This window comes from Ciconia boyciana, chromosome 16, assembly GCF_034638445.1.
Source record: "Ciconia boyciana chromosome 16, ASM3463844v1, whole genome shotgun sequence".
Lineage (NCBI taxonomy): Eukaryota > Metazoa > Chordata > Aves > Ciconiiformes > Ciconiidae > Ciconia > Ciconia boyciana.
The window spans coordinates 6,959,262-7,090,812 of record NC_132949.1 but is presented as its reverse complement, the minus strand read 5'-3'; the positions used below and the strand labels follow the sequence as shown (position 1 = coordinate 7,090,812).

The 131,551-nt window shown below is 42.4% G+C and overlaps 1 protein-coding gene across 2 annotated transcripts; it reads right to left on the bottom strand.

Moving 5' to 3' along the window:
* Positions 1–61,621: 61,621 nt before the first annotated feature.
* On the bottom strand, positions 61,622–129,829 carry SPAG9 (sperm associated antigen 9). Of its 2 annotated transcripts, XM_072880799.1 has the most exons (30): positions 129,376–129,829; positions 122,709–122,829; positions 110,136–110,206; positions 101,395–101,489; positions 96,447–96,600; positions 92,051–92,261; positions 91,423–91,522; positions 90,186–90,307; positions 87,021–87,078; positions 86,304–86,456; positions 86,160–86,211; positions 85,686–85,816; positions 84,394–84,450; positions 83,346–83,519; positions 82,513–82,642; positions 82,165–82,257; positions 81,717–81,884; positions 80,773–80,944; positions 79,433–79,660; positions 78,404–78,599; positions 77,450–77,572; positions 76,820–76,900; positions 76,255–76,322; positions 74,856–75,004; positions 73,494–73,665; positions 72,391–72,504; positions 70,592–70,630; positions 69,546–69,722; positions 68,613–68,750; positions 61,622–65,281 (listed from the first exon to the last, which is right to left on the bottom strand). In XM_072880799.1, the coding sequence occupies exons 1-30, from the start codon at positions 129,679–129,681 to the stop codon at positions 65,166–65,168; spliced, it is 3,969 nt and encodes a 1,322-aa protein (XP_072736900.1). In that variant the 5' UTR covers positions 129,682–129,829; the 3' UTR covers positions 61,622–65,165. The 2 variants fall into 2 exon arrangements, with proteins under 2 accessions (XP_072736900.1, XP_072736901.1); XM_072880800.1 differs by lacking the exon at positions 70,592–70,630.
* Positions 129,830–131,551: the final 1,722 nt, after the last annotated feature.

The following is a 131,551-nucleotide window of genomic DNA, read 5'->3' as shown; positions in this document are numbered from 1 at the left end:
TCTATAGCTATGAATAAATGGGCTGAAGAAGAAGGAAGGAGGAAAGATTGATTTTATACCTTAAAGAGGTTGACCTTTGAGGAAAGTTTTATTAAAATCCAATATAATTTTTTCCTCGAGTTCACCTTTGTGCTGGGATTCTGCCAGTTTAATGTCAGTTAGTTCTGCAGCATCTGCTGATAGATAAAATTATGAGGTTAGGACTGTCCTAGCTGATAGCCATGTAAGTTCTTAGTTAATCAGCTTCAAATGCTTTACTATGCTTGTTTCAAACAATGACTCATAAACAGTTTTAAAGAGGCAGAAAGCTGCTTTTTAAACAGCTGGAAGGATTACTTCTTGTGCCAATGTTTCCCACATCACCAATTTATCATAAAGAAGCAATTGGAAGATGCCTCAATTTTTGCAATAACATCCAGAACAAAATATAATTTTAACATCCCTAGAAGATCTCACCTGGTTCTTGACTAAGAATTTAGAGCAACCAAGAACAATACAGCTCAGTAAGAAACCATCCATATTTTAAGCTTTCAGGTGATAAGCAATCTATTTTTCTGGAGCGTGTGGCCATCAACTGGGTTTCTGATGCCTTTCTGCAATACCATTCCTGTCAATAACAGTGTTTTATGCAGAGCCCAGTACTTGCTCAGGACTTTGAGAGTTTAGTTAGTAAACATTAGTAGACATTTAGTTAGTAGACATTTAGTTAGTTACTAGATGACATGCAGAATATCACCTTTAGGAAAGCCAAAGGTTACAGGTGCTGGTACTGGGTCTGAGAGCATTAATTTCAGAAGTGCCAAGTTAACCTACTGTGCTGTCAAGCTGTGACAATGTGAATGATGGTGACTTCAAAGTAAAATGAGTTCAAATGTCAGTGTCTTGATGAATACAGTCTGAAAATCATTCTCATGAGAGGAAGATCATTGAAAACTATCTTCATATTAATAAAAAAACAAGGGTGCTTCTTTTCAGATGAACAGAAACCTAGTGGCTCTCTATCTGTGCAGACACGAAGAGCTAGTTGAGTGGAAAGATGCCAGCTTATGACAGCTGAAGGTTTGACCCATGGAAAAAAAAAGCCAATGGAAATTTCTCTTCGAGTTTGCTGCGCTCCAGATCTGCCCCTTATTCAACTCTTATTAAAGTCCGTCGAGTCATGGCAACAGGAATAATGGAGGGGAATGAAGATTCAAGCTGTGTGTTTGCTCCTGAGACATACAAAGTGGATTTTAACACAGTTTGTGCATCCTGGTTTTAACACAGTTCATGTATCCTGTTCATGTAAGGAGCCGTTCATGGACGACTGAATCTGTCACTGGCATTGAAATGATCGTTCAGTTTAAATCGTTGATTCAAAGCATAGTAAATCACTCATTTCCTCTCCCAACTTCTGATTCCTAAAGGTATAATTGCGCTCCAAAATAATATAATACGTGCCTTAAAAGATTAAGCAAAAGGTCAGATTAGCATAATATCTTTCCTGAACTGATGGCAAAACACTGTGTAAACCTGGAGCCACACCTTGAAATCTCCCAGGACGGTACTCTTGGGACTTGCCAATAAAGCAGCAGCAGGGAGAGAACACAGATTCTTCCATTTCACAGGTCGCAGGTCTTTACCATGTGATGGACAGACTGAGCAGTCCTCACGTACCTACATATATATAACCCACTTCATTATAACAGAATGTTTTCTCTTGAATACACAAATGAGTAGGAGCTATTATCTCATAAGCTATTATTAATGTGCAAGACTTCAGACAGTATCTGCACACAGCGGTGGATCTGTCTAGTCTCAAGAGTAGCCATAACAGCTTCAGAAGAAGGGATAAAACGGCCATGTTGCACAATTACATTGAGTTTGGCAATGGGAAGAAGAGATTTCTTCTTGATCCCACATGATTATTATCTTATACGCTGGAAAATGAGCACTCCGAGTGACATACTTTTTATTGTAGCTAATGTAACTCAGATTTGTAAAGAAGGTGATTCTGCTATATGACCATATTATCTAAATTGCTTTGTCGCCAACGCACAGAAAACTGAATATAAAATTGCCTGAACATAATTGAGTGCTGACTCACCCTCCGATTAAGGTAAATGGTGCAGCGTTCCAGGGCGTCTTGGAGCTTTCTATAGTCTCACAACCCTATGTGAAATCTTCTGATTGATTTTTCTCCCCTCCCAGCAAACTTATGTTTCATGCTCCTATTTGAGGCTATATGCTACAAATCCAGCTGCTGTCACAAGACATCTTCCCCCTGCTTCGTTATCTTGATCAATTTTCTGCTGAAACTCTCATCTTTCATCCTGGCTGGTGCAGTTGCCTCTCTTGTGATTATTCCAACTCCTGGTTCTCCATATTCATAGCCACTCTCCGAGCTCCAACTCTAACTCTCTAGTTTCTAAGGCTACATAGCCGCAAATGTTTTCTCACAAAACGCTTTTCCATAAATTTTCACAATTTCATTTCAGTCAAATCTGAGGCTGCATACATACATGACACTGCTCATAGCAGACTCTTCTAATAAAAGCACCTGCAAACGCGAGCAAGAAAACACAGCCCCAAGTATTTTAAATAGAATTTTTTTTTTTTCTTGAAAATGGCCTCATATCACAAAACTCCATTTGGAGGTGTAACTGTGTGACTATCCTTAAAAACAGAAAAATTTCCAGTTTTTGAACTCTAAGTGGAAGAAGGGCAATTTTAAGAAGTAGTGCCAGAGACCCGAGGTGAACTGAGCCATGGATACTGGGCAGAGAGCTCAAATTTAGCTGACTGTGGCACTAAGACAAACCAGCACTTGTGCCTTTGGGTAATCTCTGTTCCGACTCTGTCACTCAGGTAGTGAAAAGAAGGAGCGGAAGAAGGGCCATGACCTAAATAATTGGGAGAACAGCAATTATTAACCAGCAATCCCACCCACAAGGATTTGCAGAAGACGCCAGCCCTGAGCTGGAGGATCTGGGAGGGAAACCAGTCATGGAAGTGGCAGAACTTGGTTTTGTTTCCAGCTAGCTATGCTGACTGAAGTATTGCATTAGTAGCTGTTGAAAATCAGGTAGGGAAGAGGCTGAAATTTGTTTCCTTTATATGTGGGGCTGGTTTCATATCAGGTAATAACTCAGAAATGAAGAGTAACTTCGGCACGCACATCAGGCTTAGGTTCTCCGGAAGCACTTGTCGTTGCACAGCCCAACCTTGTTCCTTACTAGGAATTTTAACTTTTATTGTCTGGTGATAAGTCATACCTGCCTTGCCCCAAAGAGGATAAATCTAATTTGTCTGCAACTACAGAGAGATAATAATGCAATTGTTCCTTCACACCAGGAGACTGGGCGTCTGTTACCTAGAAGTTCTCTTCCAAGTTCGATCAACTTTTCTCCAAGTAATTCCTTCTACAGAGTAAAGAGAAACTCAGTTGGAATGTATTTCCAGAGACAAATGAACCCCCAAGATAAAAAAAATAAAAATGAATGTAAAAACCCACCATAAATATGGTATGGAGGGGTGAATGTGAAATTCGGAGCTGATCTAGACCTGGGTCAGAATCCGACCAGAATTAAGGATCTGATCTCTTCTGGTTGATCTGCACAAACACTGTGCCTTTGCAAAATACAGGCACATTTAAAAGACATAATGAAAAAAAAGAGGAATCTCCAATGGTGAAGAAAGCAACACATTCTGAGAGAAAAAAAAGACTGTCTGAACCCTTCAAAGGTAGCAGTGAAATACATGAAAATATCCATGGCTTCCCCAGACGGGTTAGGGTTGTTTGTTACTCCCAGCCCAGGCTGCATTTGACAGATCTCTCTCACTTATATTACAAGAAGTATGTTTTCAAAGGGGGAAAACCCAGACGTTCAAGCTCAATATTCCTATCCAGATCGCTCTTGCTAAATGTTTAACACCAGCCTGTCCAAGTGACATCCAAATGGGGACAGCGGAAGGATTAATGTGCCTGATTCAGCTGAATCAGGGAAGTGCCTAGATGACAAGGAAGAACATCACCGGGAAGACTTGAGGGAGGCACCGGGGGATTTGCAGCACGGAGTGATGTACGCCGCCGTCTGCATCGCAGCAGTCATGCTAGTGACTCCAGCATTTAAACTTCTCATCTACAGCAACTGGTGGGCCTCTCAGCTGCAATTTACCATTAGGCTGCTGGGAGGAGCGTGGGCAGAGAGGGGAGGCAGGGGACCCTCAGCTGAAAGCCCGAGCTAATTCTGCAGTGAAGATGAGCCCTCGGATAGAAATTCTTCAAAGGGATGTGACCAGGCAGACTGTCACCACGGGGGTCTCAAAGCAGGCAATCAGTCCCCCCTTTAATAAATAGAAGATACAAGATGGGCAGGGAAGAGTATGCTTCTTAAACGTGCTGGAGAAACAAGGCTGAAACATCTCTCCTTGCTGATCCGCAAGGTGATGGAGGTTTTCGAAGAAGCAGCAATGCCCATGTAATCAAACAGGAGCAACTGTGCTGGTCCTGCCCCAAGGCTTGTGCTCTAAACTATAACTAATGAGTGTAAAGGCACTGACAAAAAAAGCTTCCACAGAATCCCTTTTCTAAGGCCTTTGATTTTACTGGAACTTGCACAGCAGTAAAATTCACATAGCCAACGGGAAAGCCATGTCCTGGCCTGACCCTGCCACAGAAAACAGCAAAACAAAGGGGCAGGGATTTGGGGTCACGTTTGGGGAGGATCCGTGATTCAGCATGTCAGTTTACTAAATCTCCTCTAATTTGTCACGTAATGAGAGAGTGGGGCAAACACTTGCAGCTCCAGGCTGCCGTTTCATTGCAAAAAGGTATGGCCCAGACAGTGACGAGCGTCTAAAGAATAAATGACTCTCAATTAGGACAGTAGGTCAGAAAGAGCAAGATGATTCATATCCAGGACATACTCCAACCATCCACAATAACACTCAGCAATTCTATACAGCTTTGTGTCTTCAAAGCGCCCACAAACACCCTGTCCTTTCAATGGCGCTGGCAGGTAACAGGCAGCAGGGCTTGAAATGTGCGCTCGAGACTTGCTAATTCTTGGAATAATTGAGCTAAGCTGGGAAGAAATGGCTTCCACTGTTCCTCCAGTGATAGGAAGGGATGAGACAGCTCTGTCCTGGTCACAGCATGCCACCATTGGTCTAGAAATCAGAGGACATGGAGATTCACACCCCAAAATTAATAAATAAGGTACCCAGAATTAATAGCCTCTTTTAGAGAACTGGTTGTATGCAGTTTTCCCAGGAATAAGCAACAGGTCGTGACAGATGGGGTTTAGGAGTGCTTGGCTCCTAGGTTAGCACCCTGACAATGCCTCTGCTCAGCTGTGCAAATCGTATTTTACTTGCTTGACTGTGAGTTGCTGGGCAGTGGGATGTAATTTTCCATGCTTGCAGTTGGCACTGGGTTTTACTTCGACTTGCATTTGACAGCGCAAGCTCTGTCAACACTGTTTCACCTCTTAGAAAATAATAATCAAGAAGCCTGGATGACAGGTATGTATCAGTACCCAAGAATTCAATGGCCAGCTCTACTTTAACCTACTCACCACAGTTTACTACCCTGCAACAAAACGTCTTTTCCAGATTTACCTGAAGACTGGGATATCAGAGAAACTCAGGGATGCCAGACATACACTTGGTTGACTTTGATCTCTCTGAAGACAAATCTTTTAAAGTTTAGATCAAGGAATCTTTTAATGAAACAAAGAAATCGTGGCACTTGTATCAGTTCCAGATATAAATAAATCAGCTAGAAATAAACAGGAGCAAGGCAAACGTAAAGGAGACAGCCACGCTCTGCAATGTCAGCCCAAAGTGACTGTCTGATGGATGATAATATGGCTGGCTCAGAAAAAAAGTCAGAGTTTAAAAGTCTTGCTGCCAGCCATCTGGCAAATCTTCCAAAATATATTGCAGTAAAACTTCACTGAATTGCTACCTTTTTTGCATCTCCTGCTATCAAGACAGTCTATCTATTTTTTAGGTGTAGTGAGGATTTTGAAATCTCTGCTAGGACTCTCTCCTTAGGGACTCGTTATAGCCCTCCCCATGGCCAATTCATTGTTCCTTCCCTCCACCAGTCTGCCATATATGCGTAATCTTCCCCAAGTAAAGATGCTCTTATACATTTAGGGGGTCACTAAAATACTGAGCACATCTAACTCTGTTCAGGCTGCTGCAGCCGCACTGTCTGTTCACAATTCACAGGTGCCGTTCCCTTGCGCTGCGAGGGAGGCAGAAGTTCATAGCAGTGGGATTTATAGCACATCCTCCTCTGGAGCCTCTTGCTCCAGAAGCATCATTACTTCTCACTTGGAACTAAAGGGCAGCATTTCATACTTCTAAACAGTATAGGGCTTATTTTCATAACTGAGTAATTTGGACTCTGTACCCCAGAAGGCAATAGTAAATATTACCCCTAGTCATTTCCTAATAATCTGTAGCAACATAGAGTGATAAAAATTTATGATCACTTAAAAAAAAAATCCTTTTCCATTCCATGAAAATTAAAAATCTCTTTACAGAACAGGCTTCCATGCTGAATGTTAATTAATTTTTTGCCCTGTTTCATCAGCTCCTCCCACCTGGTCCATAATCAGCTGTAATCGAGCCCATGACCCTCCTGAATTGCTATGAAGCATAATGGCTTGTGGCCATAGTACTGAGAGTACCAGAACGCAGATAACCCTCCGACACGCCGTCTGAGAGGCAGCTGGAGATCCTATCTAGTGACCAGACACTCCTGGGTTGTAACATGGAGTCAGTAAAAGCTATTTTCAGCTTAAATGATCTTTGATACTGAAACTAGAGTTAACCTGGGTGGTGAGTGGAGGAGATAATCTGCTCTGAGAAATAAACCAAGGGAGAAGGGGGAGGGTGAAAAGTAAAAGATAACAAAAGAGAGGGACTCTTTAAGGAGGGGAATTAAATTGAAAATGTGCACTGATGGAAAAAGGAACACAGGAAAAATTGTGTTGTTGCATCTCCCCATCACTAGTGATCAGGTCCCGGTGCCCCCTCAACTGCCAGCCATGCTCATCATTTGTAATTCTCAGCCTTCTTAGATAGATGGGGCTAAGCAACAAAAGCTGTCTCTTAGCAGCCGTCAAGCTCGTCTTACCTTTGTTACAGCTAGTTTTAGTAATTTTTAGTCAAATTGGTTTGGTTGTTAATATGGGCTTGATTTTAATTTCACCATGTACAGCGGTGGCTTGTTAACAAGCTGCTCCAGGAGATCTTTACAGGACAGTGGAAAGCAGGGAAAGGAAATAATTACAGCATTTCCACCTACGGTAGTCTGCTTCAGGGCAGGTATAAATAGATCCATAAGTGTTTGTGCACTTAAAAGAGAGTTCAGCCTAACTGCTTTTTCAATTGCCAGCAGCAGAATTGATGGTTTGGTTTTTTTTCTTAAAAATGAGGGCAAATATAATCTACTAAATATCACCCTCCCTTCCTCCAGACCGCAAGTAGCATTTAAAAAGTTTCAGAATTTTTACCAAATCCAGATGTCGGGTGTATAAAAGGACGGGCAATTTTTCAAAGCCATTATATTTGTTTGGGAAGGGAGGGCTAATTAGATCAGAAAACTCAGTAGAGCTTCAGAACTAAGGAAATTAATGAAAAAAAAAAATTTCACATTGCGTTCACTTGGAGCATCCAAAAAGCTCTGGACTGATTCATGCAAACCGTAACTCCCGTTGGAGTCCCACCACAAAGTTTTGAGAAAGCACTTGCTTAAGTGTCTGAAAATGCCCCGTTTCTTGTCCGCAGGCAGCTGAAGAGCAGAGCGGGCACAATGCAACGCCCAGCTGGCATGGGACTGGGGTCCCAGCAGGTCGGGGGGGATCGATCTGCAAGCAGGGCAGCGGGACCCTTGCTTCCAGCTCGAGCATCCCAGAAATAACCTGCCTGGGTCAAAGAAGGTTAGGAAGCCTCTCCTCGGTGTTCAGCGCACCTTGGTGTGGGAGGAAGAGGAGCCCAGCGTGGGTGGCCCACCCGGGGTGCCCAGGACCTCTCTCCCGGAGCAGCACTCCCACAGCTCCATCTACTGTCCCGTGGCTCCGGAGCCCAAAGCCCTGCCGACATCCACCTTTCCCTGCATGAAATTGTTTAAATAAACTTCCCCACTGCGGGCTCGCAGAAATGCAATGAACATCATTTATGTAGTCTCCTCAGTAGCTCTGCTAATGGGCCGGTTATAATGGCATTACGAAGGCTTTCTAGGCAAATTTGCTGTACTCCGCCTCTGGCCTCGTGTGTTAAAGCCTCACCTCCGTGCTCGGTAATAGCCCGTAAGCGCACAAAGCACGTACTCTGCCACTGCCTATTGTTCAAGCTACAGGTACTATATTTAACCGAACAATAGCTAATAAACAAAAGACATTTTAAGTGGTTTGTGGTGTCTGCTGAGCACCAGCTGCCCTTTTTGTGTTGTACTGCGTCTTCAGCCCTGATGCTCAGGTCTCCTGGGTCCCATTCAGCTGCAAAAGCCCAAAGCTACAGGGAGAGGAACGAACTAATCTGATAGGGAAATAAAACAATTGATGGCTCATAAAAGCAAAAGGGACAGATATTTGAAACGGAAAAAAGCAGAACAGATTAAAATCTAATTGTGAGTCCTACCACAGGAGTGCTGTAGAAGCAGCGAGTTCCTCCACGTTCCTTTGCTCGTGCCCCAAGCCAGCCAGCTTCACAGGTGCCAAGACTCGAACTTGTGATTCCAGGTAGCATTAATAAGGTTTTGCTCTGAATTAAACCACTCTTCTGCATGCCTGGGGATGTGATTCAGACCTCCGGTCTTGTGGCATGCAGGAGCCTTGGCCGCTTCAGGCTGTGCTGAAGCATCTGGAGGTGCACATTTGCAGGTCTGAGCCCAAAGCACCGGGACAGGAGGTGCGTGCAACCAAAGGAGGTGAGGTCTGCTGGGGTCTGCAGACAGCCTGAGGGAGGGAAGGAGCTGCTCCCAGGTTTCCCATGGGGAGCTGACTCCAAAATCAACTGTTTTGAAGGCAACAACAGTGCAAGCCCCCGGACAGCACAGGGATCTGTGCGTGGCTCTGGGAGAGGAGGACAGGAGGCTGAGCTCACTTACCAAACACTCACCTTCCCCCTGGGTAGAGCCAGCTGCTGCTCTTCAGGGGAAAGAGGACCCCAGGACTGGCTCAGACACCCCTGTGACGTGGGGGGTCATTCCTGGGGCTGGCAGGGACCCCCTCTGCATCCCAGCTGGCTCGGCTGCAGGGCTTGGGGCTGTCACCACCTGAATCCCTCCTCTGTCCCCAAGGCAGCGTAACAAGGCCAGTGGAAATCTGAAGTAAAGAGATCAACTTTACTCAGGGATTCCTATTCAAAGTTACTGCTATTGACAGGTTTTTTTCTATTCCTAAGCTCGGTGGGAGAAAGCTGATAGTATTTATTAAGCTGATCTCAGGCACCAAAGCTCGATCCTAACTCCAGATGCGCAGGCAATCCTCAGAGCCTGTTGCGTCTGCATGAATATATTAATCCTGACTCTGCTTTCTGAATACATAAGTGATGTATAGGACCGTTCATCTATGATAGAGTCTTCTAGATGGCTGCAGAGGGCAAGACAGTATTTTTAATATGGAGAACTCTATAGCAAGCTATTTTAGTACCTTAGGATCATTAACATTTTTGAATGTCTGAGAAGCTGCTAACATTTATAAGACTTTACAACCAAGATCCATTCTCCCAAATGGAGAAAGAGCTCATATTTTTCACATACACTTTAGATATTGATAATTTTCTCATTTTCTGATATGACAGGGCTTGGGGATTTTTTTCCCCGCTGAGACAAGATGACTGACAGAAGGAGATGAGAATTTCTCATAAAGAGAAGCAATGCACTTTTACACAGCCGAGGCTGGAAGAAAGCAATAATTGTCTAATACACAGGCACGGTTCTCCAGAACGGCTGATGATTTATTTCAAGAGACACTGCTGACAAAAATGCCAGGCATGTCTTCCCAAGCCAAGACGCGAGCCGAGATCGGTTTGAAGAGCCCTCATCCCTCTGCCCACCTGCCGTGCTGCCGTTCGGTGGCGAAGGTGCCGCGGCCGGTTGGGGGTGGGTGCGGTGACAGCCTGGGAGACCCTGTCCCCGCTGGATGCGGATCAGCAGAGGTTCACCAGCACCTCTGCCACGGCGAGTCTGACCCACCGTCACAGAGGTGGCACTCGGCACACGCTTAGTTCAGTTTTAGGGTCATTCTCAATGGACGCTCGGGCACTCGGAGGCCCTGGGAAGCTTTGGGCAGAAGTTAGAGCTGCTGCTGTGGAACTCCTCTGGGCTCTGCTTTAGAAAAAAACCCAAACAAACCCTAAAAATGGAGAAGCTGCCTCCAACGCTTGGGCCAGCGCAGAGCCTGGGCGCAGCCCTGCACCCGCCGCGGGGATGCCTGTCCTGGAGGGTCACCTTCTGTGCCCCTACAGCAGCCGAGCAGCTTTGCTTTCTGCGTGGCTCCTCTGTAACCTTCAGCTCTTCCCCGTGCTTGGCCAGGCCTTGCAGCGGCCGTAGCTGTTCAACTGGTGCACACAAGCCAAAATTTACCTCCCTCTACCTGCTCTCCTCCCAGCCTCCTCTTCCAGCTGTTCTCTGTCTCCTCTCACTATCTGCATCTCATGTTTTTCTCCGCTGTTCCTAATAGCTTTTATCTATGCCAAGTCCCATCCTACTCATCTCTCATTAAACCCCAGACCTTTCGCAGAGCTTTTCTGCACTGATCTCCCAGCCAGCTTTTGTCTCTTTGACATCTAGGTTCTCTTGGTTTGTACTTTTCTCTCTGGATCTGGGAATAATTCTGCTTCTATTGATGTTACCGAATCCAGGCCCTTATATTTTATTAAACTCCTCAGGGTAAGGATCATGGCTTTCAAGGGATAGATGTGTATCTTCTGCTTTGCAGATACGATGGTGGGTATGACTGCTCTTGGCACCAGCAACACCCAACACCCGAAAGCCTCAGAAGGCTGATGAATATCACAAACAGTAGGAATCTTATCCTGTGCTAGATACTGGCCTGAGAGAGACACTACCTCTGGCAGATACCGGCTCCAGAGAGACATTTTCCATGGCAGCCCTGCCCAGGAATAGATCCTGACTTCATCTAAAAGAGGAGCAGGAGCTGGTTGTACAGGCTTATGCCACTCACTGGAGGACGGCACAGCCAGAGTGAATGGGGCAGGGGTGGCCTCTGCCATACCCGTGGTGTATCGACCTCCTCATCTCATTTTCTGATGGCATGTTTTGCTCTCCTGCAGCCTCAGATCAGCATCTTGATAGAAAGCTGCTGATATGAGCAGCCCCTGCCGACAGCGAGTGCTCCCCGGAGCACGAGGGTCTGGGAACGCGCGCTCTAAGCAGATCTCTTATTTGGAAAACTAGATGGTCTTGACTATTTATAAACCTAAGCTTAGAGCAAGGCAAGGCCAGCTGGAAAATATGCCACCATGGGTGAGCGAAGGTGCTTAGTTAGGAGCAGAGCACTGGAGGTTTTCAGCCCTGAATTACAGGGCAGCAGTGAGCAAGTGGCTTTGCTTTTTCTTTTTCCCCTCCTACTGATTTAGTTTGGAAGCATTTCAGAGGGCACTTTCTCCTGTTATATGGTGATAAAACCCTAGGCTCAATAACAGAGATCTGCTGTCTGGCATCAGAGCAATACAAATAACAATAAAAGAAACAAAATAGTGGTGAGTCAGGCTGGTTTCGACTTGGAAAAACATCAGTTATCCTTATTACTCACCAGCTCTGTCATCTCCTCTGGGGGACTCTGCCGGCCACCAGCAAGTCTGCAGTCTAAGAGTCTAAGAGAGGCTGTATTTAGCTCAGGCCCTCCTAGAAACGGTTTTCCCTGGGGTTTCGGTGGGTCAGCGGTCGCATACCCACATCGTTGGGACCCTGAGTGCGAGCAGCCTTTTTGCAGAGCAAGAAGTGTTTTGCAGCTGAGCCCAGTGGGACCACAGGGCCGTAGACCTGATGCAGCATGGAGGGGCCACAGCCCAAGGTGGGGTGGACAATCCTTGAGGCTTGTGTCTTCATCTGGGTGGAAAAAGCAGGGGAGGGAGCCTGGAGGGGGACCACCCCGTCCCCAGCGCTGGCCGTGGTCACCCACGGGCTCCTGAGCGATGTGCAAGCCGCGGCTCTGTCGTGCCCTGCAGAGCATCGTCACAACAGCCCAACACGTCCGAAACATGCACAAAGGGCCAAGTCCAGCTGGAAGCTGATTTGTGCCATCGAGATTTGTATTTATTAATTTCTAGCCCATTTGCTTTCTTTTGGCACTATTTTTCTCTGCAAGTGAAAAATTTACCCTGAATCACAACATGTTATTTCCACTTGTCAAGATAAAGGTTAATGAAATACCAGTAGCTGCATCACAAATCTAGCTCTGTATCTATCAGAGATTTTTATATGGCCTTATACTGCACAGCCTATGCTTAGAAAAGGCTGTGATTAAAAAAAACCCAAACTGTCAGAGGTCAAGAAATTCACAGTTAGAGCAGCTGAGCCTCTGCCCTTCACTCCTCACCTCTCGCCTGTAGGACGAGGAAAAAGCCCTCCTGCAGTTGGCACAAACGAGCGTGGGTCAAGATTTAATCCAACACACGAGATTCTGCAGGACTGCGATATTTAAACAACATTTTCCTGTGCAAACATTGTCTGCCTCTGGATAATGGTTACTTGGATATTTATATACTATGTAAATAATATATAAATTACATATATCATAGAATCATAGAATATCTCGAGTTGGAAGGGACCCCTAAGGATCATCGAGTCCTATAAATATATATAGGATTTAGAAGCAACATAATGCTATATTTGACCTATAGCTGTCTTCAAAGAGATTTGCACCAGAGGTGCAAAGAGAATTTTACATACTTGCTGCAAAGAGTTTTTCATGCCCTGAACGTGAAATCAGGGCTGGCAGAAGGACGCACCGTGAGCTGCTCTGTGCCCTGGGACTCGGGTGTCGAGACGAATTACACAGTGACAAACTCCCCTTCGAGATCCGCAGGCACAAGATCAGACCCCAAATTAAATACTTGGAAATACAGAAGATACACCCGTTCAGCAGCAGCGCTAGCACGTGAGCTTTCAGGAAGGAAGGGAGGAGCTGCTTTGTTTTCTTCCTAGGGAAGGTTGGGCACGGCTGGGATGAGTGTCAGAAACTGCCGTTTGGGATGAGTCAGGAGATTGGCATGGGGCAGTTTGCATTAATACCGGCTTGAACACATGCCAAAGAGGATTTCCAAAATTCACAGCCAGGTATTTCTTGTCATAGGGTTAAAAAATCCTATAGCCTGTTCTTCCACTCCAAGGCATGCTATCAAAAGCCTGTGGAGATTACTCTGAGAAGGTTTGTTTGTTCTGTAAATATGTTTTTAAAATCTTGAATACAGATGACGGAGTTTAAAAAAAAAAAACAACCAACCCAAAAACTTCTAACAGAGCAAACCCTCTCACTGAGAATCTTTTCCCTCCTCCGAAGTGGATTAAAAAAGCATTGTTGTGAAATCCCAGTGCAGATTTTATTATGGGCTGAATCAAAATGCTTTGGAGTTTTTGGAATTCAGATCTGAAGTTCATCGTTTCAGCCCATATGCTCCATATAAAAGTAAGATAAAGAAACGGATTTACTTTTTCTTCCTTTTGATATGCAAAGATTTAGATGAAATACTTACTTTCCAATTTGCTTTTTCAGTAGAAATTCACTAGAGATCCTATCAAACATGAAATAGACTGTGAAGCCTGAGGAGCTCCTGAAATGATGGTTGACATCAAGAGCCAAAAGAATAGTTACAAAGCATCTGAAGAAAGAGATCCTTAATCACTCTGGGAAGCCTGTTGATTTGTTGCCATCTACTTAACTTAAAGCTTGTGTAGTCATATATCTGACTTTAAAATTTAATGAACCATTTGGAGAAAGGAAATCTCTGTTAAAAAAATCAGTCCTGTCCCTTCAGCTGAAGTGTGAGCAATAACACACTTCATCAGATACTCTCAGCAAGTCCCTTGTTAAAACAGTAGCACCAGATGAGAACTAATTTTCCTCATATTTCCAGAGTACAATGCAAGAAGGAAAATATTTAAGATTTTATGTATTTCTGAAGCATAGTAAAAAAAAACGGTGCAAGCTCCCACCAGAGCTTATTTGCTAGACCTCTTTCATTCACAGGTATTTTACTGTTGAAATTGAATATCAATACTATTTTTATTTTTTAAAAGAAATTTTGCCCACTAGATGGCTGTAATTGTTATGGCCATGCTTAATTTTTTGTATCAAATTCCCATCTTTAACAAAGTATATTCTTCCTTTTTGTTATTCTGTATTATACGCTCTTGATCTCCAGCACAGTTTGAAGCGATGGGCTCCTCACTCTGCAAATTTCAGCTGTTTATAGAAAATTTAGGCGTTCAAAATGGCTACTGCAGTGGGTTTGTATCACGTCTAAGGAACAGAAACCCGCCACCATTTTGAAGGATAAAGTGGGATTATTTTTCATTATTGAAAGAAATCCTTTGTTTTCTGCTAATACAAAGAGTGATCAAAGACTAAAAGCCCTTCGAAAGGCTTTTCCGATAGCATGCCATTTAATGCAAGCAGCTTGCGATTACTGTTGTATCACAAAAATGTTGCAAATGTGATGGACGAGAGCCCAGAAGGCAGGATTGAGCATCTCCCGCGTCCTAGATTCAGTAGAGGAGCTGATGTGAGAAAGAAGCAGGATCTGCTGGAAGGAAAGCTCAAACGCTATATCACAGAGAATACAATTTCCCTGCCGTTTGCCCAGGCTCTGGTCCAGGAGGAGTGGGTCTGTGTAGTGGATTTGCACAGCGTCTGCTGGCTGCGGTTCCCCATGGCTGCAGTGTTCCAGAAGTCCCACCTAAAGGGAATGACCACGAAGGCTCCAGTGCAGAGAAAGACTTTCCCGATTCAGCTAGCAAGCAGGATGCTAATGCTTCATCTAAACAGAGCCGCCTGAATATAAACATCTATATTATGTTTGACAGCTCTTGACTACAAGATACATGGAAAAGGAATTGGCTCTCTTCTCACTTTTTAAGTCAAACACAAGTTTTTAAGCAGTATGCAGAAACATTTGTAGCATCTCTCTGCTAAGCATGAGCCTGTATGGATTCACCGAGGCACTGCCGTAGCCCCTCCGCACAGTGCGTGGTTCTGCTAGTGGCTTTGCAGCCCCTGCCCCCTTCAGCTTGCAGATAAATCTGCCCTTAATGGGAGTTGTTTTTTATTTGATGATGAGTTTGCCTCCTGCCTCAGTACTGCACCAAAGGGGGTGAGCAGAGTCCGTCAGGTTTCATAAGGCTTAAGTGCAACTTCTCAATTAAGTGTCTGTAAAGAGGGTTTGCTCGGCCAGGGCCTCGCAAGCAGCTTGAAAGGAGCAGTGCCTTTGCCTTGGTCAAAAGTGCCACACCAACGAGGAGTGCACACCCAGCGCTGTGGTTTTTCAGATCATCTGGAAGAGAAAGCACCTCTGGCGTAGGAGGTGCTGTAATAAGATGTGGTTTAGAAGAACTTCAGGACCGCTGTAGCACCCGTTTAATATCGGTCAAGTAGATAATTTCACTTATTGCTCGCTCTTGCAGAAATACCACGTCAACGTGCTTGGAGGGTACAACTGCGGTCAAACCAGCGTGTCCAGCTTTAACTGTATTTCTTCCTAATTCAGTATAATGAAGCACTCTGGTTTTGTGTGTGTACAAATAGGTCCGTGCCAGAACAAGAGCCTCGCGCACCGTGGGCCCGGCAGCCAGGCGCTGGGCACCCGGTGTCCCTGCTTCTCCCGAGAGCGGGGCCAGGCGCTGCCCCCAGCCCCACCGCTGACCCAGCTGCCTTCTCGTGGGGGGCAGGTCGGTCATGCAGATCCAGCCGACCTGGGTATTTAAACCAAGTTCATCGCCGTGCTAGCTGAACACCTTATAAAGTGATGTTAATCAAGAAAGAATAATGAACCTTCAGATTCATTTAAATTGTAAGTAAGGACAAAGTGCTCAGTAGAATGGCTCTCATTCTAAACTGGTCCTTATTTCTAAGGCTTCTGCATCTACAAAACAGGATAAAGTATTTGTTATTCTGCAACAAAACACTTTGAGGCTAATGGATGAAAAGAGCTAGGTGCTGTTGAGGAAGATGGGGATCTTTTTTAGCCTCTCTTGCTATTCCCTGGAAAGTAATTCCTGCCATCATCCTTTGAAACAATCCCTAAAACTCAAGACACTTCTTTGAGATCCTCTGACTTGCTGACTTTTCTGTCCTTCTCTGTCTACAGCGAATCTTGCTGACCAGGTTTAAGCAAAATCATCTCCATGCAAACATTCTGCAAACAGGTAATTCCATATCCGGTATCAAACATCCTACCTGGAGCCCACTGAATAAATGGATGTCTTTGCTATAAATGTATAAACCAGAACTTCATGTAGCATCATAACCATATAGATTTGAAATAATTTAACTTTCAGCATAGAGTTTTCAGTATTGTAATAACAGCAGTACAAATAGCCACATTTTCTGAGCATTGAAAAGGACAAGTGATTAAGGTCAGCATCCTCGCAAGAGTAGTTTGCCTTTGTGCCTGGTTTAAGGCTATCTGGAGCAGACTACGAAGGGTGCAGCGTACCTGAGGCTCCCATGAAACTGTGATGCAGTTGTGGATGCTTTGTATTTTCTGGTAATCAGTCTGGAGCGATTTTAAGCTTTGCACACAAAAACAGAAGGATGCAAAACTGTGCGAGAATAACACTTTCAGATACCACAAGCTCACTTGCAGAGGGGATAGGGCTGGTTCAAGACCTGGGCACCCGCTCCTGCAGGTAGCAAAGCTCCCTCCGAGCTCTGCATTGTCCGGGCAGAGCATGCCCTCCTGCCAGCTCGCCTTCACAAAGCAAACCACGGACCACCGGGATTTTCTGGGTGAACAGCTAATCACCCCTGCAATATCAGCGCTGGAGAGAAACAGAGGAAGAGCTGTAATAGACGCTCTTCACCTCACGTAACTCACCACGGGAAGGTGCTCGGGTATTCGGGAGAGTGACACACGTAAGACCCTAACTGAGATGTATTCGACTGCACCAGAGAGCTGTCTGAATTGTGATAGAGATATCCAGCTCAGAGTCAAAGGGCCGGAGGAAGCCGTGAAGGCTGAGAGCAACCAGGTTGGGTCAGATGGCTGCTTGCTTTTGCAGGCTGAGGGCTGAGGCATGCTGGCTCCCGGGTCCAGAGCCAAAGCCCCCGCAGCCGGTGGAAGGGCTCCAGCCGGCGTCCCCGGGCGTCGGACAGGGCCTTGGGGTGGGTCACGCTCTTTCCGAGAAGGGACGCCTGTCACCTTCATTAATCTTATCAGGGGATTGCTCCAAAACAAAGCGTTTCGTGAGCCTGAACAAAAACACCGGGGAGCGCTCGGCGGCGAATTCTTTTTGTTTTGTATGATTTCCAACATTTCTGGCAAAAACATTTCCTCTGACTGTTTTCCTTCTAGAAACAGCCTCTTCCAGACAGGGCTGCTCTGCCACTATTTAGCTGGGTAGACACGAGGCTATTTAAAACACAGAGCTGGAACATTAGCAAAACACTTGTCTCATTCCAAGACAAGCAGGGAAGGGGAGGGTGCGCATCGCCGGGGTGCAACCTTGCTCGTCCCCGGGAGGTTTATGCCTGCGTCATGCCGATTTGTGCTGAATTTAAGGCTTCTGGGGATGGAGTCTGTGACAAAATCTGACAAGATTTTTTAGAAGCCGCTAGTTCACAGCCTTGAGTATTCATGATATTTGGCTGCCAGCTCTCCCGCACTCTGCGGTCCGCAGTTTAATTATTTACCAGGCTATATACAGCACCATTCAAGCAGCAACCATCAAATCCGACATTTTGATAATGCGAGGAAAATTGGGTTGTTGGTTTTTTTTTCTCCCACCGGCTCAACCCCCCTATTCTGCTGGGAGATGCAGAGTCATAGCTCTGCTGGATTGGCTTCCCGCCACCTCGCTGCTCCTTTAAAACCCCATACCTCCCATTGAAGGAACTCGGTGTCCTGTTCGCCAGGAGGACGTCAATGTTTCTATGGAAACTCTTCCCAAAGATTCTCGCTCTGCGCTGCCGCCGCTGCGTATTGTATGACCGGCTTTGTACACTGCAATTCATTATCGAGGCTGTGACGAAAAAGGAGCAGCTTTCTGCCTGAACGGAAAAAGCATTTAAAAAAAAAAAACAAACCCTCTACAAAAACCCCACCTTAATATTAATAAAATAAGCCACTAAAACCAAAGGTGCTAAAGCTGTTTGGTATTTGAGTTATGAATGGAATCTGCTCTCCTGTGCTTCTTGCAATGAAAAATACCGTTTCCTGAATAATTAGCTCAGCTGAAGAAGCTTATAAATTCTACGTAAGGTCCTTTTTCTTCCGAGTAGCTAGGGGAAAATTTTCCACCTCTCACCATTACAATCATGATGACGGATGAGCGTTACAGAGGTAACAAATGGGCCCAAACAGGAACCCTGTGCATGAACTGCTTTGGGCACAGGGGAGGCTCAAACCCAGGCTCAGGTTTCGCATTTGAATTAACGTCTGCAAAGGGGACGCAGAATTAATAGGCTGGAGGAAGATTCACATTAATTTCCCCTTTTCCTCAATAACAGGAGGTCGCTGGGACCAGGGGAGAACGTGTTGATGGTGTTTACGTACACCTCCCTTACTAATTCTGTCCAAAGGTGGCCAGATCGCTAACCCTTCTGCAAAGGAGCAGCAGGTATTACATACTAGGAGGGCAAAAGGTCTGGATTTTGTTCCCACTTCTATCATAGATTTGCTGTTACTTTATATTCAGAAGTAACTGTTAACTTTGAAAATCTGAAGTCTCTAGGTGCTGGTCTGAAGGAGCCTGGGACCTGATTTTTAGCAGGGTTGGGAAGCCTTAACTCCCGCTGGAAGTAGCAGCAGGCTCTCAGCATCTCAGGAAATCAGAGTGCAGGTGTCCCAAAGCAGATACCCCGAAACCAAGGTACTCAACTAGTGACACTTGCAGAAGGTCAGCCCCTTAACCCAGCAGAAGTCTGAGATCTCTTGAAGAAAAACATTACGTTCATCTATTATGCTGAGAAACGGCACCAAGTAAAAACCTGAGTAAAGACGAGGATAAGAGGAGACAAGTATTTTATTTTTAAACCTTATGAATTTCTGAGTAGTTCTGCTTTGTCGCTTTCCTAGGGAGGAAGGCAGGGTTGGGAAAATAGACATTTCAAAGTCTGCTAGCTGCCTGATCCTGTGCTAAAGACTTGTATTACCTTTAATTGATGTTTCTGAGTGCATCCTCATTGATTTACTCCAGCCATGCTCTTTATGCAGAGAACATTCTATTCTCAGAGCGTAATCTAGACCCATGCAAACAATATAGATGTTTCCTGATAACATAATTTAGAAAGAGGAGATGTGATTACTGCCTATGCTGAATACACAGCATCTCTGTGCTTGCCAGCACACTGTGAACCCGTGACCCCTTTCAGAATCCATACAGGGAGAAACTCCCAAATCCTTCAATGTGGTTCTCATTTTGCTGAAAGCCTTTTCCATCTTATTAAATATGCTGGTCCTCGTGCCTTTGATTTTTAGCTTCCTAACGATAGCTCATGCTGAAATTATTTAGAAGGCTCTCAAAGGCTCTTACAGATGAAATTCAGGGATCAGTCCTGCGGAAATGTGTCTGTTCGTGGAAGAGGGGACAGCAGCAATGTGGGCATCTGCTGCAGAGGAACGGGGAGGGGACCGGGCGGGTTCTCCCTGGGGTAGCTTGTTATTTTAAGAAGTGCAACGAAGCAGGTTCTTGCTTTTAAGGACTTCTCTTAAATACTTGAAGAGGAGGTTAGAACTCATCTGACCTGCTCCAAAAAAAAGTCTGCTTGCCTATACGTAGTCCAATTGCTGTGATTTAAGATGAGTAGTTGGAGTGCTTTGGTCTTATAAATCATCCCATAAGCACTACGCTTCATTGTCTTCTCACTGATGGAAGGCTGTACAGGGTGAAATGTTACAATCTGAATTTTCATCTCTAGGGTCAAATCTGCCTCAGCTCAGTAGTGGCTGGAAAGCATCGCCCCGTAGTGGGGGTTTATGTGAAATAAGCACGCGTCCTTCCACTGCATGGTCAGTTGAGATCCATATCACAGAACAATCACCAATGTAATTGCTCCCTGTATCAGCTGCCTCAGGAAAAAATAAAATAAAATAATTAAAAAAAAAAATCAATGACTGAATTGGCCCTGGAGACTCAATAACTCTCCTCTCATTTAGAGAGTGGTCCCTCCTGAACGCTTTTCCACATTGCAAAGCCACCACATAATGGAACAATTCAGCTCAACTGACAGCTTCGGCTAAAATAGCCCTGGAGCCGCACGGGAAGATAGGAGAGGTGTCATGGGTTAGCACCACAGTGCTTGGCAGGATCGTCAGCGGGAACCATGCCTGCACTAAAAGAGTTTTTCAAATGACTTCAGCGAGACCAGAATTAGCTCGTAAGCCTGATGCAATGATTCAGTGCAAAGCCCTTTTGTATTTTGAGTTCCTGCTCATCAGGTATCGGCTTCTCCCCATATTCTGCAGCAGCGGTGGCAGCTTTCCCGTTGGCACTGACAGTTAATGAACGGCTACGCGTTGGGTCTGGGACCTCCTGTCAGAGGAGAAGCCCCAACTCTGCAGTCTGATTCCTTGCTGGGATCTGATGGAGCCTAAACGTAATTTGCCCTACAACCCTGGATAAAGCCCAGCTACAGATAAAAAGCATTTTCTGTTTAAAACTCTTTAAACATGGTCCTAAATAGGTCTTAAGAACCAAAGGTGCATATTGCAATTATACATCAGTATCTGGATTGGACACGGGGGGAGCAAAAGAGTTCAGCAACCATTGGGATTAAGAGAGAGCAAGGAGACCAACTTCAGGGAAAATAACAGCAACCAAATACGTTGGGAGCCAGCAGAAAGTACAAGAAAAGAGTTTACACAAATGAGGGTAAATACTACTGGCAGCGTTAATCTTTCAGTCTTCATACCACTACATATCCTCCCAAATCCCAAGTCTGGTGGGACCAGACAACCCAGAGAGTTTGGTTTAAAACCAGTTCAGGTTAATTCTGCAGAATTAGCATGGGTGAGACTAAAACGTATAGCTCATGACATAACAATTTTACCCTGTTTATGCTAAGAAACCAAACTGAAGTTCAATCTCTCCATTTGGTTTTTGTTTGTTTTTTTTTTTTTTAAAAAGCCATTTTCTAATAAGGCAGAAAAGCAGATAAATCAATGACAGAGAGGAATTAGAGCTGAAAGCTGAGAAAAATGTATATAAATACATTTATTTTAAAACGTTTTAAAGTCACAGGAAAACCATTCACTGTGCACAGTTCCTGGGGTTTCTTTAAACAGGGAAAGAAGATTAAAATACTAATCTCCGCCGATTTCCCTGTGTTGCAGCGAAAATGAGCGTGGCTAGAAAGACTGACCTATGAGAAAAGATTAAGAGCAGCTAAATTTGTGTAGTTTGGCTAAGCAACAGTGAATGAGGGACGCACTGGCAGGGTGCAAAAACAGAGAAAATGGAGTATTATTTGGAAAGACAACAGAGTTAGGGGATGAAAACTAAAGAAAGGTCAGGCAGAACACTAGAAAAACGTCCTTTAAGACTCTGACATGTATTTTAAGTAATGAAAGCAATGGTGCTCTGAAAATGTAAGCACAGGGCTGAACTAAAGCTGGTGCGAGGAGGGTTGGATGTGACCAGTGACTTTAAGCACTTCTCTTCTTGAGTTTCCAGAGCAAATCACCTTTAGAAAAGTGACAGCTCAGCTGGTACTATAAATCATTTCTTCTCAAGCTAGGCATCCAGCAGCCACTGATCATTTCTTAAAATCTTGAGCAAAAAATAAACCACAAGGAACAATCCTGTGCTCTAAGGGAATGGACTAGCTAATCTAATACATCTTTGTCATCTCTGGTTTCCATGACAGTTGCATAATCAGACATTTATGTAAGTAGAGGTTTCCTCCTTAAATAGCAGACTATGATCTCATGTGCACCTACGGTATAACCCATTTGAATGGAAATGACGTGCCAGTCATGTGTAAACCTGATTTTTTAATGCTTCTGTCTTATTTTTATTTATTTATTGTGGCAAATCAGCCTGGCGAGTACTGCTCACACATGACTAACTTCTTGTTGTGGTCTTCTTCTGGTCCAAAAATAACCACAGTCCCCAGGCCTGATGAATGGCCGGGCTCCATGCTTGCTCAGCGATTCAGTATGAAAAGCGACTCCGTATTCCCAGATCCTGAGCCCAGTGGAGCACCTAAACCAGCAGCCTTCAAGCAGCTCTGATCTGCAAAGGTTAGCAGTTGCCCTCAGACACTGTTTCGGGTTTGCCAGGAGGTCAGGGTTTCCTCGCCATATCCCTCCTGCAAAGGACCAGAGCGAGGGCTACGATGGGAGAGCTCCAAGGGCTTGTCTTGGCCAATTTGGGCTTTCTCAGGATGAGAGGAAAATGCCGAGGGCAGCTCTGCTCCCACTGCAGAGACTTCCTCAAGGCTCCTCTGCGCTCGTGCCTATGCAGAGTATGATAAAGCAATGCCAAAAATACAGATGTCTTCCCATATGTGATATTAATTGAAATGAAGAAAAGCAGAACCGGTCTGTGAAATCTCAGTCCTACTCCCACCTAAGTTCACGTAATAAGAGTGAAATGCAAGCAAAAGTAATTGCAGTTAAATCTGCTTGGAAAAAAAAAAAAAATTTAAAAAAATCAGCTACCTGGAAGAAGTGGCTTTTATCTAAAGGCTGCAGACATCAGCAGCCTAGGGAGTTGATCCCAGTAGGCAAATAGTTCTTAATATGGATATTCTGGGGTATAAGAGACTCTTCAAAACCTGTTCAGAAGGCGTGTCTGGTTAGTCGATCCAGAAATGTAAGTGGCCCTTTTTCAGACTGTCCTCTTAGTACTTTTTTGTATCACTCTGCATCAGCCACTGTATGCAAAAATATCCCCTGAGAAGAGGAAAACAGGCAAGAGCAGAAATCTAATCCGTTCTGCCAGCCTTTGCAGCCTCAAATTTGTGGGGCTCTTGCCAGCCTCTAAATGTTGCAGTGCCTTCTCTCGGAGATCCTACTATTAGAATAACACAAAGTATATTATGGACTATTATTCCCAATGTCAAACAATCAGCAAAAATATCTCCGCTTGCTCCTCAGCCTAATCTCCCTTCTCCCACTGAAGCTGATTTAGTAAAAAAGATAGAGAAAAATAGGGTGGATTGGGGTTTGCAAGTGATTGTCAATTGAATTTTGTAAACCCAGCAGTATCCTGGAGCAGGCTTCAATTTTCCTTGAACCCCCTGCAGCTCCTATTAGCCTCGATAACTGGTTCTAATTTTGGCCAGGACATTTGCCCAGTTTTTTGAAGGGGGGGTTCATTTGCTTGTGCAAAGCGACTCCTACCTCCATGCAGCAAACATAGGCTGGGTAATGGCTTAATTACACCAAGCATTACTGCTCCGTATAGCTGGGCTCTGACGCACGTTACGTAACTGGATTGTTAATGCTTTTTATATGTTGGCGGAACTGAAATTAAAAGAGGAAATTATTCTCCTGATGCTCAACTCTAATCCCCATCTGTCTGTGTTTTTACTTTTCTGCACTTGCAAAGCTCCCTGATCAAAAGGTCTTGAATAGATTCCAGATTTCCAATTTAGTTTGCTTATGCAACCCAAAATATTATGGCAGTCTTTCCTGGGGGCGATTAAGCATATATTTTCAGTTCCTCCAATTCTCTCTGTTCCAAGAGCGCTAAAAATGGCATAAAGCTTTAGCTCATTCCATACCATTAGCACCACAAACAACTTTTTTTTTTTTTTAAAGACTTTTAAAAAAGATAGGAATAGCCAAGAGCTTTGCAGAGAAGGAATATATTCTGAAAAAAATGTGATTTGTTAAATGTCCCCCATGCCTTGGCAAAAAAATGCAGGGCGTCTATACTGATAGAGCTGCGCAGCCAAGGCAAACAAGAGGGAACTAGACAGGCGAGGAGGGAGCTACGTCTTCAACAACCAGGGCAGATTCCTGAATCCAAAAAACTTGAGAGCTCTTTGGATCTAGACTTTTGCTTTGTCCCATCCTAAGGATGAGCTTCGGCTGGACAGCTGGGAATAGATCTGATCTTTCTTGTGGTACTTGGATCATCCCCATCTGAAAATTGGCACTGATTTTTTTTATCCATTTACTCTTCCTTCCCAGTCCCCAGCCCTTCGCCTGGTACTAGAACTACGTAATCAGCAGCCGGTTTTCTTTCATGCTGGAAAATGTAGCTTTTTACCCAAAGTGCCAATGAACAGACCCAAAGCACCTCTGCAACAGTCGCATTTCATCATCCCTTTGGTTTCCAAGCGCAGGATGGGAGTTGGCACCCACGATGCTCATCTGTGCCACACGCGGTCTCGATGCTGTGGCACAGGAGCAGACGGCAGGGAGGATGTTTGGTGCCATTTGTGTTGGGTGCACCGTTAAAGAGATTTTTTTTTTTAAATACAGAAGGGACGTCTGTCTTTACCCACGGCTGATGAGTGCCTGCTCACATGGGTGACGGTGCCTGATGCACCAGATAACAACGCACAGGATGGTGTCACCCCTCTGGCCACCATTACTGTGTTTATGGCAGCTATTGAATGACTGCATCGTGGTGCAGCTCTGGATCAAAAATTTGAATGGCACTTTTTCCAAATTTGGATTATGGAAGCTGTGATTTAAGGCTGTTGCTGAATCCCAGAAAATAGTGATTTCTGGCTCAGCCAGGGCTTTGAGCCTTTCTGCTTTCTAGGATAATTTGATTTGAGAGTTCGAGTGCTGCCAATCTCACAGGTTTCAGAGAAACTCAGCACAGGAGATGCCCGGGAACTGAATAGGTGATCTCAGGGGAAGCCCCGCTGATCCCAGCCTGTCTGGTTTTGCCGGACGCAGCCTCAGACCATCTCTGCTGACTGTTTTGACAAACCACCAAACTCTACCCTGAATATCTCCAGTCTGAGCTTTCCCTCCAGTGAGGTCTAGTCTTAAACACACCGACACGCTTGAAGCCTTAAAACAGAAAGGGTGTTGTAGAAATTACCACCACAACAGGCACATCCAGCAAAGGGAATAGGGCTCAGACATGCTCAGCAAAGCAGCTCCAGTCGCATCACACGAGCCATTTATTATCTGTATTTCAGCAACACCCACAGGCTTCAGGCAGGGACCTGCACTCTGCATGTACAACAACATCCAAATATAGAGCAAGACGACAGTCAGTGCAACCACAAAGCTCCACTCACTTGAAAAGCATCCCTCCCTTCCCAGCCCTGGCAATAGTCCCTCCAGCCCCAAACTGGGGAGGACGGTGTGGGACAGCCTGTGCCACCGGGGAGGAGCTGCTCTTGCTTTTAGCAGCAATAGGATATTTTAAGGAATTTTCTTAATGTTTTTAGCAGTGTGACAGATCCACCAGTTCTAGAAAGGCAGGAGGGTAATCATCTGCCAGAGCTGCCCAGGTTCCAGGCTTGGGGAGTATTTAAGCATATGCTAAAAACCCCTCGTCTCTGGTTAAAGCGAAGCACATGTTTAAATGCTTTGCTGAGCAGAGGTGGACTTAAGGACATACCTAGCTTTAGGCATGTGCTTAACTACTTTGTAAAATTAAACTGAAGATAATCAAGTGCTTTTGCTGAATCAGGCCTGAGTGCTCCTCAAACTCCCATCCTCTTAAGCAAGTGTCTTTCATCAACATTTAATTTGAAAACATGCTCAGAAAATACCGTTAAAAAGAAAAGTTGAAGAGCCAGGAGTCTTTAGAGAATGGAAATAACTAACTAAAAAAAATCTGAGGAAATAATTAAGCTGCACAAACCAGCAGTGGGCTTTAAAAAGAAACTTTGACTTGTGCTAGTTCAGCATTTGCACGTAGATGAAAGATGCTTCAGCTCCAGGGACCTGATTTGCAATGGAATTTTCCCCCCAACTCATGCCACAAATGCTGCCATCAGGTTGGGCAGGTTCAGCCTCACACATTTTCCCTTCAGTCCGAACCAAAAGCAGGTTATTTTGCAAACCGGAGTGGGAGGAAACCTGCGGGTAACTGATGTGCCCCGGAGCAGGCTGTGTGCGAGCCCCTGGGTGCGCGGGGCTCCGGCCGGGAGAGCTCCCCGATCAAGTGTTGCTGCTGTCAGCGGTGAGCACCCCACATATAAATAAGCCCAGATCCCCTTACTTCGTGACCTTCATTTCTCAGCCCTGCCAAACCAGCTCTGTGCAAATCCAAACATCATATTCGCACCCCCGCCCCAGACAAGCGTCCCTGTAGATTTTGGGCTCCTGTCCCGGCACGGGGTGATGGTGATGCCCCCCCATAGGGCCCAGCCTCCCCAAAGCGGCGGCGTGGCAGCAAGGGGAATCGTCTCCAGATGAGCACGGCTCAATCGGACTCAGCTTCGGTGCCGTTGGGGTGGTTTGCCAGGAGATGGGGCGTACAGGAGGGTCTTCACCAGCGTGGAAAAGGGTTTGATAAATGGGGTTTGCACGTTCTCAGATGTCTTAATACAAAATAGTAAAGTTTAGGTAGAGTTTACATGAAACGGACCTGTGCTTTGCAAACCTTTACTTTTTTTTTTATGGGTCTTTTGAATGCTAAACTCACTGCAGATAAAGTTATTGAAGTGCACATAACACACAAATCGTGCCCTCTCCCCCTCCCCAGACTTTCATCAAGAGGAGATTTCCGGGTTAGACTTAACTTTCAAATCTTAGGCCAGGCTGGCAGTGTTTCAAGTCAACTTGGGCTGATTTGGAGCTTGGATGCAAAAACTCAGTGACCCGAAACAGAAGGAAACGTGGCTGTTCCCGCATTGGTCTGAACCTAAAACTTGCTGCTGACCCGGCTGCTGAGCTTTGGAGCGAGCTCGCTGTGAGCGCGCAGGGTGCGTGCGCCCGAGGCACCCGGGGAAAAGGGCGTCCGAAAAACAACCCCCCGACCAAATACCTGCCTGAGCACACACACAGCCTTATTATCACTTATGGTCCACGCAGCATTCCTCGACAGCTCAACAGGAAAATCTTATTTCTTTAGGAGACTTACATTTCCTATTAACTATAATTGCCCAAATAAATCTCAAGTGCTAGCACAGCTGATCTGGTCTTTTTTCCTTGCCATAAAATATCTACCACCAGACATTTTCCTCAAAGTTTGGTTTTGAAATTTTATCAGAACAACAATGAAAAAATGTATAATTCCTTCCTGAGCAATTTGTTGTAAATATTTAAAGGCTTAAAAAAAAAAAAAATCAGAGTTACCATTGGTATTGCTGAACCTCACAGTGCATTTCTGTCCCATTGCTGGAGCGGTATAAATCTACAATTTTTTATTTATTCCCCCCCCCCCCCCCCCCCAGATACTTGGGGAAATGAAAACTTTAAGATTTGCTTGATGCCAGTGTTTCCCAATGTTGGCTTTAAAACTCCCAGCAGCACAAGCTTTTGCAGAAGGCAAGCGAAAAGGAGTCCTGTGCTGCCACTTGCTTAAATACTCAGAGGATTCGTAGTTATTACTTACTAGCAGTACTGGTCAGCTCTACGACCAGCAGAGCAGAACGCTTGAGTGCATTTTTGCATTTGCCACTGCAGGAAAATCCTGTTTTGAAGCTGCGGTGGTGTGTCATGAAAAAGCTTTTGGGATACAAGAGCCGTCATTCAGTGACCCTTTCCATGCAGGACGGGGGCTTCAACACCAGGTCTCCAGTAAACCTACCAGCCATCATCCTTCAGCATCCAAACCCAATAAAAAGTGCTAGGTAACAAACTTTTGAGTACGTGGAAAAGTGAAGCATCCAAAAAACAGCCTTGACAAGTTCGTGGACTTCTGGGTTTGTGCCTTCAGACCCAGGCTAATGCGCACACCAGTAATGTGTGTTGCGCAGTGCTGCTCCGAGAGCAGGGAAGGGCTACAGCTGGCCCCGCGTGCCGTTTGCCAGGGCTGCAGCTAAAACCCTCACCCTGAAAACAGGAGTAATAGCAGATGGCAGTGTTTTCTCCCTGCCAGCAGTTCCTGAAGGCTTAAAAGCTTTGCTTTGGTTTTTAAAATGCTTCTTTCAGCACAGTCAATGCCCAGGGACTTTTTTAAATAAATAAAAAAATTAAAAATATCTTTTAAAAGTTGAAAGGAAAAGGGCAGAAATTCTCTTCCCTCATTTGAATTCCTCATTCAGACAATAATTCTTAATTGAAGGAATAATTGACACAATTTTAATTTTTTTTTTTTTTTTTAAATTGCATGCTATAAGCACACCATACTTTTCAGATGATGTTTCTTCACAGTCAGGGCTTTAGAGCTGTGCCTGTTTAAGAAACCAGAGTGTTCAGGTGAAGCCTGGGTTACTCAGTATTTATTTGGACAAGTAGGTTTGAAAAACAGGGATGTTGCAACTCTTCGTCACCACCATCAATCTGAGACTGAAGCTGTGCTGTGTTTCGGCCGTGCCTGCTTCTGGCAAGAAACACCAACTGGATCTGGGCAAACTCTGGCTGTGTTTTAAGCACAAACTTTTCTTCACGGGGCTCTTAATTTCTCTATAGTTGACAACCTTCAATCTTGGTAACACTGAGCCGCTGCTGGATAACGAACAGCCATCAGGGCCTGAACGGGCCAGTGTTGTGCTCTGCAACTTCAAAGTCATTTTAAATAGTGAGACTGCTTGTGCTATTTGGGATCTCAGAGGGAATCCCAGCTCATCCCAAAAATATTTCCATCGCTTGCTCGCCCTGACCACCCTGTGAACCCGGGAGGTCTGGCAGGTCCGGCGGGGTGTTTGTGCTAGTGCCAAAGTGGAGGTCAGCAGAGCGATACCTGCCCAGACGTCGGGTAGCATACAGGGTTATTTAGGAAAATCTTTTCACTTCCTCCCCCCCCCCCCCCCCCCCAGATAAATAATGAAGGATCTACTAAATTGGAAGCTGTGACCATGCTTGCTGGCTCAGCTATGACATTTTTAAAACAGCACCCTAACATTAAAAAAAACCCACAACAACAAAAAAACCCCAAACCCAAAAAAACAGCACTATTCAGTGTAAGCCTTACTTTGGGGATTCTTCATTCTTATTAAAAACTGCAAAATATTGATATCCCAGGTCAGACTATGACTGCTGGAAATACTGTGCAACTGTATTTCAGGTAATCTAAAAATGCTTCCAAAAAGCAATATATAGGATACTGAAGCAAGCTATGAAGCTTCCCATCAAAGAACTTCCTTTATTTTTCCTTTCATCCCTGGCACCACCACTTTTACCCTACCCTAAACCAGCAGTGATGAGAAACCCAGCAGCCGATGTGGCGTGGGCACCTCTGCATTTCCCAGGAGGGGTAACCACATCACACCCCCCGGGACCTGCCTTGGAAATGCTGTATTCGAAACAGAGCCCTAAAGTAGTGCAACCCCTTGGATAATTATAGTTGTGTAAAGACAGTTTGTTCTCCTGCAAGAGCAAGCGAAGTTGCAGCTGCCCTGGGGACTTTCACGGACTTCAGCTCTGGATCAGTCCTTCGCATCCAGTCTGATGGGAGCAGCATTTCAGTGCTCAGGTAAAATCGGTTATTTCCCGTAGGAAAAGCACTGATCCCTCTAGAAGACCATGATCTGCTTCATACACGCCTTTTATATCACTTGAAACCATCACAGCTGGACATGCAATATTTCTCATCGCCGGTTATACTATAGACCCTCTCATGCAGAGGCAGTTAAAAAAAAAATCCACGCTGCCCTTTCCTGCTGCAAAATAAATATGTTGCTGCAAGCGTCTCTTTTTTTCCCTATCCCCATTGCCATTTGTGCACAAATGTTAGCAAGAATAAAGTGGAAGAACAACAATCTTTTCCTTTCCTTTCTTCTGGAATTAATTTCCAATGCATTGGGTTTTAAAATTGCTTGATAGCAAAGTCTAAAAGAAGTATGTCTTCAGGATGGTCTGGGTGTAATCTAACAGTATTGTAAATCTATCAAAACCAACATAAACTGTTATTTGTATTTTTCTGTGTTCACAGGAAAAAAAATTATATACTAAGATAAACTGAACCATTCTCTTTGAACTTTTTCTTTGTTTGAATTAAATACTTGGAAAACCAGCAAATTAATCATACTGCAAAACGCATCAGGTTTGCAAGCTTAGATTTGTTTTTATTTTTTTTAATGAGCAAGTGTTCCTTGTGATAACTTGGGGAATTATACTTTCTGAATGGTGGGAAAATACACAATTATGTCACATCCCCCAAACTAAACACACTAGTCAGGAAATACAAAAAATTCTTTTTCTTTGCCTCTATACTGGAGAACTTCAGTTGGGGATTATAATTCCCTTTGAAATGCTCCTTCTTAATGATGTTGCTCCTATTCATGTTTCTTTTACAGCATTTTCTGAATTGTTTTAGGTATTTGGATCCAATTTCTTAACTCGGAAAATGTATTTTTCCCCTTATAGAGTAACGCTGTGTCTTAAAACCCTTTCTGTTTTGATGTTATGAAGTAGGTACTCTTGACATAACTATTAATGCCTCATGGTGCAATTAATCATCTTGCTGGTTTCCGAGGATAATTGCTATTTCTGATACAGTAAATCGCTCATCTCCATTGATCGGCAAGTCTCGGGTGGGCTGGAGGTCGGCTGCTCCCCATTCCTGTCTGCGCAATCCGAGCCCCAGCACTGCAAAACCTGCCTCCGAGCCTTGCAAGAAGAGACCAGAGCAGTGAGTCCGACCTCTTCCAGTGCCTTCAAACCTCTGCCTTTATTTTGTACCCTTCAGGGAACCTCCTATCCTCCTTTTGCCGTGTTGACGGTGCAACTTTCTCCCCATAAGAGCCTCAGCTAGGATTCAACATACACACAAATCGATAACTGGCAACTGGGCTTGATAGGGCTGTGGGAAAAAGCTGAGCATCTTTCTGCAGAGCTTTCCGTGCAGCAGCCGGCATTGTTTAGCTTTGAACCTCTTGGATTAAACTTTTCTGCAAAATTTATTTTGATGGGGATTTTTCTTGTTGCAACAAAAAGTCATGCCAGCTTCAGGAAAAGCCAACCCGTTCCAATCGGAGGAGAAAAATGTGCAAATTGCAAAACATGGCAAGTTTTTCAGGATGGAATGAGCCCAGATGGATTCTCCCGTTTCCTTTGCCAGAAGGAGGAGTGACTCAGAGCTCGTGCGTTTTATGGTGAAGGCTCGGCACCTTGCCACAGCCGCAGGCCCCAGGGACAGGACTGGGACAAGAGAGCGATGGCAGCGTTCGAAATCAGACACTTTTCAATCACTGGAGACCAAAGAACAGATCCGGGCACATCAAAGTTGAAGGACAAGTATAGCTTTTGTTGCTCATTAGAAACGTCTGCTTTTTTTCCAGAAATGGGCTCCTTGTTTCCTTAGTAACCCCTCTTGGTAGAAGTAAATGCACCTGAGCGTAGCTTAGCAATGGGAAATTTCTACATACGTTGCTGCATCCATTTCCACCCACTCGCAGTGTCTCCATAAGCTTCCATGTCAGCCCTGCCATTACACGGTGTAAGGGCTGATCGCTAGAGGAGTAGGCGCAGTTGGAGACCGAGAAGCCCGTTAACCAAAGTCTTAGCGAAGAACAAAAATAAACCCTCACCAGTCACCGTTGCAAATGTTGCTCCCAAGGGATGGGAAAAATTGTACGCTGAGATGTATGCGCATAAGCCTGCCTACGCCTCTGTGTGGGAAGGGGTTTAATAGAGAGCCGAGAAAGAGCCTGCATGTAGGAGGAGAAAAGAGCAAATGTTAGCAGTGCCTTTTTGTTTTCCTGGATGGCACGGCAGGGAGGGAAGATGGAAAGGAGGGCTCCCCTTCTGCAGAAGTAGAAGCTGAAGACGCTAGCTGCAGGAGACGCGTGAGGCTTTTTCCACTTGTCCAGGTCGGACTCAGAGGCCTTTGCGACAGCAGCGTCCATGAGATGAGGACTTGGGGCTCACTGGCAGGACCATGCATTGACCGTCCTGGAGCACTAAGCATGGCACGAGCCTTGTTCTGAGATGCCTGGCTCGGAAATGACTTCTCACTGTGCTTATGGTCCCCTTCGCCCTCCCCCAGGAACTCTGGCGCTGGAGACAGTCACAAACTGGCCAGACTCAGTGTTTTAAACCCATGGTTAGGGGCCATCTTCCATCAGGAACCCATTATCAGGTTTCTGAATATACCGATGGTTCCAGTTCCAGTACAAAAACTTTGGTGACTTTCCAAAGAACCATCTCTCTCCCCAAAATAGCCGTGTGGGATGCAAGTACATGTAATTTGACATGTAACTCTCGAAGCAGGAGAGGGCTGGATAATTCACCACATCAGACATGCACAGTATGTTGCAGGGCCATATACTATTGCATTTAATACCTTGAATTTTATGCCAGGCTGTTTCATAATCTGCAATGCAAATTCCAGGTGGACGGCAGTTTCCGGTGAGCTGCCAGGCACACAAACCCTGCTCCTCCTACAAGCAGAGAGGCTCCTTTTCGGAAGAAAGGACTTGCAGGTCAGATGCAAACTGCAAAATTAAGTCAGACCAGGAGCAAGCTGTGTCGGTGTGGAACACGGGACTGGAAGTTAGGAGGGCCAAATAATGCCTGGACTTGCCACGCATACCTTCTGTTATTTAGTTTGCACTATAGTAGCTTTTAGAAGCCCTGAAGTTAACCCTCAGCACCGTACTGCAGAGAGACTCCCTGCTCGGAAGATTTGAGAGTCTGAATATTGCACGGAGTTTTCTCTGTGCCTCTGCAGTAGGTGCCTCACTCGGAGAAGGGCTGAGGCTGCGCAAATACTGCAGGAGTGCCTGGACTCTACACGCAGAGGCCGTTTAGGTGTCAAACTAATTGCCCTGGCCATGTTTTTGTATATACTGTTGTTAACTGGCAAAGGGCGAGCAGGCTGCTCGCCCCATCGTTCAGCGCAGCGGCTTTGCAAGGCAGAGATACAGGGGCCCTTTAAAACTTGCATGAATGAGGCTCTCATAAATTCCATATTTGAGAAACTCTGGCTGTATCCTTTGGTCATAAAAAGAAATTAAAACTGCATATAACATTCAGTACCCTGTAATCCCGCTGCACAGCCTTGTGCCTGCATAAATCAGAGCCTCTCATGAATATTGCACTGTACCTGCAGCTGCCTGACCCACATGTTTAAAAAAGATAAATAAAAGGAAAACAAAGCGACAGTCACGTAAAGGCTTCACAAACAGCACCTGCTTTCTGAAAGCCTGAAAGGTCACCAAAAGCAACCTGAGAAGTACACAGATTTCAGGGACCTGATCAAAGCCTTAAAAGAAGGAGAGTGTGTGTTTTTTTTTTTTCTTCCTCTCTTGCAACAGTGAAGAAAGCCCTGTAATACATGGCAAATCCTCTGGCAGGAGTTTTGTGGTCATGGAGAGGGACAAGCTGCAGAACACCCTGAGGGTGGTGAGGAGCAAGGAAGAAAAGCTATTTTATAAGCCTGACAGGGGGAGCAAGACCCGAGCTTCAACAGTAAAGTGCTTTTCCACCAGAAGCAACTCACAAAAGTTTAGGATCTAAAATTCTGTCTTGGTTAAAGATAAGGATCTGCTCCTTTTTTTTTTTTTAATCCCAAAATTTTACAGAATAAAAATCTAGCTTCTTGTCCAGCTCCAAAAGAGAGACCAAGGATAGCTACTATTAGCAACTTCCCCATAGACCTAGAAAACACATCATGGTGCTCAGGGGGTGGTTTTTGTTGCAGAATCCTCAGTAATGGGCAACAAAATATTCAGCCAAGACATCCCTCTCCGTCCCCTCCACCTTTCCCAGTATGTTTGCTGCCCAGCGGGTCTCACTCCCAGAATTTGTGCATGGGAACAGCATAACGGCAGGTAAGAGACAGTGAAAAGCACAGTGTAAACCTGCCTTCACTGGACGGATCGGAGGCTACAGACCAAGCTTGTCACTCTCTGGCCATTTACTTGCTTTGCAACCTTTGCCAGGTTAGTTTGCTTCTGCCTCAGTTTCCCCACTTGTGAATAGTAAAGCTTTAGCTACTTCAAACTCCTTGGTGTCCACCAAGGATCCTAGAAGATACCTGAGCTTTGACCTGTAAAATTTTATATAGTGCCTTGTATAGACTTGCTGCATGCTACCTTCCCACCAAATCGTGGATTTTTTTCTTTAATAACAGCAACCCCCTTTCAGCTCCTCACATCACAGCTTCTCCTACATCAACCAGGAACACAACACAGCCTTGTGCCCCCCCATTGCTGTATTGCAAAATCCTGTCTTAAAACATTAAGCAAAGGTTTGTATTGTAGCCAACGAATACCGTTAAAAGGGCATTGAATGCTTTTTCCATTGCCATTAATTGAGTGAAGAGAAAACAGACTCTGCTGCTGTCATATCACACCAAAATAATTAGCTCAACTATAAATAGCCCAGCTTACTCACTTTTTTCTTTTCCTCTTTTTTTTAAGGTCAAGACTGCAGCCAAAAGGAGGAGCAGCACATCCCAGAAGAGCATCCCTCTCTTCTGCCTGGATTCAGACAAAACAGTGAGACAAGGAAGTGCATCTGTAATCAATGATCCCAAGGCCACACAATTACATCATAATTAGAGAAATAATTAGTCCCATTTAGGTAAGAAGAAGGGGAAAAGAGTGTTAGCAAGCCCACATCTATGCAAATTTACATTAGCTTAATTAATGAGCATTTTCAAACCAATTTTAGCTAAACTGCCTTTGTTTTCGTTGGATGATGCTTCTGTATCTAGTTAGCTTATTCTTTAATCACAACATTAAGTAGAGCTTCTGCATGAGTAAAATGAGTAGAACAAGCTGTGACACCAAGGCGTTTTCCTCACTTTAATTAAGGGGTTTCAAACCCCAGGCCGGTGGGAGCCCTGCCCTTGCATTTGCTGCAGCTGACCCTTGTCCCCTCTGTCACTCGTTCGAGGTTATATCCTGAATATCCAGGTACCTCTGGATGGCACCATATCAAGATACTATAAAGAGCAATAAGAATAAACAGTTGTAGCAAAGCTGAGCACAGTGCAGGCTCTTTTGCTCTGCTCCTGGATGTATAAAATAGACACAGCTGTAAGCAAGCTATTTATTGCTTGACCCAAATGGCAGCCATGCCGTGTTCCCACACCTTTCCTGCTGTATGAGCTTTGCCATCATTTCAGAATTGTCACTGTGTTACAGCAATTAATATTTTCAGTAGCCAACAGGTCAAATCCACCCTAGATGCATATAATTTATAGTTGCATTAATTAGAAGAGGTCCCTGAAGCTTCCGTAAGGGTGCTCTAACAGAGCTGTTTGTGTGAGGTTAGCGTTATGCCCTGGGAAGCCCTGATGCTTACGACTGCACTTAGGTATTAAACTCCTTTTGAGTGATGTTTATTTTGTGCAATATATAGTCTCAGTTCCAGTCCAAGGGTTGCACAATGGTGTATTTAGATCCATCTCTAGCCACTGTATGAAACCTGAAATATTCCTTTTCTTCCTTCCTAACTTCCCAACTCTTTGTAACATCGTAAATCACAGAAGCCTCACTGTGCTCGCTCAGGGCCTTTCTGCAGCAGCGTGCAAGAGGGAACTGAAGTCTCAGTCTCACTGCTCAAAGCAAAAGAAGATTTTCTCCCATGGGAGCCAGTGGGAGTTAAATACCCAGCTTGAAAAATATATTTGCGCTCAGGCAGGTCTGGCAGGTCTTCAAGTGGATCCTGACCTACTCGCAGATATTTTTTCCTGCCTAGTCTCACATGCAACCATATTTTCCAGATACACTTATCTACCTGCCATATGCAATGATGTATAACCCTGAAGAAAGCAAAGGAGGTGATTACCTTTCGCCGGTCAAGTGCAGTAGAAAGGTCAGATTTAATATGAAGCTGAGGGGCGATGAAATGACACAGAAAACGTACAAAAATAGAGCGTAGCCACGCTGAAAGGCAGCGTGTCTGCTCGGCCGGGTGAAACGCCCAGCAGCACAAACACCCCATTCATCTCCACAGAGGCTCTTTATTGCTCCCTGCTCTTAGATTTGGGACATGGCTCCACTTCCACGGGAGATACGTTTTTAGGAAGAGCCTGTGAATTAAGCAGGTGAAGCATTTTCATCTGCGTGTCCTCCAGCCCCCCGAGAGCCCTCTCCTGCGAGCATCCCCTCGGGCCCTGCCGCAGGCTGCGCCGGGCTCCGCGCAGAACCAGTGACATCCAGCGGCTGCCCGGCTCCCTCGCCTTTCCCCCAAAGGAGGGGAGCTGGATTCCACTTGGATTGTCCCAGGCTTTTATGATGGAAAAGATATTTTTCCCCAGTCCTACCCTTCCAACGGCTGGGGAGCTGCCACACGTCGTATATGCAGTCCGACAGTTATTTATTTTAATCTTGGTAGTCTCTTTGTCTGAGCATTGCTGGACTCTTACAAAATAGGCAGGTTGTTCACGTAAATGGAAATAAATGCACAATGCAGCAGCTCCCTGCGTTCGGAGGAATACAGTGGCAGTCCCTTTCCATGCCCTAAATGCAATGGGATATTTCACAGCTTCCGTATCTAAATTAGATTCTGCTATGCACATTTTTTTTCCTCCAAGTCCCCCCTAAAGCCCGCAGCAGATTTCAAGGAGAAATTCTGACCACTCACTCGTGTTCGAGCCCCAGGTCCAAAGCACTTCTGTTAAAGATTCAAGATCAGCCACAGAACATAGGAGCGCCTTTTAAAATAATTTCACAATTGAAAACTAGCTCCTGCTTTTACTCTCCTGCCTCATTTTTGAGTTCAGGATTCAAAGTGCCTTTCCACACTCAGCTCCAGGCAGACCTGCTTGGATGATAAATGCCCTGAAGGTTATGGGTAAGACATCAAACTTGGAAGTGGTTATTCTTAAGAAAGGAAAGTTTCTGAAGCTGTCTGATAGGTCGATAAGAAAGAATGGAGAATTGTTCTTTTAAATACAAAGAACAATTCAGTCATAGTATGACTCGTGATGGAGACATTATGAAAGTTATCAGATGAAAGTCCACATGCTAAATCTTTTTAATATTGAAGAGAAATGTAACAATTTACTGTCCATGCTAAAGCTTGGGCTTCCTGGAAGAGTATCTCGCCTTGCTTCTGCTGCTCTGCGTTCCCTGTATCTGCCTCTGTCTTTTAAATGAGTGCCATGAATCACAGCCTAATAGTAATTTTTTAAAGAATTACTTCTTTCCTAGGAAGTCAGAGCAATCCCAGTTAAAAGTGAAGTCTGTGAATGTGCCAAATATTTAGAGAATAAATCTAAAACCCAGTAGTGACTGGCTTCCTTTATCTACAGATATTGGGCATGATCCAGATACCAGCACTCCCATCATCTCCTGTGGGCCCATGCTGTGCAGCTTCTCAGGGGAGTTTTCAAGGAAAAAGAAAAATTACATGTAGAACCAAAACCGTATTCCAAAAAACCACTAACAGCTAATTCTGGCCAGCTAGAAAATCAATATATGATCTAAACCAGTCATCTAGACCTTCCCTATTGAAAGTCTGCTTTCTAGCAGGGCCCCTTTGAGCACTCCCCCCCTTCATCTGAAATGTAGCACCGCTAACCAAAGAGCTGGTTTCAAACCTTTTTAAGACCCATATGAAGAGTCTATGCCCTGCAGCAAGTTTGGCAGTCAGCACTTTAAAAAATAAACTCAGCTACAGAATGTTGATTTGCATAGTGCATGGTGACTAAAATTAGCCTGCCTCGACTCCATCTCAAGAGGAAGTCTGACTTGCCACTGCAGTTTCAGGTTTCTTGGCTTTAAGAGAAATTCATAGCATCCGAGGAACACAGACGTGTCTTCTGTGCAGTCCTGCTCCTCTTGGCTGGCACTGTTCTCCAAAGCTACATCTCAAAGCTGTCCTACAGCACCAGCAAAAGCCTCATTCTGCCTGACATGGGAAACCAGAGTATGCTGAAACCTGTGAAAGCCCTATTTTCAATATGAAAATGTTTAGAAGATGATTTATTAAGGAGAGAACGTGTTGCAGGTCACAAGATGGTCTGTCCTGGATGTAGGAAGGATGAAACCTCTCTGAGAGTTAATCACCACATGAGACAGAGGTTTCTTAAAGCAGAGGTGTGCTGAAAAGCACTCTGCAGAAAACATATACAATGCAAAGTTGTTTTAAGATTGGTGGGTTAACCTTCATTAGCTTTTGGATTAACGTGAGATACCCCAACTTGATTCTCGGGCATTGCCCCACATCATCCTTGCGTGACAGCTCATGTTCCTCTGTCATAATTTAGTATTGTGATCTGGCTGACCAAACAGCTCACATGCTCTCTCTGTCTCATTTAATTCTGCAGATGAATGGACGCCCATAGGAGGTCACACTAGTCCACCATGGATGTCTCTGATGAATTTAAATTATTCAAAAAGTCAGTCATCAGCTAAGTGCTAAGCTGTTTGGGGTTTTTTTATTTATTTCTTTCAGCTTGAGATGTGGCTATAGCTTCTCTCCCTGAGATGTATAAATAATTCATTTAGTTATGTAGTGGGATCACTCGGGACCCGTGCTGCAGAGACCTGCTTGCACAGATCCCCTTCTCACCTACTGCATGAACTCAGCTCAGCTCAACTGTATTTCATCCATCCTCCACCGCTGACGTTTGGGGTTGGGGCCTGGGCCCTTGGACCACGTTTCTCAGGGTTTTGGTTCCTCTATCCCCATGAAGTTCCAGATACCTTTGAATCTGAGATCATAGCTACCAGAGGTTCATAGCTTAATGCTTGTATTAAATTTGTGCAAAATAAACTTGCTGTAGCAACGATCCAATTAAGTATCAGTTTTTATATTTCCTATGAACGTAAGCCAGCATCTAATTTCATTTTATGCTGTGTTGTAGAATTGAAAGGTAATGATTCACTCTTAAAAATACATGGAAAATTATTTAGTTACTACTTTGACTACAATATGTATCTTATGGAAGGAGCCCAGAGTGAAAGCTCACTGATGTGCAGAGAGAGTCCTGGCTGGTTGCAATTAGGAACAGAACAGCCCCATGACATGAAATCTGATGATACATTGAACTTCTGACCTATAGGAGAAATCTGATCGTCACAACCCAGCTTCTTCATTTCAGCTCTGTTCAGGAAAACAAAAGTCTTTGTTCAACATGCAATTTTCTCCACCCTTCACCACTGGAATTTTTATATGATCTGCATTAAATACGCCAGACTTCGAAGGTAAAAGTTATAAGTGGCTAAGCGAAATCCATGGTGTCTTTCTGTTTCTTTAGCTATTGTCATTAAGCCTTGTACTGATCTGATGAGGCCCTACAGGAAAATGAGCTGCTACTGCGTCCAACTTCACTGTGGTTTAAGCAGAATAAAATACTGACTCTAGTATTACTGGATTATTTTTTTTCTGGACTGGAGGCAATCATTGCCTTTGCCAACCTTAGCCACATTCTCTGCTCCTAAGTTTAAGAATTAAGCCTGAAGTCCTTATTCAGGATTCCTAATATCCGAGGCAAAGTTTGAGCAAGGCACAGACTACCCAAAGATTAATTACTATGCAGCGGTGGTGAGTTGGGGTAGAAGTACCCAATAACCTGCGGTGTGTCACAGCCATGGAGCTGACACCTCTGCAGTGTTGTGTGAAGATAATTAGGTCTTAAAAGACATGCCACCATGCTGGATGGACTCCAGTTCAGCAGCCCTCCTTATCTGAATTTCTGCTTAATTTTATGCACATACACTCTTTGCTCATCAACGGCCAACCTCCATGGGAGCCAAGACTGCGTAAGAGGACGGCGGCTTTACCCACCCACGCTTCTGATAAGCTAAAAACAGATTGAAGGTCTAAGTCAATTACACTTAAGCATGTGATAAAATTCTTTGCTAAAATGGGGCCTAAGTCAGTGTGATCTTAGGGTGGAATTCAAATAACTCCTCTTGGAGGGGGAAGAATGGGCACAAGAATGGAGCCAAAGGTTCTCCTGGGGTGAGCGGCAAGAGCCCGAGCAAATGGGAGATGGCATGATCCGAGAGAAGGAGGGATTGTATGACTGGCTCTGTGGCTACGGCTTGGGAGGAGGAATTTCCTCATGGGAACGGTGCCAGGAGGGTGAGGAAATTGCTTGCTTTTCTAAGCAGAAGCAACTAATAAAGGAGGAGTGAGAACAAAGGTTCTCGCCTGTGTTGTAGGCAGTGTCACTAAGACATTGTACTAGTGGCACTTTGAGTTGTGTTGTCTAAAATAGCATGCTTGCTTTAGACTTTTAAAAGTAGGGTAAAGTTCATCTCTCGTAAGCATCTGTGACCGCCCTTCAGGAGGTCTATGGCAATGGCTTGTGCAGTTGAGAATACAAATAGCCCAGGTCTAAGATACCAGTCCCAGATTTCATCTTAAGTTCTGGAGACCAAGTGTTAGCTAAGTCCCTGGAGCTCCTGATGACACCAAGCTGCTTCTGCTGGGCTGCCTGCTCCCTGTTTCTGCACTTACTTTGGGGCGTCCGGGTCACCTCTCAGTTCCTTGTTCTAAAACATGCTAAAACTTTTTCATCGTGAAATAAGGGAGAGGTTCTGTTCCTCTGAAAGAATTTGTGGGAAAGGCATGGAAGGACTAGAAAAGGTTATCAACACTTACATGTTTCAGGCTTTTGTCCATTTTGGAAAAGAAGTAAATTGCAATCTGGATAGAGGGGACCTTAGCTTCCCTGGAGAACATTTTAATACATCAGAAGCTAAGTGCTGAAATCGATAGAGCTGTGTGTGCAAGAATCCAGCTTCACCACACACAAAGTCACATTAGATAGAGCCAAAAAATCTGTGAAAGACAGAACCAAACAACCTCCCCAAAATGACCCCCTCCCCCCAAGGGGGCTTTTGGGCACTGTGCTGGCCAAGAAGAGGCTTGGAGCTGTGCAGGAAAGCTGTTTCTGGAGATATTCCTACTACATAGAGGGAAAGACGGCTTCATGCCTGAAGGATCTCCGTGATTACATCTCCATTTCGTAGGCGCCATCTACAACTGGCTAGAACCTAAAAATGGTAACTACTTCTGCTCAGAAGAGACAGCAGCCTCTTTTCTCCCCTTATACCAGAAAAAATTGTTTTGAACTGACTCTTCTAGATAAATAGCACTTAGAAATAAGTGTAGCGCTCACGATGAGTCTAGTGTAGGGGTTCACAGTCACTTTTCATGCCAAGGATCACAAATTAATTAAGAAAATCGTGTCGCTTGGAAACTCTTCTATTCACAGTCGCATCAAATCACTGTAGCAGTAACTTACATGGAAAAATAACATTAGGGATATTTTTATTTTTAGCTGTCTTAATGATATATAGCAGATGGAAATAAAGAGGAGAAGCCCGTCCTATGTGACTAGCCATCTGTCTGGGGATCAGCAACAACTATTTCATGGATCACAGCTAGAAAATTAGTGGGTAATTAATGTCAGTCTTCAAGCTACCTTACAATCCTTCACTCTCTTTATTCTGCTCTATAGAGTGGCTTTCAAATGCCACTCATAACTTACCCAGCCATGAGAGACATGCTCATAACACCACCCTTAGCTGTATACTAAACCTTGGGTTGAGCACCATCGGTTCCCTGCAATCCCTCCCTCTCTCCCTCCCTCCCGCACAGATCTGCAAAGCTGTCAGCAATCACATAGCCATCCACTCACCATGAGCTCAGCTACCAAGATCCTAAGGACTATTCCAGTTGATCTAAATGTGCCTTAAAGACATTCACATCCTGCCCTCGGTTCTGTAGCACACCAAGCACTGGGACCACTGGGAGCTGTACTAGGCATGTCATGGAAACCAGGCTACTAACTTGAACATGGAGTAAAGAGTTATTATCCAAAACTAATTTTTTGTGTTGGGTTTCTTACTGACATGTAGCTTTTCCAGGTTCATTAACTAGCTAGTCTGAAATCTAGCTCTTCAAAACTGCTCCAATTACTTCTACGCACTGTTCAGTTGGAGGAAGCCTGTCTTGTTTAATGACATCCTAAACAGACACACAGTCCTGAACGCTGCTAAAGGTCACGCAGCCCGAGCTTTTGCAGATGAGATACTTATTCACTGTTGTCATCGGTATACCCTCTCGGTGCTCACACACGCTGCGTTACGGCTGCAGTTTGTTCTCCCTTTCCTTTTTGGGAAAATCAATGCCTTGTCACAAGAAAGTTTTATATTTCACCTTTACGGAGTATTGCTTATTCTTCTCCAGTAACAGGATATTGTTATCAGGCTGTTTTAAAACTTTGTTTATTACCTCCATTCTGCCAGCTCCTACAATTCACTTGATACTGTTTTGGTTATTTTTATGCTTTGATTTAAGAACACTGTGCTCCAAGACTGCACTTTAAGAAATGCCCTGAGGAGCAAAGCCAAGGGAGTCATCAGCTTATTTACTGGACTGCACTGAGCCCTACACGGTGCCTTAGGAAATACCTCTCTTCCTGGAAATCCACGGCTAGCTGGTGAAACCCTACTGTATGGCATAAACATAATCAATCTTCACAAAAGCCTCGACACACAATATCTGAACCTGATGTAGCAGGTGGAAATTGTGTTATTCCTCATACAAGGAAAGTGGCCCCACTGACAGAGCTTAAGTCTAGGAAATCTTATTTGTAGACCTACTAAGTTTTTGGCTATGTCTTCTATTACTTTTGTGGCCCTTTTTTTTTCTTTCTGAATGGGTAAGCAATCTCAGTTTGCTGACAAATACCAAATATTTGCAAGCATGTTTCAGTCAATCCTTTACAAGCTTGCAGGTACATTTACAAGTCGTGGAAATGTCCCCTCGACTCCACGGCGATGACTTCACCGTCTCGTCCCTCTTCCTTTCAGCCCATCTTAGGTTAGCTGTAGGCGCCGGCACCGGCTGTGCTTGGCAGCTGGGGCCAAGCCGGCCAGCACGGCAGCTGGTCCTCCACAGCATCACGCCCGCCGAGGGCATCGGGGCTGGGGTGGGGATTGGGATGTCAATTAGAGGGAGGCCATCAATCAGCCCCTCCCTTCCAGCTTTCCTCTGAAAACACCTGTAAGGAAATTATTAAAATGCATTCCCACTGATCCCCCCTGGCCTCATCTACTGAGGTGTAAATTAGAGGAGCAGATGTGTGAGTTAGGTGTGCGCCGCTTTTTCAGATGAGCCACCGCGCCGGCTCCGTGCCGCCGCCACCTCCCGCGCCAGCACCGCGTCCATGTGCCGTGCAGCAGCTGGTTGGATGGCCAGGCTCAACCCCGCATGCTCTTGGCAGGGGGGACACGTGTGTGAGCGAGCGGTGCTTTGCTTTGATAGTTTATCTGCCTTAAAAATGGGGATCGTGTAGCTTACACACTTCATAAAGAAATTGTGAAGTTCATCTAATTAACATTCGGAAGGGTTGCTAGAGAACTAGCAAGAGCTTATGAGATGTAAAAAGCCGTTTGCTATTAATGAAGAAAGGATGAAGAGATAATCCTGAAAACACACATGTATGCAGTGTCGTGTGCCTTCTGCGTATCCTTTGCCATAGCCCAGTTTCTGGTTTGGTTGCATGTGCCCATCTGGGTGTGCACGCACCGGCTGGAGGGGAGGGTTCGAGCGTCTTCTTCTTTCTGCTTCCTGGAGGCTGGACAGACATAAAAGCAAACGTGCATAGATGCTTGCTGCCCGGAGAAGAGCGATCCCTGCTTTACTCCTCTGCTGCACCGTTGGCCGCACTTTGAAAATATGTACAGCCAGAAGCCTGATATTTTATATCCAAATTAAGGCAGTAAGATGGCAGGGCAACTCCAGATCTCTCCCTCCTTTTCCTCTCTCCTAAAATTTCAAGCAGCCAGAAGGTTGCACAGAGGACAAGACAAGAATTTCTTCATAAGCTTTACCTGAGCCAGATCCCCCAACAGCTAACTCAAAAGTTTTGGAAGAGCTGTTAGCTCTTCGGTCTGGTTTCTGTTTCAACCCCAAGAACAAAGTTGAGTCTTTTGCAACGCAGGCAGCACCCCGTTGCCCAGAGGGCTCTGACAGCGAGGGTGGTGCTGCCTGCAGGTCACAGCAAGGCAGAGCTCAGCACAGGCTCCAAAACCTGTCCGAGCGCTGGGGACCTGGGGGGTGGCTAACCCACCCAGCTGCACCACGGCTGCTGGCTGAAACGGCTGGTTCGAAGCTGGTTTGGGGCTTTGGGCACACACTTGGGTCCCTGCGGTGTGCGCATCCCCAGTTTGCCTCCCAAGGACCACGAGAAGCCTTTGCCAGGTCTTACTTTACCTTCTTTTTTCCACCCATCTCAGCCTGCTGTTGACAGTACTCGTAGCAGCAGTCAGGCAGCACGGAGCTCATTTCAAAATCCACCTCTGCTTTCATGGCCAAATTAACCTCCCAGCTATCCAGGAACCAGTAACAAAACCTCATGGCTTCATGGGCTCAATGGTCTGCTAATGATGCGCAACATAATCATCCTCCCTCTCTACGCTGCCATCCCACACAAAGAAATCCAAGCCTTTTTATGGTGTATTTAACCTGGAGCTCTACCTCCCTATAGGGATATGGCTGGGATTTTCAGATGAGACCACTGGGAATTTGTTGCTCAATTCCAATTGTGTTTCAGGGGATTTGCCAAATAACTCGCAGCCTCTTTTAAAAACTCACAGAACGGCAATGGAGATAATTTGCAGGTTATCCACAGAGGCAGACTGCTCGAGGTTCATTTCAATACCAGTTAAATGTTATTTATCTCATTCATCGTCTCATTCTAGTTACTCATTTCCCCTGGAAAGCCAAAGAGTTGGACACATGAGTTGGCTGGACAAGGTTCTTCTTTCAACTGTCATTCTCTGTTTAGAAATAATACCTAGAAATATCTTTTTCTCCAGAACTTAAGCCGCCAGCCAGGGCAAACAACTGCTTATTACAGGAGCTCGGATCCAAAGTTTACCACCATTCATGGGGAGCTGGATCCAAGGTTTTGGTTTGGCTGATGATAAAGAGAGGCGAGCAAAGCCGAGTAAACCCAGATCCGAACTCCTCCCGGTGTCAGCGGCCAAGGACTGGTCTGCTTCCAGCTTATCTTCACAAAAGCCCATGGTCTGAGCTGCAAAGTTAATTTTGAAGCAGTACAACAGAAGCGTTTGGGTAAAAATGCATTGCTGTTACTAACAGTAAATAAATATATGAAGTAAGACCTGCCGTGGTAAAGAACACTGCACCTGAGTGGTGATATTTTGAGCACTGAGCTGGACCCGCAGGATTTGCACCCTGGGCTTGCCGAGTAGCTGCCATCCCGGAGACGCAGCTAGCACCCGTCCCAGGCTTTTCTGAAAGCTGCAAGTGTTTCCTGTAATCCAGCCCAAAGGGCTTCGGTCGCTCATTTAGGTGACATACAGCGCAGCTGCTCGGGGCGCGGGAGAGAGGCAAGAGAATCGCGGATGGGGCGTATTGTGCTATGTGATCCAAGGAACCACAGCTGACCCACCGGCAAGCCCCGACAGGCATCGCTGCTGCTGTCTGTAAAAGGGCAGGGAAAGGCGCTCTGCAGGGGAGAAGATTACCTGGTGCATCGCCTGGATGCTACTCCAGTGACATAGCAGCCGGCCTCCGTCGCAGACCAAATTCTCTCCCTGATCCCTCATTGCACTGCACAGACACAAATACGAACCGGCCTTTGCAGCTGAAGGAAAAGGGCAACTGGGCTTCTTTTCTCCGTCAACCCTGTCCTGACCGTTCAGATGTTGTGAGCTAGAAACCCCCAGTATTTTTTGAAGCCCGAAGGCTACGGGAGTGCAACCTGTTCCCTGCCATTGACCTTTTAATGTTAATGTTTGAGGGCTGTTTTCATTACGGTAATGGTAAGAAACTATAAAAGAAAAAACCCCAAACTCCAGATTTTCTTTTAGTCATACAATGCCAGGAGGCAGATTTAGAAAAAAATGACTGCAAGCCTTAGCACAGATAAAATTACATTGCAGAAAACTCCATCCTACTCTTCAGCACTTAAATTCTCTTTCCCAGTACAACGTGCCTACTGAGCTGGGGTGTTTCCCAAATGAAGGCAAGTTTCTGAGCCGTGTTTTCGGATGCCATTCCAATGGGCATGCGCCTGAATGCTCTGCTGAACCTCTGTCTGCCAAAGTACCTCTCAGCTAAATACCTGGTAGCTGCTGGAGCTTATAGTATTGAGGATCGTTATGGGACAGAGCCTTCAAAACCCACCTAAAAGTCAAAATATAAGCAAGACAGTTCTTGCCAGTATCGGTTTTACCTGCCCTTGCCAAAACATCATCTTCAGTTTCCAAACTTGCTGCTGTCTTTCTGAGGACCAGGATGATAATTAGGCTCATGACGCTGGAGGATCGGTGAGTCCAGGCTCCCATCCCGCTTCCTCAGTACCTGGGAGTTTTACTCCGTGGTCTGTTTTAGCCATACCCTAAAATAGAAGAGGTAACACATGAAAAAGGCAGTAAAAGCAATACTTATCCAAATGTCCTGTGCCTAGTGAAGCACGAGGGCCCCCGTGTACACACCACTATGCCGGCTATTCGGGAGTTTGGTTGCCGTTTCTCTGGAGATGGGTGCTACAGCGGGTCCCCTCGGTCACCTTCTTCCTCCTGGGTGACAGGCTCATGCAGCAGTACCTGCTTCCTTTCAGGACATGTGTGTTTTGATTTTACTCATTGATCAAAAATAGCCGACTTGCTTTATTTTCACATCCGCTTCAGTAGCACGGGGTCAGGTGGGGCTTGTGTCTATCTCAAAGTGTTGGAGACCAGCCCAAGTCTGGAAGGTTTTATGAACGTTTTGTGCAATGGAAAGAGTCTGTGGCGTGAGAGGAGGAGGGACCAAGCCAGGAGAAACTTGCTGCTGCTTCCAGCCACAGCTCAGGCGAGGTCCATCATGAACATAACTCCTACCGAACGCTTTTCATGTCCATATTTTTTTTTCAGCCTATGAGCAAAAGTTGAAGTTGTGTTTCCAATCTGGAAGAGCAACATCAAGTCAGTGCTCTCTGCAGCACAGCTCCAGGTTATCTCACCTGCCTGTTTGAACCTGGTTTTCTTACCCAGTTTGTATATTCAGAGATAACAGGGACATTCTTACTGGCAATCCTCAGAAGGTGCCTTGCCCAGGGGGTCTGGTGAACCTACTCATACTAACTGAATACAAATAGAAAGGCCTTGCCACTGCTACCCAAATTAATGGGTGGGAAGACACAATGCGTGCATTAAATCATACTTAGCAGTCCAAAGGATTAATCGCCCTGTTCACATAAGGGCTAGTGGAGAAAAAGAAGCTTTCAGAGGGTTTAAGTTTTGGCCCCATCACTTGGCTGTGCGTCTGGCCCTCCCGCACCGTCTGGTTTGATGTAAATCTCTCGCAGAGGGACTCTGTGTGCTCAGAGCCCCCACTTCCACTCGCTATCTGCAGACAGATACGTGTGTGAGGAAGTGCTGTACATCACCAGCCTGCGCTTTCCAACAAATTAGCAGAAATACCATGGTATTACATTTGCTGTGATCTGCCTGTCAATCAAGGAGACTCCCATGGTGCTTTCTGATATTCATATCAGGATCACAGCCATCCACTATTTGCTACTAAAACTTGAGCCTCTGTCCATGAAGACTGATGGAAGCATCCAGCTGGGAACGTCTCACACAGAAACCCTGGGCTTGGTCTCCCCCCTGCCTGGAGTGGCTGCGACAGCAGCCAGCAGCCAGCAGCAGGGGAGCTAGATCATAAAAAGTGCACTAAATAAACCCAATCTTAGCACCAAGGTTGATAGGAAAAGCCATAAAAAGCAGGGACAATAAAAAAGAAAAATGCGTGGCAACAACAAATCCTAGAAGCTGACATGAAAGGATTTCGTTTGGAGAAGACTGCCTAAAATTCCCTCTCCTGAAGGTGATTGGCATGTCCCGTCCTAGCAGGATTACTGCTTGTACATTCATGCACACGTCAGCTTGTATTCATAGCCCTAAAATGTTCCTGTCAGTTATACACTCCACAAATACCAGCAAGATTTGAGATTCTGCTCCCCCCCCCACAACCCACCCCTGTTGTTGTTGCATCTGCTTGTTTCATCTATCATTGGTCCCGTCCTCATCTTCGCCTGAGCATATGTTGCGGGAGGAGAAATATAATTAAGTTTGGAAAATTCATTTCGAGGTAACCAGATGTCTTGCACCACCTTGAACGTATTTCCCACACCTTAATTAGCAGAGGGAAAGTCACTGCCTGTGGCTGAGCGGCACTGACTGCAGCGGGGGCTGCGGGCAGCCCCTGCCTCGCTGCAGAGCAGACGGGCTTCGCTCTCTGACGCGGGGAAGCATCCTCTCCAGGAACACATCCTGCAAAGGCTTTTGGAGGGCTGTCATGGATCTGGAGAGGACTCAATTTCTGGCGCTCATCACCTGTACACATCCTGATTGCCTATATACACGCTTAAGCTGTGACTTCCCTTTGTTTTGCTTCAGGGCCGCGTGCTTGATTTATTACGGTCAGACAAGTGTGGTTATGTGTTTGTACCCCAAATCCGCATAGTTAATTTGTGTTGTTCTTCTGGATGCTTGCTGGGAAACTTGGTGGTGGATGGGCAGTAATACAACAGTACTCGGGCAAGGCAGTCACAGGAGCTGCACACACTAAATCAGGATTAGCTGTGTGCTTACAACAGAGACACCCACCAATAACCTGTGGAAATGGCATTTCTATATTACTGTTTTACAAGAAATGCCTTGTTATTCTGTAAAATGTTGCAGGAGACTCGAGCCTGCCAGTCAGGGCCAGGTATTTACAGACCAGCAGTTTGCATGGAGCAACAGGGCTGGTTTAGCTCTCAGCAAAAACCTTTCATTCCTCTGCCAAAGCCTTAAATCCCTGCGACGGCCTTTAGGTGAACTGCTGGCCTGCAGAGAGGGAAGGGATTGTGCGGAGGGGATGGAGCGATGCTGGGAAGCCTGGAGAAGGTGGGGAGCAGAGGGGAGAAGTGGCACTGCTGGGAGGAAGCTGGACGCTGCCCGGGTCACCCTCCTGCTAGCGCAGAGGGATGCTCGCTTCAGGGGAGGGTTTTCCTATCTATGTCCATACCGTGTGCCCGCTCTCTAGGGAAGTGGGCACCAGCTATTTCTGTACCCCTGTCATCGGCCAGGAGTGATGGGGTAGTCCTTTCCCAGCCCCACTCTCGCTCCCAGGGCCAGGTTTCCTCCTCCTGTCCCGTCCAGCTTGCTGGGTCCCTGCCAGAGGCCCCGGTGCCAAGGGAGGGGTGACGCAGCACCGGTCTCCCCGGCCGGAGCCGGGACGGATGGGGGAGGGACTCGGAGCTCTTCTCCAACTTGTGTCCTTGTCCCTCCCCTGCTCCCTCGTCTCTGCACGATCCTGCCGCGTTCGTGCCGAGGACCACAGCGGTGTTGCGTTCGCAGCAGGCATGCGCCTTCCCCTGCCGAGACCACCCCGGCGTCTGCCCAGCTCGCACCTCAGCTGTGCAAAACCCAAAACAACACCGCAAAAGCAACACAACACCCAATTTCTGTATCCTCAGCCACGTTTGGAAACAGCCGAGATGGACCCACCACGGTCTCTGTTTCCAGCAGGAGCAGCCGTGCCCATCCCCATGGCGGCTGTGGCAAAGTCGTGCTGGGGCAGCTGGAGGGGCACGGGCGCTGCCCTGGGATGGGGCTCTGATTTGGGGCTCAGCTGCTGCACGCCGTCTGCGACCCCGGCTGGGTTTCAGCTGCTGGCCGAGCAGAGCGGTACCCGTCCCCCCGCACCCTTGGAGCCGTCTCGTTGTGCCGCATGGAGACAAAAATACTTCCCCAGCTGCTGCCCACCTGGTGCCTGAGACGAGTTTAGGAAACGGCAATAAGAAACTGAAAATAAAAGGCCAAAAAGAGATAGATACAGGGCTCGCACCAGAAGTGAGAGAGCTAAAAATAGCGGTGATATGATCCATCAGAGCTATAGGTCATAATTAACCGCTCGAGTGTCTTTGGGCATTGAGCAAGTGCCTCTCCAGCAATAGGAAGCTCACACAGGTTTAACAGCTGAGACGGCGCGTCCTGGGCTCCCGGCCTGCCACCGCCAAAAATAGAAGATGTGCGGACAGTCCGCTGGCCGGCTGATGCCAGGCACTGGTGGGGCATTACCCCCCTCCGCCCCACGCTGGGGACCACCACGCTCCTTTCAGCCCCGGCCATGGAGATGTGGGGTTTTCCAGGGGATGAGCCACCCGCTCTCGCAGGGTGAGTAAAGGCCAGGGAGGAGCGGGCAGGCACCAGCCCGGCGGCACCGTCACCCTTTTGGGCACAAGCCCGCTGCCCTATTCCCGATAGCTCTCAGGGCTGCTGGGAGATGGGTGCACGGATGAGCTGTGGGAGCTGCTCGCAGGGAGCCTCCATAAGGTGCAGGGGCACTGGCATTTGCCTCGTGGTGGTTTGGAAAGGAGAAGACACAGCTCTGGGTCAACTTTGAGTCTGGAGACAACGTGATCAGTGCTTTCTCGACTGCCCCGTGTCAGGCAGCAGCTCCTTCCATGGAGATTTCTCAGCGCTCCCATGCAGCCATCTGCCCCTCGCTGGGACCAGCGCTGGGTGTTCGGCGTGGCTGCAATCCAGGCTTTTGTCCAAACCCTACTTGGTGCTCGAGTGATTGAAACAATCAAGGCAAGAGGCCTGGATGTGTCCTGTCTCCCCTGAACGAAGCCCCTTGGGCTGTGCCCGGTCTCCAGCTCCAGCCCTCCCAACACGCTCATGTTTTGCAGAGCATGGCAACGTCCCCCTGGCCGGGAGGGACCGCCCGTTCCTCGGGGTGCCCCATTTTGCCAGGGAAAAAGGGTTTTTATACCAACGAGCTGCACCGAGGGACGTGCAGGAGGAGCTTGTGAGAAGCGAGTGCGATAACGCTGCCACCGAGGGAGGGTTCGGCTCTCGGCCCCGCTGCTGTGCTCAGCCCAAAGCCCTGCGGGCCCAGGGTTCAGACAACTGCCCGTACCCGGTGACATGTTGTAATTATCACAGGGGTGGATCTGGCAGATCAAAATACCGCGGTCAGTTAAAAGGCCCCTCTCAAGTCAATTTATGCCTGATATTTAGTTTCTGTAAATATAGGATATTGTGCATGAGATCAAGCGGAAAGTTTCTTATTTAATTCCTCCGGAAACAGAATTATTTAACTGAGCTGCTATTCCCTGGAAATATTTGACTAAAACATTACAACATTGTGACAGAGGAGGAGAAATTCAACACCACAACAACAGCCCTCAGCTAATCCGTTTTCTTTTCTGGGACTGGGAAAGCTCAGACTGGGAGAAGGATATTTAAAACCAGCTCAGCTCTAAGAATGAGTGGTAGTTAAAACCAGAATGAAATAGGTAAGGATTTTAAAAACAAATACATGAATTAATCAATGATGATCCTAAGCAAAGTTAAAACAGCTACAAACGGTAAAGAACGTGGTGGGTTTTGGTGTTCCCTATTACAGAGGAAGAAGTCTGATGTAAGCCGTGTGCTGGGAGCAGCCCCTGCACGGCACGGCCGAAGCTGAGCCGTACGGAAACAGCCCGAGATCCAGCCACACCAAAACTGCCCGTGACCGCTGAGGTCAGCGGGAGAGGTGAGCACTGACATCTTTGCAAAAGCACATTTCAGCTCACTTGGGTACCCAGTCGGATGCCAGTTCCCCAGCTTGCATCCCCCCGACACGTCGGCTTTAAATCCTGTGCGAAGCCTCTCTTACCTCTCGTGTAGCTGGCCCCGGGGGGTTCATGCCTGGCACAGCAGATGCACGTATCCCATACGTTCCTCGGGGTAACGTTACATGGTGGGAACAGACGTAGCCTGATGCCTTCCTTGAGAGAAGGGCCGGCCGCAGGGGCGAGCCGTGTGCCCAAAGGGAAGAGGATGGACAGCTGGGCTCGAGCAGCTGTAGCTATGCAGGGTGCAGGGGGACGGATACGCAACAGATTTATCCTGGGTGTGAACAACTCCACACTTCCTAATCAATAAGTATGCATCTTGCTCTCATGACTCCTTCTCCCTGCCCCCAGGTCCCGGTGCTGCTTCTGCACAGCGTATATAGGACCTACAAGGAGACTGAAGGGCATTGCAGCCACCTGGGGCTGAGATTTAGGAGAACTTCGGATTTCATGGCACAGCCAGTGCAGTCCTGGCCAGCACGAGCACAGCACTGGGACTGGGAAGAGGAGACTGGCGTAGGCTGCGTGGCCACAGCGAAGGGTGCATCCTGCCAAGGGTGCATCCCGCTGGGTGCCCTGGAGACCTGCTGTGGCTGCAGAGCTAGACTGGTTTGAGTCAGAAGAGCTTGAAAGTCGTAATTTTATTTTCTCTCATTCTCCCTATTTTTGGTTTCAGATTCTTGGATGTCTCCTGCCTACTCTGCAAATATGTGACAAGGAGTAGGTTTGAGATAGTAACAATATTAAAATGAGTCAAAATGCAGCATGAGCTGAAAGTTAGCACAAATGCAGAATAAAATCTCTCAGCAAAAAGAACAGCCAAGGAGCAGTCAGGTAGGCAGGAGATCCTCAGGAAAAAAACAGGGAGCAAGGGAAGATCACAGGCTCAGCAGGGTCCACTGTGCTGCACGGTTTGGGAAACCTTGCGGGGACTGTCACACGTAAGGCGTGCTCTGCTCAGGCTGAACAACCAAGGAGGCAACGTCCAGAGAGAGGGAAATGATCGGAAAACATGGGCTGTGAGGAAAGACATTTGTAAGCTGTGGAAGACCAAGGGAGATATGGTAACAGTCTCCAGAAGATACTGCAAATAAGAAGGGAATAAAACCGGTTTCCATGTACGTTGACTGTGAAAAGAGTAAGACTGTCCTGACTTGCTTTGCATGACCTCCAGAAAAGCCCCAGATGAAGGGATGCCTTATCTGTGACGTTTAGATCTACTTTCAAGTCAGCGGTGAAAAAAGATGAACTACCTCAGGCATAACACAGATCCCTCCGGAGCCTCCGTAGGTCCCTCTTCCTGCTTAATTCTCCTCCAACAAGGACATCGAGGCCTTCCAGCCAGCTACTGCTGCTTTTAACACGTCCTCTGGTATTATGGTGAACTGACCCAAGCCAAGGCTAGCTGTGGTACCCAGGGAGAGCAACCAGAGCAAGGAAGGAACCAACAAGCTGAGAAATGCTCATTTGCTTCGTGCTGATCCCTCAGCAGGAGTGGGTTTGGGGGGGAGTGATCTGTGATCGGAAATTAAAGTGATCTGTATTAACAATCACAGTTATTTGTTGTCTTCTTTAGGACACAGAACCTTAGCTATAGAAAATAGATGTTCATGCTGAGTCATCTGCTTAAAGGCTCTGTTCTTGAGCCAGACATCTGAGCATGGAGTACTGTAGCTGGGTTTATGGCAGGAGCTACGGGGCAGTGCAGGATACAGCGCCGGCCTGGGGAAGTACAAAAACCTCATGAACAGAGTGGGGGAGAGAGGAAATGAAAATGAGCCAAATGTTAGAGAGATTGATCAGACCATGGAACAAGCTAACACGAAGCAGCAGATGCCTCATGGTTTGTGCAGATGCCAGTCGAGTGGAGAAGATGGCAAACCAAGATTATAACAAAGTGGAATCGGAGACAAGAGAAAAAAGGCTTAGAAACCTTGTGAACCACCTCGGCGTTTGCCGAGAGGTGCATCATGCTGGGTAACGTCCCCTCGCTCCGGGACAGGGCAGTGACTCAGCCCAGCACGCTCTCACACAGTGAGAAAGAGCAAATCTAATATTCATCTGCTGGGAAACGAGAAAGCACTGGCTTGTGAATAAGTCATTTCACTGAGGAGCAGGAAAGAAAGATGACGTTTTCCCCCATTTACCAAAGTTCCTGAAGTCTGAAGTCGTCACGGCTGCCCTTGTCCTTCCTCTGTGGTAATAGAGGAACTCATGGTATTTTTTGGGCAAACCTTATTTCTCTCCTCCCTTCTCATGCCCTCGATTTAAGGCTTGCAGTGTTCTTAATTCCACAAGCAGCAAAGTGGACGCTTCCCGTGGGGACATGAATAGCCCCATTGAAGTCATGTGCTGCGACTTTACATGTGTGCTTAGAAGTTTGCGGGATTGAGGCTGTCGAGCCCAGGTGTCATTTTTGGGAGCAGTGTCCCTGACACCCCAAGCCCCCCCCCAGGACCCAAACATACCCAGATTATGGTTTCAGAGCCAGTCATCGAGCAGGTATATTGAATTTGAAGCCTGCTCTGGGAGGCTCAATGCACGGCATAGTCCGGGTGCCCATCTTGGGGCCACCAGCTCAGCTCTCGGCATTTTGCTCGTCTCCGGCACTTGTCACAGCCCCAAATGGGCCAGGACAGTCCCTGAATTGCAGTTACCAACAGAAAATGTTTAACATTCCCCAAGTGGGTACGTTTGATAAAAACATTTAATTACTACACTTCCTAAAGCATGCCAGAAAGCACAGTGCTGTTGGGCAAATAACATCTCTAAATAACTCCAAGCTATTAAAAGCCAATAGGTTCTTGCACCCTCCACAGCCATAAAAGCTGCAGAAATAAAGATGCCGGATGCTGACGCTATTTAAAGGGAGGGCACAACATTGTGTCACCATATGGTGATGTGGCGCTGGCCCAGTCCCTTGATTACAGCATATACATGGCAATGGCTCATTTTTCGCTTGCGTCCAGCTTTCCTCTCAGAGCGTCCCTGGGCCGGTGGAGTGCACCCACCTGCTCGCGGGACGAGGAGCTTTTCCCAGCACAGTGTTTGTGTTAAGAGACGATCAACTGGCTTATTCCAATCACATAGTAGTTTTTATATTTTTAACCAGAAGCTATAAAATCCAGGAAATGTGGATTTATGGCCTATAAAAGGTTTAGTCAGAGCTATGACCTACTGGCTTATGTAACTTTATTTACTACTGGCCTTGGATGGGTCTCCTATTCCAGCGACCTGCTAAGCTCATTTTGTAGCACTTCTTTATTTGGGTTCTGTTAAAGATGCAGCGATGTTGGGCAGTCGGAGGGTTCAGAGACAGGGACTTAGAGGGCGGGTGGGCGTCTGCTCCGAGGCGCAGGAGAGCCAGACAGCGCCAACATTCAGCTTCTCACAAGGAGCGTGGTTGCACCGAGTGGAAAAAACCCACCCCAATCTTGGCCCTTGGTGTTTGCCCTGGATGCAAGGTGTTTGCAGGGAGGGATGGTGAGAGTATTCCTTTCTTAGCCCTCGTCCATCCTTTTAGGTGAAGGCGAGTCAAAAATCTTTGAAGGGGTGGATTGAACAAGGGGGGCTGCACACACCTCTCTGCTTGCAGGAGGAGCTGGTCCCAGAGAGGAGGTGCCCCTGGGCTTTACAGCTTCTCTGCTGCAATGCTGGAGCTGCGGGGGTGACCCCAGAGCATCTCTCCATCACAAGCTGCTGTGATGCCAACATCACGTTGGAGGTTTCCCTGCGGATTCGCTCCTCCTCCAGCCCTGACTTGTTCTTCCATTAAAGAGCAACGCCCCCTGATTACAGCCAGCGCTGGCAGCTTTGACCCACGCGGTGTTGCTCTGTCTGCCAGGAATTTGCCCAGATTTGCCACTGGCCCTTCCCAGCCTCGGCTGGGAGCTCCGAGCAGTACCACAGCACCAGGACATACAGATAGTGCAGCTGTAGTTAGCTAGCTAGTGCAACCATACCCACGATACAAGTCAGCACCCTCCTCTCAGGACTACTCCAGTACGCCCCAAATCTGCAAGTCCCAAGGCTTATTAACCCTCCAGGCTGGTTTGGCCCCAGCTGCTGAAGCTCTGCAGGCAGCACGTGCGCAGGCAGCATCAGGACCCACACCAGGACCCAGCTGCCTCCACGCAGCAGCTCCCACCTCTGGGACAAAGCAGCCCAAGTTTGAATAATCCTAAACTACATCTGAACCAGCTGCAGGGCACGATGTCTTCATCCCAATTGCTCGGTGAGTAACTTCAGTATCCTTGAGAAAGTCGCTGCCATTGTGCAGGGTGATTCATGGCTGGAGGGGAAGGCCGGATTGGCAGCATCAGTGATTTATTTAGTTTCTGATGAGAAGTGACAAGAGCTGCCCAAGTTCAGCACACACAGGGTGTGAGATATACTTAAAAAATGGAATTTGTACAAACAAGAGAGGAAACCGCAGCAGCTGCAGAGATTTTCTCTTTTGAGGATCAGCCTGAGAATAGACCTATATTTTATGGTGTGTAGATACCAGCCTAAAGCAACACTGAGCAAGCAGTAAGCAGCATGGTCCAGCTTGGGATCATGCAACCCAGCTGCTCGAGGCGCAAGGAGCCCAGCAAAGTCTGCTTTAACTATGAGAGGAATATGGAAATAAATGGTCGCTTCATCGGCAGGGCAAGCCAGCCACTGCTGCTGGCCTTCCTTCTTCACAAGCTGCAAACACTCCTTAGGACCTTCTGGTTTACTTCTCCTTCCTTTGTCTCATTTAAGATCACACCTTACGGTACTTGCAAAACCCAGCTCACAAAACAGGAACGCTTTCAACACCCAAGTGCTGCTGTCAGCCTGAAACACTGCTGCCAGCTCAGGCAGAGCCTTGTTGAAGTCCTTCATTCCTCCAAAAAGTTTCCTCTGTGCTTCCTTTTGCAGTGTTTCTGACCTGTTTGTATGATTCCCAGGCTGAATGACGAGCAAGGGCACAGCCAGGGCGAGGCTGGATGCCCTGATCTCCTCTGGGGACCTGGTACGGTGATGAACCACCTCTCCTGGTCATCACACGAGAGGAGCTCAGATGGGTCCGGCCTCTCCAGTAAGCCCCGCAGCAGTTACAACTACTCCTTTTCATGAGAATGGGCCAGTTGCAGGCATTTTGCCTTCCCGATGCCACATAGCTTTTGACCATCAGAGTCCTGAGCGTCTTGCAAACTGGGACCATAGCAGAGCCCAGACTGGAAGGGTCTGAAGAGCCATAACTTCCCCGGAGAACCAACCCTGCAGGGAGCGTGGTACAAACTCCACCTCGCCCTGCACCCGAGCACACGCTACACGCCCAACTCTCCGTTCACAGCTCACTGCAGCAGTTCAACCACGGCTTTGGCCCAAAGTTGACATTTTGGGCTTTATTGCAGATGCGGGCTATGGTGAAATGACCTTCTGAGCACCCTGAAAAGTTCAGAGGTTTGGCTGAGAAACAACTCTTAAAAACGCTTGCAAAAGCCAGTCATCTGACTTGCTGTGTCAAGCTGATGGCAGGTTGGTTTGACAGCACATCGTCACCCAAAAGGCAGCAAAACTGTTTCCTTACCCCAGCTGCATGAAGTCTTTACTCCGTCCTGGTGTTTTACAGCGATGGTACTGCCAGTGGGCCAGCGCCGGGGATGTTCCCGGTGCCACCTTCCCCTCTTGAGGTGTCCTTCCTGATTTTCTCTTCCCACACGTGGAAAACCACAGCCCCCTGCAGCAAGGCAAGGATGGGTTCCTCATGTCTGGTGCTCTGAGTTTGCAGCATCGCTGCTGGGGGCTGATCCTGCTCCTCCTGCACCTCCGAGGTCTGGCCGGGCACAGGGACCCTGGCTGCATCCTTCCTTCCCAGGAGGAATGAGATACAGGCACATCTGCAAAGGGCAGAGCAGCTTTTTTTGCTAGTGAGCACCCACACAGTGTTTATTTACAAGTGAGTCAACCGGACTCTAATGGTTTTGTGGATGCCACACAATTCACCTCTCTCATCTCAGGGATTTTCATTACCTTTTGGGCAATTTTGACAAGAATTCAATTTTCCCTGCCCACGCACACATCCTGCTGTTCTCTCATTGAACACATCAATTAACAGCCAAAAAAGTCCTCAGCATCTTTTCTCTCCTGGATTCAGCCTCCCCCATCAGCCGTTAACACCATTTCCCAGTGCAGTTACCCACCCCAAGCTGCTGGCAGGTCTGGCCTGAAAGACTGAAACTCTGCACCTGATCCACGTGCTTCTCGTCTCCACAGACGTGTCTCTGCCATCCCAGGGAGCAGAAACCAAATGCCCCAAGCGAGCAAGGACAGAGCTGTGCGTGGAACCTGCATCCCTGCAACAGCATCTGCCAAGAGCGCCTGTGCAGGGGCAAAAGAAGTGTAAGTGGTGGAAGAAATGTAAAGCTTTATCTCATTCTCAGTATTTACCACATCTAGAGGAGTATCCAGAGGTATTCCAGCTGCCTTTGCAAACCAACAAGCTCTGTTTTCCTGCTTTTTATTCCTGCTGGGATGCAGACAGCTGCACCATTTTCCATCAACCCAGTTGTTTCCACAAGGAAGAAGCTGAGTCTTCAAGCCTGAAGGCGTAGCAGGCTGCAGGGTGACCTACGGGTCTGCCCTGTTCTTGCTCTCTTCTCCAGGCATTTTCTCTGAGCCACCGTCAGACAGGACACCAGGATGTGTGGTCTGACCCAGTGCAGCGCTTACCAGCTTTTTTTTCCTTAAAGTCAAAGCAAGCATCAGCCCAATTTTATTTTAAAGGGAGACCCTGAGAACCGCACCTGCAAACCAGGCCATGAGATAGCATCACGATGACACCATAACGAAGCGCTGCCACTGCCACCGTGCTGGTCCGGATGCGGGACCCGGCTGGCAGCAGCTCCATCCCTGCCAGGGCAGAGCCAGGGCAGGGCCCCAGGGTCACCAGGACACAGTGCTCCCCATCTCGGCCCTGCATGCTGAAAGGTGGAAGTGAAAAGCAGATGTGGAGTCCGGGAAGGTTTCCAACATGGGCGGGGGTTTGTTTGTTTTTTTCATTTTCCTCATTTAAGCTCTGGAACTGAGCGCACCTACAAAGCAGGAGCCCCTGGGCACAGTGACATTTTGTGCAGAGGTGGCAGCAGCAGCGGGTGATGGCAGCGATCCTCCCGTTCGCTGCAGAAGCCACCTGCATGTCCCAAAGCCCTTGGCCTCTGGGGTGGAGGAGAGGAGAGGCAGGTCCACGGCCAGATGTGAGAAGCACCAGCCCCCTTGCCATTGCAGCCAGACCTGCCGCTTGTGTGCGGCTTTTAAATGGCTGCTCTCCAGGCAGGTTATGAATTAAGGGGGTCCTTAATGTCCCACCTGCAAACTGGAGCAGGACTCCCCTGAAGCTAGAGAAGCGGCAGGCAGGGGGATGCTGCAAAGCAGCTGCTTGGCCCCAGGGCACGCTGCAGGAGCACCCACGCTGCCCGCCTCCTTCCCGCCGGCTGGGGCAGAGGGGCTGCCCAGCATGATCTTTTTTAATGAAGGAAACCCTTTTCCTTTCCTCTTCTTAAGCATTAGATGCAATGGGCTGAAGAGGTCCCAGCTCCAGAGCAGCTGCCTCCAGCCCGGCCTCTTGGCTGGGGCCGTACCAGAGGCAGACAAATCTCCACAACATGATTTAACCACCACAGAGAGGTGAAGGCAACGGAGAGCCATCTTCTGAACCCTTTGATGATCAAACGCTCCTTTTCTTTCTTTGACCGCTGACACAACAGCTTCACCTTGAAGAGCTGTTAAAGGAAACCTGAAATGTGGATGCTGAGAGAAAGGCAGGGAGAAGAGAATAATGAGCATAATGAGTTTTCCCTCTCGGTCTCCATATTGTCTTTGAATTGTAAGAGCACCATCTTGTGTTTAAACACAACACAGACTGCGCCCAGTCCTGGGGGTTTCCATCCTATCTAGACGCACAAGCAGATAACAACAAGCAACAACCCACGCCACTTCTCATCTGCTCCGTTCCCACCATCGCTTTACAGGGTGTTTTGAAAAGCAGGAAAACAATTCTCATACTTGGGTTTGTCATCTCAAAATAGCTTTTTAAGTTAACTATAACCATGCAAAATTGCAACAAGTCCTGAAGGCCATGCCATGAATCTGGAGTGTGGTCCAAGGCCAAAAGGCCCCCTCAAAGCTTCCTTTACAGCAGAATTAAGGGGCACTTGTGCATCAGAGATCATCATAATGTTAAATAACATTTACAGACTATATTGCTCAAATAGCTTTCAAACAGATTACAGGATAAGAAAGAGGGGGGTGATGACAAAAATCCCTCATTTTGGTTTGCTATTCCATTGTAGAAAAGGGAAATTCTCAATCTCTCTCAGTAAGTTTGAGATTTAATTTCCAGCAAACAAGTATTTTCCAATAAAAAACATTCACAGTGAAACATTTTCACTTCCTGTATTATTATTCATTTACGTATTCTGATTTTAATACCTCTTTTTACAGGAGACTGATACAACTGAGATAACTTTTTAAAAATCTGCTACAGAAACTGCGAGTGCTTTTCCTATTTACCACCATCTTCATTGCTGAAGGGCCTGGGTATTTTATAATGGCTTAAAACTTCAGACTCCAGCTGGCATTTGTAACATCTTAACCTAGTTCACAATTCTATTAGCACTTCTCTCAATACAGAATCTGAGAAATTGAATCACTTACCCACAGACCTGAGGTGCTGTCAGGGCTGCCAGAAGAGCGTAAACATTTCCAGAGTAAAGATTTATGATACTTCTTGCTATTTAACACAGACACACACTGCCTTAGCACAGTGCAATGATGTGACATGCACGTGAATGGACACATCCCGAGAATAAACACTGTTGAGGAGAGGGAAATTTGTCAGTACATCTGTTCTGGAGAGGCAAAAATCTTGTGAGAAAACTCCAGTAGATGAGCTTAAAGTTTGGTGGGGTTTTTTTTAAAGCACCAAGATGATAAAATTTCAAGTTGGTTCAACAGTGGTAACAGGAGACTTTGTGTTTTCTGAACCATGGATGATTCCTATGTTTACACATGCAAATATGAAGTATTTGCATCCTAGAGGTATTCAAAAGCAACAACTTGATGTAGGCCCGTCACTACTGCCAGCGAGAAGCACGGGTAACATATGCTTGCACATTCGCACAGGCAAGACAAGGGACTAGATAGCATCGTGCCCCTGGCACACCAGGGGACAGAACGTTTTCATTGCAGGAGGCGGGGGCCACCCCAATCCATTACAACAAAGGTTAACCAAGTACTTTCAGTGGCACAGCCACTAATCAAGAGAACTTGCTGGGACAAATGTGGTTAGAAAGTGGCAGATGAGCCAGGAAAGAATTAAAACCTGGCTATAGCAGAGTGTTCTGTTTCTGTAGTAGAAATGAATCTCTTGTCACCGAGTTCTCATTCTTCTGCCTTATAAATACACTATTTCCTCTGCTGTGCGGTAACCAACATGCATTTGAGCTCAGCTGAATCTTTGGTAAGGTGTTAAGGAAACTTGAAAAATAATTCCAGTGCTAATGCCTGTTTCATCTGAGCCGCAGTTAAGCAGATCTCCTCTAGATCCTTATCCTATGAATCAGCAGGTTTGTGGGCCATGTAAGTAAGAGGCAAACAGCATGGCATCATTTGGGAGACAGTCAGTGAACAAAGTTTTTCTTCAGAGTTTTTGCTTAGGCCCAGTATGAGATAACAGGATTACACTAGCTGTGGGCTGACTCAAATATATTACTACCTGTGTTTATGATGGCAATATTTGGCTGCTAGTGTAAAATACCCAATTATCATGCCTTCTGGTAGCATCAAAAACTTTTGAACTTAACATGAGACTACAAAGAACACACCAATCCGATGCATGTTTCATATACATATTTATATATATTTCATGTACAAAGTTACATTCTGAACCCCATGGATTCAATAATAGAAATAAATACTGAAATAACTACACTGCTATATGAGCTTTTCTGCTCACAGAAAAGAAGCCTCAAGTTTTAACAGACAGCAAGTTTAACGCTGTAGTATCCATCTCGGATCAGAGGCAAGTAAAATTCAGCGTAAAGTGTCCAACAGACAAAACTTTCAAAAATTACAGACCATAAAATGTTTAAAATATATGTTTAAAAGATTGAGAAATGTGCATCAACAAAATTAATAAAGGAAACTTAATCTTGTTAGAGGGCGGGAGAGACATTTAGTGTATAGAAAAATGCTTTGAGGTGCAACATAGGTTGTTACAATATGGCATAACCCTGTCAGAAGAAACATTTAATTTCCCTAAAGGACTGTATTTGAGTTTACCGTGTCTTGTTTTACAGGCAGGGCCTTCACAAGACCCTGTCTCAGCAGGGTCACTTACAAGAGTGCTAAGTCAGGTTTAATCCTTTGGTAACTTTTATAATACTCACATGGAAATAAATATTCAGTTACACAGCATTTTAAAAGACACACGTTCTTTAGAACAGTTAGTATAATAAAACAGATTTAACATTTGTTTGTTACTAAGGCAGCCTATGATAAAGTGTCTACGCCCTGCCAGCTCTATCTGATCCAACGCAGGAAGACCTTTACAAGAAATGGACAATGCAGCAGCTTATACAACGCATTTCACCTTTACCATGCAAACACCCTTACCCAGGCAAGTAATGTGCTGCATATTTTGTGCTCGAAATGTTTCCAAACTATTAACAAGCTGTAGCTATCAAGAGATTAGCTCCTATTTATATGATGCTTTAATCACATGAGTGTATGCATAAACACATTCTTGAGACGGATTTGTAGGACTGTATTGTCATCTCAATGCCTAGAGTTTTACGTGCTTTATTCACGATTCAAAGCGACCTTAAGTAGAATTTATAAATCCCAGTGCACTGTGAATGACAATAGAGACCCATTTAATCTACTGTACCTTAGGACAGGGGATAAAGTTCTTAAATGAGAAATACAGAGAAGTGCACATGCCTTTTATCTACACCCACAGTGGTACATAGTTAACCTACTGTTTTCTTTAAAACCCTTCCACGTTTGGACAGAAACAATCATTCTCTGAAAAATTTGCAAGATTTGGCCCACTGAGGTGACTAAAATGGCACGGTGGACCAGATACATTTGGCAAAAGACCAGGTACACACTTGCCAGATTGAACTGCTCTATTTGCTAGCAGTAAAGCTGTTCAGAGAAAACAGCTCATCACAAATAAAATGCTATACAAGAACGAAGGAACAGAATTGTGCGCTTTTTTTCTGAGAACATGAGAAAGTGACAATCAAGCAGTGAGTAGAAGCTTTGGAGACTGTGTTTTCCAAAGAGGAAAAAAAAATTTTAAGGAAATGGCAGGAGAAGGAATGAAACTGCACCACTCACAGTGAAGATTCTGCACAATAGTAAAAGTTTAGACAGCATTTTTCTTAGACATCCAATTTCAGAAGTTAATTCAGATGTGCTTCAGGTTCAGCATACATGTCTATGTAAGTTTTAAATAGGTCTTTCTAAGAGTGTTTAGTCAGTTTACTTTCTGTATTTGTATAATTTTTAAAAAGCTCCCAGACTTTATATTTAAGCCAAAGTACTTTAAGAGTGACATTAAAGATGAATTTGGAAAGCAAATTATGAACAACATGCTCTCATCACTTTTGGCATTCTGAAGAGAAAAATACTACCAAGATATTAGACATCTTTAATAAGGATTTTTACTACATAGTTCATGTCCTAAATACATATTTACGAGAGGAACAGCTGTGTACAAAATATGTCGCTTAAAAAGTATTTATACATATAAATCTAACCAATAGACCTGAATGGAGTTTTTCTGGTTTATCAGCTATGATATGCTTTTGAAAAAGCTGCCTAAATATATATTTACACAATAGACCTCAGCTAAATGTGTTCATTTAAAAAATTAAGAAAATATATAAACACATGTTTGCCTGATAGACCAGAACTGCTCCTATTGCATAAAAATGTTTAGGCAGTTTTAAAAAAGTGTTTCTATATTTACGCCTCTGAAACTGTTCAGTTCTCTCACATAATCAAGTTACTAAATTTCTCTGCTAATCTGAACAGAACAGTCCCAGCCTTTTGGGGGTAAGTGCTGGATGTTTATTAAAACCCCTCAAAACTTCTACTTTCCAGAGACTAAATGAAAGAACAAATCTGGGTTTTAAAATATTCTGAAGTACAGAAAACATGAAGTGTTTAACTTGGGTCTGATAGTAGTGTAGGAAATTCAATGTAAAAGGAAGACAGTCTTCAACTCACACTTATGGTTAAAAAAAATAGATGGTGAGTAGACAGAATGTCAGCCTAATATTAGTCTCCTGACTTTCATCAATTTACTCAATCTTAGTGTTACCTGCTAACATTGTTGCTAAACTTCTTTTACTAAATAGGGGTACACAACTACAAAAAATACATTTTGTACCTAATTATCTGGCACTAAAGTTCCTTTACAATCCCACTTGGGCAGAATGCATTTTTCCTGTACACTCTCAGTCTTTTCTCATGCTCTAATCGAGGTCTCTAACCTTCACACATGTAGTGCCTCATGAGTTTGACCAGCTAGGCAGAGAAGATCATTCTAGTGCTTAGGACATAAGGAGTTAAGACAAGAAAAGAACAAAACATATCCCCTGTTCAAGAATTTTACAGTTATTTTCAAAATTTAAATCATCCTAAGAATACCCTTTGGAAACAGTTATTCCATGTCAGGGAAATGGGAAACACTATGCTCAGAATGGCTCATTGAGGGCAGCAGTTCTCAAACTTTAAGGTTCGATTAGTGAAAACATGTAATTTTATTTAAATATTGTCATCTTAATTCCTATACAATCCCCTCTTCCCCCCAGAATTCTGATGAATGTAACAAATTAAACTGTATACACTATGTAAGCAAGATTTTCCAGGTTTGAAAATAAAAGCTGATTTACAGTTTGCTTTAGCCCTCACTGAATATTTGGATAGTCTTAATAATCCATCTTATAATTTGTCAATTTTTTAATACGCTGGGAATAACTTTGCTGTTTTACTCAATGCATTATACAGTGAAATGAAGCTCAGTTGTAATAAAGCTGAACTCAAGTGAGACTACCAAAGAAGTGAACTACATTAGATTGCTGTGGTACAGTAAAACTAATGTCTCAGTTGCTTACTATGGTGTGCACACCAGTTTTGAGAAAGATCTGATTTCATTATACTGTTCCATGTAACACGGGTGCAGTAAAACAGCACAAGCTAATTCCTGTATAGTTAAAGGTATGACAGATTTGCAATATAAAGTTAAACAGCAAAGAAATGCTTCAACATCATGTAGTGAAACAGGTTTCACAAAATAAAAAAAAACATGCAGAAGCTTTTTTTTTTCTTTTTCTTTTTTTAAGGTCTCCAGCTGCATCCTACAGGCTCACTCACTGCCACACATTACTTGCCACACTATCAAGTGACTCCTCTCAGCTTTGGCTACAGAAGGTTCAAGTGGTAGAGCTTCTCCAAGGAGTTCAGATTCTCCACCTTCATCACCTGAAAAACAACAGCTTCGATTCAGGCAGACAATAAAAAACAGTATTAACACTAAATGCAGCAAGACAAGTGACATCCAGGTTTACAAGAAAAACACTGTAAAGGACAGTAGTTGCCATATGCCTATATAAAAGCATATTCAAGATTGTGAATATATACATTACAAAATCAAAGTCTGTTGCATAATTATTTCAGAGCCTAGTATTCTGATGGTTGTATTCTTCAGTTCTAGCCCCCCAAATTAATTGTACTTTCGTCAGTATCCATATTCTACACATTTCATTACTTATGTAACTCTTTGAGGCAGAGAAACAACAACCTAATTTGCAAACTTGCAGTACCCCCCAGGCAGAAATGGAGATGGTTATGCTATGAGAAGTGTGCTAGCATAAACACGTAAACCATATAAAGTGCTCTGGAAATATGGACAGTAATTGAGCACAAGTGAGACAATGCAACTTTCATGTCTATGATGAACCTTTCCCCTTCTTTCCTCTTGTTCAAGTTATCCTAGCTTGTCACAACTCTGCTCACACTGACACAAGACAGCCTTAAGCCTGTTCTCCATTATTGCTCTTCAAAAGAGAAGAGCAGTTTTGTAACTGCGTCTAAACTCTTGATGACATGAGCTGACTTGGATCAAAGGTGACAGACTAACCACTAAACAAAACTGCACGTAGACAGTAATAAACATCAATACAGACGCAGTCTTGTGGTACAGAAGAACATCAGTTTAATCAGATGAAATGGGAACTGACCTACAACTTCAGGAAGGTTTCAAGTCACAGTTTGGCTGGTTTTCTGGTTAGACTACTTCGGAGGTCTGAGGAATCTAAACACAGAATAGCCTGAACTTGCTCTTGAACCAGTCTGCTGCACTAATCATAGAATGATAGAATGGTTTGGGTTGGAAGGGACCTTTACAGGTCATCTAGTCCAACCCCCCTGCAATAAACAGGGACACCTTCAACTAAATCAGGTCACTCAGAGCCCTGTCCAGCCTGACCTTGAATGTTTCCAGGGATAGGGCATCTGCCACCTCTCTGGGCAACCTGTGCCAGTGTTTCACCACCCTCATCATAAAAAATTTCTTCCTTTTATCTAGTCTAAGCCTACCCTCTTTTAGTCTGAAACCATTACCCCTTGTCCTGTCACAACAGGCCTTGCTAAAAAGTCTGTCCCTGTCTTTCCTGTAGGCCCCCTTTAAGTACTGGAAGGCTGCTAGAAGGTCTCCCCACAGCCTTCTCTTCTCCAGGCTGAACAACCCCAACTCTCTCAGCCTGTCCTCGTAGGAGAGGTGCTCCAGCCCTCAGATCATTTTCATGGCCCTCCTCTGGACCCGCTCCAACAGCTCCGTGTCCTTCTTGTGCTGAGGGCTCCAGAGCTGGACGCAGTACTCCAGGTGAGGTCTCACCAGAACAGAGTAGAGGGGCAGAATGACCTCCCTCGACCTGCTGGCTGCGCTTCTTTTGATGCGGCCCAGGATACGGTTGGCCTTCTGGGCTGCGAGCGCACATTCTCGGCTCATGTCCAGCTTTTCATCCACCAGTACCCCCAAGTCCTTCTTCTCAGGGCTGCTCTCAATCCCTTCATCCCCCAGCCTCTGCTCATACCAGGGGTTGCCCTGACCCAGGTACACAACCCTGCGCTTGGCCTTGTTGAGCCTCATGAGGTTCACACAGGCCCACTTCTCCAGCTTGTCCAGGTCCCTCTGGATGACATCCCGTCCTTCAGGCGTGTCTCAACTGCACCACTCCGCTTGGTGTCATCTGCAAACTTGCTGACGGTACACTTGATCCCACTGTCAATGTCATTGATGAACATATTAAACAGCACTGGTCCCAGTCCGGACCCCTGGGGGACACCACTCGTCACTGATCTGCATCTGGACATTGAGCCGTTTGACTGCTACCCTCTGGATGCGACCATCAAACCAATTCCTCATCCACTGAGCAGTCCACCCATCAAATCCGTATCTCTCCAATTTAGAGAGAATGATGTTGTGGGGGACCGTGTCAAAGGCCTTACAGAAGTCCAGACAGATGACATCCATAGCTCTTCTCTTGTCCACTGATGTAGCCACTCCATCATAGAAGGCCGTTAGATTGGTCAGGCAGCACTTGCCCTTGGTGAAGCCACACTGGCTGTCTCGAATCACCTACGTGTGCCTTAGCATAGGTTCTAGGAGGATCTGTTCCATGTTCTTCCCAGGCACAGAGGTGAGGCTGACAGGTCAGTAGTTCCCAGGGTCCTCTTTTCTACCCTTTTTAAAGATGAGTGCAATGTTCCCTTTTTCCAGTCACCAGGAACTTCACCTGACTGCCATGACTAACATGGTAATAGCTGAGCTAATGCAGCTACAGTACTGACGCTTAAGTTCATGGCTTTGCATCATGCCACAAGGACAGCAAAACGCACATTTGGTATGTGGCTATACCAGCTTGCTTGGTATAAGTGCAGAGTTTTTAATACTCACTACAGTGCGGCACAGAATTGCCTAAAGTCCTGCCTCCCACGTAACTCCATTGGGGCTACCAGCAGGAACTTGTTTTTCATTGACTAGTGGGATGACAGAATTTGGGATGGCCTTCATGGGTTTTTCTTTGTAGTGGTTTTTGTGGGGTTTTTTGTTGTTTGTTTGTTTTTGAAAAAACACTATAGTCAGATTTAGGCAAGAAGTCAAAACCAGGTCTGGGAGTTGTGATTCTTTTACACACTTTTTGTCAAGGTCTCCAGCTGCAGATTCTAAGCATAGAACCACAACCACTCATTTTGTTATATTTCCCCAAAAGCCTCAATTAAAAAAAAAGTTTACACAAGGAATCTTTTATGGGCTAGATCACGCAGAAGTGCTATCCAGGAAAAGCAGTGATCAAAATACAAAGGGCATGCAAAAAACAAGTGAACTACTTTTTCCCTTTTCACTCAAAAATGAGTAAATTTTAGTTTGAGTGTTCTTCATGTAATACATGACTTTATTATAGTCAGTCTGCATATTTAAGTAACTAAGTACATGTTTTCCAGCAGTTTGAAATAGAAGACTAACCTGTCAAAGAAAGACTGAAAGCATAAACAGTAAGGTGGTACATGACTCCAAAGCAGAGTTTCAAATAAACCTTTTTACACAGTCATCTCAGAGGTCATGATTTATTGTGAGAAGCAGCTGAAGAGGTCTGTGAGAATAAAGACACTTCTATCCTCACACTTGCTTAAAGACTATATACTGACTGACCACACAAATGCACTCTGCAATCACAACAGAAGTTTTCATATGGTTAATGACCTTTCAGTATGAAGAAATTACAACTGATTTTAAGCTCAATTTTCTTACCCATTCTGAAGTCAATATATCCTTCTCCACCACTTATCACCAACATCGACTTTAAGGGACTCTGGTTGAAGGACTCTTGGGCTGGTTTATCAGCTGTTAGCTCTGTTCCACCACTACTCTGTGGGCAAACAACCTGACCTGGATTAAAAACAGAATACATTTTTATGCCACATCTCACAGAATAATACCACCTGTATTTGGTCATTGGATGACATACTTAATGCCTAATGATACACTTAACTTTGGATTCTAGTGTCTCTTCAGGGAGGGACAGAAAGCTAGCTTTGCTCTGATTTCATCTCTCTAGAGATGAAGAATCTGTTCAGGTCAGTTCAATGGAAATCGGAGAATTAAATGCCTCTTGATAGATTTCACAGCACAGGCATGCAGATCTAGAGAATGACATTGAAACAGACTTAAAGACTTTCAGACACACAACTGAAATGATTCAGCGCATGTCAGCCCATTAAGCAAACTTCTGTCATTTACTTCCAGCACACGAGGTGCATACAAGCACTTGAGAGAGTATGCAACCAGTACTGCAGCTTCTAGTAAACTCTTCGCTTTTTCAACTGAGATTCTTTTCTTTGGGGGCTTCTCCCTTAGTAGCTCATGCTTCCTGCAGGATGTCAGACCCTTAAACTGGACCTTACATCAATTAGCAGTTGACTGCCGCCTTCACAGGTGAGTACTCACCACAGTACCTTTTTCCCAGACGGAAGCAAAGCACTTCTTTCTTTGTGACCAATCCCTTTTCCTCCCATTAAACAATACTGCACTTAGGAATCAGATAAGCCTTGTAAATAAAATATAATAAATTGTTTCTGAATGTATGATTTCATACACTTGCTATCTTTACCTAAACACTATGTTTAACTAAGCAAATGAGGACAAAAAAGAAACTTCATTTGAAGAATAGTAATAAAACCTCACCAGGTACTGCGACAAAGAATTTAACAGCATCGCGGTGCCCATGGAAGCAAAGCTGCGCGTGTGCCATTGAACAATATGGTATGAATGTTCCTGGAGTCACTTTGTCGCTGTTTTCATCACCATATACACGTATTACGCTCCCCGGACGGTTTCCGGAGCCTGCTGCTGCTTTATTAGCTGTAAAAGAGGAGAAGTGTTTTCTACTTGAAAATACAAATTACAGAAATGGTTATTTGTTAAGAAACCTTATGGTACCATCTAAAAGCTAAAGCCAACTTAGGTAAAAATGAAACAGGAGGGCAGCAATGCCAATTCAAGACAGAGCTGGAAAGAAAAAAGATTGCATGCTTCGTTATTTTAAGTACATCAGAAAATGGAGCAGGATTCTTATTAGTCTAGCATAAACACCAGATTTTAATATCCTACTTTTGGAAAAAAAATAAATTTGTGAAAGGACTCTATCTTTCATAGAAAATAAATACCTCTAATGTGTTTCAGTATAAGCAAATTCAATGTACTTAAACATATAATTAAAGACAGTTTCATTCCAACTAATCATAGGGTATCCCCTTGCCAGCAAAAATTCTCTGAAAATAGCCACCTGTGGGCATGAAGGAGCTACCCTATTATAATTCTACATCTAGTTTTTACTGAGAAGTTTTAAAATCCATTAAAACAGAGAAGTACTCATGCTAGACATACAAGCCATCTCCATTCCAAAGACTATCAAAGGAGTGAAAGAAACAGTGATTTTTAACAAGACAGTAAATGATGTGGATTAATGACAAAGTTATAAGATATGGTATCACATTGGCTGGAAGAAAAACAAAGTCTGTATGAAAGTTCAGCTGCAACACAGGATGATATACTAAACTGCTGAGCAGATTGGTGGCCATTTAGCAAACATAAAACTGCTGCAATGCAGTAACTGCAAGTGGAAAAACATTTAGGAACATACAAAGGGTAAATCTATAAGGAGTGGGAAACAGCCTCAAAGTGGCTATTAGAAGCCTGAAAACAGATTTTTGTTCAGGATCTGCACTTACCCCTCAGCCCCAGTAAACGTCCCTGGTGGAGGATTACAGCTAAAGTGAGAAAGGAGGAAAGGGGAAATGGATAGGTATGACAGTAGAGGAGAAGGATTAATGAGAACCCACCACTCTTGTATTTTGGTTTTTGATAAGGTAGAGCTTAAAATTTTAGCTCCTAAAACCAGTAAATATCTAATTACAGAAGATTCAATAAAAAGTCAAAGAACAGCATCTTGTTATAAAAGTTTCAGTACAAAATGGACAACAAAAGCACTGCCACTTTCACGTGCTTTATCGCTATAAAGTTTATTATTGATTAGCAACGTTTCCCCTTTCTCTCTTTCCTTGGTAGGAGGCTACCAAAATAATATATAACAACTCATGTTTTCAAGTGCTCTTTCCAAACATCATCTGCAGATCTGGAAGATGCCCTACTATTGAGACCCAGGGAACTGAGATATGCAATTGCTTATGCAAGGATGCGACTGTTTTTGAAAGCCATGAGTATTTGTAACAAGGGTTCTCAAACCCACTATCAGGCTACCCACAAATGGTTGTTCTGATTCATGAACAACTAACAAAACTGAAATTAAACTGAATAGCTTTAACAGGGATTTTTTTCAAGTTCACTACTGTTTTAAAATAAGCTCCTCTGGAAACATTAAATAAAGCTTGATGCAAATTAAGAGATATAATTTTTGAAAGCATGATTTAAACTATTTCAAATTCATGATCGGAAGTCTGTCCTTCCTTAGTACATTCATGCAATGCAAAAAGAGACATTTACTGAATGGATGGACAATGTAATGGAACAGTATGAGAAACGATGCATGTATATGCTGTTCAACAAAGCAGGTACAACATGAAGAGTTTTTACTATTAAATTACCCTAAAATTTCACCTGTCAGCCTGTACGTTCTATATAACAACAGTACAATTAGGACTATCAAAGTTCTGTATTTTATTTTCTGAATCTTCTGTCCATGTGTTTTAACATTAGTCTCAGGCACAAGTGTTGGGTTTTTTTGTTGTTGTTGTTCTAAACGCAATCAAGTTACACACAGATTCTTCCCAAACTTCACCTATTTAAGATTTGTTTTGCTCTTGAACTGGACTGTTCCCTTCTCCCAAGGTTCAACTGCCCATGTCTGAATGCTTCCTCTCCCACCCCCAAGTAGTTTCAGCCTATGACAAGAGTTTGGGATCTGTTATTAAGCAGATACCTGGACTTGCATTATTGGAATTTTACCTAGAAGTTCGTGCCCTATTTGTAGAATGTGTTTACAACTCCTATAACTTCAAACATGTCTTTTAAAGCAGTCGGTACTACTGCTGTTCCAGTCCTTTATACCAGCTTTGTGACGAATTCTCCGGAACAAAAGCAAATCAAATTGTATTAGCAACAATACCAACTTGCTCACATCAAACAAAATCTACTTTGCTGATCATAGAGCAATCAAAAATAACATTAATTAGAAGACTAAAGCCATCTCTTACAAGCAATAAACTTCTATAAATGCTGCTAATGCTCATAACACCTCTAAAGCTTCAAAGTGTCTCTTTCATTCAAGCCACAGCAACTCTGCTCAAATTGAAGTACAGGAGATTTGAGATGTGCTTTTTTGCTCAGAGTAATTGTAACCATGCACACAGATTAGGTGCTAAACATCACACAGGCCCATCTGTTAGAAACCTGAAAGATTCAGACCTGACAGTAAAGCTTTCTATCCATTAGCAAGCATCTGAATGGTGTTTAATATTCTTTTTGTGTCTACAGCATATTGCACAATGCTATTCATTTATATTTTACTTACTTTCTGTTAATGGAATGGAGATGATGACACCATTTCCTGTTCCTACCCATAAACGATTACAAGACACCATAAGAGCTGTGATTCTCACAAATGAGAATCCCAGTTTACCAGTACCTAAAAACAAAAGATGCTTTTCATCAAAAATTATGAGCAAGAATAATTTTAGTTCCATAACAGAGAATCTTAACTCCAACTCCCAAACCACGCAGACAAGTAATTCCCTCCCACTTCAACCAGAAACAAGGTAGAGGAGTACATGTCAGTTGTAAAGATAACCTAAAAGGCTAAAACACTCTGTTAATTAAGTTGTGAACCTATACAGAAAGAGACTAACATTAACTGTGAGAAAGCACAAAAGGTATAACGCCTCCATAATGCTGCACAATAAAATCTTTGGGGTCTTACAGCAGCAGGGCAGCTTTTCAAACAAACAAAAAAGGTGAGTTTACAGATGTAAGATAATGGTTTCTCATCCATTAAAATTAATTTCTCATCCATTAGCACTATGAGGGGAGTGGAAGAAGGCTGACCAGCTAAGCGCAATGGCAGAGTAGTTACTTGTGAAGGATTTCCCATGGCCCAATTACCTGTATTTGTTGTGTTATGTAGGTGGTCAAACTGCTCTTACATAAACATTAATGAAAAAATTAGAAAGCTTATTAGCTTCAAGAGCAATAAAAATTTGTTATTTTGTATTTGTATTTTCTTGAAAAAGAGGCAATTTTTCCAGGCAAGTAATGGATTCTTCCCACTCTTAAATTTAAAAAAAGGCATCAGTACAGTAAAAAAAGAGAAAGATTTTAGCGTCTCTATTGATGCCTGCCCAACCCAACTATCATTTTCCTCATTAGTTCTGAGTTTTTAGGGACACCTTAGACATCAGGTAGGATCAGACTGTATCAGAAGACCTATCATCCTCATAATGCTTTACAGACTGACTTAGGCTTCTACTTTCAGATTCAAGTTTTCACAAACAAGATTTGACTAGCCTTCCACCCACCCTTCCCCCTAGTTTGCAGTGAGAATTGCCTAATCCATAACAGGAAAAAAAGCTCCAGACAGCAAGAGGTGTAAGAATACAACAGCTTTTCTTATCAACTTACCTAGCATTTTGCTTACATAAGGTTCAATGTCCACATCTTGTAGATGCTGATACGTGTGCGCATGATAGAGACGCAGGGTGGAGTCCAAACGGATAGACACCCATACCCCATCACCCACCCATGCCAGCTGTCTCACTTGGCTTTCTCTTCTTGGGTGTGCATCAAATGACTTCTGCGAAAGATGGATTTTAAATTAGAAGATGAAACAAAGGAAAGAGTAAGACTTCTTTGTTACTCTTACACTGTCAATACTGGCAATTTTCTTAAGTCATCTATGACCCTCTGATTTGCAAGATCACTAGCAGATACAATGTTTAGCTTAGTTACAATTACCATACAATGCTGGTAAAGTAATAATAAAAATGCCGATTCCCTTCCCTGGAGTGTGATCTCAAAGCTATAGTTTCCTACTGCGTCTTCATTTACATATCATATCCCAGCCTACTCTGGCTTCCATCTCCATTTAACCTGGAGCCTTTTTGGTATGAGGTCCTCCCGTCACAGCACAAGATGCCCAAAAAGTGTTTTTCTTCCTAGTTCTGTCAAGCCTTGCTCTTGCATACAAACCCACTCATGCAAAATGCAGACTATCCACCAGCAAAACAATTTCACTGTTGTATGAATTCCTTCATTTCAGTTTTCCCATATATATAGTCTTCTTCACAAAAACAGAATATTAATCGGGTGCTTGATATTTTCAGAAGAGCTGAGCAGTCACCCTCAAAAGGTCTGGCCCATGTCTCAGGCCAATTAGCAGAAGCTGAAGTATTAACGCTGCTAATGGCTTTCAGAAACCTTAGCCACTTTCTGTACTTTACTAAAGTATACTTTAGTACACTTAAGTACACTTTCTGTACTTTTACTAAAGTAGCCACTTTAGAGATGTCAGGTACACATACAACACTGCAGAAAAAACAGCTTATAGAATAGTTTGTTTATATAAGGTGTGTAACTGGAGGGCGAGTACATTCAAGATTAACACTTACAAACCTCTAAAGTATGCAATGACAGATTATAGAGAAGGTTACAGGTGGGTGGAGAACATGAGGCATGCATGTAGAGAATAAGCTGGGAGCTAGCCTTACAAGCTCTGCACAAGGACACATTCCAGTTCCTGGCCAGCTGGAAGTAGAGAACTAATCCCCCCCAAAACTGGTTTCAATAAATGAGAACTGTCTCATCATGGCTTAAAATGTTCCAAAACAATGAAAACATCTAAAGAAAATGTAATAGTATTTCCCAAGACAAATTTGTTTGCTTGCTTGTTTCTGTAGTGATGAAAAAATAACTGGAGTTTGAGCTGTAGCATGAGATGGCATTAAAATATAACATTTAATTATTTTAAACACCATTTTAACTTGCCTCTATTTTCATGGCCTTTGGTTGAACAACATAGATTTTGTTCCTGTAGCCACACCAGACTTTGTCGTGTACCACTGTCATGCATCTTATCGAATGATGTGGCCGGCCCAGGTCTAAGAGGTGATAGTTTGTCAAATCCCACTGACCATCTTCAAAAATAGAAGGAAAAGCAAAACAAAACATAGGTTCCTATGAATTTAAAAAACATTTAGAAGTACAGGCAAATAGTTTAACAGTCTAATTTTTGAAAGCACTGTAATAATCTGGATAAGTCCATACAAATTTATGGCTAAGCTCCTCATTAAAAAAACAACTAGTTACACGAACTACCAACATTCCAAATGCTACTTTGTTTTTAATATAATAAGGTTGTACAGTGACTCATGTTCAAAACATGTCAAAACATTTTTAAAAACAGTAAGTTACCTAGTGCTAAATGCTTTACTTGGATAGGCGTTAGTATACATTACAACAAGCAGCTACCCACACAGCGCTAGGCACTCGCTGCTTGACTGAACATAGAAACATTGGCCAGTGCATCAAGACTTTTTTAAAAATATGCTGCAAGATCTTCAGAAAGGCACCTGAAATCTACTAAAAGCATACTAAATTTGGTCATTCAACACCAAGTAAAATTCTTCTGTAGGCTGAGCTAAGCCACAGATCATCACTGACAGTTACTCGAGATCCTTAAGGATTGTAAGCCACTAGAGTTTGAGTTTAAAAAAAAAACACAAAACCAAAAAACCCAAACCACTAAAACCATAACAACTTCATCCCAGATGCATCTTCCCCAATATCTGCATTAGTGCTGCACAACCTCTTTAATTCTTCTAAATGCTGAGCACAGAGATTTAAACTCCACAAGGAAAAGAACAAATGAATAGGGAGTCTGTGGAAACAAGCCAACAGATAAGTTCCAGTTACTCATAGTAGGACCTTCCCCTCCAGGTCCTTGTTCTAGAAGCTGAAGAATGGAGCTCGTCCAGGAGTGGTTTGGGCAGAAATTCTGAAAGGATGCTTACAAAATTCTCATTGAAGGACTTGGCCACAGACAATTATTTACACTAATAACAAAACAGAAGACATGACTATTGAGCATGATGAAAAAGCAAAACAGATGATGATCGAAGCGGACTCTATCAATTGGCTTTTTGCTATTTAGCTCAGATATATCCCATTCTCCTCCTTCTTAGAGTAAGAAAAAATTCCAGGAATGCACTGGGACAGTGCGAAAGTGGTACTTGAAACTGTTGAAACTGCAACTGAAATACTAGAAAGATTTCCTGTAAAAAGGCCATTGGTGAATACATTTTCAAAACACTATTTATAAATGGCATGTTTCTTTCCTAAATACTGTTACAATTTCACTGGTTTCAAGATCTAATAGAATGCTTACCAACTCCTCGGTGAAATATTGCTAGTGTTCCATCAGCTAGTGCAACTAATACTATTCCTTTTACATGTCTGGGGAAAAAAAAGGAGGCACAAGAATATACCCTGTTAGACTGCATTTCTCAAACTGCAAGTGTAAAGTAAGGTATAAACATTTCATGTTTCAGCATACTTTTAATATTCATGTTAGCCCTAGCGTTTTGATTTCTACAATATCTCTCAAGAGAAGGGACAGTAACAAGGCATCAAAATCCAGTTCAGAAAGCTTAAAATGTATCTAGCTACAATGCCTGAAGAAAACATCAAAGATGGTAACCTATGAACTGTCTTGAGTATACAGCTACCAAGTATACAGCTACAGCTCATCATTTGAGCTATAGTATTTCCAACAGATACAAGATTCCTTTTATTTTCCTTACTCCCCAAATGTTTTCCACTGCCCCTCAAAGAATATGCATGCATTTATGGCAACTGACATTCCCAATATCTGAGGAGGAGATATAAAACTACTTTGCAAGTATTTTAACAAAAGTTCATTATGATTTACATGACATTCTTTCAGGACTTACACAATACTGAGAATAGAATCTTTAAGTTTAATGGCATGAACACATTTCCTCCACTGGGCCACTGACGAATGAACATACAGGCTGCAAAGACAAATCAGGAGGCATTAAAAGCACTAGGAAAGGTCTACCAGACAGGAAAAACACCCAAGCAAAACTCCTATAATTGAAATCCACAATCAAAGGGAAAATTAGTTTTCATCTTCCACTGAAAACTCTGTATAGACTGAAAAAAAGAACTACATGAGCAGGCAGAATAGTTTTCCAGAGGCCTAAAACATTACCAACTCCTTTGCAGATTCATCTGCAGTAAGAGAGTAATATATTTTTCCAGCATAATAAAATATTGAAAGTTATGGAATTATCAGACCATAACAATTTGACTATTAAAAAACCAACCAAAAACTTTTCTTCAGATAGAAGTATTATCCGCCAAAAAGAGCTTGCTAATCACCTACAATACTTTCTTTGATTTCTATAATGCCTAAATGTAGCAAAGCGTACAAAATTCAGGCTCTCTTGAGGTCTTCTTGCACTTAATCTTGACTTGAGACAGTTATCAGGCCTGTAGGCACAAGAAGTTTAAAATAATTTTTCCAAATAAATTTAACAAGATTATTAGCATTTTCTTACCATCCATTCTGTGCTCCAAGCCACATTGTCGGCAAAAGGCTACTCATTTTCTGTGCTTCTTCTCTCACTAGATCTTGCTCATTTGGCAAAACTGCAATGTCTTTATATAACTCTGACTCAGTACTAAAAAAAACACAGTTAAAATACATTGAATAAAGTGCACGGATTACTGAAATTATAATCTAGGTATTTACTTCATTGTTGCTAGTTTCTACACTGGCTTTTGAAGTACATAAGGTGTTTAAAAAAAACAGTAACTGAATGAAAGTACAACAATACAGATTAAAACCTCAATAACAATGAATTTCTTCAAGTGGCCATTTACTTGTACAAGGAAATTTAAGTTCCATTCAAGCCTGTCAGTATTGCTGATATCTCTGGGGAACGGCCGAAGAGAGTTGCAGAGGCACACGTTAAGAGAAACACTTAAAAAAGCTGTATGATACTTTTTGCGCCTGTATGTGGAGAGTGAAGATTCCTGAAGATTTGAAATACTCATTACTTTCAAGCTGCTTCTCCACTCCTGTAACTACTCACAAATTGACTATTCTGAGAAAAGAAACATACATTTGAACAACGAGTTGATTGGAAAAAAGGAGTATATTTCTTATTTATTTTGACATCAAAACAAGGAATTTAAACAGGCATCTCTAGATCAGTGCCATTCACATTAAGTTTGTGAGAGGACTTAGTCTCAATCTGGTAGACACTCACTACTCCATTCTGGAGGTGTCTGTACTCAAGGGATACAAGTTCACAGACAAAAGACTCTTTGTACATAGGTAACCCTTTCATGCAAGCAAAGCATAGAGTGTCTTGTACCAAGACTACTTATATAAACCTCGACATACTTAACAAGAAAAAAAAAGTAGTCGTTTCGCCCCCATGCTGTTTTCCTGCAAACATTACATTTTTCTTTTTAAACACATTTTAAGAGGTATGAGGACTACGTACCTAGGCTGGTACACTGGAGACGCCTCTGTTGTATTCTGCACTCCCAGAGGATCTGTAAAGACATGCTCTGTGTATACTCCAGTTTGTGCAATATCAGCTGTGTCTTCTCCTGTCCCTGCATTGACTTCTGTTGCTTCTGTTGCCTCCTCTGCTGTTGGAATGTTCTCATCCACTGAATTACTTTCAGTTGCAATATCTACGGAACAAAAAATTTGAAAAACTTAACAACTGCAAGAGAATTCTCAATTGTTTAAAACAGCCAGAACTTGATACTTCAAACTTAAGTGAATAGCTGTAATAACCAGTCACAATCCAGATTTTACATGTCATCTAAAAAAACCCCCAACCAAACAAAAAAAAAAATAATCAGAAACAGTGCGACCTACTAAAGTTTGGGTATCAACAAGTGTCAAATGCACTTTAATTATCAACCCAGTGACTGATGGCACAGATTGCCCTTTCATTGATTAACTAGAATAGCAGTGAAATCCAATCAATTAAAAACCACAATTACGGCAACAGTATTATATGCCATATGAAAATAAACGATGTTCAAGTCCAGTAACCACATATCCATTAACAATCATATCACCATACAGCTCTGAAAGGTATATGACAAAAAATATTAAGAATGCCTATAAAGTAAACAGCTTCACTTAAATCTCTATTAAGACTTCACAAGATTTAAGGCATATATCCACATTCTCTCCAGCATCTGTCAGCAAGGTCTGCATTTCAAATACTGAATAACTTAAAAGCTCTCTTCAGGTCATCGACAAGATAGAGTTTTCTCAAAAATACTTGAAAGATGCAATTGTCTATACCCATTTAATATCACCTCCACAAAGTTTTCAGCTACAATTATACAGTGCAAATATGTCAGACTTATAGCCCATTTCCCACAGAGTACTTGTTTTATGTTATCACCACTTACAGACAAGCTATTACATTAAATACTTGTAGCATTCATTTCTCAGTTACACCTAATGGTGTTTGGCCATCCCTGCAATACTTTTAAGATTTTCATACCTGACTGTTTATCTGTCATTGGTGAGCCACCATTTACATCATGAGTTACAGGTGCTCCTGTGATACCCTCTGCAGTACAGCCAACCACTGTTATTCCTCCTAGCAAGCTATCGGTTTCTGCAGAGCTGTTGCTAGTCATACTTCCACACAGCGATGACTTGTCCACTTGACTGGGATCTGCTTCTTGAGACGCTTCTTCTCCTGCAGGATAGTCTGTTTCCCTTGCCCCTGAAAGATTAAACTCACATGTTTCTTGTGGGCAAAAAGGGAAGTCACTTTTCTATCTAATAACAAACTAAGCTTTCAAACTGAATGAACTCTCCATCAATTGAGATTTAATGTGCAGGTACCTATCTACAAGCTTATTTTAACACGATCAGCAGATGTTAAAGATGCTGTCACAAAGCTCAAAAAGCAAAAGCAGAACCTACGCATGCTGCACATCTGAACGTCATATGCTATATTTCAATCTGCAGAGTTTTCCAACTAGTTTATTTCTACTTCAAATAAATTTTCCATGAAAATAAGATTTCATAACAGTGCATATATGCAGGGATACCTTATCTACTTCTTTATGAAGAATTTAACTGCAATAGGTCCTTTGTTCTGGAAGAAAAGCTGCTTTTCTTTCATACGACCTTCTCAAATACTTTTAAGACTTAAAATATTATTCTTGGTTTCTTGAAATTTTCATCGTATTTTACTATATTTTACGCTGGTTTGATTTTACAAGTTATACATAGTTTCAATGGAGCAAGACCTCAGACTTCACTGGAACGAGATTTCTTCTGAGCTTATTAAACAAAACTACTTCACTGGAACTAGTGCTACAGACTTCTAAAAGTGTGAGCCAAGAAACCCAAAAGCACAATTATTTCTTCTCCAGAATCATAATACTTTCCTATTAAACTTCCCTCAGTACACTCTCCACATACACTCTCAATGTAACAAGGATTCCCTCTAGAGGAAGCTCCAAGACTTGCTACTTATCTTCAAGAAGCTGAAGAGGTCTAAAAAGCCAACATATTTTTCTTTTGTGAAGTTCAGAGTTCCATAAAACATTGGCACTATTTCACAATTTATAATACAGCAGACAAAATACTTGTTCCTGGTTACTAATGTCTCTTTACCTTTGAGTTAATTTAGGTCAAGAGCCAACTGAAGAGTGGAACAGTAGAGTAGAAATCCAATAGTTTTCCCTCCAACTAAACACTTTTTATTGCTGTGGTACAGTAACATTTTATCACACTAATTAACAAATCTTTGGTGTTTCGTTGTGTAAGAAAATCTGAGTAAGATACAGTTTAAAAAGCAGGAGCTAAAACATCCCAAGTCTTTACCTGGCACACTAGCAATACAAAGCACATGAGAATTGCAAACAATGAAACTGTCCAGAATATTTCCTGGTTGATTAGCATCAATAATGATAACTTTTGTAGCAGAATGTGTGCTAGTACAGATCCAAACTAGACTGGATAATTCTTCCTGATGTTTCAGCTCCTTCTGCTGGTCCTGAAGGAGAATAAAGGCAGAACAGAAGTGAACACCAACAGGAAGGTGGACAAGAATAGAACTATTGCCTTTGATCTAGTATGTTCTTACATTATCAACTACAGAAATATACATAAATGTGAGTTAAATATCTTCAATGCCATTGTAGAATTACATGTATTTACTTGTTCTCTGTGTATTTGGAATATAAAAACCCCTCATATTTCTTACTTGTGTAGAAAACTATAGAAAATAATTATACTGCACAATTATACAGTTAGACAAGTATAAAGCTACATAAGAATACTATTTACATATCAGCTACCATACTCAGCATCACCACAGATATGATGTCCCAAAGCATGTCAAAATTAAGCCTTTGTTTCTATGCCCTTAATATGAATTCCAAGCACTGATTATTCATGAAAACATGAAGACTAACACATTTTTAAACGATGGCACAGACACCTAAACCCCCTTTTTTTAAGTGGCAGTCAGAACATGAACAATTCTGTCACAAATATTTTTTAAAGCAGGCAGCACTGGTATAAGCAGTGCATCATTTTGATGTAAAATTGATTTGCTCCTCAGATTTGCCAACAAGCTGGCACACAAAAGAATCACAGTATTTTTGTAGATGGATTCAATAACCCAACTATCTTGGGTAGATGACTACCCAAGAAAAATCTATTCATTACCAGTAAACCTGATTACAAAATATATTATTAATCTACAGATATACTAAAGATGTTTAACTACATAAAGTATTCAACATGCCTTCCTGTGATCTTACCTTGAGCTCTTGATCTAGTTTATCTAGGCTACTTTGAGATCCTGTTTGCTGCTTGTTGCCATCTGCGTCCACACCAGTCACATCATTGTAGAATACACTAGCACCAACCACAGACCCACCATCTCGTGTTTTCCCTCCTGACAGGTTTACCCCTACAGCACACCACAGCTTGAAAGAAAAATAAATAGTTGCCTTAAATGTTAAACTAAAAACACACCATTGTTAAATATGCTAAGTTATATCAAAATTATTACATATCTGCAGTCCATTTTAAGGAATCCATTAGGATTAGAGTCATGTACATTTCTACTGAAGCTTAAATTCTGATTCACCTATGCTTTAAAAAGAAACAACTTTATTTCAAGAAGAAAATAACTGGGTCTAAAATAAAAATATTCAAGCTATAGGTTGTCTCCAATTCTCTATATCATCGCTGTAAATATCCTACCTTCATAGAGGTATCCTTCTCATCTAAAGGTCTCAGGTAAACAGGTACAGGCAAGTTCTTCATCTTATTGTCAGCCTGGCCGCCATTTGCCACCTAGGCAAAAAAACAAACCAGAAAAGCTTTCCCCTTTAAAAGAGGTTTACAGTCTTTGGAATCAGTTCATCAGATTTTGTGAAACATGATTAAGAGTTTTGCATTGTGGTTTTCCTTAGAAAGACTCTTTTAACTGCAAAAGTTCAACAAAAAAATGCTGGAATCACTCAAACACAAGCTGTGAAATTATACTCTGTTCAAATTTCACAAAATATGGAGTTGTTACCACTACATTTGAAGACATAAGCATGATACCTGTTTGTACTTCTGAGGTAGACTCCAGCCAAATGCTTGCACTCTACCATCCTCTTTCTGAACATGTGCTTTCACTTGGCGATACTGCTCTCTTTTCTGCTCTCTGCGTGAGGCTAAACTGGCTTCAGTTCTAGGGAAGAATCATTATTAAAGAACCTGTTATTTATGCTCTTTAGAATTCTTTGTGTAATGGGAGTTGCTATTAAACTCAATAGACAAGATTTCTGTGGAAGCACTGGGTTACCAAAGAGATCACTAGCTTTTCACCCATCACCTATAGAACACCAGGTTTCCTGTGAGCTATTTCTAAGGGACCTGTGAAAGACAGGCAAAACTAGGAAGTCAACTGTCAGTATCCTTAAAGAAAGTTAACGTGGGTTATGTACCTTTACTAGAAGCTTTAAAAGTCGTAAACCAAAAGGATACATTGCCAAAAAGCACAGGAGGGAAAAAAAAAAAAGTTACAGATCCCGGTTAGCCTGACTCATGTTGTTCTGTTTTTCTATTGGACTTAAAGTGAAAGTATCTGTACAGTTACTACTTAGCTACAACACTTGTGTATAAAAGCATACCACATGCTGCCTCCTCTACCTAAATGCACTTTTATGAAAGGCAGTGATACTTGCCAAACAGAATACTACTACCAGAGTACTACCAGAATACTCATCCACTGCTGTGCATTTCAGTCTGCACTATGTTGATTTCTTCTGTATCAACATTCACTTCAGGAGAACATTATACTTTGCTTAGCAGTAATGCTATTTATCTCAGAGGATTAAAAGAGTAAATACTTGATGGAGCATATCTAGTATTATAAAACCAAAATGACTTACTCTTCACTGAGGAATTCAAAGGCTTTAGATTTGTCACTAGGTAATTGAGATAAGGTGCTGCTTCTTTTCTTGACTGATGGAGTAATATGCGAGGTTGGAGCATTGTATTTAACATTGACAGGAGGTTCTGGTTTCTTAGCTGTATTGCTAGATGAACTGAAGAGCCTGCTAAAACTAGAAGAAGAAGAAAAAAAAAAAGAAAGATGAGCATTGAGATTTGTAAGATACATCCAAATTTGACTATGCAGGCAAAACACTGCATATGCTAGCCTGCTCAAGCCAGTTAGACTAAGAAACTGGAGCCCAACGTAGCAGCAGCCACCACATACACAGCACCACTCTCAATGCACAGAAGGTCATGTCAGTAAGAAAAATTCTTGAAGAATTATTATCCCATTCGCTTATCAAATTTAATGGGATCTTCATCTTGAAGATCTACAGGGAACCAACAAAATTAGGATGACAACATCACACCTGGAAGACATTTTTATGAAGCATATTAGTTCATGCACAGAGCACTTAAACCCCACCATTGTCTAGGCTAAAAGATAGAATAGCTATCAGCAAACCACAACATCAAAAGGACTATTTGGCAAATATCTTGTTGTGAATAACACTGTTTTAGATTTAAAGAGCTTGAAGTTAGAATGGAAAATTTAACAATCAGTAAGCTGTATTTCATACAGGAAAAGGAAGCTGAAATAAATGCAATCCACACGAGCTATTCAGGTTTCTATTTTCCATCATAAAAAAGGATCCACAAAAATGTTCAGAACAAGAGTCCTGGTGCATATTCAGCTAGAAAAAAATTACAGCACTTTGGCATTTAACTTCACAAAGTGCACAGCCATTCACTACGTGATGCAGCTTACGATACATTTTGTCTTCAAGAACAGTCTTACCGAGCTGGCATGCTAGGTAACAAGAGAAGAAGAGTTAAGACATCTTCATCTGCCAAAAGATAATTAGCTAACATACAAAAATGTGCCAGCTAATTGGTTAGGGTCTTTTATTTATTTTTGCCAGTGAGTTGTGTTTCAATACTTACAACTGCCAAATGCTTGATCTCTTCTTTTCCTGCATGGCTGGATTTTCTCTTGATGCTCTGCAAGAAATGAATTCCAAGTTTACTGAGTAAGCATTAATTAAAAAAAGGAAAGGAATGGAACAGTGTAACTTACTTAAAAAACCAGGATAACATATCGAAAGTATCAAAGCCTGTTTCTTCACTTTGCCGCTTCTTTTCTGATCAGAGCACAATATTGAAACTCTCACTAGATGAACTGAAGTTACATAATAAACATCATCCACATTCATTTGTATCACAAACACAACTGGTGAGTGCTTTTCAGACAGAAGAGACAAATCTGTGTAACGCTTTGCAATGGAAACAGCTAGAGGAAAGCAGCAAGTGATTTTAAATTCTTCTGCCTCCTGTTTTTTAATATTTTAACCATTGCCTTTTATTTTAAAATCTCTTATTCTTCAACACATTAGTAAATAAATGATAAAGTGATCGTTCCTGAAGCCACAGATGCATTAACGGAGACAGGAGAGGATTCCTACAGGAAAAATAGCTATAGAAAAGCAAGCCACGTCTGCTTGGCAATATGTATTTTTCTTCTCACAGACTCAGAGTCGAAATGGCTCACAGGTTTGGAGGACACGAGAAGTTCGATGCCACCGTGACACCTGACCGGCAGGCGGCACCAAATGACGCTGCGACCGCTGGACACAGGCACGGCTTGGGCGGTGCGACGAGAACGGGCTGAGCTCTGAGGCAGAAGACTCTTGATTTTAAAACCGTACCTTCCAGACAGCTCAATATTCAGGATGCAAATTAGACCAGACCACCAGCTTTACTGCTTATATTTAACAAACCTCACACAGTTTTAAAATGGCAGGTTTTCCCCAAACAATCCAGGTCCTTACAAATGGATTACACTCAATCTGAAGACTGTATGTTATTCCTATTTTGACATCTCAGCTGACAACTGGGCCCACTGCTTTAGCATATGTGCACACATACACACAGTAATTTTTCCTGCCCACCAAATTAATGTTATTTATGATTACCAAAATACACACATTTCTTCAAGGGATGCTTATTTCACATCATATGAAGTAACACATCTTCACTGAGGTCTCACCAAGAACCCATTTTGAGGAGATAAGTTATATGCACATAACTTTAAAACAAACTTATTCATGGGCACGTGGGGGGACAAGCAGAAGGGCAATTAAGGCCTCAAACTACTGACCAGATCACTCTGCAGCTAAAAATCAAAAGCTTGTAAAATCCAAGCAGCTCTATCAAAGATTTTTAAAAGAGCCTTTTACCTTATCATCTCAGTCCATCGGACAGCTTCCTGAAGCTCCATCAGCCTCTCTTTATACTGATTTCTTTCCATCAGAACACGGGCCATTTCAACACGAGTAAAACGCTTCCGCTGAGCGGTGGGGACATCACTCTGAACACACAAAAAAGCAAACATAGGACAAACAAAGGAGCACAGTAGGGCCTTGCAGAGTCAGCCTTTGCCTTCTGATAAGAGTCAGTTTAGGGCACAATTCCAGATTCCAAATCATTTGGGGCTTTGTAAAACTAATGCAATTTTACCTTCCTCTCCTCCCATCCTTTGTATGCAGGATAATCTGAATAAAAACCAGTTCTTTAAAGAGAATGTGACACACTATAACGGGCAGAGAGGAAAGAAAGATAACTAGACATGATCAGTTTAACTGAACACGTGAGCTTCTAATGTCCCATTGTGGATTAGACATACAAAAATACACACACACACATACACCTACATCATCATCCTCTTTAGCTTTCTGTCTTGCTTCCTCTGCTTCTGCACGAGCTCTAAATATAAAATAAAAAATAGCCTCCATTAGATACCACAGGGTTTGGGGGTTTTTCCCCTTTCTTTTTCACAACCATGGAATTAAACTTACTTTCTCAGCTCTTCTTCCAGTTCCTTGTTCTTCTCTTCAAGCTTTTGTTTTGCTTGTTTTACAGCCTCTAATTCACCTTGTAGTACATCCTTCTCACAGGTCAATTCATCCACCTTTGCTATCAAATCATTCTTCACTACATTCAGTGCATTTCTACACAAACATTTAAATACACCATTACAAGGATGACTATGGTCTCATAGTTTAGCTTCAGCCTGATTTTATTCTTGAATTTTAAGACCTACAAATTTCTTACATAGAGCTGCTGTAAAAAGATACAGCTTTCTAAAACAGGTCAAACCCTCTCCCCCCAAATCTCAAATGCATTCACACCTCTGTACTAGAAAAAAGTACTGATAAATCAGAACAGCTTGCTTAGAGGCTGAATTCCTCAACAGTGCTCCAATAGATTAGCTTCTGCAGTTACAGCTGTGTTTCTAACAGAAAAGGCAGGGAGTTGATCTCATTGGGACATCGCACTGCATTTCTTGTAGCCTTACAAGGATAAAAGCAGCTTTTGCTTCTAAGGTCCTTAATTTCTAGAAGAATACCAACTAAGCTGTATATATTTAGCCAAATATACCTACAAATTCAAAACACTTATACCACCACTACTCTTAGAACTGAAAGCACATTTGTATAATTTCAACTTTCTGTGTATGAAGATACTACAAAATAACAGAGGTCAGTATTTCTTACATACACGTTCTCACTTACTTTGTCTCCAACAGCTGAGTGTTTTCCAAAATAAGGTTTTCAACCTCACGACCCATTCCTTTGCAAAGGAAACAAACACATGAAATTAGGAGATAAAATGGATGTTTTTACAAAACCTATGTTTTGCCATTATCTAAAATGAGCTGAATTTTAAGTATGAAAAGCTTGCCAGAAAAACTGTGAGCTATCTGAAGTTTCAGGACCTACCTTCTACAATTAGCTTTCCCCTCCACCTTCTTCCCAATCTGCCTTCAATTAAAGCCTAAAGGTAACCTTGGCTAGCCACAGGCTAGTGCTACCTCCACCTATTCCATACATTTTGAAGAGGTTACAGTACCACTAAGTCAAAAACCAAACATGGCATTACTGGGGAAGTATTAGTCCACAAAAAGTTAAGTTTAAAATGCTCAACTGTCTTTTATACTATGTTAGAAACAAAAGTTATCAGTTATAGACACAAGACATGCTGAATTATAAAGCTCAGATTGCGAAAGCCCTGCAGATTTCCCCAGAGCAAATGATACCTTACCAAAGAAATTATGGTCTTTAAAGCCCATGCATTCCATGTAGAGCAAAAACAAGAACAAGAAACATTTCATGTAAGGTGTAGTATGAGTGAAGAGCAATAAAATACTTAGACTTATGAAGTAAGAGTGAATTAAAACAAAGCCATCACCAAAAATTTGAAGTGGAATGTAATGTGATTAGAAGCAGGATTTATACGAAAGACGGAGGTTAAAAAAGTTAAGTTTGTCACAACCATTTCTACTGGTTAGACCTTTTATAAAAGTCAGTAACTTAATAAAAGTCTATCATTTTCTGAGAAATAATTTAGAAGCACAGTACGTGGAAGAAATACTAAGCCATTCACTAAAAGTTTCAAATTAATATGCTACTATGGAAAAAAGCAAACTTAACTCTTCATGTAACTATTTCAATATTATTTAAATTTCTGGAAAATAATTTCTCACCCTATTGTTTGTATGCCTAAAATAATATAATTTGGAGGACTTCAAAAAGATAAACTTTCAAGCAGAAAGTAATTATTTTGCATCTTGCACAGCAAAATAATTACCACACTGATAATGACAGAAATTATGCTAATTCAAGATTAACACAACAAATGAAAAAGCTATCTTAATGGTGGAGGCCTTTTAAAATACTCTATGAACACAATCTTCTACACAACTTTGGTAACAGAAGACTTAAAAGATATTTGGATAACCATTAAAAGAAGTATCTAAAAATAGACATGCAAGTCAAAGTTCCCTCTTTTGGAATTTCTCTCCCTGGGTTTTGGATTAAAAGTAAATGACACTTAATAGTGAAGGAACTTAGATCAGCCATTGTTACTTTATCAATATCTGGAGAAATCCCCTACACTACAGTCATCAAGAGGTTTTATTCAAGTGGCTATTGCTTTTTAAATGTTTTCAGTATTCACAGATAAAAGTACCTAGGATCACTTCCAACAGGTTTCAGGATCCTTTATAATGCAAGAACAAAAGCTAGAAAGCCAAGAGTGCAAAGGCAAAAAAAAAGTTACCAAGCAGGGAAAAAATGCAGAGAATGTATTTTATGAGAGCAGCAGCCAAGAACACCTAACTTGTAGAAGCAACAGATTTCAAAGAATTTTTTTTAAAAAAGAAGCATACACACCAGAATATTCCCCTGGGTATGCAGCCCAAGAGAAAACAGATTAGAGAATCCCAATTAACTACTTTTACAGAACTCCAAACTAAAATTTAATGCTCACTTAGAACAGATCCAAATGCTTGAAACCACTAACTATCCTGGATGCAGATGTGGCTTTTAAGTAATACAGAGTAATTTGGACTATGGTTGTGCTCAAAGTGAAATCACGATTATATAGTAAAACTTTTAGACCAAACACATTCTGCATAACAAATGCAGTTATAACAATGTGTTCATTTTGCACACACTGGTGTTTCTAGCAGTAGTTTTATGGAAAATGGTAACGAAGTCAGTGACAAACTTTTGATACATTAAACTAAGAAGTATATTTTTGCCCATGGAAAACAAAGCATTTACTATCAGGAAATCCTGACAGTAATTTGGTTTCTTTAAACATCTGTCATGTAGCTAAGGGATGGAAGTTGCTATATGTTAATACTTCTCCCGTATCTATATTTTTGCATGCAGAATGTGTCATTAGTTGTCCCTGTGACAGAGTGCAAGAGTTTTGGATGGAGTATGTTCCAGCAAGGATGTGGTGGTCCTCACTGCTCAGGATTCAAAGCAGCAGAGAGTGACAACAAAGAAAAACCATCTCTCAGACTGGAGATAGGCCCATTACTCCTAGTAAGTAATACTTGGCAGAAATGTCACCTACTCGATGTAAAATAAGTTTCTGGTGTAACAATGAACAACCAGAAATCCAGACTGCACACACAACAGTTCTAAATAATACTACTAACAATCTGTATTTTTGCTAGGTAAGACGACAGAAGCAAACAAACTGCCGATTTTCTGTATACAGCCCATTTCTAACACACACAAGAGTTGCATCTGCATTTTATACATTCCATAGTACCAGCTTTCATTATTTCAAAATGAGGCCTGAACACTGATATGGCCAAAAATATCTTGTTGTTTATAGAAAGATCCTTGTTTTAACAACCTTTTTGCTCCTCATCAACTCATATTCCCAAAACTTACATTTTGTTCAGTCAGCACACAAATAGCAGCAAGCTGCTTAGGGGGAAAAGAAATGTGGGTTCCCCCTCCCTTTCAATTAATGAAATTCTCAAATTATCACCATTGCATTCTGCTGCAATTCTCTCTTACAAGTTAAATTCCATAGAGAGGTAATAAAGCCAGGCCATTACAGATTGGGCACAATCTGAATTAAACTACCTAAAACTAGCTCAAGATAAAAATCCTTGCTCAAGACACAAATCTTTGTGTCAGAGAACATGTAGAGAAAACTGAAATAGAGAACAGCGTAAGAAGTGCCCCAAAAGATTAAGGCTGATATTGTTACACTGAAAGAACAAACACCTTCTCCTGTTTTTGCATTCCAATAACCACCTAAGGATGATACTCAAAAGATTTTAATGCAAATGAACCCTAACAGTAAATCCAGCAAGGATAATTAAGCACTCCACTAACAAGGAAAATCCCTCTTTAAATAACCTTTCTTACCCAGTAAATCTGCACCTTCATCCACATCTCCAATTAGGCCAGAACCAGCAGATGACAGCTCTTCAAAGAGTGACTCTGTATTACGGTCAAATGCTTTGTTCTCTATGCCTTTGGTAGGAGTGCTATTCAAAGAATTAAAACAAGACATAAAAAAGCAGAAAGAAAACATTCCCACATTGAAGAAAGTTTTCTCTGTGATTTTAACAGTAGTTCATTTGTTACCTCCAAAAAAACAGAAGTAAAATTTTCAGAAGCTTTCAGTTGGCTTAGAGTCCTAGATTCTATTTTCAAATACTACTTTGGCATCAAGATTCTAAACTTGAGGTAGCTGCTGATTTTGAGCTGGTCAGGATTTTAATAAATTAATGTATATCAAGTTTTGGCATATAGAAATTTAGCCCCATCAGGACTTAATCAGCCCAAACGCTTAAAGAACAGACAGCTCAGCCAAACTGCAAGTCATTTAATATAACAAGAACACAAGAGAACCAAATAGAGATCAAAATATTCCTCTGGCCAGAAAGGGGGCTTCTTTCACATAAAGGTCTTATGCCATTACTGTTCACTATATAAGATCATTTTTTCCATCTCATCACAAGAATGAAACACACAGACACATGTTTGAAGGACTTGTGGCTAGACCCTAAATTGTTCAGGGCTTGCCTAGAAGATCAGGCACTTGCTCCACTACTAAACAGCACTTGTTTATTTTTTACAGGGCTTTAGAGCTTCTGAAAGAAATGTTATCCTTCACAAGCAAAAGACTGCAAAGAAGCAGAACTCAGGCAAAAGCATTCTGCCAACACTGGGATTCCACCATCAGAATTTGATAAATAAATGCTGTAAAGTCAGTCATCACTCCAGATTTTAAAGATATGGGTGAAAATACAAGGCACAGCTTGGAAACTGCTAGTACCTTGAAACCTTGATCTACGGAGAAAAGGCCTTTTGGTATAGACCCTTTGCTTGAAATATGGAAAGAATTTTTAAGCATTCTAAAGTCTGCTGTAATATGAAATACCCTGAACATTCATCAAGTATAGCAACAGAACGAAGAACTGCTGTTGTACTTAACAATTCCTGAGGAATTTGGGGAAGTAAGGTCAGAAGTAGGAGATTCATTATATAATGCATTATCTCAGTCCAGTAAAATTTCTAAACAAGTCACAAGTTCAAAACCAAAGTCTGGTACCTTCTAAAATTAGTATTACTACTCAAATCGCAACACACAACTTACCTGGAACCCTTATATCCACTGAGATCTTTATCCATATCCAACTCTGGAGTTGACTCAATGATTGCCTGAACTTCAGATTTTTCTTCATTTTCAGTTCCACCTAGGAAAAAACAAGTAGTATGTCTCCATAAAACAAAAATCACTGTGACAGATGACATTATCTACATGCAGTTGTTATTAATTGATCACCAAATTAGTAGACTTCTGTTCAAAGACTTATCAAGGTAATTAAATGAGAAGACCTATGGATTTTGATACTCTAGGGCAGACACTGGAATTTCTAAGTCTCTCCTGAATTTAACTTAAGTCATCCAACAGTAGTTGTTTTCCACTATTTCTGCAATTGAAACCAAGCAGATGCCTATCATCTCATGACTTTTCGTGTCTAGATGAGTGCCACTTCTGCTGTTTACAAGGAAATGTCATAAATAATTCTGATTCTAGAAAAATAAGGACTAAAGCCACCAATAAACAACAGACTTCTATCTCTTACCAATACTCTGTACTCCTAAAAATATTGAGTAAAAAACCCTACTTCTCATTTGTGGCACAACAATTAAGATATTTCATAATGGATTAAATATGAGGTCCATAGTAACCGTATACGTAAAAAGTTAAAGCAGCTCACCAGTGGACACATTTCTTGTCTCTTGAACTACCTGTACTTCAATATTCTTGCTTACGTCCAGCTTCTCATTTGGCATATCTGTGTCCTTTGCAAGCCCTTCAACATCTTCTTTTTGAGGAGTTTCAGCAGGCAGTACAGGTACATCTGAGGCAGCTGTGGATGCTGGAGTAGTAGATTTTGAGCCTGCTTGGCTAACATCAGAGAGCTCATCCTAAAATTGAACATTACCATTAAAAGATTAACACAAATTAAAGTATTATTAGAAGAGTTAGGCGTATAAACTAAAGAACAAACACCAAAATCACTGTGTTTTACTGAAGAATATGCATATGCAAAGAAACAGGAATGGAAAGAATACTTTAAGCCAGTACTGCCAAATTCATCTTTAGACTATGGCTGTTTCACTTCCATTAAGGAGGTTATAGCTACATAAAACATGCCCTTATTTTTAATCCTAATGTTTGGTCTCAGTTGATAATTACAGCCACGACTTTAAGGTGCTTTTCTGTTAAGTCTTCTAGACAACAGGCAGCATTCCCATATCAGTAATCCTTCTAGCTGCACAATGAACTGCTGAATCTTCCCAAAGCTGTTATAAATTTTTAATTGCTCAAAATGTGCATGATATCTTAAAACATCTTCTTAAAAAGTGGACATTGAAGCATTGATGCAGAACATGGATTTAACTGATATCAAAGTATAGTCTTTGCAAGCACTTCACTGAAACTGTGAAGTGTTTTTACACACTTTCCAGTCTGAACTGTAAGTCCTGGATGACATTGGGAATGAGACCTTGAACCGCAGTGACTACTTGTCTGGTTAGATGTTGAATCAACTGTGGAACATCAGTAAATAGCTCCTTCTTAGAAGCTGATTCCTGGCAACAGTTTACATTACAGTGACACTGTATGAAGAACCACAAGTATGGCTTGAGTATAGACTCAAGATTATGGTCATTACTCTGATAGGGCTGCATCAGGCACTGTGTTCGAGGGCAGGCTAGACTGTGTTTGATACAACTAGAGACTACTACCTGATAATACTAATAGCCCTTTTCTAGACCTCGTCTCCTTTCATTCACATTTCACTCCTCATTCATGACCAGAGCCATACCAGCAGCCAGACATCTTAACTATGACTTCAATAGCACACAACAGTGAACAATCTCACTGCAGATATGAAAACAAATTGTTCTGTTTAGGCCAGTATTTTCTAGCATACAGAGTTAGAGGAGTCTCTGGGGGCAGGGGGGACACGGAAATCAAGATGACACAGAGGCTGCTATGTGCAAAATGAAGGCAGAATGGTAAGTTTTGATAAAAAGTTCTTTTAGGGTTTTGTTTGGGAATTGGAGATGACAGCAAGGCTCCTAGACAAGTCTATGACATTTAAAGAGGACTTATCTGTTAGCTCAGGAAACCAAAACTTGTCAAGAATGAAGCAAATTTAAGCTTTTTGAAGCATCAATTCATTGTACTGCTAGCACCTCTTTTTGAGAAGGAAGTGAAACTGAATTTTAAGGTTATTTAAAAAAAAAAAATACAAGAGAGACCTGCATATAGACACACATTCTCTCATTTGTACTTAGCATAAGATTACCAAGAATTGTAACTTCTAAATTTTTACTTTTGGAACTTCCTGGCAAGATAAGATTTTTATTTGTGGGGTCAGGGAGGAAAACACACATTTATGTATATCAGCGTAAGTGAAAAGCTTGCATCCTATAGTGACATCCCCACATGGAATTTGCAAGCCTTAGAAACAAAATTCAGCACTTTCAAAACCTGCCTATCAATTACTTCCAGTTTTCATCCTTTTTTAGTAAATTCCAAAATAACCGATAATTAATATTTGATATTCTGACAAAATTATTCAGAAATATAGTCAACTAACAGATGCCTCTAAAGGAATAAAACATGTACACTTACCCATAGTAATACAAGGCAACAAACCCAACATATTAAGGTGTTAGGTCCAAGGAAAAAAAAAAAACCACGCTACACAATTTACCCAATTGCCTTTTGAATTGGTGAAGTTCAGCTGCTGGATAGTGATTCATACTTCAGCAAGCAGATACAGAAGGGAGGAAATGGTACCCCTACCAAGGGAATCCAGAGTTCACACAAAGAGGGAATAAAACCTCAACAGAGCTGTTGGCTCTGTTCAAACATTCCTACATCTTTGTATTCCAAAAGCATCCACTAACTGATGCAGCACAGACTGATCACTGACTTTCACACACAAAGCTCAAGAAAAACTGGCTAGATAGCACAAGAGAAAACAGTGAAGAGAATGGTCCTTTCCTTAAAGGAATTTCAAATAATTCCATCTATTTTACATTTCTGACTTTATTATCTACTGTATTTTTTTAGCTAACTTTTGGAAACTATACCGATTAAACTACCATGAATGTTTGTTCTAGAACTAGTGAAGATGAAATGCAATTCCATTAAGTGACAATGAATTAATCAAAATATCTCAAAGCCTAAGCATTTGAAAGTCAATGCTGGGTTGACTTAGCGAATTTGACTCTTCTGGCAATGTTGCCAAAAGACCTTTCGTGAAAAAAGAAAACTTAGTTTAAAAATTAGATAATTAAACTTGAAGAAGTAGTAGCTCGTGTAATGCTTTGCAGAAATAAGCAGAAGAGAATGAATGGTACATAATTGTACATTGTCTTACAATGATATCCAGCAATGTCACTACTGTACAAGCTACCGGATACGCAGTCTTTTTAGTCTGGGTTTCTCCCTGACACCTACTCTGTGATACTTTGAGAGGAAACACTGACCATTAACGAAATGCTCATCCATGAATGGAAAACAGATGCCTGAAAACAGTAGAATCTTGCTTATGCCTTGTACTTGATGGTAAAAGTATTTAGAGAAAATAAAAGTATTAGAGAAAAAAGTTTCAAATTCTGGTTATGACTTCAATATATCATGTTATTCAGCATGTTCACTTCAGAAGTACTTCACATTCACAGCTAAAAAGAAAAGATGCTGCTTTGGACCTAAGGAACTTATTCTGACTAACTAGGTTTGAAAAATTATAGTCTGTGCTGTTTTGTAAATTCTCTTTTAGCTGCGCATTATTTTTAGAAGACCTATACCAAGAAGCCTATTTTGACAATACAACCAATATAATTTTCTGAGGGGACAGGATGAATCAGAGACTTCCCTTTATACCTTATCTCCACTTACTCTTATTCATAACTTTTAAGTTGTATTTCACTCAGCTCTCCTAAAGTCTGTCAATTTATTGATGTTAATTGGCATAGGACAAAGGGAATAGGAGAAATTTAAGATCCAAAAGTGGTCCTAGCTAAGAGTTTGTTAAGTGACAAATTTTTAGATCCAAACTCCTGTTGTCACTTTGATATGTTTATAATTAACCATTACTTACACTTCTCATTATCTCCATATCACCTCTAGGCAAAAAAGAAATGTCTGCGTTCCAATTATGTCTGGCTAGTTTTTAAATTCTTATCAGTTTAATAATCCCCTGCTAGGTATTAAATTCACTTCGGAGGAAATTCCTCTCAGCCGTATATGCCTTTTCAGAAATAACAGTACATCCATAGTCTTCAAAAAAACCAAACCAAAACCAAACAAACAAAAAAAAAACCCCACCAAAAAAACCCACAACAAACAAATGAAAAAAACCAACCCACAAACCCTCATCAACATAAAGATATAGGGAGGCTTTACACATTCTGGAGTCCTTCACCCTGCAGATCCCTCCTCCCACTCTGCTGTTAGTGCACCCTAGTCCTGACTGCCAGATTCATCACACTCCAACACCACTCCCCCATTTTTCCATTTCTGCAGTTTGTTCTATGCCACCCTCTCACTGTTGGAGCCCAGAACAATTGCAGGAATTATAGCCAAGCTACAAGTAAGGGAAATCATAATCACAGGCTAATTTAGGAAAGTTAGGTCATTCTCAACTCTGCGGTATACCTACGCCATACGCCTGATAGTAGGTGGAGGCTGCATTAAGAGTACTGCCTGTGTAGTAGTCAAAGCTTTCCTTCTAAAAGGATATTACACCAGCAGACCTGTTTACACTATCTAGTTACATATCTAACGTGTAAAGAACAAGTGACTGACTTTTGGAAAGAGTCCTTAGTCAGAAAGAAAAAACCCACTCCTGTGAGTAAGAGGAGAACTAGCTTGTATTACCACTTATTCAGAAAATGCAACCCAAAGTCCATTTCTTCCAGTAAATAAGTTCCCTCAAAGCTCATTTAAGTAAGCAGCATACTTGGCTTACCCAAAGATGACTTAGGGTTTTCCCTCCTCCCCTTCAATTTCCTTTTTCTCTCCACTAAGGATCTATAATCTGTTTATGGGAGTTTCTCCTAACACACAAGGCAGCTGAGCTGAGTGCTCACCTTTAGGCTTGTGTGGGACCGTGGCTGGCTTAGCTCATGGAATTTCCAGTGCTCTGACCCAGGCGTTTCCCCTGCTTCTCTCTGAGTTTCAGGCGTAAGTAGTGCATCTCCTGGAGGTAATGGGAAGATGCCCAGAGATATCGGACGCTCCTTTCTGTTTGAAAGAGAGATAGGTTTCATCAGCCATTTCAGATGTCACAAAATTTATTTTCCTGTACACCTCTGAAATCAGCAGGGAAGTGGTAAAATTATAGGTTCAAACAGTCATACACCATGCTCTATTAAATACACAATGTAGCATAATACACAGTTTGTATTACAACACATAATTCCTCATTTCACATGATTTAATTGCAAATAGTCTATTTCATGGCTTTAGGCAGCAGTTATTGATTGCACCAAAGCTAATCTATAGTAAACATTTTACAGAAGTGGAACACAAACAAGAGTATAAGATGAAAATGTTTCCTTATTTCAGATTAAATTACAGTTTTCAGCAACCACTTTTAAAAATACCATTTCGCACTTTTTTTTTTCCCCAAGATACAGTACCACATAACTTCTACAACAGCCAACAGCTAAATCATTAACTGAAGCATTTGGGAAAGTTGTAAACAACCAGCTTAAAGTCCAACTCTTCTCAAAATTTATGGTAGTTTTCTTCTGAAGATCAGACAAACTACATGAATTTGTATAACTGAAAAAACCTGGGTCAAGGAATTACTGATGTTAAAACTAGCCCAGCCAACAATTGCATAGTTTTAGCCAAGATCAGTTCAACACTCTACTTCACCCTAAAGCTGCACAAAAGCTTGTGCCAGTAAGGCAAGTGACTTCATCCCAACTCTTCACCATCTCCACTGTCTATATCACTTCTCTATGGCAAACGTTTGGAAATTCCAAAGCTTCACATAAAAAAAAATCCCCAAGTCAATCTTGCTCTCAGTAGTGTGATTGGTGAACAAAAAGATTAACTATTGCTGGTAGCAAGAGACAAAAACATTGTGTAGAATGCAATTAATAGGATGCTACAGCCAGCCCTGAAAAGGAAAAATATCAGCCAGGCACAGAATTGAGATAAAGCGAAGTATTTGTTCAGTCAGAACAATGAACTACAGAAAAAAGGACTGTAATCAACCAGCACAGCTTTAAGTATACTAGAGACAAAAGGTAAAGGTGTGCACAAGTAATGGCAGAAAATTACACTTCTTGAGAAAGCATTGCCTGTAGTAGCCCGGCAGAGACAATCCAGACAAAATATTAAGATTTGAGAGATCTCACATTTTAGCACCATAGTCAAATCACAACCACATACATTTTCTTTTGCAAGGCTTTTCACAAATTAAACGTAACCTAGGCAGAATTCTGTGCAAAATTAGTATCTGCATATAAGTTATATGAAAAAATATGAAAGGGAATGTTGAAAAGCAAAAGAAAAAAGCCAAGCACTTCTATAAATTTTTTTTGTTTTGTTTCTGGTTTTTGTTTACTTAAAAGAAGAGTTAGTCAAGAAGGGATTGTATTGAGCAATTAAGCAGTAAACTCCTTTTGGTAAATTTTACATCACCAAAAAGCCAATGTTCAAATAGTAAACAATTTTAATTGGCATGAACCTTTCCAGTACAGGTGTACAAGAACACTCCATGTCACAAAAATCTTTGCAACTAATTCTCACATTGCATGTATCTTGGCCTTTCATAAATACTATTCCGAATTACATCGTTAATTTGGAAGTAGGTTAGCAGAGCAAAGTAGGCAGCAAAGCAAGTAAAGCAAAATCAGTCAGGGTTACAAAATAAAAAGCATCAGATACTGTTCCAGCATCTGCAAGCTAGCTGCGCTGAAAAGTCTTCATGAAAAATAGCCACAGAACTAGACAGAATCCGATTCCAACTATTCCCGCTATTGTAACAGGTTCTGCTTTTCTTTAGATTTCCCACAACTCTAATGTGTGCGGGGAACAAAAGACACACCACATAAGCTTAGATTATGTCAAAAGACAGACTGAAACCATTTCATTGGTTAAGAAGTCCAGCAACAAAAAAAGGGAAAAAAGCAGCCGTTCAGTGGAAAAGCAAGCCCGTGATAAAGCATGCATTGTGAAGGGCCCTTTGCTTTGGAAAATGCCTCCCAGAGCAATGGTTCAGAGCAGACAGATTTGCTTACTTGCAGGATATGCCACAAAGCTTATCTTCTTTGCATTCTTCAGAAGAGAGAATTTAAACAAAGTGGGTACCAAAAAAATTCACAACTGACATTTGCTTTTTTGTGGAATAGTTTTAAATAAATTTTATAATGAACATATTTTGATGCACTAAAACACAGTTCAGGTGCATTGCAAGACTACACAGTAAACGAAGTTTGAAAAAGGGGGCTTATTTTGGAAATGAAGGTTTTTATGTGCATGTCTGCATTAAAAGAAATTCTCTGATTAGACTGAAGCAATTTCAACTTACTTCACTGGTTGTTGACCGGAAAGCAAAGAACCCCTTCTACTCCCCCAATGTCCAAGAAATATCTGAAAATACGACAGTGAGCAGAAGGCAGGCACATGTTTTAAAAGCCTAAACTAATATTCTGAAGTGATGTATCGAAGCATTTACAGGAACCTTTCGGATAAGCAACCAGATGCTCTGTTCCAAAATCCGACTAGTGTTAAAATAGAAACAATTCTTCTACAATTAGATCCCTTCATCCTATATTTTTATCTTGTTTAAATGAATAAAAGACTAAGAAACTGGGTTCCAATTCCTGTAATCCCTAACACAAATTACTAGGGGCTGGAAAAAGCATAGCTTCCCAAAACCCTTCCATTCCATTAAATATTCTTCAGGGGAACAAAAAGCACATTACAAAAAACCTATTTCTTAAACCATCTGACTGCTTAAATATTAAAAAAAAAAATCTAATAGAAGTTATTGAATATGAAGTTCAATATCTGCTTTTTTTTTTTTTAGAGTTGGGGGTTATTTGTTTTGGGTTTGGTTTTCACCCCCTTTTAAACAAGCACAGCCTTACTAACTAGATCAGTCTATAGAGAGTTACACTTTATTTTATTTCTTTGTATGTAAATATTCATACACATTTATTATCAGTTATTAATAACTGGTATTTCTTTTACCTATTGATTGGCTTTAAACCTTTGGAGCAACCCTTCTGTGCTCGGAGACCAAAGTTAAAAGCGTAGTACCATAGAAAGTCTACATGCACCACCTATTAAAGTGAAAAAGTCACATAGCTCTTTCAGAGAAGAATATTTTCCAGCATTTTTCCCTTTTCAAATAAAGTTTACTATTAAATTTACAACCAGAGTTTAAGTATGTCAAGTTTTCAGGGCAGAAAGCTACATTTTAGAACTTTTCCAGCTGTCTTCCATTTGTAATTACAGTACTAAAACATGTCAAAATTACTTTTGGTCACAATATTCTAATGCATCTCTGCTACTGCTCCAGGCAACTAGGACAAACAGAACAGAACTTGAGGGGGACAGACAGAGTTGGCAGCTTGCCATACAAGTACAGAAAAAGAGGAGAGGATAACATTTGGCTGAACAATAGTGAATAGGCTTTAGGAGCTCTAATGCTTAAATAATGAAAGATTTTTTTTCCCACCAACCAATAATCAGATATCTTTAAAAATAGTGTGGTCAATTAATTACTGTGGTTTTGAGCAGATCAGCAATTAACTGATCTTACGTAATTCTTTTCATTAAAAAAAAGTGAAATTTAATAGTACGAGGCCTCAGACTGCATACATTTATGGCTACACAAGATCAGCCAAGTGCCTGACAATACACTGAATGTGAGCTTTATCCACGACATTATCATCACAGCTTTTTTTGCAGGGTAGGGTAAATGAATGTAATAGCTTTCTAAAAAAAAAGATACATAAACTGACCTTGTTCTTGCTTAAATAAAAGGCAATGAAATTTGAGTGTATAAAAAATACACTGCCATATCCCAGTCCCTAAATATGTTTACAATAGAATTTGAAATGTTTATATAATTTACATCTCTAATTTATCCTTGCTCTTTCTGTTTGAAAGGAAAACGGAAAGCAGAGAAAAGGAAAGAGCGCATGAAGCCAAGGTTCAGTAGGTCAGAGTACCTGAGTATCCTTGGTAGGTTCTGCGTCAGAGCTGGCACACCAGTAGAAATAGAAAAGTGCACAAGCAGCAAAACAGAGAGAGACACCAAGATCGCCGAATTAATGACCACCGCCCCGCCAACGAAGCCAAACACAAACAGCAGCATGCATCCAGGATTCATGGCGCTGCGCTGGCATGGTGAAACGCCGGAACCAAGAAGGCTACACAGGGGCCGAGGGTGTATCTTTGTAGGCAAAGTCTGTCATTCAGCCGCTGCCACAAAAACAATGCCATCGGCAGCAGCTTTCCACTCTTCTGCAGCAGCTCCAGAGCAATGACATCACCGCTCTCCTCCCCCTCGCGCCGGGAGCCGCTCGCAGCATCTATGCAGCAACGCAGAGCCACAGCCAGCCCTGGAGTTCTTCTCCCCTCCTTCCACTCTAGCAGAGTTCATAGGCTAGAAAGCTTCAAAATCTGCATAATATATTCACATCAAGCCCTTCACACAAACGGGTACCACGATACCCACCTTCATCAACCCGTACACAAAGCCACAGCAAGATATCAATTATTTTGGGACAGCTGCTGACATTTTCCCTGCCTACTCGAATGCAAACACTCAAAAAAGCTGAAATTGTTTAAGGCTAACGTACTACGTATATCTCAACATTTAGCAGTACAACAGCAAAAGCCTCTTTCTACTGATTTCTACACTATTCTCTTACCGCATTCCAATCGTACAACAAATCTTTCCGATTCAGCCAAACCGTTGTTATAGGATTAAAGAACAAAGTCTTGCAAACACAAATGAATGGATTTTTTTTCTTTCATTTCAGGGTGAGAGCGTAATAAATAGCTTACCTAATTCTACTGTGTGTTGTGGATTCTAGCTGATCACCCCCTGTTAGCTGATGAAGTTTGGTTCTTTCCAAGTGCTCCATATAATTGTGAATCATCTGTTTAAAATGAGAGAAACAGTAAGAAATATTTAATACCATTTACTTTTACTACAACTGCGTAATTCTTGGCCAATACAATATAATCTTCCCCTGTAATTCTAAAAATAGTAAAAGCATTCAGAAACATTAAAGAAACAGATAAAGAAAGAAGCAAAATTATACAGTGTGTAAAACCACAAACCAGAGAGAAGCCCATAATAAATAAAAAAACTGGAGAACTTACTTGTGCATTCATGCACAGGAAACATCCTAAGGGCACACAAAGTGCGTATGATATTACAAACAAGAGTTTTGAATGGAAATGCCATGTTCAAATCCGTTTCAGAGGCTGTTTAAGACCTCTATGTCCAATAGATATTAAAATTTACTATATGACACACAATACATTTCACTATAGCCTAACTGCAAAGAACTGCAAAGGTCAGACAATATGACCTCAAATAAACATAATGAATCGACAAACTAAGAATCAGATTATTTCCATAGAAGGAAATACAAAGTCAGCATCTCTCTCTCTTCTTCCAACATCCACATAAATTTAAGTTCACTTATAGAGAATAAAGAAAGCTTTGGTTTTAAATGATCTAGACTGACATCTCATAAAAAGGACCGAGTGCCTATGGATTTTTAGCACTCGAGAAGAGCTTTGCTTGCTTGCTCTTTCTTTTAAGAGAGACAGCCACAGGCCAACATGCTGACTCCTGCAGTCATGACTTATTTAATGAACCCCAATTCCCATCAGCTAAAGAATGATGCTACTCAGACATAACTGATCTGGGACATGCATGGGGAGAAGTAACAGGTATCACTGCATCACTCCAAAAGGTTAATTTGGACACACGCCTCTGAAATGAAAAATGGGAAAGCCTGAAGAGAAGCCTACATGACATTTGGTATTTTTAGCATTTCTGCACTTGCATTCAAAGATGAATAGGGCACTCAGAGGAAAAAAAAAAAAGAAAGAAATAATAGGTGTACTGCGGAAGAATTTAGTGTACTTTTTTCCTAAGACATATTCAGGTCACATCTCAAAGGCTTCCTCTAGAAAAACATACCTATTCTGTAAAACTGTAATTTCTTCTGCTATTCTAGAAAGGGTATACAGGAACTTTTAGAATAGCATTAACAACAGGCATTTGTACAACCAATATTACATAACCTTTTACTATGGGGGCATCTGCATACATTAGGACTGAATTCAGCAGCACCTGGAAACCTACATCTACGTGTTACTTTCAAGTCAGGGCTGATATGTCCAAGGCCAGTAAGCTTGACCTTCGGATGCCACTAACTTCAGTTAATATCAGCTTCTCCACAAACACTGCTTGCCAGCACTAGCTATATATGAATATAAATTCTCAGTCTGAAATTCTTTTGGTAGAGTGAACTGGCTTAGGATATCCCGATTGATGGATATTCTATAAATCAGTAATTTATATGGTTAAATACTGGTTACGTACAGATCCTGGTTTTCCCAGCATTCACCTGAACTAATCAATATAATTCAGACCAGAAAAAAAGAAATATCTTGCTATTTTTAGAGCAACATTATATAATATACTTTAACTGCTGTCAAAAGCTTACAAAATTTATCCTCCAACAAAATTATATAAATGCAGCATTTTACTAGGACCATCTCATTTGCTTTCTGACTTTTTTTAATGTTTGCTTATACACAGAAGCAATCAAAAGAATTGAAAGCTCCACCTTCAACTATCCACATTTCTTGGGTTTTCTGTTTCCACCAAGCAACCAAAATTAGGTGTTCCAATGGTTCCTGTGCATAGTTTTACACAACAAGCTTATAATCCAAATTAATTTAGGAATTCCAGGGGAAAAAAACAATGCATAACTTTGAAATGCACATTAGACCATTCTGTATCCTGTTCATGTATTCCCTCATCATGGGAGGGAGATATTACTGAACAGAAGCTGACCTACCCACAAACACTTCCATTTGCAGCACACCAATTGGTTTCTCTAAGTAAAATTTTAAACAGAACATCTGTGGTGCTTTTTAGATAGTAAACAGAAGCTGAGTAACTAGTATCTTTCCAGGGAACAACTAACACATGGGAAACAGAGAGTAAGGTCAGTAAAACTCACACAACTTCCAAAATACATTTGCAAAATACATGGTTTAACCTACTTTCTTCCCTCCCCTCAGTCTATTCTTTTGTTTACTGAAATGTCTCATCATATTTGTTACCCACATAGAGAGGCTAGAGGGCAGGTCAATTTAAAGGACTATGTAGTTTAGTATTGTTCTGCAGATGAAAATACTGCTGATGGTAAAATAAGCAAATCTGAAGGTCACATACTTCAGCATAAAGCACATAAGCTATAGGAACACAAAAATAAGATGAAAAACCAAATGTGTGCGTCGTGCAGTGCAGCATGGCAATTTGTCCACAGATCCAGGCTATACATGCCAGTGGTGACCCAAAAATCAGAAAAACAGCGCTGCCTTGAGCCAGGGTCCCAAGGATAAAAGCTGACAATACTGGAATATTGTCCACAAGCAGAGTTCCTCACCTTCCCTCCCTACCCGTGGCACAGGGCGGGGGGGGGCTACACAGCTGGTGCTGTAGAGTCATGAGACATAGCACATGGATTCTCAACTTCTAGAAATCAGTTAATGAAAAGGTTGTAATAAAAAATTAAATACTGTAACTTATTGGGAAGTTAGCTCACTAACTGCTCATCTATAACAAAATTTTGAAGACTCCCTCCAAAACCACTGGGATTTGAACGAGATGACCTCCAGAGGCTCTTTTCAATCTCAATTACTCCACATCTCAGCATATCCTTGAAATGCCATCCTGATTAAAAAAAAAAAAGTCTAATGAATTAACACACTAGAAGTCTCAAGTGCTCAAAATTTGATCAAAAGCTTTGCTATGTTTTGAAATTACTCAGCTATCCAAAGAAAAAAATATTACTGGCATTTTTAAAAATAGATATAAATGGAATAATTGCTCTCAAATCAGCACAACTTTTACTGAAGTTACACTAAAGGACAGATGATAAATAAAAGACTACATCTACTACACTTCTCTTCAATAAGAGTTGCAGTCAATATTTAATCATCCATAACCTTTTACTACTGACAGCTCACCTTGCTGCCCCTGAAGTCCACAAGTATTTTGAATATGACCAATTGTTCCAAGGAGGACATCATAAATACTGATCACTCCATCATTGTTGTAATTAAATACATTGCTCAATTACCATTAGTTGAGGGGATTAAAGAGAAACTCAGAACTTGGAAGAACTACCTTAGGTAGTTAACAGCACTTCACAATTCATGTGTTAACTCACTTTAGGGCACAACATGTAAAAACTGACTATAATGAGCTTTTGAAGACATTACAGCACGAACATGAAAGTCATTCCCTTCGAATGCAAGCGACAGCAATGCAACATCTTTCCATCTCAAAAACCACTCAGATTGGTTTCCTCATACAGCACGTGACAAGTTCTGCAACTGTACAAAGTGTTACAGGTTTTTTCACATCTTAAGCTTCAACATTCAGCGAAAGACAATGAACATCCTGTCACTAGTTTCTATTCCTACCCTTACAAATACGACTGCTCCCAATGTACACAAGCCTCATACCTTCTTTGTCACAAACAAATGTGTATATACCACTTTGTGGCTATTGTTACCTGCACCTTTTTCTTAACCAGGTTGAGAGCATCTCCTTTATACCTTCCCTTCTCTTTCACTCCTCCTTCCTTTCTGTGTCAATGCTTTAACTCCCCCAGGACAGGTTTTAGTAATTCTTTCACTGTCAGATCAGGCTCTGTGCTACAGCCCTTGCTGTTCATCCTGCAGATCCAATCAGGTTTGGCACAAGCGGCTCCTCCCTTTGGGAATGTGCGACCAACTGTGTATATATAGATCTTTCTGTGTCCCACATAATCTAGATTTATTAAGGTAACAGACATTTCTAGAATCTCCTTGATTCAGTACAAAAGTCCTAAACATACTTCCACATAACTACCTTTTACTTTTAAGGATTCATGCTGAGCTTGTCACCTAAGTAAAGCATCACTCCCACTGGTGAGCTTGATGCATCTTTATCCACATATAAGACGATGTTGCTGGCAGATACAATAGTACATAAAGATGTTAAATCCAGGCTTTATACATCAAGTTGTTAATGATTAGCGTAAGGCTTTAGAAAAACTATTTGCTTGAACAGATATCTAAAGTCTAATCTCAAAAACACTATGGCTGGCACCCATGCTTAGCCACAGTTGTAATTAGACATCCCCACTTAGCCTTCTCTGTTTCCCTATACAGGGACTCGCTGGGGAATCTGTTTATCCAAATGAACCTGACAAAGTACATTCCCAATGCCAGAGACAGGCTCACTGTTCTGTCACATTGTATCAGCACAAAACACTGAGAAATTTCCATGGCCCAATTATGCTTCATTAAACTAAGCCCATATTCTGTGTGTCAGGGAAAGAGATACTGAACCATCTTAGCCTTGTTTCCCAAAGGATTAAAAAAAAAATCACTTCCTTAAACAGAAAAAAGATTTACTTTGGAAATCTGTGCAGGAGTGCCACAGGTGCTAAAGTACTGCTTTGCCTCACTTTCCCAACTGAGTAGTAAACATAAAACAGTCTGCAGCCAGGCCTTTAAAAAGGCAGTGCCATAGTTATGAAGTGTGCCCCATCAACTATGCAGGAAAAGAAAATAAGACCCTTGGCCTCCTACTCAGGGGGTTTGCTCTGAAAGAGTCACTAGCAGCAGTGCATCATCTCTTTGCAGCAAAGGCAAAAAGCACCAACAGGTATGTGTAGAAGACAAGGCTGCTTTCATACAGGTAATATAGCCAGTAAATTTTCTATTAAACAGAACAGTATTTGAGATAAAAGCTATAAGCAAGTAATAAAATTCCTTTCTAAATCTATAGAGCAAAAGTCTCAAGATTTTTGGGTTAGACCACTGACAACCATTCAACTTTCTAGCATACTGTCCTTGTGACTGCACAATCATTTCCTGCATCCAGTCCTTTATAGCCAGAGAAAGATGGAAACAAGACTTTGCATTGTTAAATTCCACAAGCTCAAATTCAGGAACTCCAGCATGCTGCTTTATTGCTCATCTGTTCTGAGCACTACAACAGAGCAAGATCAGCGCAAGATCAAAATACGCTGCAAGCAGAGGAAAGACAAGGGACCAGAGCAAACTAACTAAGTAGGGAATCATGACATGGATGTCAGACATGTTCAGGCTGTATTCACACATTATGTTCTGACTGAACACGTTATCCTCTCCGCTATCTGCTACAAATACCCAGCCACACTCCACCTTCTAATCTACCAACTCAATTGCTCAGGTTATCATACCCTAATCCATTTAAAATCAAGCCAGTTAGCTCAAGCACAGACTTACCAGGGGAGGAAGCTTAAGGGGATATATTCCACTCACACTCATTAGCCCATCTCCCACTCTATAGAGAGCAGCAAGAAAGATAGAGGCTAATTTGACAGAAGGGTGAAGAAGGCTAAAGCCTCTTCCCAGAGCTTTAACAAGCCAAGGCAGCCCTGCTGCCTCCGCAGCGGCACAGGCATCTTGTTGCTAGGGCAGGCTGGTGCCCTGGAGCTGCAATGCAGAGCCCTGTCTCTGGCAGGCTGAGCTCCAAGGAGCACTCCCAGCTCTCATCACAATGCACACTGAGGGTGAGGGATTCAGTTCTCTGGTTTGCATCACTGGTGTAACTTTCCATGGATTACTCAGTTTAAGAAGGTCTTGGTCCGTTTTGACTGAAACTGCTTAGGTGAAACTCCCGTGAGCTGCTGAGCCAGCGAGCTTGCTGGGCAGTCATCGCCAGCAAAGAGGTAGCCACAAGCAGGTAGGGTTAGTGCTGAAAGAGGACATGGTTACAGAGCCTCAGTGAAGTCAAGAGTTGGAAGAGAAAGACATCAAAGTCTGAAATACTAAGCTGTGAATTAAAGCATAAGGGGGGAGTGGAAGGAAGCAAATACCAAAAACAGGCAGAGTAGAGAAAAATTGCTAGAAGTTAAGATTGCAGAAAATGCAGTCAAGTTGCATCTTTAATGCAACATCTGTCAAAGTAATCACTGCCAACACCTTAGAGTTAAAAAAAAATAATCTTTCTAATGCTCTGTTCATTTTTTGGTCAATTGAAAGAAAAACAATTGCCATTTCAGTAAGTACCAAATATGGATCACTTGCAAAGACAATGGTGAAGCTGATTCAGAAGGAAAAAAGTATTCCTTCCTAGAAAAACCATGAAAGTAAGAAAGGTTTCAGAAACAAGTATTGTGATAGAATTATTTAAGCCAATAAATTTGATAACTTCAAGTAGGTTGGATATTTGCTGAAGTATCTTGCATTAAAAGAAAAAAAGTTACTACACAGACCTAGACACTAGAATTTGTTGGGAGAAAAGGAAGCAGAAAATCATGAAAGGGATGGGGGAAGACGGGCACCATTATCAGACAGTCCTTTCTAGTCCCCAGGGATTTCAGTCCCTGAGTCCTAAACACACAGCAGATACCAGCATTAAAATACTGAACTGAGACAGTCTATAACTAGAGTACATCAACAAGTTTGTACTTTGCAAGAGTGACAATGGTCTCTCTAATTGTGCTCAAAAATGTCTTTGCAAATGCAGATAAGGACTATCTAGTTAGCTTCCTGAGGTCAGTCACACAGTTGTTAAGAATGCTCCCAGCCTTTTATAAACAATCACACTCCTGGTAGCTATTCTTTGCCCTTAGTTCCCAGCCCAGAGCTGAGCTTTCACAGGCCACAACCCATCACCCCATCAACTCTCCATGTCCTATCTTGAACATACTGCTGTATTTCAGCAGCTGCCAGCTGGTGGTCTCAGAATTTTGGGTACCTCTAGTAACGTGTACATACACTTGTCACCTAAAGACAGAGATCAAAATCTTCGCAGACAACTTAAGGTAAAGGTTTTTGGTTTTAGAAGCTATATAACATAAAGGGAGAGAGGTGAAACATTCAAAAGGAAAAAGAGAAAAATGCTGAAACTGGGAAACAAAGAAAGAAGGAAGTAAACATGCTGAAAGGAAGGGGCACAGAAAACATGAGACCTTATTTTAGGAGCACAGAGGTATGAATATACCATGTTGCATTAAAATTTATTTCTTTAGGAAGAAAGGACATAGTCACCTCAGTAATAAAAAAGCCCAAGAAAACACCTCTCCCTACACCAAAGAAAGTGAATTTAAGATGTAAAAGCATTTAATAAATTGGAATCAAACCAGCAGAGGCTGTTGTCCATTTTGGAGCAAAACCTACGTAAAAAGATATTCAGAACATTTCATTAGCATTTTATTGAATGAATGGTGCCCAATACATTTAGTTATCTTGAACTCTGCAAAACAGGATTCAACAAAAACCTGTGCCATTTCTATTGTGATAGTACCCACAGGCTCTAAGATAAACCAAACTTTGCAAGCACACAGTACTCTGAAGTACTTCCAATTCAAAAGGATGTAAAACTTAAGTGAGCAGCATTAAGCTTTGTCACTTCTCATTTCACTTAAATTTCCGGTTTTCAACAGATGCAGCATTCTAAAGCAACTATTTAGTAACAAACGTGATCTTAAATACATTAGGATTTCAGTAAATATATGAATATTTTTAAGAGCTGCAGAAATCTTGTCATGCAATACTCAAGAGCTATATGCTGGTTGTGGTTCCAAGCCACTTTCAGCTGTTGTCAGTATAACATACTCATCTTAAGATTGCTAAGTATTAAAGGTAACCAAATCAGACAGCTGTGTTTGCTCTCCCTTTCCCCACATGTGGTCTTTTGAACTAGAAACAGTCAGTATTGCTTTCCCCATTGTTAGTGACAGCTATCTGACCTTTCAAACAAAGGCAAAGCAATCGGAGTAAGGAGAAGAACTCTGCTCAATATTGGAGCTTCACATTAATCAGAATTATTCAGAGAACCTAGTGATTTCCTCACTAAAATAAGTATACTAGTTAGGCAGTAAGCATCCATACGTGGGAAAGACAACCTGCTGCTAAAAATCAAAGCACCACAAGTCCCTTCATGCTCTAGAACCAACTTAAAAAGTGTGGCTCATTTAATTTAACAGTCAAACTTGTCCCATCTTCATTAGCAAATACTGTTTTCAATAGCTATCAATAAGTATGGCAGGGACTTGTTTTAATCATGAATCTCAGCAGGAGGCCCATTTTGAAGGTGTTTGTTCCTTCAATGGTACAAGTAAAATCAACACAGAAAACCACTGGAAAGAGTATTGAGATTGCAATTTAATTTCTATTTCTTTGAAGTTTATTAGTGTGCTTTGAAGAATTGTCTTTGAAATATGAAAAAGCAAATTCCTATTTTTTAAAACTTCCGAATATCTGAGAAAGCTATAAAATTGACAAACGTGTAATCAAACTAACATGGAGAAATAGACACTTAGATATGAATTAGAAAAACTACATACCAAATGAATCCTGGTTTCAACCAACATTGCCAATACAGACATCCAAGCATCAGTGAATAAACTAAAACATCCAATAATTTTCCCAGTTGCTCACAACACGAAGTTTTCCATAGATCTACATTTTTACAGATACCCTGAATTCATCTTGGCATAACAACCTACCTCTGTGTGTCTTGAATGAAGTGCATTGTATTCTTTCTTGAGTTCTGCCTCCCTTTCCTCAAGTCTGCTAACTGGAAGAAGAAAAATTGGAAAAGGAATTAAAATTAAATTCAGAGTTCTAGTAAATGAGACTGTGACTTGCCTACAACTAGGCAATCAGATCAGAGATGAGAGTATTCTTAGTGAATAGCAAAGAGCAGGATAAAAAAGTATGTCAGTTCTTGCGTTTTTAACCTCTCAACACTTGAGCTTCCCAAGTACATCATCAGCAGTACAATCTTGCTACTTGCACTCCTCGTAAAAAGCCCAAGTACTATTTTCCCTAGCTGACTGCTAGTCCAATGAGAGGGCATTTTTATGTTCAAGGACAGCTTACTGCTCGCACCAATCCAGATCGTTTCACACGTGCACATGAAAAAAATAGGAAGAGGCAGAAGCCACGTCACATAGCTACACTGAATCTCAGATGAGAGCTGTGAGCTCCAGCTAAGGCTTTACATTGGTTTCCCAGAATATAACCACACAATCTCCAGAGGTGTTTAACTAGGACAAACATAAACAAGGTATTTTTTTAAATAGCTTCAAGTCATATGTTGTGGTACCAAAATTAAGACTTCTGCTGGCATTCACTCATATTCCACTGACCATCAAGGCAATAGGTTGAGGGAAAGAAAACATTTGATTATTTCTGTAGGTATTCCAAGAAATTAAAAATACATCTAGCAGATTTAGTAGAACTTTAGACAATAAGTTCATGTTAAGAGGAGATGAGCTGGAACAAACTATAAAATTAATTTGCAGAAAAACAAAGAGAATTCAGAACTTTCTTCACACAACTAATTCCTTCCATTCAAACAAAACATTTTTTGCTGCTTAGATATCAATTCCATCTTTTTGTTCAGGTATTTTTGAGCATGATATTTATGTGATATAAGCATGTGTCTCAAGTTCTGTACCTGAGCTTCTCTTATTCCACTTGCCATGTTTAAATATCCCTGGGAAACTTCAAATTTATAGTTACTCATATCCAGAGACTCATTGCCAAACAGATGTTATCTGAAGACAAATGCCAGCATCTTCTCTGCCATTCGCACATTTTCATATTGCCAACTGGGTCTCCTGAAAATTAATTCTCAATATACTATTTCTTTTTGCTCCATATAGCTGTATTTTGCCACAGTATTTTATTCTAAGTACATTTCAATCAAAAAAGTCTTTGCCAGAGTCAAATGCTGGAACCAAAAATACATAATTGTCTACTCACTCAAATCTGTGTAAACATTCTTAGCTCCTAATCTAATCTTGCTCTTATAAGAACATTAAGTTCCTTGACACAACCTTTTGCGCTCCACCTATAAATATCTGACCAAAAGTATTAAATCAAATTTTATTTATACTAACTCAAGATTGAAGACTTTCATTTCTGCACTGTTATCAGACTGAACAAGAGTTCTTGCGTCAAACAGCAGTAAGTGATGTACAAGTGTTTACAGCACAACATATAAAAATGTATTTTACAGCACATTACATACATAAATATGTATTTTTGAGATGCAATGCAAGACTATCTAATGAATGGAAGATTTTAATTTATTATTTTTAGGCAACAGATGTTTTAAGCCTCCTCATATATTTAAAGGGAGGTTATATGAAAGCTTGTGGTAAGTGCCTACAGACACAAGTGTCAGAATTTATAGTTACAAAGTGTGACATGACAAACCAAATTTTATCCATCTTAGACCAACCAATATTCTAGTCAGAAGTTATTACATTTTATAACATTTGACCATCAGAGATCCTAGCAGTAACCAGTCGGTAGCTACAAGGCAGAGCTCAGCAGCTTTAGCTACCCACATCCCATCCAGCGATGGCTGCGCTCACTTGTGAATCCACCATCTCCGGGCTTTGCATCACAGTTCCCAGCGTCTCTCCCTTCCCTGCAGACCAAGGGCCTGGTAACCCTTCTGCTATGCTAGACCTGCTTTAGGACAGGCAAAGAGCCTGGAAATCAGAAAGCGCAAGCTGCATGACTAATTGACTTCGTGTTTTGTGAAACCAGCTCCCTTCCCTAGAAACAGTGTCCAAGCACCGCACAAGAGGCGAGCAGCCCTGCTGCAGCTCCGCACCCCTGCCACCTCCCTGCCCCTCGCCACGCTCCCGCCGCTGCTTCATGCTGGATGGTGAAGTCGCAGTTCAATGCGGCCTCACCAGGAACCTGCAAAGAAACCACGGTGATGCACCCCGCTATTGTTCGGTATGCTCGTGTCTAGACAGCGCAGCCAACGCTGGCTCCTAGAGATTAATTTTATCTGGTGGATGCTGGGAAAAGTACTTGACACAGCACATTTAATGAAAATGAACGCCACATTAGGTGTTACACACACCCTTCTTTCTTCATAGCTGTCCATAACCTACCTCCATGAAATCCACAAAAGCATTTCCCACAGTTATGGATATAACAAACACTTCCACAATGGTTGAGGTTCTGCAACAAAGCACACCATTTTCTCCTTCTGTGGCCCAATTTGAAATAGTTCCTTAAATCCAGTCATAGAAGACAAAGGTACATAGATACAGGTACTGCATAGTCAAGGAGGATATCTTCATTAAATCTGATAATTATTTTTGTTACATACAAAGGTTAAAAAAATGAAGGCCCTAGAAGATGATGTAATTGACATTCAGCATTTTCTTCTGGAAGTCATTTCCAGCTATGTAACACATTACAGTCCTACAGCTGGAAGTTTCAGTCATAAGCGGATGTACACTAAGTTTATATACCCTCAACAGACATCACATTAACAGTCCTCAAAACAGACTTTTCCAATACCAGCAGGATGATACACAACACCGGAAATCTATTCTACCCAAAACACGCCTCCCATCAAAGATAAGATCTTGACAAAACAACCAACAGAACATGCTTCCCTTTTCCAATTAAACACTGTGAAGAGATCAGATATTCCCTGAGGATCAGAGATCATTATGGACTTGAACACAGAAGATACTTGAAGCTAGTGAAGAGCAGCCAGAAAAAATTTGAGGAAGACCACCGGATTCTGGCCCCAAAGCCTTGGAGAAATTTAAGTCACTATTAAAGTAACAGGAAACTAAATAGGAGACCAAAAAAAATGCTTTCCACTGGCACCCAGAAGTACATTTAAAACCGAATTGTTACCAGTTCCATTTTACTCTACCAGTGCACAAAAGAGTGGAAGTCTGGCACCACCCTGATAACATCCCCCCAAGAGGAACAGAGCTGGGCGCTGGCACCGCCGGCACACACTGGGTCCGCAAAGTGGCAACCAGACATGGTTCCCATCAATTTGACTTTTAAGTTACAATAAAAAAAGTTCCTTTGATATTTCAGTCTGAAACTTTTTTCCACTAAGATGTCAAATTCTTAATGGGCAGATGATAAAATCAGTTTGATGATATACATCCTAAAAGCAAAATATCCATTGTCTCTGTTTTAAGATGTCTTTATGAAACCATTATATCCTTGTTACATCATGGACGATATTACATTGCAAGATTACATTGTGCAAGATATTACATGTGCAAAAAATAATACACATCTACAAAGTTTCTCTACTCATGCTTGCAAGTCTACATGGAAAAATTTTAAAAGTCTTTCAGCATCATAAGTATGAGCATAAAATACAAGTATTCTAGTATTTTTAGGCTGATGAGAAAGCATCCCACTGGAACAACACCACAAACTCACACCCAAGGTCTACCTACAACCTTCTCCAGCACTGTCAATATCCTAACACATTCAATGACCTGAAGTACCAATCCTAATCAAAGTTCTCTCAAATCAAACCAATCAAGCCTAAAAACGGGAGATTAAATGTTATAGCAAACTAGAGAGAAGCCTCTGGAGTTTCTGTCTCCTGACAGCATTACGAAGAATTAGGCAGCAAAGCTGCCCACCCTGCCTGTTCAAAAATCAGAGCTTACCTCCCAAGTCTGATGGCTTTTACCAAGTTTGGGACACCCTCCATCTGTATGTTGTCCTCTGCCTCAAACTGCTGATAAGCCTGAGGGGGAGAAAGAGAAACAGTCCTGCTAGAACGCCAAATCCAACCAGTATGATCCCTTCAAAAGGAATTACAAATTCCTGCTACACAAGCCAGGACAGAGATCCAGCTCATTAACCAGCCTTTCCTAGCACTAAGACTATCTGAAGGCTCTCCTTGGACAGCTTTCATCCAGCTCCATTCTTAGAAGCAGGTCCCATACCAAAGTGAAGATACAGATCAAGCATAATCAATCCCATGATCCATTAGGGCCTTATGACCTATTAAGTAGTTGCTAAAGAGCACACACATCAACCATGGATTGAAACAGGGACTGAAGCTATCAAACAAGTATTTAACCTGAAAGTGATAAGACCTGGAAATAAGCAGCACAGAAAGCACATCTGTAAAACAAGTGAAAAATTCAACTCTTTGGCAAGACCGACATCTTCAAGTAGCTCTTATCACTGTGAACTATAGGTCTAATTCTCAGTTTAAAAAGTAGGGCACTTCCCATTACAAAGATAATTTAGCTGTTGAGAATGCTCTGTGGATAGCAAATATCAAAACACACAGCTGCATGGTCTTATCCCTGACACTTCTGGACTGTTCAAGTATCCACTATGTCTGAGACCCACAAAATCACTGTAATTTATCACCACAAACCTGACATAAATCTTAAAAGAAATCTCCTTAAATGGTCTGCTACAACCATTTAATATGTAGCCAGGATATCCCTCACAAACGTTGACATTCAAATGAACAGGGATATATACAAGCCAACGTCTACCCAAAATCAAGTTAAAAATCATTTGGATCTAGTACCAACTTCTCGCCTAGTCTCTGGCCAAAATAGTGTTTCACTGAGAAAAGTTTTGATTGACTGACTGTTTTCAAAACAGTGAGATGCTTCATTTATACATTTGGCTACTGAAGCAAGTAACTTTGAGAAAATCCAACATGAAGTCAGCATGAACACAGAAGCTACAGCAGACTAGATCTGTTTTTAAAGCCAGATAACCAGCGACAACTCAGGAATGTAAGATTCTAAAAGACATTTAAAGCCTTCTTCATTGCTGCAACATTCACAGCAATAGAATTATTATAACAATCAAACTCCAGCACCTAAACCACTAGCACAATACTCCCTTAATTTAAAAAAGTACACGAGCAGTTAATTATATGCCAGTGGATTTCAACCTCCTCTCACCACTTTTGTTCAGGTATATTAATAGACGAGTTTAAAGCAGGCCAATCACTGCTCTAATTTTCTACTCCATTTTCTTTTAGCCTCCAGTCCTGTAGCATGACTCGGTGCAGCCTCCTGAGCTGACTGTACCCTCTGCTCCATCTAGTGGACTACCGATTCCCACGCCACCACACAGAAACAGCAGGTACTCTTGTAACTTCACAACATAAGGCAGCCACGGAAGTAACTGAGAAATGCTTTAGTCAGAAACAAAGCCTTCCTTTCCCGTACACTTTGATGCTCACACTTCTCCTTACAGAAAGATTCTTAAAGTTTAGTAAGTGATACCCGAGGCACAGTGTAGGGAAGGGCAGTGGGGAAACCTGCCTTGTACAGAAACCAATGTAGATGAGAAAAAAGGGGCAAACAGTAAGCTCCAAATTTGTTAATCGAGAAACTCAATAAGTCAGGCTGTTCTATTCCTTCTTTGTTGGAAATAAGGTTAGTTCTGCTGTTCCCGGTCTTTGAAAAACATGTGGGAACCATCCAGACCCCCACCGACCAAACCTTAACTTTTCAACTTCTTTCAAGGATCTATTGAAAAGCTTTCTTGTATTCCTTAGAATAAAACACTACAATTGAGCCATACCTTCTAGTATAGCATTACTGACAGATGTATTTCATACCAGTTTAGTTATTCACATCATCACATGCGCAGATACACAAGTCAAAAGTCAAATCTCAAAACAATGTTAAGCTTCACAGCTGAAAGCTTGTATCAGTCTCCTTGTTAACCAGACAGGTCTGTGTTAAATTGCTGCTGCAGCTCTATGCAGGTATATCTCAGAGTACTGGATGCCTTCAGATTATACATCAAGAGGTTGTCTGCCTGGGTGTACATTATAGTAATTATGGTATCTGGAGAGCTCAGATGGAAATAAAATACCAAATAACATCTGCAGAAGATTCACAACAGAACCTGGTCTTGCATTTTCTCTTGAAGCCAGTGAAAGCCATAGTTCTGTTTAGCTTCTGAGGAAAACAAATCTCCATGCTTTTAGGTCAGCTGCCAAAATGTTTGTCTCATATCCCAAATAAAACCTACAGCAAGCAATATCAATTGCTGCACCATGTCACCTGATGTGGGAAATAAAATCATCCCAAGAGTTGAGTCACAACATTTGCAGCTCTGAAGACCAAGAGTTGTTTCTTGGTTTGTTTGTTTGTTTTTTTAACATACATAGTTTTCCCCAAATATAATCTAACTTGAGCATAAATTACAAAGCTAAGGTTTGATAAACTTATGAGGTGTGGAAATATATCTGTGCCTTGGTTGTCCTGTCAAATGCAGTATGATACCTTAGTTGTACTTAGCACTAAGGCAGATCCAGAAAAGGAACCAAATCTTTCAATTCCCACAGCCTCTATCAGAAAGCACTTCAACCATGCAGACATGGTGTTTTTCAGATTCTCTCGTAAATAAGTTACTCTGAGAATGATTCCTCCAGACCAAAGCTGTTCCACTCCTGTAGTAAGTCAAAATACACTATAGTAATCTTTTGCTCCAAGAAATTTCATTAACTTATAGCCTGTAATACATAAAAATAACAGGTGTTCCCAAAACCGGAGGCAAGGAAGGGAAATTAAACCTTTGTAGCACCCACAGAATTCAGTGGCACATCACGCGAGCACTGAAAGGCACTTACCCATTTGGTAACTGGAGACCGAAGTATGCAAAGCATTATCACGTGCCCTCACAGAGTGTTGCTGGACAAGCGAGCTGCGTATTGCTATTACAAGTTTTTAACAGCTCTAAATGCCTAGTTTTCCAGATTCAGGGTTGAAATTTGAAGCATTCTAATGCTGCAAACTAATTACAAGCAGAGCTAGTGGTCTCACCACAGCAAAGACTTGAAATAACGTGAAAGACATATTCAAGCTCTTGTAAGAAATGTTTAAGATTATATCAAAGACTGGTGTCTGCCTCAGACACACCACTGAAGTGGAAGGGAAAGAGAAGAGAAGAATTTAACTGTTAAACTTTTATTTTTTGAAAACCTGGCATTTCCATGCTTAGTGCACCTCCACGATATTCAGATGTGCCCTCTGCTGTCAAGAAAAGAAAATAATCCATGAAAGTCTAGTCAAGAAAAGCAATGGATGTCATCTGTCTGGACTTCTGTAAAGCCTTTGACACAGTCCCCCATAACATCCTTCTCTCTAAATTGGAGAGATACGGATTTGATGGGTGGACCGCTCAGTGGATAAGGAATTGGTTGGATGGTCGCATCCAGAGGGTAGCGGTCAACGGCTCAATGTCCAGATGCAGATCAGTGACGAGTGGTGTCCCCCAGGGGTCCGGACTGGGACCGGTGCTGTTCAATATTTTCATCAATGACATTGACAGTGAGATCGAGTGCACCCTCAGCAAGTTTGCAGATGACACCAAGCCGAGTGGTGCAGCTGACACGCCTGAAGGACGGGATGTCATCCAGAGGGACCTGGACAAGCTGGAGAAGTGGGCCTGTGTGAACCTCATGAGGCTCAACAAGGCCAAGCGCAGGGTCCTACACCCGGGTCGGGGCAATCCTCAGTTCCAATACAGGCTGGGGGATGCTGCGATCGACAGCAGCCCTGCCAAAAAGGACTCGGGGGTACTGACGGACATGAGCCAACAATGTGCGCTCGCAGCCCAGAAGGCCAACAGTATCCTGGGCCGCATCAAAAGAAGCGCAGCCAGCAGGTCGAGGGAGGTCATTCTGCCCCTCTACTCTGCTCTGGTGAGACCTCACCTGGAGTACTGCGTCCAGCTCTGGAGCCCTCAGCACAAGAAGGACACGGAGCTGTTGGAGCGGGTCCAGAGGAGGGCCATGAAAATGATCCGAGGGCTGGAGCACCTCTCCTATGAGGACAGGCTCAGAGAGTTGGGGTGGAGAGAGAAGGCTGCGGGGAGACCTTCTAGCAGCCTTCCAGTACTTAATGGGGGTTTATAAGAAAGACAGGGACAGACTTTTTAGCAAGGCCTGTTGTGACAGGACAAGGAGTCATGGTTTTAAACTAAGGGAGGGCAGATTTAGACTGGATTTAAGAAAGAAATTTTTTACAGTGAGGGTGGTGAGGCACCGGAACAAGTTGCCCAGAGAGGCAGTGGAGGCCCCATCCCTGGAAACATTCAAGGTCAGGGTGGATGGGGCTCTGAGCGACCTGATCTAGTTAAAGATGTCCCTGCTCTTGCAGGGGGGCTGGACTAGATGACCTGTAAGGGTGCCTTCCAATCCAAAGCATTCTATGATTCTAAGTCATAAAACCAAAAAAGAGACCTTTGCTCACACTCAGTAAAAGCTTGCTAAAGACCGACAGCAAGAGCTTCTGAAAACTCTGCCTGCACCAACATCATCCCTAAACAAATCTCCAGGAACTTTGTGATATTTAACTTGCTTTAACTTCCAGAAGCCACAGGCGCCCGAGAGCACTGGCGCTGTGTTTCCTCCGTTCCCTGCACAGATAATGCTGACAGCCACCACACACCAATGCGAGGGCAGAGGCAAACCATGGAAAGTTAGAGAAGAGCAGGAGTGCAAAATGAGACAAGGAGATAGATCATGGGCTAAAGAGCCACACCACTGCAGCACATTTCCACACTCAAATAGAAGTTGCAAATCCTTATGCCTCTGCTCTCCTTTAAGCGGTTGTACAGTTTATCAAAATATCCCAGGATGCAACATATTGCACCATTTTTTGGCAGCAAACTTGACTTAGGCAACCACCACAACCCACCAAATACCAGGACCGAGTGCTATATATCATGCAAGAGTGGTAACTCAACATGCATCTGCCCCCGCCATTCAGGATTTCATCATCTACTGTGGCTCACAGTCCTCTCAGCAGTGCCACCAGGTCATGCTGTCAACTCTCCCTCTTTCCATTTCCTCCTACAAAAGAGCAGAGTATGGTACTTCACTCATCTAGGAGGTAGCTTACAGAAACTGTTTAAATTTGTAACGCAGGGAAAAAAAGTCAGTGAACCACAGGAACTTCATAACTGGTTGACACAAAGTAAGCTTCTTATTTCACTTCTTTAATTTCAAACGGCACATTTATTCCAACCCAGCTGGTTGAATATGTGGCTATGAATGTAATCCCACTTGACAAATTTAAGTGCAAATTTAACCATGATCACCAAGACTGCAAAAACAAGCACTTACAATGCAGGACATAATGAAACTACAGATTCTTGAACAATTTTAACTGGCACGCATGTTTAAGCACATACAATCATGCTGAATCTTACCATGTAACTTAGAGCTGCCCTCTCCCAGGGCTAACTAGTCCTCACTAAATGCTCAGGATGGACTGTGTTGAAGGGAACGAGTCGAAACATTTTAACGGACAAAACATATTCTCACACACCTTGCTTATTTGAGGAAAACCGCATATAGCACAGAAGTACTCAACAAGAACCAAAAAGTCTTGTAGTTAAAGTACTACATAGGATCACATCTTAGCTGTTTTATATTCTAAACCATTAGTCATACCATAAACTGATGTAGCTATCTCAGACTCTGACAGAAAAAAGCAAAGCCAGGTTTTATTTGCTTACTTGCTCTGTGGCAGGCATTTGCAATTCCCATTATCAATAAGACTACCACTATTTTGAATGCTGATGTGGTGACAGTTGGCAATACCACAGACTAATTTAAATGCACAGACAGTAGTATAGGAAGTAGAAGAGAAAAAGAATTCTAGCTATAACACTTGTAGCTGCATCCAGTGAATTCAAGTGACTCACTGGTATCTTTGGTATCATAGGACAGACAAATAGCCTTGCCTATAAAACAGAAAACAAGATAATGCAGTAGAGTTGGACTACTTCAAGAATATGTACACTAGTATGGTTTTCACACCCTAGAAATTGAGATCACTAAAAACAGTTCACTTGCATAATATTCATTAGGTGTTCAACAATTGTGTTTATGTCCCCTTTGATCTTGCTCTGCATCAGCAGCATGTCAAATCTTCGTAAGTCTTTCATGTTGTCCCAGACAAGTTATCAACCCAAATCATCAGCAAAACTCAATGTTAACACAGGTCTATTGCTTCTCCAAAGTTACATTTTTGCTATCACGAAAGGTTTTTCCCAAATAAAAAGATTTTGGAACTGTTTAAAAGTCAACGTTCTTACACCAGAACTTTATGCTGTTATGATAAATGTTTCAACAACATTATTTCTTACAAAAAAAGTAGTTCTAGCCAACACTCAGTGGTGCTACTGGAACAATTGAGTTTCTCACGCAAACACTTTCGTTAATATGATATACACACAATGTAATTAAAAGCTTAAAATCATGTATATATTTTTGAAGGCTTAATATTCAAGGCAAAAAAGAATGTCACACAAACAGATTCATAGAACAATATATACTGATGTACATAATGCCATTTTATAAGAGCAGTTTCTATATAGAAAGCCTGGATATATTGTCACATACATTGCCAGGAATCCAAATTATTTTTCTTTTTTGTGCAGCTAATTTGTACTTTTTATTGTATTAACAGAAGAAGTAATGGCATATATGACATGATGCAATCTTGATGCCATAATCCTGTTGTCAGAGTACAGGGTTTCCCATTAACAAGTTGTTTGGGCTGTGGGCTTAGAGCACAGGCGTTCTGGAAACAGTGTCCTTTGTTACCAAAACAGACCACTCAACTCTAGTTCCAATGTTTTCTTTTCCCCTCTTCTGCTGCTTTTAAACACACACACACACACACACACACACACACACACTTCCATTCACAAGAATCATAGCATTTCTGATACAAGTCTCTACAATATGCTTTACGATTATCCATTTTAGCTTGACTTGATCTATAAAAATACACTCCTGGAAATCAACCATCCTGGTTTTCACTAGAAAAGACTGCTTGAAGTGTTCCTCCATCACTGTCTGTACAGAATCCAAGAATATTTTAACTGCAATGAACCTGAAGAAGTACATGCCTTTAACATTTGCCAACAGCATTCTAAACCATTCAAAATTCAGAAAGATTCAGCTCTGCATGCCACCTATGTTAATCTTAACACTAGTGCACTAAAACTTCTACCCTGCTATAGACTCACCCATGCCACTGAAAATTAAACTTTACAGGAAGATTATTACACCTGAAGTTGAAAGAGAAAGCTACAACTTCTTGCATTATGGGCAGGAAAGGTAGACAAGTAGAAATAAAGGAAGAAATAATAGTGAAAAGAAGCTATTTTGACAACTGGCACTCTGCTTTCAGAAACTGATCTTATCTCAACCTTATCAGGCTTAATACAGTCTCACTTTACATTTCTGCACAACTCAGCAATAAAAGCTGTACATTAATTGATAGACATGCTAGTTTTATGTCAATAGAAGTTAGCTTAGAAGCTTGACAAAATGTTCACATTAATTCCTATTGATCATTATTTCTACACTGTGCTAAAAAGGTTAAATGAAAACAAAAATCATAACCTCCACTGCATGTTTAACAGACTCACAACAACAAAAAATTAATCCATCATTAGTAGCATAGGTTTTTATCTTCAATTTAAGACTGCGGGGTGGGGGAGATGAAATGAGAAGATTTCTGTGGGGTTGAGTATTTTTTTTCCTCTACCCTTTACCCAACTAGAAGTAGAAAAACTGGTGATGGAGTTTCATTTAATGACTATGTACCTGCATAAGAAGCAGTCCAGCAGAATGTCTAAGCTACAATATATTCACATTGTAACTTTCAGTATTTCAGGAAAACTAATCATTGTTATCTTTTTCCAAAACTTACACAAGTTCTCATAAATTACACAGAACATCTCTAAAAGTGGAAGTGTTCTTCCTTAACTCTTTTCCTGTAAAAACTAAATCCTCATAGAAATAAATAATTCAGCAAAAATTATACAAAACCTAATGAGAATTGGCATCAATGGTATTCTCATCCCAGTAGTGCTTCTAAACCCAATGATTACATTTATTTTTAGCACAGACAACAGTTTAATGGGAAGAAAATTAGCTTATTTTACGATCACTAACAAAGGAATAAGTTCTAAATATCTCCTGAAAAAATTGCTAAACATTAAAATAGCATGGTCTAAAAGGAAAAGAAAACAAGTAGGATACCAGAAGAATCAGATTACGAGTCACAAGCTTGTATCTAATTTGTTTGTATCTAATTCCTTAATTCTAAGGAAAACAAACTTGCACAAGAGTTAAACCTAGTTATCTGTCAAAATACAGGAATCAGATAGTACAGATATGTAGCATATGTATTATCATTTTACAGGACAAAATTTAAAATGCACTAATATCACTTAAAGGGAGTGCAATACATTTTACTTACTTTGATCAGCATAGTTTTTTGCTTTTAGTTCAAGCTGTCGAGTTTGTGATTCTAATGCTTCCACTCTGGTCTGTAAGTCTTTTTTCTCTTGTTCTTGAGAATCTTCAAATTCAATGAATTTCTAAACAAAAAAATGAAGTTAGACTCAACAATTAATTACAGATTTTTTTTAAAGCCTGAGCAAAGTTCTTTCTCCAAAGAGAAGGAACAGGTACACAGTCATTCCTGGATTTGTTTTTGAAAAGACTTTCACTTCAAGCAACATGTAAGAAACAATACAGCAGCCCTTCACAGCAAGGAAGGGTGCAAGCAGGTTTCCAAAACAACAGATCTACAGCCCACATTTAAACTTGAAGGACACTAACTATTTTAGTCCAGTGTCCATCAGTCAAGCATCCCACCTAGGCTGCCCTGTGTAATCACTATCAACTAAGTGCCAACTACTTCAGAGAAGCCTGCTTGGGACCAACATAAATACTAATTATTTAATTCTTTCCTAACTTCACACACTTGCCTGCCAACACTGCATATGAATACAGAGAGTCTTGGTATCCTTAGATTTGACTGAACATCAGTGAAGCATGTCTTCACCTGTAAGCCACAAAGGTAGACACTGCAGTAGGGACATGACAGCAGCAGTGCCAAGCAAAATTACATGCTATCTTTTCATTCCCACCCAATTTCTGTTATCATTTCATAGGTTACAAAATGTTCACAGTCTTCATCAAATACTTAATAACCATCTCCTACAATCCTACAACTGCATAGAAAACTATTTACGGGCATCCTGCAATTGTGCTGATCACCACCATCTGCTATCTTGGTTTACCAACTTCGTGTCTCACAATATTCTGGAGTTCACTGATGCATATATCGGTGTGTACATTTTATAACATTAAAGTTACCGACTCATCATTATAGCAGTTTTAAAAGCATATTTTTTTGCTATTTATCTTAACCAAAAACTTAAGAAATTCAGTGTGTACTGGCAGCACAAAGAATACTTCTAATAAGCAAAGATGTCCTAGGTCATGTAGTAGTCTCTATTCTGCATGGCAAAGAGAAGGCAAGGCCATGAACACAAGTTACGCAGAAGGCTCATCATACAGGGAGGAAAAGCATACCAGAAGCCTTTGCAGAAAAAAACCAAACATCCAAGACAGCTGAAGGGTCAGAAAGCAAGCTGCAGCTGGGTACCACATGGAAGCAGAGACAGAGGAGGCAGCAACTTAAAAATAGTAATGTTATAGGTGATTTGAATATAATTTTTTCCTAGGTATTCCTAGGAAAACTGAGTGGGAAAAATACTTCAAATGCTCACATATCAACTTTTAATAAGCTACTACTAAGTTCTAGCCAATGCGTCTTACAGCTTTTACAGAAGCAGAAACTTGTAACCCTATGAAAAGAGCTTCAGTTTAACAGCGTCATCAGAAGAAGTTTTGCTTAAAAATTACTTCAGATGTAGAAATGCATCAAAATCTATGAAGTGGAACAAGAGTTCCTTTCAGACAAGCTCTCCACAGCTATCACAGGACTAGGCATGGTATTCATATGACTGTGCTTGAAGCTAAATCATGAAACAATTGAGAAAGAGCTGACACTAGCCCAGGTAGCACTGCTTTGGGTTCTGCGATTTAAAATTAGTTCTTCCCCTGCTTCAAAAAGACAGATGTGCAAAAGTCTTTCCACCCCCTCAAGACAAAGTTTGGGAATATTAATTTGTCAACGTAATATTGAAAAACTCAAACTTTAAACTTGTTTCATCTCTCCTTTGTAGTAAATGATACAAGAGTTTTGCCCCTTTTATATTAAAGATTCAAGTCATGTCTGGCTTATTCTTAGCAGACTCCCTTTTAAAAAAGGGCTTCAAAGTTTGACACACATTTAGCACTGGGGCTAAAGACCAACATGGTTTGTCAAATTAAACATGGGAAAACATGAAAGAAGAATTGTAGAACTGTAACATTTTTGTTTAGTTGCTTCTCTGATGATTTCCACAAGTCAGATGTGTCTCATAACTTGCAAAAGGCCAGTGACAATTATACGTTTGAACAAACAGCCGTTCAAAACCATCAATGTCATTGTTACTCATGAACTAAAGATAGATATAATTTTATATTTCCTCTCAAGTTCTTCAATTGCAAGTATTAAAAGCAGTTTGGTATTAAAGTTAAACAGTTTGGTTATTTTCCACTAGTTTACCTCCATTTTGTTAAAGTTACATCTCCTCAAAGTATTTTTATAATTAGAGCTGGGCAACTTCCCCCCCTGCCGAAAACTGTACCTGATCAAATCATGGATTGAGTACTTTAGACTTTGAATGTTTCTATTTGGTTTCATCTCTCCTTCCAGTGACAGTATTAACATAGGCAGAACCCCAGGAGATTGATCATCTCATCCTGACTAAGCCTCATGACTATTATGGAAGGACTAGTCAGATAAACCACAACAGCAGCCAAGGATAGGCTGAGCACCCATACTAAAAGACTTTTTAAATTTACATTGACAATATAGTCAAATATTGCACATCTGCATTGTTTCCAGTAAATGCAGCAACATATGTAGGAATACGTTACCCACTCAGTATATAGATACTAGACATTCTCTTATTTCAACCCAAGCTACTGGTTACACAAAATACCAAGGCAGACATAGAAAAAGTTATCTAGCTTTCCTCATTTTAAGTGACATCCTGTTTAGGCCACAAAGCCATATCTTACAACTCCAACAAGAAGTGAGGGGTTTGGGGCTTTTTTTTTTTTTTTTAGAAGAACAAGCTAAAGGACACCAACGTGTCTTTAAAACAATCAGACCAAATACCACAAGATTACAGAAGATACAGCTAGAACAGTCCTTAAAAGGTCATCTCGTTTCAAGGCTCTGGTGCTCAGTGTTGATGTCTGGATCCTAATTTTGATTAGGATATAACGAGGTGTAAGTACAGGATATGATGCACCCCTCCTCCTGCATGTGCCTACTGCTGAAATCCAAGCCTGTGATACCTTCAGAAACTATGTTTGGCAACTCCCATTTAATCCTTCCCATTTTCTCCAGGCAGTATCAACTATGTCATTTCAGACAAGCATTTGTCTAACCTGTTCTTAAAGAATTCCAATAAAAAGCATGAAAAAGTACTTCACAAATAAGATTCAGAAGTCTTTATGTAATCAATTTTAAATCTACTTAAAGTTTACAGCAATAATAATTGCAATAAATATGAACTCAGACTATACAATGGAACAGCACAGCATACGCATTTGGAGCTCCCTCTCATGCATATAACCATTTAGTCACTTAGTAATACAGTACTAGCCAAATGAAACATTTTTTCCTACGTTTATGTCATCTTCGGTTTCCTTATATTTTAATTTGTTTTCCCGTCACACGATCCAGGTGCAATACTAAGCATATCTGATGCCAGGGTTCTACCTGCTTGGCAGTCTCTATTACCCTGTGACATGTACTTCAGTAACTTTTATTGCGATGATGCCAGCTTTTCAGCCAATGGCATGTTCTTCCTGGAGTAGGCACAGAAAATTAACTATGAAGCCAGCTCAGCTGGACTTGGGGCAGAGAAAAATGTATGTAACTGAAAACAACCTAGTAACTTTTACACTATTTTAGCAAGCTTTCTGTATGATGGATCTCAATTTTGCTCTCATATAAATTAAAAATACTTAAACTCTTACTGCAGAATGTTTATGTAACATAAAACCCTAAGGAAGAAAGTTAACTTTGGGAACAGTAAGAAAAGGCAGCCATCAACTTCACACTATTACTTAAACTAATTTTCATGGTGGTAAATCCTTTTTCGTGGTTGCAGAAGTAGCAACCATGTATTGAACATCAGATTTCAAGAATAGCTTAATCCCACCAACAGCAGAAAAGCTAAAAGATATGTCAGACAGCTTGACATGGCTAAAAGGAGTAGATTTTATCATGTTTCCAAGTCCACACAAAACCCCTTCTGCTAGCCACATGCACCCAGGTATGGAGCAGTATACTTCTACAGGAGTAAAACTTCAGTGTATAAAATAGCAGAACCCCAAATCCTTCTTCCTCTCCCACCTCCTTGTGGTAGGGCATGCTGCCTAACATTCATTAAGTGGGAAGATAAGTTATGCAGAACTGCAAGCAGAACTGCAAGCAAAACAGCAGAATAGCTGGTTCCTCTGTTTCCTTAGCTATATCACAAAGCATACCATGTTAAAAGCCAGACAAGTGACTTCATAGCAATTAAAAAGATCACGGCTGTTACCTAGAGGACTGAGAAGTAGGCCCAGAACTTCTGAAATTTTTTTTTTTTTTTAAAGTCACTATAACAGAAGTCCACAGGCAACAACTTTCAAGATGTTTCTTTAGTAACACTTCTCAAGGAAAGGAAATAAAGGAGGCAAATTAGGACAATGGTGTAAGGAGACTCCTATTCAAATAGTAAACCATTAATATTCATCAAGATACTACTGCAAATAAAAATTCCTACAACAGCAAGCAGAAAGTAAAAGAAGATATGCTAATCCTTCAGGACAGTCAGAACAAATAATACGGAATATTAAACATAGTAGCTCAAATTTCTCCATTTTGCCATCAGATTACACAAGCAACCTCCACAGTCAAAGAAACACACTAAGCCAGTAACTTGTTGTCCAGGAAAAATAATGCTATATTCATGTTCCCTCCTCTCGTTTCAACCACGCTGCACCCATCAGGTTCTCTCACATTCAAAAAAAATGGTTGCAACAATCAAGTCTGAATAAAACATCTACTTCTCGTGAACATATCACGCTTTATCTGTGACAGACATTTTCACATATGTACAGCATAACTGACCTCAGCACATACCAAAAAGATGACCTTTGCACTTACAACTGAAAATAGGATCTTTGATCTAATTGCACTTTGGAAAGCATCAGTAAGTTGTCTTGCAGCATGAGTACTAGTTTTTAGACTGCATAATCCTTGTCCTCTCAAGTTAATTTATCATGACACAAAGAAATGGAGATCACAGTGAAGTACACTACCAACATAAGTATGTACAGCTCCTGAAGAGCCCCAAGAACACAGCTAATACCGTATTCTGTCTCATCATATTGTTATGGTTTCTGTTCTGCTGCCCAAGGCCTGCCTTTTTCAATCTGGCAAATGCTGCCTGTGTTTCAAGCCTGATTGATTTTCTCATGAATTAGCTCAGAAAATATTTATCAATCTCTTACTCTCTTAATAAAAATAAAATATGTTTCCTAAGAAAGCCTTTTACATGCAGCTTGTGTTAGAACTAGTGATTAAGTCTTTATGGCAATAGTCCCCAGACTGAAGTCCATGAGGCACTGTCAAACAACTCCATGTTTGACAGAGAGGATGAATGGTTTGTTGGTCCAAGAGGTTGGGGGACACCGTTCACACCACATTCATTACTTTGTAGCAAACTACTGAAGTCCTGGAACAATTTCCAGACAACATTTTTCACTCACTTATAACCATAACGTATACAAGTATTTGTACAGGGCTAAAGTTTTTCAAATTAAGTTTTTGTTGTCAATATTGTCTTTGCCCTCAGTGTCGTTATTTTTGTGATTTTTGGCAAATTCAGAAGGTAAGTGCAACCACAGAGATAAGCACAGGACACAAAGTCTGGAAATAGACTTATAAGATGGCTTGGTCTATTGCAGATAATGCTGTCAATCCAATTTCCTACAGGAGTTTGGCGAGACAATGAGCTGGAGGAAGTTACCCTGCACAGCCTCATTCTATTGTATTGCTTTATAATCTTGCAGAAAATAATGCTTCACAAGCTTATTTACGTTGAAGTAATTCTTAGATTTTTTAAAGTTTTTGTAGTAACATCTTAAATCAGAGTTTATGTCATTGAACAGTCTGCACCACCTGTTGCTGACTGCAGCTTTTATGTCCCAACTTTGAAGAACTACAGTCTAGACAGCACTTACTTCCTTTTTTTTTGCACTGCCTCCTCACTATTTTTTGTAAATACCCTCTACAACCGATCTGAAGTGGACTATCCACCTCCTGCCACAGAGGAAGTCCAGAGGAAAAGTGAAAGAGCGGAACAGCCAGTACATGGTTCCACGTTTGCTCTGCAAAGCAGTGCTGCTTTTCTTCCATGGACTTGCTGACTGGAAGACCAGCGCTTCAGCAGAGTTATTTAAGAGTCCTCCAGGAAGAGCTATGCTGAGCAGAGGACTCCTGGACACACGCGACGGAGCTCTGCCATCAGCTGCCTCCACAGACCACACGACACTGCCCCGAGCAGCACGTACCAGCTCCTCCGAGGCGCTGGAGGCCAAGCAAGCGGAGCAGGCACGGACGGCGGCTCCCTGCCTTCCCTCCTCCCAGAAACACGTCGCGACCTGAACTCGTCACCCGGTGGCTCCCGGCCCCTCCGACAGGAATCCTCCCGCCCCGGGGCCTCCCTTCCTGGGAGTCGGCAGGAGCCGCCGCCGGGCCGCGGGGCGCCCCGGGCCCAGGTGCCGCAAGCACCCCGCCCTCGGCGTCCCCGAGGGAGAGGCGGCCCGGCAGCCGCCGAGGGCAGGAAGTCCCCCCGCCTTCACGGAGGAAGCCCGGAGCCGCCGCCCGCCTCGGGAACGGGCCCCCGCCCTCCACCGGCTCCGCTCCCGCCTCAGCGGCTGGGCCCGGCGCCCGCCCTCACCTCCTCGGCCTGCTTGCGCAGCGCCTTCTCCCGCTCGTACTGCGTGAGGAGCTGCTCGTTGTCGTCCCGCAGCAGCTCCAGCTCCACGCTGGTCTCCTGGCTGTGGGCGCACACCGAGTCCAGGTTCTCCAGGACGGCCACCACCAGCGGCATCAGCTCGGCCACCACCTCCTCGTCGTAGCGCCCGATGAGCCGCTCGAACTCGCGGTAGATGGAGCCCGCCAGCCCCGACACCCGCTCCGACATCATGGCGGGGCCGGGGCCGCCGGGGTCCTCCTGGTACACCACGCCGTCCGCCAGCTCCATGGCTGCCGGCGAGCGCCTTCCCTCTCGGGGCCCGGCGGGGCGGCAGCGGCTCAGCGCGGTCCCGGCGCCTCCTCCTCCCTCTGCGGCGGGGCCTCGCCTGCAGCCCGGGCGAGCGGGGGGCGGGGGGTGGAGAGCGGCCCTGGCGCACGGCACTGACCTCACCCGCCGCGCCGGGGCGGGGCCGCGCGTCACGCGGGAGGGGCGGGGCGGGGCGGGGCGAGCCAGCCGCCCGCAGCGGCGCGGGAGGCGGGGCCTGGAGGTGAGGTCACGCGGGCGGGGCGGGGCCGGGGCGGCAGGGCGATGGTGGTCGCCCGCGGCCGTGGGGCCGCGTCCCGCAGGAGCGAGGCGGCGGGCGCGGAGGGCCGGGGCGGCTGCGGCGCGTTGCGGGTCGGCGGAGGAGAGGCCGAGGCGAGGCCGAGGCGCCCGGCGGTGGGGGCGGAGGGCTGCTCGCCTGAGGAGAGAGGCTTAGGCCGTGTCAGGACCGAGGCGGGCAGTCGGCCGGTTGGGCGGTGGAGCTGGAGAAGAGGCGCTGAGGCCCACGGGCCGAGCCCCTGCGGGGAGCCAGCCGCCTCTGGAGGCCGCCTCCCGTGGGGCCGGGGCCGCGGGGAGGCGGGCCACGGGCCCAAGGGATTGCACAATTAATCTTCATCTCTTCGAACAGAAGATTTAAGGAAATGCTATCTGACAGTTCACATGAAAGCATTATGATTTATTTATTGCACCCACAGAGGCATAAATAGATCAAGTGATTCATTTAGGGATGACTGACAGAGCTAAAACTAGATTTTAGGACTTCGCAGCTCCCAAACCGCGCTTGGGTCGGCTAAGCTCCAACAGCAAAAAGACCTTTTATTTCTAATAAGGTCCCCAGATAAATTAATATCAGAAATCCTGTTTTATTAGCAATAACACAACTTAGAAAGCATCTTGCACTTGCTAAGAGAGATTGGTTTTCCTAGGATTTGGAATGCTGAATTCCATTCTGGATTATGTGTTTCGTCGTGGGAATAATGTGAGCTATTCTAGACGGTTATGGTAAATTTGAAAACATCTACTGAGATTGAAAAGTTTTAGAGTTGTTTCACATCCCCTCATTTTCATCATACAATTCATATTTGGGGAAATCACTATTTTTCATTAAGTAAAAGTATTTCATGTACAAGGGAGCAGAGGAACCCGGCAGCCCAGCGGCAGTACAGGAACAAAGGAATGAATGTTTTAAAAAAATAAAAAGCTTGAGAAGTGGTGGAACGTTAACTGTGGTGATTGCATTAATTTCCACTGGAGAGCAGTAGAAGTTTGCACTGTATTGTTTTCTCTTATTTGGACTGATTCTAAGACAGTGACTGTGCTTTAAATGCATATGCTGTGTTCTCTTTTTATGTACTAAGCTAGTGGGTCTGTGCAGGAATGACAAGAAGAAAAGACTTCAGCCCCGTATATTGGATTTTCGTGTGAGTTCTGTTTAGACATCATCCTCCTAAGCTAATATTTAACATAGAGTGGCCAGGGCATAGGCGGTTAAAGTACAAATTTATTTATAAACGTGGCAGAACGAAAGAAAGGCTGTTTGCCTTTTAATTATGACCAAAAAAATTACATCTTTCTAGCTAAAAAATAATTTTTAAAAAGACACAATGTGTACTTTCCTACTCACATCTCCTCAAGTGAAATTTTCATTTAAATTATTGGAAATGATGCCTATGAAAAGATTCTTTTTTTTCATGTTTCTCTTTAGCTGTTGCCCACTGAGAAAAAAATGCAACTTCTCTGTTTTTGCCTGCTGTCTGCCGTGAATTACAATCTTTACTTGATGCAGGAGTGTTGAGGGAAGCTGTCTTTCAGAACTTCTCTCTCCCTTTAGGTCATA

Bases quoted from the DNA above. Each gene is read 5' to 3' on its own strand.
- SPAG9 (XM_072880799.1), bottom strand. From the start codon at position 129,681: ATGGAGCTGGCGGACGGCGTGGTGTACCAGGAGGACCCCGGCGGCCCC. The intron at 101,490-110,135 runs GTAGGTTGTTAT...CATTTTAAACAG, and splicing joins TTCATTCAAGACACACAGAG to ATGATTCACAATTATATGGA. The intron at 96,601-101,394 runs GTAAGCTATTTA...TCTTTCAAACAG, and splicing joins ACAACACACAGTAGAATTAG to AAAGGAGCGTCCGATATCTC.